The following is a 143,533-nucleotide window of genomic DNA, read 5'->3' as shown; positions in this document are numbered from 1 at the left end:
CTATCCCCAGTAAGTATATAAGTGAAACAACACAAACAATGGGCTACTCTTGGCTTCAGTGATACCAAGATTTCTTGATTTTCCTAATATTTCTTTGTTTTTCTCTGCCCTGTAACTGTCACTGTACTACAGGGTTCTGACCCTCCTCATTTTTTCACTGTTTATGCTTTCCTAACCAATACTGTGGTTTTAACTCATGCCTGTATACTGATACTGCTTAAATCTTCATTCTTAGACTAGCGTTTTCTTTAGATTTACATGTTCTGCTGCCTCCTAAATCTCTCCTAGGCTATGAAAACTCACTGTCATTCCACACTCTCCTCCACACCCAGTCCTTCCTGTTTTGTATATGTAGAATCCTTGTTCTTTTAGTGTTCTTACTGGTTCTTAGTTTATGCCTTCATCATTTTTTGCCTGATTTAATAGCACAGCTTCGCAATCTCCCTGTGCTTCTTTTTGCTACCATTTCTATGTAGCTGAAATAACACTTTTCTTAAAACTCATTTGTGCGCTTTGCTCACTCCCCCATTTGAAATCCATCTCCTTGGGGTGTCTGGGTGGCTCAGTCAGTCAGGCGTATGACTCTTGGTTTTAGCTCAGGTCACGATCTTGGAGTCCTGGGATCAAGCCCTACATCCAGCTCTGTGCTCAGTATGGAGTCTGCTGGAGATAATCTCCCTCTCCTCCTCCCCCTGCTCACACTCTCTTGCTCTAAAATAAATAAATAAAAATTTTTAATAATAAAATAAAAAGTAAAATCTGTCACCTACTAGATAAAAGCCCAACTCTTTAATATATTATGTAAGGTTCTGTACTTCTGCTCTGTCCTCACGTTACTTCTACTCACTACTTTTCATTTTGTGCTTCAGCCATGTCAAGCCACCTCAGTCTTGCATGTGCGTGCTATGTGCACTTGTATACTCACAGTGCCCTCTCCTCTTTCTAGACTGGCATGGTCCCTTCCCTTTAAGATTTAGCTCGGGTTTTCTTTCCTCAGGAATCTTCTTCTAAGATTTATGCCATTCCCAGGCTATGCTACCATAATACCCTACACATATTTCCATCATTAAATTAACCATACCTTAGTCATTTGTGTTACCTCTTAGGCTGCTAGCTCCTCAAGGGCAGAGACTATCTTTTACTGTTTTTCATCTGGTACCTAGCACAATTTCTGACCCATAGCAGATACTCAGTGTATCCTGTGTTCTTTTGGGTAAGTGTCTCTATTTTGTAATTAAAAGTGTTCATGTTTTTCTTTTGTTTCATTAAGCAACATGCTAGGCGGGTTTATGAAATTCTTCGACTACTGGTAACTGACATGAGTAATGCTGAACAATACAGAAGCTATAGACTGGACATTAAAAGAAGACTAATTAGTCCATATAAGGTAGGACTTTCCAGAGTCTTAAACATTTATATTCTTGTAACTGTTTAAAAATGGAGAAGAGGGGCACCTGGGTGGCCCAGTTGGTTAAGCTGCTGCCTTTGGCTCAGGTCATCATCTCAGGGTCCTGGGAATGAGCCCTGCGTTGGGCTCCCTGCTCAGCAGGGAATCTGCTTCTGCCCCTCCCCAACTCATGCTCTTTCTCTCTCTCTCTCAGATACATAAGTAAAATCATTAGAAAATAACAAATAAATAAGTAAATAAATAAAAGGGAGAAGTGGGTCACCTGACTGGCTCAGTCTATAGTGCATGTGATTCAATCTTGAGGTCGAGAGTTCAAGCCCCCCATTAGGGGTAGAGTTTACTTTAAAAAATTTTTTTAAATAAATAATAAAATGGAGAAGAAAGTGTAGCGCTTGCCAGTGTATGGGACAATCCAAATCATTTTTCTAAATTAACTTTTACAAACATGAAAATATTCTTCCAGTTAGTTATAGAAAGTCTTACTGTCATAATTTTTGAGCTATAAATCTGTTTTCGTTCACTTGAAAACTAATCCCAAGGATAGTCTACCCATAGTTACTTTTTATTTCATTTGTTTGCCATCTTTTAAAAATCTGAATGCTCAGACTTTTCCTAAATAAATAATCTTAACAGTCTCAAGTTTGTTCTAAACTTGTTCTAAGTCTCTAGTTTTCTAGTTGTTACATATATTGTGCTTGCCTTTGCTCCCTTCTTCCTAAATATGGCCTTGGTTGCCATTTTTAACCTCTGTACTTTACCATCACTGAAACTGCAGCATAATATTATTTACTTTTTTTTTTTTTTAACAGTCTTTCTTCTTACCCTCTACCCCTACCCATTTTCTCATCTCCCATATATTCCTCTCAGGAACTTCCCCTCTGAGATCAGGTTTGTCCTCATCACCCTCTGGCTATTATTAAGGTAGATATTGCCCATGACAACCTGTGTAAATGAGGATTTGCTATGATAGTTGCAGCTGTGCAGTAAGCTGATGGGGGAGAATATTTGTTAATTTGTTCAATAAATAATTAATGAGCACCAGACCTGTGGTTGCTACATTTATATACACTATACCTGTAGGTTTATGCAGTACAATAGCTGGGAACATAAATGACAAATCTAAAAAGTTTCTGTCTTATGGACTACCTATAACGGGTTGTAATACATTATAATGGTCTTTCTCCCCCCAAATTGTTCAAAGTAACATTTTATTCTTTGATATTTATCACTTGAGAAACATCAGAAAATTGGTAAAAATGGTTCTTTCCAAAAGTTTTGAGTTTTGAAGTAATATTAATTTGCCATCTATAAAGTGTCTTTATGTTGAAATTTGGGGCATATAGAACAGTGTAATTAGATGTTAATCACAGCAGCATTTCAGAGTACAGGCACACCTCAGAAATATGGTGGGTTTAGTTCCAGACCCCTACAATAAAGTGAATATTGCCATAAAGCAAGCTAAATGAGTTTATTTTCCAGTGCATATAACAGTTACATTTACACTATACTGTATTTTGCTCAGTGTACCATAGCATTATGTTTGAAAACTGACATACCTTAATTTAAAAATATTTTATTACTAAAAAATGCTAACTATTATCTGAGCTTGGAGTGAGTCATAATGTTTTTGTGTGGTGGAGTGTCTCACTTTGATGTTAATGGCTGCTGACTGTGATCAGGGTGGTGGTTGCTAAAGGTTGGGGTTAACTATAACAGTTTCTTAAAGTAAGACAGTAGTGAAGTTTGTCCCATCAATTGACTCTTCCTTTCTCTATAGCATGCAATGCTGTTTGATAGCATTTTTTAAACTTTTTTTAAAAAAATATTTATTTATTTTAATAAACATATACTGTATTTTTATCCCCAGGGGTTGTTTGATAGCATTTTATCTACAATAGAACTTTTTTCAAAATTGGGAGTCTGTATTCACAAACCCTGCTTCTGCCTTACCAACTAAGTTATGTAATATTCCATCTCCTTCACAACATCTTCATCAAGAGTAGTTTCCATCTCAAGAAGTCACTTTCTTTGCTCATGCATAAGCAGCAGCTCCTCATCTGTTCAGCATTTATCATGAGATTGCAGCAGTTCAGTCACACTTTCAGGCTCCACTTCTAATTCTAGTTCTCTTGCTATTCCACTACATCTGTGGTTGTGCTTGCTTCGGTAGCACATTTACCACTACATCTGTGGTTACTTCCTTCATTGAAGTCTTGAACTCCTCAGAGTCATCCATGAGGGTTGGGATAAACTTCCATATTCCCTTCGTTAAGGTTGATATTTTGTGTCTTCCCATGAATCTCGAGTGTTCTTATTGGCATCTAGAATGGTGAATCCTTTCCAGAAGTTTTCAGTTTACTCTGAATAAGTCTGTCAGAGGGATCACTATCTACAGCAGCTATAGCGTTATGAAATGTACTTCTTAAATAGTAAGACTTGAAAATCAAAATTATTCCTCAATTCATGGGCTACAGAGTGGATATTGTGTTAGCAGGCATGAAAACAACATTAGTTTCATTGTACATCTCCATCAGAGCTTTTGGTTGACCAGGTACATTGTCAGTGAGCAGTGATCTTTTAAAAGAAATACTTTTTTCTGAGCAGTAGGTCTTTACAGTGAACTTAAATTATTCTGTGAACTGTATTGCAAACAGATGCTGTCATCTAGGCTTTGTTGTTCTCTTAGAGCATAGGCAAAATAAAACCAGCAGAGTTCTTAAGGGCTCTAGGATATTTGGAATGGTCAGCAATGGTTTCAGTTTAGTCACCAGCTGCATTAGGGACTGGTGACTACACCCTAAACAAGGGACTCTGCCAATCCTTTGAAGCTTTGAAGCCAGGCATCTCTTCTCTAGCGATGAAAGTCCTAGATGGCATCTTCTCCAATAGAAGACTATTTTAAGGTTACCTGGCTGGCTCAGTCAGAAGAGCAAGTGACTCGGGGAACCTGGGTGGCTCAGTCGGTTAAGTGTCTACCTCCGGCTCAGGTCATGATCTCTGGGTCCTGGGATCTGGCCCCACATTGGCTTCCTGCGCAGCTGGAAGTTTGCTTCTCTTTCTCGCTCCCCCTGTCTCCCTCTGTCCCTCTCCACCACTCTTTCTCTCTCTCAAATAAAATCTTAAAAAAACAAAACAAAAAAAAACATGTGACTTAATCTCATGGTCATGGGTTTGAGCCCCACATTAGGTATAGAGATTACTTAAATAAACTTAAAAAAAAAAGGCAACAGCTGTTTTGTCTACACTGCAAATTTGTTGTTTAGTGTAGCCACCTTCATTAATTATCTTAGCTAGATCTTCTGGAGAACTTGCAGTTTCTGCATTAACAGTTGCTGCTTCACGTCTTACACTCTTACGTTATAGAGATGACTTCTTTCCTTAAACCTCATGAACCAACCTCTGCTAGCTTCCAACTTTTCTTCTGCAGCCTCTTCATCTCTCTCAGCCTTCAGAGAATTGAAGAGAGTTAGGTCTTGCTCTGGATTAGGCTTTGGCCTAAGGGAATGTTGTGGCTGGTTTGGTCTTCTATCCAGACCACTAAAAGCTTCTCCATATCAGCAATAAGACTGTTGTGCTTTCTTATCATTTGTGCATTCACTGGAGTAGCACTTTCAATTTCCTTCAAGAACTCTGCATTCAGAACTTTGCCTGTTTGGCACAAGAGACCTACTGCTTTTTGGCTTATCTCAGCTTTCAGTATGCCTTCTCACTAAGTTTAATCATTTCTAGCTTTGATTTAAAGTGTGAGATGTGCAGTTCTTCCTTTCACTTGAACATTTAGAGGCCATTGTAGGGTTAATTTCAATATTGTTGTGTCTCAGGGAATAGGGAGGCCAGGAGTGGGAGGTTGATTGGGGGATACCTGGTTGGTAGTACAGTCAGAACACACACAACACTAAGTTTATCATCTTCTGTGGCTCAGTTTGTGGTGCCCCAAAATAATTACAATAGTAACATCAAAGATCACTGATCATAGATCACCACCACAAATATAATAGTAATGAAAAAGTTTGAAATCAGCAATTACCAAAATGAGACACAGAGACATGAAGTGAACAAATACTGCTGGGAAAATTGTGCCAGTAGACTTGGTTGATGCAGGGTTGCCACAAACCTTTCATTTGTTTTAAAAAAAGAAAAAAAACCAACCCAGAATTATCTGCGAAGCACAATAAATTGAGGTATGCCTATATTAAAATTGTTTTAGTAAAATAAAATGATTTATTGAACTATGCATCTCAGATCATTATTTGATGTCAAATAATTTGGGCAGATGTAGCCCATGAGAGATGACGAATTCTAAGTGTAAGCAGTCACAAACTCATGCCAAATAGGAATTTCTGTAGTTCATAAAAGCAAGTATTTTTTACTCTCAAGGAAGGGTAATGATTTGACTTTTTCGCTATTAAGTATCCTCACCCTGCAAACAAGTTGACCTATCTGAAAGACAACTGCAAATTGGTTATTAAACTCTAGGTTCTTACCACAGCTGAATATCACCATCCTTGCACTAAAGCTCATACACAGATCACAACTTCTTCAGATGCTTGATTGAACTATATTATAGTAATGTACATTTTAATAAGTTCAGTTATCCAGTATTCTATCCCACTGAGAAAAACAAGAAAGCTTGAGGGTGCCCCTCCCCTACTTTAGGTTTATAGTCCCAATTCTTGGTGTAGGAAACCTACCACAAACTTTAAGAAAGTCTAGGGATGAGTTATATGTCCAGTGGGCATGGGGGAGTGCTGGAATTTCCTTGTTGAATGGATGCAGATGATTTTCTTCAGTTTGTTTTTCCAGTATGCTTTTAGGTCCTTTCTTGTGTTGTTATACTATTCTCAGATGTAAAATTATATTTAAAAATAAAGTAAAATTGCTTAATAATGAGTGTGATTTAGAACTTTTTAAGGTCTTTAAAATTATGCCTAATGGGGAAAGTTTGGAGTATAAAATTTACATGTTTACTTTCATATTTCATGAAAATAAATTATAATTTAGATTGTCACTGTTATTACTGAGGTATGAAATTATTGATTTATTGATAGCAAATTCTGTACTGCCTTTATCTGAGGAATCAAGGTTACCTGTCAGTCTAAACACACTCTCCCACTAAGAAATTATTTGGGTAGCTATTAGAAGTACTGTACCTTGCTTTAAAAGTTTTTAAACACTGCTGATTCATTTGTATCATTGCCAAAAGAGGGAAATAACCTGTATCGACTAGAATCATTTTTTTAAAGCACAAAAAGAAACTCCATCTCTAGTACAGAAATAATTTTCAGATATTCAAAAAAAGATAAATTTGAACCATTTGGCTAAAAGAAAATTGGTGTAGCTGCTTGGTTTTAGCATTAAAGCTTTTATATTGTTTCATGGGAATATTTAAATTCTTAGTTGGTTTACAAATATAAAATACAGAATCATTGTTAATATCACTGCATTTGGAATCTGGAAACTCAGTTTTCAGGTCTGGTTCTTTTAGAAATTGTCTAACTGTTGACAACTTATTAACACCTGGGTATTAGGCTTCCCTTCCATAAAATGGAAATGCCTCTGTAGCTAGGAACTGAACAGAATGAAATAAAATACAGTGGTGCATGTTTTAAAAGATGTCTTTTGACACATCTTTGGAATTAGTATGCCTCCATTGTTATTTTAAAATTCGTACAAAAGAACCTTATCTCTGTACTTCACAAAAGTGACTAACTAGTTCAACCAAAGGCAGTTAAGGAGCCCTTAGAGGTGGTAGCATTTTTGAGATCATATTTGTAAGTCCTTCGGGAACATGTGAAAGCTAAGCAAGAAGAAAGGATTATTTTCTGGAAAAATTCATATCCAAGCCAAATGTTAACATAAATAAGTTTAAAATAGTGCCATCTTTGTCTTCGTTAATTAAAAATTATGAACTGCTCTAATCTGTGAAGGAATTAAGTTTTTGTTTTTGGTGGGGAAAAAATTATTCTAAAGCTTATAGAGTATCTATTTGAGTCTTAAGGGTTTCTGCCTTTCATTGTTTCATTTGTTCTCCCAAGATATTATCACTTTGTTGGATAGGGGTGGTATCCTCAAATCAGTTTGGGATTTTTGAAGTTTTTTTTTACACACTGTTTTAAAAATTAATTTGTAATATAGCGTACATATAAACAATGGAATATATACAATTTAAGGAATATTAAAGGCCAATAAAGCAAATAACCTCAAATTAGTTATGTTTAAAATTGAATCATACCTTACATGTTCACAAGGAGCTCAAACATACAGTTTTATATTTTTTCCATAAAGCTACTTATAAGTATTTTTATTCCTGTGTGTTTTATTTTATTATCACCTTTTAAAAGATTTTATTTATTTATTTGAGAGAGAGAGAGCATGGACACACGGAGCATGAGTCCGGGGGAGGGGGGGAGAGGCAGAGGGAATAGCAGACTCCCTACTGATCAGAAAGACTGACAACAGGCTCCATCCTGGACTCTGAGATCATGACCTGAGCAGAAGTCAGATGCTTAAGCAGCTGAGCCACCCAGGCACTGCTAATTCATAAATTTTTGGTCATGCCAATAAAAATTACAATGGTGATTAATTCTGATATCCAATGAAGTAATTGAAGGTTGGGGGGTGATAAATTGGGGATGTGAGCTCTCAGATTTAAGAAGAGCATAATAATTTTAAACAGTATGTTACTGGCACAGGATTCATTTTATAGGTTATTTGCAACAAAATTTGATAGTCTAGAAATATTTAAGAATTTAATATGATGGTTCTATTATATATATAAGAATTTAATATGATTGGAGGTATCTTCAAGCAGTGGGGCTAGATTATCTAATAAATGTTATAACTGGTTAGCAATTTAGAAAAATAGCTTCTATTCCTATCACACGCCACAGTAATTTGCTGATGAATTACTCTTTACTTCCTGAACTGCTTTCTTAAGTTAAATGTTCTTATACAGTGCAGTCATGCCTGTTGGCAGAAAAATTAACTTTTACAGCTGAAACAGCATTTGTCATTCATATGATTGAAGAGTAAGGAATATACTGTCCTGGTGGGTCTTAGGAACAGTAAATTTGAACTTTTTTTTTCCCCCCAAGATTTTATTTATTTATTTGAGATAGAGAGCATGAGAAGGGGGAAGGTCAGAGGGAGAAGTTGACTCCCTTCTGAGCAGGGAGCCTGATGCAGGACTGGATCCCTGGACTTCAGGATCATGACCTGAGCCGAAGGCAGTTGCTTAACCAACTGAGTCACCCAGGCGTCCCTAAATTTGAACTTTCATCAGTTCTCTGGAACTGAGGTTCATAGTGTGATCAGTAACATTAACATCACTTAGGAGCTTGTTAGAAATGCAGAATCTTGAGGGCACCTGGGTGGCTCAGTCAGTTGAGGGTGTGCCTTAGGTTATGATCTCAGGTCCTGGGATGGAAGCATGCCCTCCTTCCCTACCCACTCAGGCTTCCTGCTCAGTGGGGAACCTGCTTCTCCCTCTCCTCCCTGTCTCTCCCCCCTGCTTTTTCTCTCTCTCTAGCAAATAAATAAATAAAATCTTTTTTTTTTTTAATGCAGATTCTTGTCCCCCATACTTACTGAGTCAGAATCTGCATTTATCAAGGTCTTTGGTGATCTGTTTACACATTGAAGTTTGAGAAGTACTGCTTTAGAAGGGCATTTTATATTAATGAAGCTAACTTTTTAAAATTTCTGGTTATAGTAGTAGCAACCTTGTTTACTACTGGCTCCACCAATTTAAACTAGGATCAACCTAATTTTTTTGTAGTGTTAGGAAGGCTTATCTCCAAACATTGTTGCCACCTTATTTTACATATGGTTTAGGGGCACCTGGCTGGGTCAGTTGGTGGAGTATACAACTCTTGATCTCAGAATCATGAATTCAAGCCCCATGATGGGTGTAGAGCTTACTTAAAAAGTAATTAATTAATTAATTTAAAAAATGTGTGGTTATTAATTTAGCTTAATTTTGGGCTTTTTAAGTAGTAATCATGACACATTTGCCTAGTATTCCAAAATTATTAGGGTTCTCTTTAAGGGGCCTTTATTCGTTTTTAGGATGTATTTAGGGTTTGGTTTTTTTAATTGTCTTTTAAAAGTGAATTAGATATAGGAACTAAACAATACAGATTTCCAACCAGATTGTTAGGGTTTACATCCTGGCCACTCATCTTCCTACCTTTGTGTCAAGTTACTAAACTCCCATATCCTATTTTTTCTTTATCAATTGTAGAAAATTAGACTACCAATCTTATGGAGTTGTTAGGATTACATGAGTTATTATATGTGATTTCTGATCTTTATGTAAAGTTAACTCTTCATTATATGTTCTAATAAAAGAAGATAGATATATTAATCTAGGACAGTTTAAGCAAAATGTATGAAAGTTGCATATATTGCAGTGTTTCTTAACTGTATTGCAGTGTAGCCACCTCTCCAGGAATCTTGGAGTCGTTTTTCATTCCCCTTATCACCCACTATTTCCTTTCCCTTCCATCTGCGCTCCTACTGACTTGGTCTGTAGCGGCTTTCATCATCTTACTTGAATTTTTGCAGTAACTGGTAACTTGGTCCTCCAGTCCCATCCTCAGCATTGCTAACAGTGTTGTTCTGACACAGTGTCCTACCTGAAAGCTGCTACTGGTTCTCTTCTGACCCAGCATGGTGGGTTCCTTCTCAGTAAAATGTGGTGGGTAGGGCGGGTTAATAAGATAATGTATTTCTGGATAATAGAAATTCAGTAAGTGGTAGTTAATACTATCTTTATAAAGTGTGACAGGTTTTGGTTATCTTTCTGAAACTCTTCAAACGTTTATGTTAAAATTAATATGTGGTCCATAAATATATCACTGGGTAGGGAAACTTAGAGATGAACTTAGTGTCAGGAAAAAGGCAATTTGGAATTAAAATTAATGCAATGAATTAATGATGAATACGGGAATGTAGAATAATAGCACTTAATCTCAGTTGTCTTTCTTCAGTTAATATATTTATTTATTAAAGAAATTTGTGAGTCTGTACACAGTTTTTTATTATGCTTTGTAGAGGGGACATGTATATTTACCATCAGTTGACATGAAATTCCAAGTCTTCTTGTTAACTCCATTTAGAGTTAACATAAACATAAACACAACATAAACATTATGTTTAGGCTTCCTTAAGGAAAAAACTGGGACAAATTTGGGCATATTCCTACTAATCTTATTTCTAACAGTAGAGACTTAAAATTCAAAGAATATAAAGAAATTTATCTTCTTTCTTAGTCTAACCAATAATTATATTTGTTGCTTAGAAAAAGCAGAGAGATCTTGCTAAAATGAGAAAATGTCTCAGACCAGAAGAACTGACAAACCAGATGAACCAAATAGAAATAAGCATGCAACATGAACAGCTGGAAGAAAGCTTTCAGGAACTTGTGGAAGATTACCGACGTGTTCTTGAACGCCTCGCTCAAGAGTAGAGATTATTTGGCTCTGTACAGGAAGTTTGCAAATTTCTGTACATTGTGTTATGGAAAATCGGATGATGACTTTAATTTTAAAATCTTGTAACATTTACTTAACATTAAAAGTTATCTATCTTATCTTTAGTTGAATATTTTCTTTTGGAGAGATTGTATATTTTAAAATACTGTTTAGAGTCTATGAGCATATATTACATTTTAAAAAAATATATAGCTTCTGAAATATCACTGCAATCGCTTCCCTTCTTAACAGTATAATAAATGCTTAGTTGTGATATGCTAATGTGTGATGATATGATTCTTAAATACTTATGATAAACTTTTTGGTCTTGTTAAAAAAACTTCCGGTTTTCACATCGTGTAATATCCTCTAGGTCCATTCACGTCACAAATGGCTTTTAGGCTTTCATTATCATTCCTCCCATTTTTTGCTTTTAAGATTTTACACCTGGCACCTTTAAACACATTTCTTTAAGATTTTCCCTAGTAATCTTGTTTTTCCTGTGTGATTTCTCCAAATAGGAAATATTCTTAGTATAGATTTGTTTTGTTTTAAATAAATTCCTCTATCAATTGTTTGTTGGGGGTAGGATGGGTAGCAAGAGAGAAAGGAAACTAGATGTAGCATAAAGCCAAAATGTTTGACATCACATATTAATTGAGGATAATTTAGAAGTTAGCATGAATGTATAAATAAAATTTTGAAAAAGAAGTTAGCCTAAATGTTTTATAAATAATGTAAAATAATAAATCAGTTTATAAAAATCAATTTATACACCATTATTGAAATATATCTTGTGTAAAACGAGGTGTATATGTGTTGTGATTTGTTACAAGGTTCTGAAGATGTTGAAGTCCAACAGGAAAACAACCCAAAGTAATGATAAATTGTTTACTATAATCTTACTTTATTTTTATTAGAGTATAAATAAATTGCTTGATATGGAACCATTAAAAGTAAAAGCCTCATGTTTATAATGTGTGCCAGTAAGTGAGGTATTGTATAACATCAAAAATGGGATAGAAGTTGAACTTGACTTTTATTATTTTTTATTTTAAAAGATTTTATTTATTTGTCAGTGAGAGCACAAGCAGGGGGAGAGGCAGTCAGAAGAAGCAGGCTCCCTGCTGGTGGCTCAGTTGGTTAAGCTTTCCACTCAGGGCGTGAAAGTTCCTTTAAAAATCTGATTTGTTCAATGCTTATGGCAAAATCCCAACGTGGATAAGCACTATCCTGTCCTGAGATCAGCTTTCCATCAGTAAAACCTGTCAGACAGGAGAAGCAAAGTAACTCGTCCCCTTTGGATGCAAAATAGCCATGGCCAGTGGCACACCAATAGCACTAAGCCAAGCCCCCTTCCAGGGTGTTGGAAAAGTTTTAGTCTCCCGTCAGAAGCTTCAATACATAGATGAAACTTGGATTTCTGAAAGTATATATGTACATTATTTGTTCAGATAGAATGAACTAGTTCAGTTAAAATCCTTTCTGAAAATATATGAAAGCAATTTGCTTTCCATCTAAATTAGCTAAATTAAAAATTTTTTATTAAAAATTCACATTTGAGGGGCGCCTGGGTGGCTCAGTGGATTAAAGCCTCTGCCTTCGGCTCAGGTCATGATCCCAGGGTCCTGGGATCGAGCCCCGCATCGGGCTCTCTGCTCGGCGGTGAGCCTGCTTCCTCCTCTCTCTCTTCCTGCCTCTCTGCCTACTTGTGATCTCTGTCTGTCAAATAAATAAATAAAATCTTTTAAAAAAAAAATTCACATTTGATACCTCAAGATGAGCTCCAAGGGAGGGGGCAGACAGTACAGTCTAAACAAATTATCTTTCAACATATTTTTGATGTAGAAACCAGAAAAAGCCAGTGGAATACGAATTTCTGTACTTTTTAAAGCAATGTTCTATGATCCGTTTATGAATAAAAATCTGGTTTAACATTAATCTTTGGGACTTGAAAGGCTGTACCTTCATTTGGATTTAGAAGGATGAAAATGTGATAGATCCATATCTTGTGTGGTATAATTAAATATCAGAATGGGTGTGTAGGACCATGTATGAATCCAACACAGCTACCTTCTAGGTCCTGGGGTCACTTTCCACCCTCCAGTAGTAGCCTTCACCCATTTTATCATCCACATACCCATCTATTTATTTGTGGCCTTTACTTTTATCACTGACCTCCCCTGCCAATCACCCTTAATTTTTTCCGTGTCCTCCAAATTGCATTTTCTCTGCATGTAAGGACATGATTCCTTTCTGAGCATCAGTTTTTCATCTGTAAAATGAGGTTGTACTAGAATTATCTCTAGGCTTCCTCCCTGTTCTAAGATACATGTTTAAGCTTTTCATCTTTTCTTCTCATTCTAAATGCTTTTATACTAAAATGTGAGTGTAGATGTGGCATATATCTAAAAGCATTTTTGTAAGTCATTCAAATTTCATAGTTTATATGTGAGTTAGCATGAGAGGAAAAAACCAAAACACTATATGTCCCTGATTGTCTCCAAATTGCCAGGGCCCCAGCTTGCTGCATCAGAACCTTATCCCAAAAATTTATCTCATCCACTGCCATCCTTGCCTACTAGAGGAAAGTGGACAGCAAAGCCCCCAACACTGTATCAGAGAATGATTAGAATCATAGACCTTAGAGGTCAAATGATTTAATTCCTTAAACTCAATCTTAAGTTCTTTTTATTTGAATTTAAAAGTCTGTTTAATAGTATTAAATATTGATTAAATAACAAAGTGCCCATAATTCTTCCTTAAAAAAAAAAAAAAAAGATTTGTTAGAGAGAACACAAGCTTGGGAGGGGCAAAGGGAGTGAAAATCCTCAAGCAGACTCCCTGCCTGATGCAGAACTCAATCCCAGAATCCTGAGATATGACGTGAGCTGAAATCAAGAGTCAGGACGCTTAACCAATTGAACCACCCAGTTGCTCCCATAATTCTTCCTTCTGAATGAAATTATTTTACATTTGTATATTATGTATATTTACATTAAACATTACCAGTGGATTTAACGTGTTTAAAATGTTCTTCTAACAGATGAACAATATTTCATATTGATATGCCCATAATAAACTATTTACTTAGATTTTTTTATTATAACATTCAAATGAATTAATGTTTTTGTATATATGTATATATATGTCTTTTCATCTGTTAAATCATTTCCTTAAGATAAATTCCTGGGAAATGCAGTTACTGAGTCAAAGGGCAAGAATATCTCTATGACTCAGTTATTCAAACAAGCCATATTTTCCAGAATAGCTTATAAATTACTAACATATGAATGTGTATACTAGTTTTAATACAATTTCAGTGGCATGGGATATTGATTTTGTTGTTTCAATAGTATAGAATCTCAAATCTATATTTCTTTTGCTTAATGGGAAGACTGAATATTCTTTTTTTTGTTTTTATTTTTGGTTTTTAAAGATTTTATTTATTTCTTTGACAGAGAGAGACACAGTGAGAGAGGGAACAGAAGCAGGGGGAGTGGGAGAGGGAGATGCAGGCTTCCCACTGAGCAGGGAGCCTGATGCAGGGCTCAATCCCAGGACCCTGGATCATGACCTGAGCTGAAGGCAGACGCTTAACGACTGAGACACCCAGGCGCCCCTATTCTTCCGTTTTTTAAATGAAAATTTTCCTAATATGAATTATCCATTTGATTCTTTAAAAATTTATATTTTGGGATCTACACTCTCACTTTTTTATAGATGGACAATAGATCGAGAGTTTCACTTGCATAAGGTCACATATAAATTTATTGCAAAGTCAGGACTATCCCCTGGGCTTCTGAGTTCTCCATCTTATTTTCTATCAAGTAGGCTAACCAAGTCTTAAGCATGCCCACTAAGCTCTTTGTAAGAGGGACTTTTTTTCATTGGCATCTGGAAAACACCTCACTTGCATGACATTCACCCATACCTTAACTGCCCTCTTGTTTTTCTAACCATAGAGGAGCAGGTATTAGGAAAAGGATGTTTGGTTATAATGACTAAAAGTAATGGTGCCTCATTTGAAGTACAGCTTGAAGTTCCTCATTTCCTCTCAACATTTTCAAGCTTTCAACATGTATACTTTTTCTGTTTCCATATTCTTTCATATCTTTATTATAATACATATTTCATTCTCCCTTGTATTATGTATTACAGTGGGGTTATACAGTGCATTTACTCATTGATTTGGGTAGAGCTGTCATATATAACAAGTAGTATGCACATAGTACAAAACTGCAAAAGGGCATACAATAAAAAGTTCCCCACCCTAGTCCTCCAGAAACAATCCCCTGTTCCTAAAAATTTGTATATATTTAGATGCATAAATGAGCACATATGTTTATATCTTTTATTTTACATATGGTAACCTACATATATTATTAGCTCTAAGTTGCTTTTTTTTTTTTTAAGATTTATTTATGGTAGGGGGGAACACGTGAGCAGAGGTAGAGACAGAAGGAGAGGGAGAGAAAAGCAGATTCTCCACTGAGCACGAAGCCAAATATGGGGCTCGATCTCACAACACTGAGATCATGACCCGAGCCAAAATCAAGAGTTAGAGACTTAACCAACTGAGTCACCCAGGCACCCCTGTAACTTGCTTTTTAAGCGATATATCTTGGGACACCTCAGTGGCTCAGTCAGTTAAGCAACCGGCTCTTGATTGCCACTCAGATCATGATCTCGGGGTCCTGGAATACAGCCCCATCTCAGGCTCCAGGCTTAGTGGGGAGTTTGCTTGAGATTCTTTCCCTCTGCCCCCCTCCCAACTTGCATGCTCTCTTTCTAATAAATAAATATTTTGAAAAATAAAAAACTTGATGTATCTTGGAGATCATTAATGCTGTCTTGTTTAATGGCTGCACAGTATTCCATTGTATGGATATATCATAAGTCACTTTACCGGTCCCCTATTATTTAAGTGGTTCCCAGTATTTTCCATTACAAACAGTACTGCAATGCCTATTCCTTATACAGATGCAAGTACACCTACACACTGAAGCCCTAGAAATCATATCTTTATTCTGATCTCATCCTTCTAGTGACTACACTACATTTACAACAGTCAAATGAACATGAACGAAGGTTACAGAAGCTTGAACTGTACCCATGTGGAATAAAGTATGCATACTGGACTAATCCCACCATCCTCATCCACAGCTAGAAATATGAATTATCTTCAAGTCACATGATTTGAATGCTTAGGCATATGCACCTCTTTGTTTTTTCCTCTAGTCTTGCTTAGCTCTTCTCGAACCTTATCATCCAGAAGAACTGCTGTACAGCAGGGTTTCTCAGTGTCAGCACTATTGACATTTTGGGCCAGCTCATTCTTTGTTGTGTGGGGCTGGCCCATGTACTGTGAGGTAATAGATGCCATTAGCACGACCCTCATCTCCAGATGTGACAACCAAATGTGTTTAGACATTGTCACATGTCCTCTGGGGGACAAAATCACCGTTGGTTGAGAACCACTGCTACTTAGGATTGAATATTCATCCATGGTAGGCACTATTTTTTATTATGCCACACAGACACTGTACAAAGGTCAAAATGAGTCAGAGTACTTGATGAGAAGCTGCTTCCACCTGGCTTCCACCCAGTCACCCAGTTCACTTCTCCAGAGGCAGTTACTTTTACCAGTCTCTCTCGTGTCCCTCAGAGTTAATGATCAGTCTGCAAATAACTGTAATTTTTAATCTTATCACAAATGCTGCTATACCATATGCAGTACTCGGAATGTTTTCCAGTTAAATTTAACTCACTTTTTTAGTACATATTAGAAAACTTCAACTTTAAACACCTTGATTCTAAACAGCTGTTTGGTATTTCATAATACGATTTCAGTGTGTTTAATCCAATCCTATATTAACAGACATTTGGGTTGTTTCCCATCTTCCGCTCTTACAAGCAGAACTGCGGTGAATATTCTTGTGTATACTCCCATTTTGTACATGTGGGAGTATGTATGCACGATGGGGATGGAATCACTGAGTGAAAGGGTGTGGACATTTTACATTTTGGTAGATTGAATACACATTTGACACAATAAAAAAATTTGAATATGGATTCTATATTAGGTGATATGGGATTTTGCATTGTTGTGATAATGATATTGTGATTGTGTAGGAAATTGTCTTTATTCCTAGGGGTTATATGCTGAAGTATTTAGGAACAGAGTCATAGTGTCTGCAACTTACACGCAAATGGTCCAGAAAAAAGTATGTACAGGGGTGATACATATCCTTACATACCCACATGCTTCCATAGACAAATGTATATACAGATACAGAAACAGAAAGCAAATGTGCCCCAAATTTTAAAATTATTGAATCTAGGACACCTGGGTAGCTCAGTTGGTTAAGCAACTGCCTTGGGCTCAGGTCATGATCCCGCCGGGGTCCTGGGATCAAGTCCTCCACCAGGTTCCCTGCTCTGCGGGGAGCCTGCTTCTCCCTCTCCCTCTCCCTGCCACTCCCGTTGCTTGTGCTCTCTCTCTCTCTCTCTCTCACACATTCTGTCAAATAAATAAAAAGGAAAGTCACTTTGAAAATAGATTATTGAATCTAAGTGGAAAATATATACAGGTGTTCACTATATATATGATTCTTCAAACTTTCTGTATTAGATTTGCAAAATAAAAATTGGGAAAGAAAAGTTATTGCATGCATGAAACAAAAATGTACTGTGAAAAAGAAACATTGAATAAAAAAGAGCTCTTGGAAATTTAAAATAAATATTCTAATTCAAGAAGCAGAAATGTGGGTCATAAAGTTGAAATTTCCTAGGACATCAAAAAGAGAAAAAATGAGAGAAAAGATAAATCAATGTGGGAATTCTGATAGCCAGCTTATTTTCATTTCAGAGAGGAAAAGAAAACCAGAACATCATCAGAAAGGGAAGGATAATTCCTGAGTTAAGGAAATGAATCTTCAAATTAGAAGCACAGTGAAGACTGAACAAGGTTAAACCACCATCACTAACATTTATTGAGCACTTACTATCTGTGAAACACTTGAATCGGTCCTGTCAGTTCTCACAACCCTCAGAGGCACATGGTATTCTGCTCAGGTGAGGCCTGGGGAGATTATTTCATCCAATATCACAGAGGAAGTGACAGAGCTAGGATTTTAGTACAGGCAATCTAATTCCCTTGGGTTCTTAACCACTACACCACTTACCTAAAAAGACCCACATTTTAACTAAATTATTAAATTCCAAAACTCTGAGCATAAAATAAAGATCCCAAATGCTTTCTGAGGGCAAGACAGGTTACCTGGGGAAGAGGGGGGTATTTAAATAGCATTAGACTTCACATCAAGCATACTCCATGCTGGGGCGCCTGGGTGGCACAGTGGGTTAAAGCCTCTGCCTTCAGCTCAGGTCATGATCCCAGGGTCTTGGGATCAAGCCCCGCGTCAAGCTCTATGCTCGGTGGGGAGCCTGCTTCCTCCTCTCTCTCTCTCTGCCTGCCTCTCTGCCTACTTGTGATCTCTGTCAAATAAATAAATAAAATCTTAAAAAAAAAAAAAAAGCATACTCCACGCTAAAAGACAATGGAACAATGTCTTCAAAGTATAGAATCCCATACCCAAACTATCAATCAAATGTGGGAGTAAAATAAAGATGGTTTTGGGAATCTAAGAAACGAGAGAACTTACATCACATACTTTCTGATGAAGTTACTTGTAGATCTACTTTAGCAGCATGAAGGCTAATCTGATTCCAATAAAAAGAAATCTGAGGATGGCAACTGAATAATATCTCTATAAGTAATTGGTCCAGATTATAATAGGAGACTATGAACTCAAGGGAAAATACATATATATAAGACAGTCAGAGTTCAAACATCATAAACTGTGGTTGGCATGCCTTTGAGCAGTAACTAGAAACAAACCAGTTGAGTCCAGTCAGATTGGGAAAGGGTAGGATGGGAGGCTATCCCTTTTCATTGCAACCATTGTTGTAACTGCATGTTTTTAAAAACTATGTGTGGGGCGCCTGGGTGGCTCAGTGGGTTAAAGCCTCTGCCTTCGGCCTGGGTCATGATCCCAGGGTCCTGGGATCGAGCCCCACATCAGGCTCTCTGCTCTGCAGGGAGCCTGCTTCCCCCTCTCTCTCTGCCTGCCTCTCTGCCTACTTGTGATCTCTGTCAAATAAATAAATAAAATCTTTAAAAAAATAAAAAAATAAAAACTATGTGTTACTTTGATACGAAATTTTATTTAAATACTACTACTATACTGTTCAGCAAGTAACACTGAACATATATTATTGTCAAATAAAAGATAACTGTAAAACATGTAAGTTTTAAAAATAGGTTTACCTGACGTAGGCAAGTGGCACCTTTAAACACTGAGACTGTGCTCAGCCTGACTTCCACAAAGCAGAACTTGCCAAAAGGAAAGTTAATGAAGAGCTTTCTTTAATTAAAAAAAGTGAACCAAAAAAAAAGAAAAAACACAATATTCAATCATTTTCTTTGGAAACCGATTCTCAGTGGGACCATAGTTTACCACGCTCCTTATTTGGCTATCAAAAGAAACTGTCCCTAAACTTGACCCCCTTGTGCTATGAATCAGCAGACACCACATAGAAAACCAAAGCTTTGAAAATTTTCATTTCATAATTTTGGGGGCTTTCCATTAACCCTGTGGAGAAATGTAACACAATAAAAGCATAACACCATCTCTTATGAATATCCGAAGAGCGTAAGATGCTCATAAAGGTCTCGTAAAAAAACTATTTTTTAAGATCTCCAGTGTTGTAACGTACACAGGCTGGAAAAGGGGTGTGTCTTCTCTCCTATGACCTCTCCCTGGGCCTGTCTTGATCTTCAAGCTGGAAGGGGTGGGGTTAGGGCTGGATTAGATGGTCTTTGAAGCCTTTTCCAGGTCTTCAACTGTATTCTCTCTCTTTGAACTTAATAAAAGACCAGTTGGAGAACGTGCTTTGGGTAGACTCTCCGTTCACCTGGACAGTTCTTTAGACTTTTTAATTAATAATTTTGGCAGGTGAATCCGTGCGGCAGTCATGGGCTGCGCAGTTTGTTTGCCTCGCTCTCTGAATCCCCCTTTGTGAAGGCCGCAGCGGCCACCACAGTGAGGCTCGTTTGCTGTCTGTTCCCCGAGCAGCTGCTGCTTTTCTTCCTTTATCCTTTATCAAGCAAGAGAGAATGCAGGGATGTTTGTGTGTGCTTCAGAGGAGGAAAACGCTCTCCAGACAGGTTGTTCTCCGGGTTAAAGTGGATGGGGTGAGCACAGAGGAGCTATAGCTCAATGGGAAGAGAGGTCGAGGCAGCATCTGCCCCCCTGTTTGTTTTGACACTTTCAGTCTTGCATAGAGAACGGTGTTGAGTGAGAGACGAGCAGAAGTTAAGAAACGGCTTAGTTTCTCAGGCAGTCTGGGGGGTGGAGGCGGGGAGTGGGACCGGAGAAGGGGACATCCAGCTAGTTCTCTTTTTCTATTATTAAAGCCCTTGCTGTTTCATCATCTCCGCTTTGGAGAGTCTTACCGCAGTGTGTTTTGCAGAGCCGCTAACGGACCCAGGAGCGCTGTTTCCTGCTTACGGTAAGAAATATCAAAAGTTCCCAATATTTTCAGCCTGTGACATTCATGGTCAAACTGCGGTCTCTATGAACTGGTTTCACACAATCCTGGTTTTGCTCAAACACACGAAGCATGATAGAGCAAACAGAACCATAAAGCCAGTAAAAGAATATACAAAGATTTCCATCTTTCTTTCCAGATAGGAGAAGGTAACCAGGAGTGTACCATCACTTCGGGAGGGAAAGAAACAAACCAGTAAGTAATGTTAGAGAAGGGTGGAAACAAAGAAATGGGAACAAGAGCAGAGTGGGGGCAAAGGGAAGAGAGAATGCGCAGTAGACTGCAACAAGGCCCCAGGTAGCAGTGGGCATTCCTGGGCGTCTGCGGATGGTTTGCCTGGTCTGCTTTCTGGGACCCCGTACAGATGTGTGACTGGTCATGGTAACAATAGGTTCCTTCTCTTAGAAAGTCCAGTCAATGGTACATGCATAGAATAAAAACTCTGGCTGAATATATACATCAACCTGCTGTATTCAATACTGATTACCTGGACAAAGCTTTTCTGGGGACTTCTACTTTCTATAGTATATATTTTGGTATTTCTAAGTGTTTTTATTTTATTTTTTTTAAGATTTTATTTATTTATTTGAGAGAGAGAAAGTGAGAGACAGCATGAGAGGGTAGGTCAGAGGGAGAAGCAGACTCCCCATAGAGCTGGGAGCCGGATGCGGGACTCGATCCTGGGACTCCGGGATCATGACCTGAGCCGAAGGCAGTCGCTTAACCAACTGAGCCACCCAGGTGCCCTATTTTTATTTTTTTAAAGATTTTCTGTGTTTATTTGAGAGAGAGTGAGCATGAGTGGGAGGAAGAGGAGCAGAGAGAAAGGGAGAAGCAGGCTCCCCATTAAGCTGGGAACCCGATGCAGGGCTCGATCCCAGGACGCTGGGATCATGACCTGACCCAAAGACAGATGTTTAACTGACTGAGCCACCCAGGCGCCCCTGTAAGTGTTTTTAAAGAGCACATATTACATACTTCAATAAACAGAAAAAAAAAAAAACAGACTTTTTAAAAAGTTCCAACAAGGAGATCAAGAGCATTTTCCTTGTGGATTACAGATGCTAAAGAAAGAAGTATATCCCTTTCTCTCACTTTCAACTTCGCGGGAAGTGAAATGGATTAAACAGGTTCTAATTTCCTGGAAGCTTATCTAATTAGAGTTCAGCATTTTTCTCAGGTCTTGGCAGCCAAGGATAGCCAGACTCTGTAACCCTTCACCCCTGGAGTTGTTCCTATGGGCTTATCCTCTCAAGGGTATTTGGTCCTTTTTATGGACAATCTTATGAACATGTCATTCTCAGCTTTCCAATTAGTTTTTTTTTTAACATTTTATTTTTAAGTACTTTCTACAACCAATATAGGGCTTGAACTCACAACCCTGAGATCAAGAGTTGCATACTCCATCCACTGAGCCAGCCAGGTGCCTCTCCAACTAGTTTCTTAAGAACAAAAATAATATCTGGGTGCGTGGGTGGCTCAGGTGGTTGAGCTTCTGTCTTTAGCTCAGGTCATGATCCCAGGGTCCTGGGAACAAGCCCAGAGTTGGGCTCCCTGCTCAGCGGGGAGCCTGCTTCTCCCTCTTCCTCTGCCACTCTACCTACTTGTGCTCTCTCTCTCTCTCTCTCTGTCAAATGGATAAATAAAATCCTTAAAAAAAAAAAGAACAAAAATAATATCATGTCTCTTTGGAGCCTAGAGTAGGCATTAAGTATTCCTTTGTTGGCTGATTGATTGTTAAATTGTCTAGTAAACTTTTTGCCTTTCTTCCTTACTCTGAAGGGTAACCATTCTCCAGAAACGTATAAGCAGCTGCTACTTTTCCAGGGATCACTAATGGAATAGATGGCAGTCACTAAGTGTACACATTTTTATTTAGGTATCATGGTGGCAAATACACACTTCTGCTTTAACTCAACTTTCCTCTGAGCCAGTTCCAAGAGATGATGTCAAAGAAGCCTTTTTTCCTCAAACCTGCATAGTTTCAAAGCAAAACTTGACCAAAACAAATACTATCAGAAAACTCGGATGCATCAGTGAGTGAGATCTCGGACTACTCTCATCCTCTTCCCTGTAGCCCTCCCAGATCCTCCTTCTCTTGGCTCTTGCCACCCCTCCGTGCTCCAACAATGAACAGGCTATATGCTGAAGCATTCTTTCTTTCTTTCTTTCTTTTTAATTAACATATATTGTATTATTTGCCCCAGGGGTAGAGGTCTGTGAATTGTCAGGCTTACACACTTCACAGCACTCACCAAAGCACATACCCTCCCCAATGTCCATTGAAGCATTATTTCTGCTTACAATCTCGCACAACATCTTTCAAGTCAAGAGGCTGAACCAACTTGAAATTAATACTGGCCAGACTGGGCCGGAAAGCAACAACTCCCTTGGGACAGTTTTCGTCTTACCCTAAAGCCACCTTAGTCCTGTCTGACCCAATTTTACTTGACAGACTGTTAAGGAAAGTGTGGCAAGCTATTTGCTGAGCCCATTTGGACCAGGTTTATAAATGGCAATAGATTGCTGACATTTTCTGAATTTCAGGGTAGGAGGAGCTCAGGTAGGACAATATTGTTCTTAGAAGGGGTGGAACTTCGTTTCTTTTACATAGAATTTATATGACTGAGAAAATGTCATTAGACAAATAAAAAATGAGAGGGACAGGAGGGTCACATACAACTAAAGTCCCACTCCCCTGCCCCCTGGTTCCTTCTTGGTTGGCATTGCTATAGATCAAGAAAACAGGGCACACACAGCAAGGAGAAATCCTCTTGATTTCTCACAACTGCCTTGGATATGGCATTACTCTTTTCAAAAAACATGGAGAATCTATGCATTTTCTCTAAGAATACCCCTTGATTATTCAGTAATTTATCCATGGTTGTCTCAAATGTTGGCATAGGAAATGCCCTTCTGCCGGCTAGTTGGTTAAGAGTGCCTTAGAAATTTTCCACCTGAACAGATAATCATTTGAAGCTGGACCCTAACTTTACAGGGGTCCAATGAGCTGCCGAGACAGGTCCCTATTTTAAGTTCAGGTATATTTATGCAGGACTCCTAGTTCCTGGAAAGAATGTTCATTTGACTTTAAAAATGTAAATAAATAAAAGTATTTCCTCACACTAAAATCAGATAAATCAGACGGCAGGATTGGAAATATTCTTCTCAAGCCGTAGAGTAAAACGCTAAGAAATGATCCTGAAATCAAATCAAAAGACAAAATTCTCCAATTTGAGAAGCAAGGTCAGGAAGGGCAAATGAAGGCAACTCAGGCTAGATGACAGTCTTGCTGAAGCTGTCCAGGCCCTAGTGTACCAGTTACCCTCAGCAGGTCATAGAATCTGCTTTGTGCCCAGTAAGAAATACTGTATTTTTCAAGTTAGTTTTACAATGTGTTCATATACTCTTCTATAGATATGTAAGCATCTTAGTATAGTTTTTTTTGTTTGTTTGTTTGTTTTTAGGTATCTTGCATTGTAGGTAATCCTAATAAGTATTTAAAAATCTAAACTTGTAAAACAAGTTACAGGATGATGTTTTACAAAACAAAATTTATTTTTAAAGAGATTTACTTCATCTTGCATAATCTCCTAGAGGATTTAAAACATGTGAATTTGAATTACAAATTCAATACATATATTACAGAAACCAATATAATTTAAATTTGATTACAAACTATATATAACTTTTGAAAAAGTTATATAGTATAAATCTATAATAAAATATCATTAAGTAGAAGGAAAAACTGACTTCAAAAATATGAATATCAGAATTTATTTCTGATTCTTTCTTTTATAAAAGATAAAAATATTGTAAAAGGTGCTAATAAGACATGAACTTAGGTAAAAAATAAAACCAAGGTAAAAGACCTATAAGACAATAATGAATCACAATTAATAAAAATATTTTAACATTAAAGAATGAATTTTTGGACACAGAAACTGAAGGCATTAAGAAGTTATCCTTTATTTCTTGAATTCTGGCTTTGAAAAACTACTCAACTTTGTATTCAAGAATCCCAAGAACAAAATCTGAATATTGGTGGGCGTTCAAATCAGTGAAGTACCACAGTGTAATTAACCTTCATTTCACAGGCAGGAAGACACAGAAATGGAGTAGAGAAGTGAGTCAGTAGTGGTTACTCATCTAAATGAAAGCATTCTGATGCCCTGACTCTCCAGGATCACAGAATGCTAGAATTGCAAAGGATCTCAGATGTTGGTGGTCTAGCCTTTTATCTTACTGGTCAGTATGCGTTTATCGCATAAACTGATGATTTGGGAGGACACATACTGGCAACCTTTAATTCTTCTATTGTCAGGGTGATATCATATGAGATAAGCCAAATAAGAGGTCAGTTGGTGAGCTGCATAACCTGTGCAAGTTCCTATCTGTGTCATTTCTAGCTCATCCTAGATACCCACATTCTATGCCAAACTTATTAGGCATTTTCTCCCTGGATTCCACTATAGTGGGGCCACCTGCATCCACACAGTGGTTCCCTTTCCTTTTCCTTGTGGTTGCAGGAGAACAGAACAGATTCACCATATTCAAAAGCCCTCTCCCTGGAACTGATCTAAGTTTGAAAAAGGTAGAGCTTGACATAACCTGTGGGAGTACTTTTCATTCTCAACCTTACACCTCTTATTTACCTCAGTGGAAAACATTATTTCTCTTTATCTTTCAAGGTGACCCAAGAGCATCCAAAACTGGGTCTCCAAGAAGTATAGCACGTGTCCTCCAAGGAACTTCCACAATTCATTCTTTGAAAGTAAAAGTATCAAAACTATGTAGACATTAAAAAGAATGAGTTTGAACTAAGATTTGATGTTTATAATGAGTGCAAAAAGCATGTCCTAATAGTAAGGATGTGAGTTCATTTTAAATACTTACACATATTTGCCTATAAAAGGCACAGAATGATGTACACAGTGGCTGACTGGAGAGTGGGACTGTGGTGTGGAGGCATGGAATGATGTACACAGTGGCTGACTGGAGAATGGGATTGTGGTGTGCAGAGAGGGTTAGGAAGGGGACCTGGGCTTTTTTCATTTATACATTTCTGAATCGTCTGGATGTTTCATCAAGTGTGTACTTAAATTCTTAAAAATTAATTAGGGAATACCACACACAATCACCAAGGATCCTTACCAGTCTTTACTGCATTAAGTCTGGGAAACCGGTAAATCCTTGGTTTGACTGGTTCCGTGGAGAGCTGAATTCCCTCACCAGACATTCCTTAAATACCAAGTTCTTTGCCTGGCACGAGGCTACCAAGATCAATCATACCTGGTCTATGACAGGGTGGAAATCTGCCCCCAAATGCAGCTAAGAGGAAAAGTGGATTTGGTAAGAATGGGCACCGTCATCACTAGGGATACAACAGCACCCTCACTTGTCTCATAATTGGCCTTCTGTAGGCTTCATCTTTCGGCAGCGCCACTGGCAGACGTCATCCTCTCATTCTTAAAAGTCAAATTTAGGACTAAGACTCCAGTTAATATCGTCGAGAGGGAAGTGTCCTTGGGGAAAGAGAAGTCCCCGGAACAGATCCACTGGGGTACCCAGAAATGATTTTGCAGCTGCACAGAGATTCCCGTCTTGTCTGGAGTCTCTGCTGAGTAATGTAATTTCTGGGACAGCAGAGGGGCAGCTGGTGACTTTGAACCAAATTTTACCTTTCAACTCAATCCAGGGAAATTGCAACAGAGTGGCCGACGATGCAAAGTGCTATGTTGAACGCTAGATTGTGCTTTATTTTTTCCTCCCGACTTCACGTTTCCATGCACCAAAATGTTGATGCTACAAATATTGGATGCCACGCTTACCTGACACGCTTCTTCCATCCCACCTGGGCGCAGGGGCTCTGAGCGAGCGCGCGAACCGTGGCTGGAGCCCGCCTCTCGCGGCCGGAGCGGGCTCGGCGGGCCGCGGGTTCCCCTGCTGGCCCCAGTGCCGGAGCCGCTTCGCTGCCGGGACTCCCGCAGTCAGCCCCCCGCGCGCACGCGCGCTCCCCCGGGGCGGCCCCGGCGCCTCCAGTTTTCGGCAGGGCTGCGACTGGACAGTTCCTGCGGGCGGGGCGGGGCCGGACGGGAAGGCTAAGGAGTGCTCCGCGACCACGTGATCGGCGTTAACATGGCGGCGCCCAGTGGCGTCCACCTGCTCGTCCGCAGAGGTAAGCACCTGGAGAACAGTCCCGCGGGGTTTTGCTCGGTAGCTCTCTCGCTAAGCACCCGGGTTCAAAGGGGTTACACCCCCGCGCTCAAACATTTCGGCGCACACGGATGTAACTTTCAGTTGTACTGATACACGCTGACACAGGCTGACACAGGGACACGCCGCAGGAACAGACACATTTATTCACTCGTCATTTGCCTGGACCGCGTCACTGCGTGGCATCTATTCGCAGTCACTCCTTGAGGTTTATGGGACATTGTCTGGAGTCTTCTTCCCCCACGTCAGTTGTATGATTAGTGTAGCAAACTTACTTATTTTGGCTGTGGAGAGATGAACCTACGGTAACTCGGGAATGCGCCTGGATACCCAGTTGCCACAGAGAAAGCAGTTGGTGTTTGCTGTATCTATTGGCATGATACAATACGTCTTTGGGGGAAACTTGCAACATGTGATTATTCTGTTAACAGTGACTTAAAGTGAAGAGGAGAAGAAATCTTGCGGGAGTAGCTCTCAGTAGTTTTTACCCTTGCATGAGTGGTGAGACTTCAGTAAATATGCAGATACTTTTGCAGGTAAATTAGGGAAATCCTTGTTAGATTTGTTCTGAATCTTGGTTAGAAAGAACTAAGAAGTTCTCTCAAGGATTGGGAAAGAGAGAAACTAACATATTTTGAGGGACTGCTTAGGTGTCAGGCATATAGGATCAGAAGCCCTGTGAGGTAAATATTATTTTCATAGTAAGTAGCTACCATTTATTAAGTGCTTTTTTTAAAAAATTAACGTATAATGTATTATTTGCTTCAGGGGTACAAGTCTGTGAATCATCAGTCTTACACAATTCACATCACTCACCCTAGCACGGAAGTACATGATGCGGTGTCAGGACCTTACATATGCTAGCTACCTTTTAAAACCTAATGAGTTAGTGCGTGCTTCAGCAGCACCTATACTAAAATCGGAAGGATGCAATACAGAGATTAGCGTGTAATCCCTGGACAGGGGTGATATGCAGATTCGTAAAGCGTTCCATATTTTTTGAATTAAAAATTTAAGATTATAACTAAACAAAGGAACACTGTACTGTGAAAAGCAAATAAACAAAACCCCATAAATTAGGTGTTACTCCCGATTTGCAGACGAGAAAAGTGAGGCAGAGAGGTTAAGTAATATGACTAAAGCCGCACAGATTGTAAGAGGAGACACAGGAAGATTTGAAGTGAGATACGTGCAAGAAGAAAGTGATGTAAGCAGTATTTTGGACTGGTTGGTTGTTAGAGTGGAAGTCAACATGAGAGTGCAACCCTGTGAAAAGAGCCGCAATTTACATCTCTTAAGATCTGGGCTCCAGGCCAAATTCTGTTTACTAATCAAGTTACTTTTCTGTTTCCTCTTTTGGCTAGAAATAGTGGTGTTTAGACTTTCTTGTATGCCACAGGTAATGGTGAAGAGAATCTGAGGAGATAGTCAAGGTGGAGGAGGAACCAAAACACACACGCACATGTATATTATATGTATATACACATATAAGTGTGTGTATATGTATATAATCCCTGCAGATTACAGAAATAACATATTAATCTTTTTTTTTTTGGTCATGATTTTGACAAATGGTGGTTTGGACAATCCTGAGAAAGACAGCTATAGGGAAGCCAGGTCGGGTTATTGGTTCCTATAACCCATTCCATTATATCCCACAGTGCTGCAACAACTAAAAGAGGGATCTTCTGATTAGAAAAGGGACAGAAAGTGTGTCATCAGGGAGAGATTTAGTGACCAGGAAGTGACCATACCTTTATGGGTACGGGAAAGAGTGGGGAAGGCAAATAAGTGGGACATACTTTCTCCTTTACTCCCTGGTCACTTTCATGAGCCAGTCTCTCCTGGTTTGTCTTCTATATCTCTGATTTTCCCAGACTTTCACTAGGCTCTACTGTTGGATTTCTAAATATTGTTCCCCAGGATTTTGTCCTGAACTTCCATTGCTGCTTTCTCTCTTTGTTGTCACCAAATTTATCTACCTCACTGACTGTCAAATCTAGATGATTTTTAAAAAGTTGAACAGAGTGTCTGCTGGAACTGGGCACCAGCTGCAATGCCACCTCTCTGTTCGGTATCTTTTCCTAGATGTCTCATAGGGACCTTAAACTCAACAGGTCTAACATGGAAATGAGTATTTTTCTCCACATCTTCTTCTGGGCCTATAAACTCTATCTCCATCAATGGTATTGCCATCCAGTCAGTATCTAAGTAAAAGCATTTGAGTTCTCTTGGTCCCCACAATTTTTAAAAAATTTCTCTGGGGGCGCCTGGGTGGCTCAGTGGGTTAAGCCTCTGCCTTCAGCTCAGGTCATGATCTCAGGGTCCTGGGATCGAGCCCCGCATCGGGCTCTCTGCTCAGCAGGGAGCCTGCTTCCTCCCCACCCCTCTCTGCCTACTTGTGATCTCTCTCTCTCTCTCTGTCAAATAAAAAAAAAAAAAATTCTCTGTCCAGTGAGTTAGTAAATCCCATTTCTTTTTTTTTTTAAGATATAACTATTTTAAGATTTTATTTATATATTTGACAGAGAGAGAGAGAGAGCATGCAAGCAAGGGGCAGGGACAGAGGGAGAGGAAGAAGCAGGCTCCCTGTTGAGCAGGGAGCCCAACCCAGGGCTCAATCCCAGGACTCTGGGATCATGACCTGAGCTGAAAGCAGACACCTAACTGTCTGAACCACCCAGGCACCCCAGTAAATCCCATCCCACCCAGCTATTTATTTATTTACTTATTTATTTTTAATTCAAGTATAATTAACCTATAGTGTTATGTTACTTTCAGATGTACAATATAATGATTCAGCAATTCTGTATGTTACTTGGTGCACATCATGATAAGTGTACTCTTAATGCCAGTAAATCCCATTCCTTGGATCCCTCCAGTTTTCTGCATGGTCTAAGTACAAGTCTTTACCATTCCTTGGCTAGACAGGGCCTTTGTAACTGGTCTCCACCCCAAGTCCATCCTCTTCCCCACAACCACAGTTCTGTCTCTAAAATTCTGATCTGATTATGATGCTTCCCTGATGAAAAACTTCTGGGAGGTCTTCTTTGCTGTGATAAGGTCCTTTAGCATGCAAGGCCAGCTCCAGCACACTACTTAATCTTTTCAGCCTCATCTCCTGTCAGTTCCCTATCTTCATATTGCTGCTAAGGTTTACTATTGTGTGCCTCCTTAATTGTGCTCCTGCAGTGTCCTTTTTCACCTGACAAACCGTTCATCCCTCGAGGCCACACCTAAATGCCATCTCTCCTTTAAGCTTGCTTTCTTCTGCCCAGCCAAACTAACCCACTCTGCTTATATAGCACTTGGGGCGTACCTTTACCAGAACACTTGTCACCTGGCATCAAAGTATGTATACTTCTCTAGACAATATTAGTTTACACCTCTGTCACACCGCTAGAATGGGAGCTTTTTTTTTTTTTTTTTAAGGACAAGGAAGATGAATCCCTTCTCTCTCTTTTTTTTTTTTAAAGATTTTATTTATATTTGACAGATAGCACAAGTAGGCAGAGAGGCAGGCAGAGAGAGAGAGAGAGGAGGAAGCAGGCTCCCTACAGAGTGAAGAGCCAGATGTGGGGCTCGATCCCAGGACCCTGGGATCATGACCTGAGCCGAAGGCAGAGGCCTTAACCCACTGAGCCACCCAGGCGCCCCTAGAATGGGAGCTTCTTACAGGTGTGTCTTACCTTCATTATCTGTCTCCGCAAGGCCTGGAACACAGTGTCTGAACATGGTAAGTACCCAGTTTCATAACTGAATGAAAACCCTTTCAGATTGCAACCTCCTATGGAAATACTTCTGCACAGAAGTTGTACGGTAGGCCTAAAGAATAAGTATCTCAAAATGTCAGTTTCTAGGATGCCTGAGTGGCTCAGTCATTAAGCGTCTGCCTTCCGCTCAGGTCATGATCCCAGGGTCCTGGGATGGAGCCCCCCATCGGGCTCCCTGCTTGGTGGCAAGCCTGCTTCTCCCTCTCCTGCTTCCCCTGCTTGTGTTCCCTCTCTCACTCTCTCTCTCTGTCAAATAAATAAATAAAATCTTTTTTAAAAATGTCAGTTTCCGGGGTGCCTGGGTGGCTCAGAGGGTTAAGCTTCTGCCTTCGGCTCAGGTCATGGTCCCAGGGTCCTGGGATCGAGCCCCGCATCAGGCTCTCTGCTAAGTGGGGAGCCTGCTTCGCCCTCTCTCTCTGTCTGCTGCTCTGCCTACTTGTGATCTCTCTCTGTCAAATAAATAAATAAAACCTTAAAAAAAAATTAGAAATGTTAGTTTCCTTCACATAACAGGCCTAGATAGTGGATTTTTTTTCCTTCCTCCCTTCTTCCTTCCATTTTTCCTCCCTTCCTCCCTTCCTTCCTTCCTTCTTTCTTTCCTTCCTTTCTTTTTCACTTTCTTTTTTATATCCCATCTCTCTCCAAGAATAATATAAGACAGTTTTACTTCTGTGTATCTTTTTTGGCAACTGTGAAAATTCATTCCAGGTTATTTGAATTGTGAATCAGACTTATAATTAGAAAAAAAAAAAAACCTGAAATGGGGGAAGGGAAGAAATCTAAAAGAGAAGTGCTTGAAGTTTAAGCAGTGTAGCCATAGGAGAGATGAAGGAAGCTGATGGAAGTAAACCCTTGCACCTCAGCTCCATCCTGCTGTGGAAACAAGCCATGTGGAAGGAGTTGATGCTGTGAGAGGAGAGGGGGCAGACTGTTGGCAAGTCTGGCAGAAACTCTAAGGAGGACACATCTGGTGGGTGTGTGAAATAGTCTGGTCTTTCCAGAGGGCTGTATGGCAATGTCTGTCAAGATATAAGGTATACACGCCTTTTACCTAACAATTCTGCTTTTAGGAATTTATCCTAAGAGAACAATAGAATGAGTATGCAAAGGTGCTTGAACAAGAGTGTATATTGGTGATATTGGACAGAATCTGAAATGTCCATTGGTAAGAGAATGGCTACATAAAGTGTGGTTCATCCATGCACTGGAGTGCTATGCAACCGATAGAAAAGATGATGTCAAGGGGCACCTGGGTGGCTCAGTCAGTTAAGTGTCTGACTCTTGGTTTTGGCTCCGGTCATGATCTCAGGGTCATGAGTTTAAGACCCAAGTGGGGCTCCACACTCTGCGCAGAATCTACTTGAGAGTCCCTCTTCCTCTCCCTCTGCCCCTCCTGATCATGTTGTCTTTCTTTGTCAAATAAATAAATAAATCTTTAAAAAAAAGATTATAGACTTAGTCATTGATACATATTGAGGGAAAAAAGGGTATAGAGCAGTACATCTCCCTTATGTAAAAGTACGTATCTTTGCTTTCTTGTGTGTATATGCACAAAGAGATATATAGAATACGTTCACCCAAATGTTCATAGTTGTCATTTCTAGATGGTGAGATTGGACTGAGTTTTACTTTTTTATGCTTGATGTGTTTGAATTTTATATGGTGAGCATTTTTGTTATCCAAATATTACATAATATATTCAAGTTGAATATATTATTATTCATTACTATACTATAATTTAAGATGCATATAATGCTACTAATATTTCATTATTCATTTTTTTTTAGTTTAACAAATTAAAGAAATATTTACAAGTGCTTCTGTTCATTTGTGACTCTAAAGCCGTCAATTTTTCCACTAGAATTCTCTTACCATAATGGTTTTTCAAAAATTTATCCTCCAGGTCAGGGAGGGGCTGTTGTACATCATGAATTAAGTACTTTAAACTTTTGTCAATTGACCTGAGATCCTTCCTATCTTGTATAGCTTCCGTAGAAAAATGTATCTTCAGTTTTGCCAAACCAAGTTAGAATTCAGTTTTGGGATGTGGTCTATGTGCAGTTTGGAAAATGGTATTGTAATAAGGATCTTCCTGTGACTTAATTTCTATTCATGTTGACAGCCAGAGAGTGAAATGGATTTTTGCTAGTAGGATTTTTTTTTAACAAATACTTTCCCAGCCCTCTTATAATATAGCTTGTTACTCATGGATTAAGACATACTTGATAAACAAATCATGGTCCTAAATTCTCTAAAGTCAGGCATGTCCCTAAAACCATATAGGCTCTTATGTTTTTCCTCTGCTTGAAACAGCTTTCTGTAGCACAGATAGTTCCTGTCTCCCATTGAAATTATAAAATCTCAGTGCACAGTGCAGGACCTGTAGACCCTCAGTGATGAATACTTGCAGTCATTTAAAAAACAACAACAACAACAACCATGACTTTTTTAAAAAATAATTTTTAAATTTTTTTTATAAACATATAATGTATTATTAGCTCCAGGGGTACAGGTCTGTGAATCGCCAGGTTTACACACTTCACAGCACTCACCATAGCACATACCCTCCCCAATGTCCATAACCCCACCACCCTCTCCCTACCCCCCTCCCCCAGGCAACCCTCAGTTTGTTTTGTGAGATTAAGAGTCTCTTATCAACCATGACTTTTTAAAAAAGATTTTATGTATTTGAGAGAGAGAGAGACCACAAGTAGGCAGAGAGGCAGGCAGAGAGAGGGGGGGAAGCAGGCTCCCTGCTGAGCAGAGAGCCCAAGGGGCTTGATCCCAGGACCCTGAGACCATGACCTGAGCTGAAGGCAGAGGCTCAATCCGCTGAGCCACCCAGGTGCCCCAACAACCATGATGATGACCTATATTTGTTGACATGGAATGATGTCTAAAACATATATTGTTTGGAAAAAGCAAGTTTTAGAACAGTTTAATATAATCTCATTTTGTAAAATAAAACAGCAGTATCTTTGTGTGTGTCTAAGTTTAAGCAGTGTAACCATAGGAGAGATGAAGGAAGCTGATGGAAGTAAACCCTTGCACCTTTTGCATATGCCATAGAGAGAGAGAAAGAGAAAATATTCTAAATACTATGAAATTCCCACTTTCCCCAAGCACTGGAAATCTTTGAAAATTCAGAGTGGATGCAGTGTATCTTACGGATTTTGACAAAGATGGAAGGATAAAAATATGTGTACAGAGCTTCACTTGAACATCTTATTTTACAGTTAAAACAGCTTTTTCTTGTGGAGATTGGATTTTCTTTTTTAGCTCTCGAACATGGAGAATTTCATTTTTTTAAGATTTTATTTACTCATTTGCAAGAGAGAGTGTGCACACATGTGCAGGTAGGGGGAGGGGCAGAGGGAGAAGCAGACTCCCCACTGAGCAGGGAGCCCACCTGGAATTGGTGACTCAGTTCCAGGACCCCTGAGGTCATGACCTGAGCTGAAGGTGGACACTTGACTGACTGAGCCACCCAGATACCCTGGAACATGGAGAATTTCAAACATACACACAAGTAGAGAGAGCAGTAAAATAAACTCCCACATACCCATCACTAGTTATAATCACCAACTTATGGCTACTCTTGATTTATCTTTACCCCTAGCCACTCTCTCCCTGGAACTGGATTGTTTTGAAGCACATCCCAGATATTATATAATTTCATCTGTAGATTTTTCATTATGTATCGCTGAAAGACAGAGAGCCCTTTTTATTTTCTTCATATATTCTACATATTAGTTCTAGAATTTTCGATTGGTTCTTTTCTTACAGTTTCCATTTCTCTGTTGAGATTTCCCAGCTGTTCACTCATTATGTCTACCTTTTCCTTTAAGTACGTGAACATACATATTTTTAGTAACCATTTTTAAAGTCCTTATCTGTTAATTCTGTCATCTGGGTGATCTCAGGGTATGTTCCTGTTTTACTGACTCTGACTTTGATTTTCTGTTCTCTCAACCATTTCTTTTAATTTACAGTTTGTGTTCAATGCAGATCAATACTATAACATGAGAAGTTACTCTGAATCAAAGTATAAATACACAAACATAATGTATAACCTGAAATAGATATATGGCATACAGATATGAAACAAAAAGGAAGGTTCATTCACACACAGAGCACTTAAGATCTCTTGGATATGGTTGTTCCACTGTAGGTTCCTGAAGATGGGAGAAAATGACTTTGGTTATCAAGACTACTGTTGCCATATTAGATATTGGAACATCTAAGCTTTAGCATGTGACCATACAAACAAAAGACCTTAGAGAGGGTCTATTTTTTTAAAAAATATTTTTATTTATTTATTTGACAGAGACACAGTGAGAGAGGGAACACAAGCAGGGGAGGTGGGAGAGGGAGAAGCAGGCTTCCCACAGAGCAGGGAGCCCAATGAGGGGCTCGATCCCAGGATGCTGGGATCATAACCTGAGCCGAAGGCAGACTCTCAACGACTGAGCCACCCAGGCGCCCCGAGAGGGTCTATTTTTAAAAAGCTCTCTGTGCACTGAGGCAGTTGTGGAAAGATTTACTCTCCAGAGTCAAGCCCACATTAGGGTTTGGATCAGGTTCTAACTATCTAAAAATATTGACTAAGAACAGAAAGCATTCCAAATATAGGTATTCTAATTGAGTTGGGTTTTTTTTTTTTTTAAGATTTATTTAGTTATTTATTTTAGAAACAGAGAGAGAGGAGTGCCTGGGTGGCTCAGTTAGTTAAGCATCTGCCTTTGGCTTGGGTCACAGTCCCAGTGTCCTGGGATGGAGCCCTGTGTTGGACTCCTTGCTCAGTAGGGAGCCTGCTTCTCCCTCCTCCCTGCTTGTACTCTTTGTTGCTATCTTTGTCTCTCTTTCAAATAAATGGATAAAAACTTAAAAAAAGAAGACGAAGGAGAAGGAGGAGAAGGGGAAGAAGAAGAGAGAGTGCATGCAAGGGCAAGGGTAGAGTGAGAGAAGCACACTCCCTGCTGAGCACAGAGCCCAAAGCAGGGCTGAATCCCCCAAAACCGAGTTCATGACCTGAGCTGCTATCAAGAGTTTGATGCTTAACGGACTGAGCCACCCAGGTGCCTCTACTGTCATTTTCAAAGTCCTTATTTCTTAAGCCACATTAAAGTAATCATCTCTTAACTCATTCTGGATGTTAATATTGACATTCCTCATCTAGTCAAAATCTTCACATGCTCTTCAAACGCATCAAATTTGGGATCCTCAGCATTTTCTGTGTCAATAAGGTGTGAAATTAGCAGATTTGATGAAGACCTTTGTTTTACTTGTCACACTGGATGTCTAGATGCCATTTGACTTGGGTTTAGAAAATGGGTAGTATGGGGACGCCTGGGTGGCTCAGCTGGTTAAGCGGCTGCCTTCGGCTCAGGTCATGATCCCAGCGTCCTGGGATCGAGTCCCACGTCGGGCTCCTTGCTCCGCAGGGAGCCTGCTTCTCCCTCTGCCACTCTGTCTGCCTGTGCTCGCTCGCTCTCTCTCTCTCTCTCTCTCTCTGACAAATAAATAAATAAAATCTTAAAAAAAAAAAAAAAGAAAAGAAAATGGGTAGTATGGATGTTCTTGGCCTGAATCTCTAAACAGAATAGATACAGAAGGGATAAGAAGATTGTACAGAGACTAGCTGTTGACTGTAGAGCACTACCACTTGCCTTGGTGGTGGCATTAGTTGGATTTGGAGCAGCCAGGGTATTCTGGGAGGAGTTACTTGAAAGCGTTACAACAGCTATTTGATTTGAATAAGTCTGTGTGGGTAGGCACAGGGCCAGAAGTACTAGCCCCAGTCTGGCCTGGCTACCATCACTTTGTCCTTGTCCACTGCATTGTCATCAGTGCATGGTGCATCTCACTGAATGCTGGGTGTGTGGAGAACCCCTGGCTTGGGGTGGGCGCAGGTGAGGGCTATGTTTTTTTCCCCCCTTGACTGTGGGTCACATTTTTCTGCTTCTTTAAATGTTATCTAATGTGGAATTGTATATGGGACATAATGAATAATTCCTTGTACAGGTTATGTTGTTTTTCTTTAAATATGTTGAGTTTTGTTCTGACAGGCAGTTAAATTACTGGCAAATCTTTTTGATTCCACAAGCCTTAGTTTTATTCTTTGTTAGAGTGGATCTGTTTGTTTTGCCCTTAGGCCTAGACTGTAGCCCTTACTCTAGTGCAGAGGTCAGCAAACTTTTTCTAGAGAGGGCCAGGTAGTAAATATCTGAGGCTTTCGTGGACCCTGTGGTCTCTCTTGCAACTCTTCAACTTGCCAAAATGGTGCAAAAGTTGCATAGATTGTACTAAACAAATAAGTGTAGCTATTTTCCAATAGAATTTTCTTTGCAAAAACGGTGAGCCAGGTCTTTCTTTGCCTACCTTTGCTCTGCTAATGTGTGGTTCTTACTCCTAAGGCATGGTCTTTCTGAGGTCTCAGTTGAATGCCTTTTCAGCTCCAGGGAGGTCTCTTGACTCTGTTTGAACTGGAACTCCAACTTCTCTCAGCCCCGCAACCTCTAGAATCTCTGTTCACACTCAGCCTACAGCAGCAACTGTCTGGTAGATCTTGGGCCTCTCCTCCAGTACCCTGACACACAGATTCCAGCAGCGTCAGCAACCAGATCTCTGTCTCCCTCACTCAGCAGCGAGGTGCTGTGGCTGCTCAGCTCCCACCTCCCAAAGGCCGCCATTTGGAATGGTTTCCCCAGGCAGAACACTGGAGACAGTCTGGGTTCACTTTGTGCATTTGTTTACCCTCAAGGTTCACCATTTGCATTGGTCAGTATCCAGTGCTAAAAAATAGCTCCTTTATGTTTTGTCTAGTTAATTTAGTTGTTTAGGACAGGAGGGAATTCTGATAACTGTTATGTCAACATGGCCAGGAGAGGAAAGTCACTTTTTTTTTTTTAAACTTATAGGTTTACTTTCCCACTTTTCGGTACTTTTTTCCTTGAAATTTATTTGTTGAAGCAACTGGTTAGTATATCTGCCCTATGGAGCTTTCCACATTCTGGATTTTGCAGATTGTGTATCTAATGGGGTCATTTAAAATGTTCCTCTGTAAACTCACTGTTACATCTAAGGCCTGACCTGATTTGGGTCAGACTTTTTTGGGGGTGGGGTGGGGGGAAGAATACTTCGTAGGGTGTTGCTTTTTTGAGATGTTAGAGGCCACCGGTGATCCTTACTTGGTTCCATTAGGTCATTGGTGTTTGCAAAATGGCAGTATTTTAATTCCATCATTCCTTCTTGATTTATTGTTGAAAAATGTCTACAGAGAGAAACTTTCTCATCAAATATTAACCCTGATAGACCTCATCCTGGAAAGTTAAATGCTTGATTTGCTCTCTTTATTTACCAGTTTTTCTGTTTTTTAAGATTTTATTTATTTATTTGACAGAGATCACAAGTAGGCAGAGAGGCAGGCAGAGAGAGAGGAAGGGAAGCTGGCTCCTTGCTGAGCAGAGGCACCCAAAGCGGGGCTCAATCCCAGGACCCTGGGATCATGACCTGAGCCAAAGGCAGAGGCTTTAACCCACTGAGCTACCCAGGCACCCCATTCATCAGTTTTTAAATAACAAATTTATCTTCTAAAAGTGACCAGTGAGTTGTATAGAATAATGTGGATTTATTTTTAATTGTGTATCTATTTCTTTAATTTTATGAAAATATATGTAAGGATCATGTAGTGTTGAACCAGAATCCTAAGGCAGGATTGCAAGATTCAAGGTAGAAAACCAAAAGCTATTGACAGAAGTAGCATTTTACAAAATGAATTTTTTTTTTAAAGATTATTTATTTATTTATTTATTTGACAGACAGAGATCACAGGTAGGCAGAGAGGCAGGCAGCGAGAGAGGAAGGGAAGCAGGCTCCCTGCTGAGCAGAGAGCCCGATGCGGGGCTCGATCCCAGGACCCTGGGATCATGACCTGAGCCGAAGGCAGAGGCTTTAACCCACCGAGCCACCCAGGCGCCCCTACAAAATGAATTTAGGGAATTCTTACTACAACTTAATGTTAGAGTAGAAGATTTTAAGGTGAGAAAGAATTGAATATCTCCCAGAGCTTGTTGCAAGTTGAGTCTCATACTATTAGTCATTCACACTCCAACAAGAGACTCACTTTTGTATCTAGTGAAATGTCGGTTCCTGTGCTCACGATAAATATGCTTCTTACTATCCAAAGGGTCAGTGTATATAAGATGAAAGGAAACTGGGCAAAGATCTGATTTTGGATGCTGTCTCTATGACTTATCACATGAATGGAAAAAAGTAATTTAATTTTCCACTCAGCTTTGCTGTGAACCTAAAGCTGCTCTAAAACTAAGTCTAGGGCACCTGGGTGGCTCAGTTGGTAAAGCATCTGCCTTGGACTCAGATCATGATTGCAGGGTTCTGGGATCAAGCCCAGCATTTGGGCTTCCTGCTCAGAGGGAATCCTGCTTCTCCCTCTCCCTCTGCCTACAGCTCTGCCCGCTTGTGCACACGCGCTCTCTCTCTCTCTCTCTCTCTCTCTCTTGCTCCCTCCCTGGGTCAAATAAATAAATAAAATATTTTTAAAAATGAAAATAAATGAAAATTAAGTTTATTTAAAAAATAACTTAAACTTTCTGAATTCTACTTGCTTCATCTGTTAAAAAAAAAGGACAGGGTATAAAGTCATCTAAGCCAAACGAAAATTAAGTGAGAGAACCTGTGACGACACCTAGCATAAGAAATGCCCTGGGCTCCTGGGTGGCTCAGTCATTAAGCGTCTGCCTGGACTCAGGTCATGATCCAAGGGTCCTGGGATTGAATCCCGTGTGGGGCTCCCTGCTCGGCAGGAAGCCTGATTCTCTCTCTCCCACTCCCCCTGCTTATGTTCCCTCTCTCGCTGTTTCTCTCTCTGTCAAATAAATAAGATCTTTAAAAAAAAAGAAAAAAGAAATGCCCTTTTCCTTGTGGCAGGTGTTCTCCACTGGTTGAAGCAATCACAAGGCAGCGCAGAATCGGGGGAGTGGACATAGGAGTTCTTCCTCATGGGATAAGTGTCAGTTGTGACAGTCTAAGGCTGTTTCTTGAATACAGTGGGGATACAAGGAATGAACTTCCCAGATATATGCAAAATTTTGTCTATATAAGCAGATTTCTGCTAGAAAATACGCATGGCTTTCATTAATTTCCTAAAGTAAGATGTGATCTGGGGAAAAAAAAAAACAAAAAACATTTCCATTAGATTATTAAAATTCTTTGATACTCCTCCCATGGAAGAGTAAGGTCTATGTCCTCTCCCCTGATCCTGGGCTGCCCTGTGACTGCTTCAACCGAAAGAGAATGGGGGAGGTGATGCTGTGTGACTTCCAAGGCTGTCATAAAAGGGGCTGAAAAAGGATGCAGGCTTGTTCACTGGAACAGTCATGCTTAGAGCCTGAGTTGTCTTGTAAAAAACCCAACTTCCCTGGGGCCACCATGCTGTGAGAAAGCCAAGCCATTTGGGGAGGCTTCTTTTTTTTTTTTTTTTTTTTAAGATTTTATTTATTTATTTGAGAGAGAATGAGTGAGAGAGAGCATGAGAGAGGAGGAGGTCAGAGGGAGAAGCGGACTCCCCAAGGAGCTGGGAGCCCCATGCGGGACTTGATCCTGGAAGTCCGGGATCATGACCTGAGCTGAAGGCAGTCGCTCAACCAACTGAGCCATGCAGGCGTCCCATTTGGGGAGGCTTCTTGAAGGTGGTCTGGTCAGGAGACCTAGTTTTTGAGTCATCCAATCCCAGGCACCAGACATGTGAGTGAATGAGCCTTCAGAGGGTTCCAGCTTCAACCACTGCGTCATCCTCGGCCTTCAAGTCTTCTTGACTAAGGCCCTTAGACCTCAGGCAGTCTTAGACATTCATTTTTGAATTCCTGGCCCAAATAATCCAGGATCATAATAGAATTATTATGCTTTTTTTCTTCTGTACTGTCAAGTTTTGATTAACTTGTCATACAGCACTGGTAACCGGGACAGTTTATAGTATGTAATAGCTAGCAATGACTAATTTTAACCAATTTTTAGTAGAAGGCCCACAAAGAGCCACTTGGGAGTACATGCGGGCATGTACATGTACATTATCTCCTGTAAATCTTAGAGTCACCACACACAACAAAGTATAGGTTCTTGCCAGATTATTTAAAATTTATTCATAGCCTCGATGAAGTTTATCAATCTGGAGTAATTTTTGTCATAAGTGATAGTAATTAATATGGTGGTTGACATTCCACCGTTACCAGGTTTCCAGGAGAACTGAGCTAGCAAATTAACCCAAGGTCAAGTTTGTCAGTAGAGAAATATTCATTGAAAAGAAGCAAAGTAGCAATATTACCATTGGGCAGAAGAGAATTTAGGGCAAAAAGCATCAGACAGAACAAAGAGGTTCATGCTCCTTTTCTCTCTGGACACTCACCATTCCCTTAATGACCTCATCAGTCCTATGATCCATTAATTTATCAAGTCGCATATTTATGCCTTCAGCCAAGACCTTTCTCCTAAATTCTAGGCTCATACATCCAACTGCCTACTGAACATTTCCACTTGGATATCTAACAGACATCTCAAAATCAACATGTTCAGAACTCCAAAACTGCACTTATAATCTCTTCCCTAAAATTTGTTCCATTCCAAGAACTTCCCTACCCTTAGTTGATGGTAATTTTTTCTGTCAGTTTCTCAGACCATAAACCTTTGAATCACCCCACAGTTCCTTTCTTTTTCTCACTCTGTACCTAATCTGCCAAAAAATCCTATTTAATCTACCTTTAAGATATACCCAGAATGCATTTTGTCACCCCCCCCCCCCCGTCACTACCCTGAGTTGAGCCACTTTTGTTTCTTACCAGGATTACTGTAATAACCCACTGCTGGTCCCCCTGTTTCTACCCTTGCCCTCCAACTTGATTCTCAATACTACAGCCAGACTGAACTTTAAAAAATGTCAGTCAGATCATGTCACTCTTTTGTTCAAAACCTGTTTTACTCAGAGTAAAGGCCAAAGTCCTTATAATAGCCTATAAGGCCCTACTCACAGCACTTAATGCTTTCTAACACACTGTATGATTTACTTATTTGTCATTTTTGTTGCTGTTGCTCATCTCCCCCACCAGAATGCAGGTTCCATAAGGAGAGGAGTTTTGTTGTTTTTTTTTTTTTTTCCCCAATGTATCCCAGGTACCTAGAACAGTGCCTGACAAATAATAAGCATTTCATAGAGATTTTTTGAATGAATGAACAAAAAGTGGCTAGTTAATGTTGTTTCGATATAGTTATTAATAATGAATCTTTATGAATCAAATAACATGTTAAAATTCATAAAGCAAGAGCTGTTAAAAGCAAAAGGATAAAACCACGATCATAGTGGGAAACTTAAGCATGCCTTTAATTTGGCAATTTAAGTAGACGTAATAAGGTTACTGAAGTTCAGAATGTTATAATTAGTAAATCTGATTTAATATTAAATTTGATACCTTGGATTAAAGATCGTTTTTACAAATACACATGAAATTGGATAAAATTTGATGTTATACCATTAAAACCTCAAAAAGCTCTAGAAAGAAAAAATGATATGAACTACATTCTCTGATCACAAAGCAGTAGTATACAAATTAACAGGGAGAGAGGTTTGATCCACATGGTTGTGGAAACACAAAAGGAATCTAGAGAATGAAGAATGGTGACACTAACACTGTCATAGACTTGGAATCCATTTTCTTGTCCTCTATGATTTCGCACTCTTTCAGGGGAATCTGACATGTAAGTCAGTTACTGCAACAGAGTAAGATAGATACACAGACAGAGGTGAGTAAAGGGTGCAATGGGATCACCCAGTATAGACTGAGAATTCCTCAGCTTCACAGAGAAGACTGGATTGAGTCTTGCTGTCCGAGGAGGGTCTGGTCAGATGAAGGGGTCTAGAGACAGGGAGGGTGTCCAAAGGCAGAGAGAGATGAGAAGCTCTGCAGCCTCTGGGACCTTCACTGGTTTAATATGGTAAGCAAGCAGGGTAAGAACTAGGGAGTAGCCAGAGAGGGGGTTGGAGCCAGCTACTTTTTCCAGTAAATATACAGGATTTGGGGGCCAGCCGAATGAGACAGCCGAGTCCATGTATAAGAAGAGATGAAGGTACTAGACATCTCCCTTAGGGTTGGAGGAAATGATATGCATGTAGATAGTTCTTCAAGTGGGAGAGGGAACAGAAAATTGAAGGAACTCCTCATCCCCCCAGTGGCTTTTTCTTTCTGTACCTGTTTGCAGAGATCGGAGGTGAAGTGAGGTAGGGAATTGGGAAATAGGTGAGGAAAATGATAAGAGGTAATAGAAGGATTGCCCAGCAATGTTGAGATCCAAGTGAAATTAGAGAGAGTGTATTTGTAATGGCCCCATTCATTGCCATTGCGTGATTTTCTCCGAATGGGTATCATCTTGTGTGTATGAATGAGTGAAGGTAGACAGTGGAATTGACTGGAGTTTTCCAGTTGGATGCCCTGGAAAGACCAGGGAGTAAGAGAAGTGGGTGGTTGGCAAGAGAGGGATTGATTTAATGAATTTTAGAGTCTACCCTAGGCTGTAAGTTTCTTAAGGATATGGAGCTTGTCTATTTCATTTGTTTCTGGGCCCATTACTATTATAATGAATGAAAAATCTAAGATATAGCAGTAAAAAGAGAAGAGTTAGATAGTTTGGGGGGAGAAAGGAGTTGTTCTAAGATGAGAATTATCAGCGAGGTCAAAGAACAGGTATATGGGAATGAAGAGTGAGAGAACTGGAAGGTTTGGGGGTAGTCTGCAGTTTCATGATGGAGGTGACTTCCGAATGGGCTCATAGAAACTACAGTTTCCAATTTAATTGAAGGAAGCAGTGTAATACAGTTAATGGTGCAAAATGTAATGAGGCTCTGAGAATAAGAGGAAGGAAAGCTCATTTGGAGGGGGAGTGCTCACTTCACAGAAGAAGGGATGGTTGAATTGCATCTTGACAGATGCCTCAGGTGGTCAACAGGGAGCCTGGGGGAGGGGCCATTCCTAAGGGCATAAGACAGGGCGGTTTTAGGAAAACCATGTGGATACAGGAAAAATCAAGAGATGGTTAGAAGGCTCTGGAATGGAGTATTGGGCCAGAGCTGCCTGTTTGTGTAGGTGAGTTATAGGAGATGATTAGCAATACAGGTTAGGGCCAGGTCATGGAGAACCCTGAGAGCCAGCTGAGGGCCTGTCTTATGGGCAGCAGAAGTTTTTTTGATAAATACGTGAAGTGGGGTCTCTCTTCACATTGTGCTGTTGGTGGTGTTCTGGATATACTGGAAAGGTAAAAACCATTGCAGGTCAGTTGGGAGGAACTGGCAGAAAGAGAGCAATGGGGGTCCTGAACTAATTCAGTAACTACCAGAAGGAGGGGGAGAGATGAATGCAGGAGGAATGATGCAGGGGAGAAATCCACAGGCTCTGGTGGTTGAAAGGGGACTTATAGGGGAGAGGCATTGCCAAAGCAGAACAGGAATTCGCAGAAACTAAGAACCTAGCCAGGAAAAGAGGCTCAGGAGGAAGTTTGTGGATGGCTCAGTAAAGGTCAGTGAATTTGGCTCCTAGGAAGTCATGGTGACTTAGACCAAAATTTTAGCAATGGAGGGAACTGAAGAAAAGTGATGGTGGTGGCTGTAGAGAAGTATGGAGGCTTTTAGTTCTTTATAGGTCTGTTGTTGTTTTTTTTTTAAATTTTATTTATTTGACAGAAATCAGAGCTAGGCAGAGAGGCAGACAGAGAGAGGGGGAAGCAGGCTCCTGCTGAGCAGAGAGCCCGATGTGGGGCTCGATCCCAGGACCCTGAGATCATGACCTGAGCCAAAGGCAGAGGCTTAAACCACTGAGCCACCCAGGCGCCCCAGCTTTTAGTTCTTTAAAACAAAACAAAACAAAACAACTTTATCAAAATATAATCCACAGACCATACAGTCCACCTATTTAAAGTGCATAATTCGGAGGACCTGGGTGGCTCAGTCACTTAAGCGTCCTTTGGCTGAGGTTGTGATCTCAGGGTCATGAGACAGAGCCCTGCATCGGGCTCGGAGCTCAACTTGGGAGTCAGCTTGAGATTCTCTCTTCCTCTCCCTCTGCCCCCTCCTGTTTGTACTCTCTCTCTCTCAAATAAATAAGTCTTTAGGGGGAAAAAGAAAGAAAGAAAGAAGAGAAAGAGAAAGAAAGGAAGGAAGGAAGGAAGAAATGAAGGAAGGAAGAAAGAAAGGGAAAGGAAAGGAAAGAAAGAGAAAGGGAAAGCCCAAAGTTTTGTCCACTGAGAAGGCCCACTCTCATTGATGTTAGAACACTAACGGCAGTGAGCTCACCTGCTCGCCCTTAGCTTCGAAATGCCACTTTCCTCTTAAAAAGAAAGGGAAGGGAAGGGAAGGAAGGGAGGGAGGAAGGGAGGGAGGGTGAGCGAGAAAGAAAGAAGGAAAGAGAGAGGAAGGAAGGAAGGATGGAAGGGAGGGAGGGAGAAAGAAAGAAAGAAAGAAACCCAACAAGGCTCCTTGGAGAAATGGCTGATTCCAGAGCTGTGGGGGGGGTTAACAGAGGAGCCTGGAATATTCTGTTCCAGAAAGTAATCAAAGAATGAAGTAATCAAGTAAGGAGGAGGACATGTGAAAACACAGAAACCAGCAGGAACTGAGCTGCCACTGGCCAAATCAGGGACAATATAAGGACCAAAATAAATGATAGTAACAGCTTATAATCCACTAAATAAAATGGGAACTAAATAAATGAAAGAATTGGAAGTTTAATGACTATATAATAAAAACTGAGTAGGTGCTCTAAGATCTGCATGTCACTTCTGTGATTTCCCTACCAAAGATAAGAGAGCCTGAAATCACCACGAGCAAATATCTGATAAACCCAAACTGAGGGACATTCTACAAATAACTGGTCTGCCACCTTCAAAGGTGTCAAGATCATGGAAGTCACGAAAAGACTAACAACTATTGCAGTCTGAAGGGGACAAAAGAAACAAGGCAACCAGATGGAAGCCCTGATCCTAATTAAATTGGATCCCTTTGCTAAAAAGGACATTTGGGGACAAGTGGGAAAACTTAAACAGAGTCTGAGAATTAAATGGTGATAATGTATTGATAAAGTTTTCTAATTTTGATGATTATATTCTGGCCATGTATAATAATGTTCTTGTTCAGAGTAAATATGCATTAAAGAATATGTGATGGTGATTCATCAGGTCAGCAATTCCCGAGAATTGCAATTCTCGGGAATTGCTGACCTGAATTCAGGGGGAAAAGGTCTTTGTATTTTTGTTCTTCCAACTTCTCTGTAAGTTTGCAATTGTTTCAAAAATAAAACAAAACATCTAACTTTATCTAACTTTAGCCAGTGTCTTCCTCTAGCTACCCATTTCTCAACTCCACTTCAGAGCAAAACCAAAAACAGTCTATACTCCATTTTTAATTTCTCTTAAATTACTTTTAAAAAGTAGATCCTCCGACTCCATCACTTCTCTCGTTTAAAAAAAAGAAAAAAATCAAATCACTAAATCCCAAGAGCCTGTATGTTATGAGAACTACCAGCAACACCTGACATAGTTCACTACTCCTCCTCCTTCAAGCACTTTCATCATTCGGCTTCCAGACACATCATCCTCCCAAGCTATCCTTCTCAGTGACAGTGGCTTCCTTGATACTCCTTGAACAGTCCAGCACATTCCGCACTTGCCATTCTTCTGCGTGTTAACACTCTTCCTTGAGATATCTACACTGCTCACAGATTCATTTCTTTTATTATCTACTCAAACATCACCTTAGCGGTAGGGCCTGATCACCCTGTATTTTCTCCATAACACAAATCACTATCTTTCATGTATTTGTGTCTGTTTCTCATAATCAGAATGTAATCTCCATGAAGACAGGGTTGGGGAGGGGCAGAGGAAGAGAGAGAATCTCAAGCGGACTCCCCACTGAGTGCAGAGCCCACCCCAGGGCTGGATCCCATGACCCTGAGATCATGACCCCAGCTGAAACCAAGAGGTGGCTGCTCAACCCAAACCCAATGCCTCCAGTTTCTTCATTTTTGAAATCAGGATGAGACAAGTACCGACCTTACTAGGCTGTTCTGAGGATTTAAAAAATAATGCGTGCGCAGTGGTATGAGTCACCTATTGCCATGTTAAAAGTTATTCCAGGGACGCCTGGGTGGCTCAGTGGGTTAAGCCTCTGCCTTCGGCTCAGGTCATGATCTCAGGGATCGACCCCCACATCAGACTCTCTGCTCAGCAGGGAGTCTGCTTCCCTCACCCCCTCTGCCTGTTGCTCTGCCTACTTGTGATCTCTGTCAAATAAATAAATAAAATCTTTGCAAAAAAAAAAGTTATCCCAAACAACAATTACTTATCATGTCACAGTTTCTGAGGGCCAGGAACTTGGGCATGGCTTAGCTGGGTGCCTCTGGGTCGGGACCTCCCAGAAGGTTGCTGTTGAGCTGTTGGCTGGAGATACAGTCATCTCACAACTTGTTCAGGGCTGGAAGACCTGTTTCCAGGCTCATTCATATGACTCACAGCAGGCCTCAGTTACTTGGGGAGACTTCCCATTTTTTCCACCTCTTTCTTTACACAGAGGACTGCTTACAGTATGGCAGGCTGCTTCTTCTAGAACTGGTGCTCTGAGAGACAGAGAATCAGAGTGCACATGACAGAATCCACAGTCCTTGATAACCTAATCTCAGAAGTGACTTCCATCACTTCTGCCGTATGCTGTCAGTCACACAGAACAGCACAGTGTGGGGGCGTCTGGGTGGCTCAGTGGGTTAAAGCCTCTGCCTTCAGCCTTCAGGTTCCTGGGATCAAGCCCCGCATCGGGCTCTCTCCTCAGCATGGAGTCTGCTCCCCCCTTTCTCTCTGCCTGCCTCTCTGCCTGCTTGTGATCTCTGTCTGTCAAATAAATAAATAAAAATCTTAAAAAAAAAAAAAAAAGCACAGTGTGGCAGACCAGGGTGTGAATGCCAGGAGGCCGGGTTATTGGGGACCATCTACCATTGGCTCTTAGCACAGCATGAGACACATAATAAGCCCTTACTATTCGTAGTGGTAGTATTAAGATGTTATGAAGATACGTAAAGAAGAAAGTGAAAGTCAATTACAATCTCATCATTTTGATTGAGTAGGCATTCCTAAAATGATTTTTTCCCCTAAGAAGGGCTACTGGTAATACAACCATGATCTTTAAAAACTTCTACCACATCCACAGAAAAAGCTTATAAATTACTGAAATATTAACTTAGGAAAATTAGCCTTGAGGTCCTTTTGTCCCTTGTACTTGGAGTCTCTATAGCACTCTCTTGTTTATCCTTTCTCGTTTATCCTTCTCTTAGGCAGTGTGATAATGCTGAATTTGGGGCATCATTCTCTGTCTCTGTCATCAGTAAGTTTATGATTTCCCTATAAGATCAAATGAAAATAGGTCAGGGATGAAAAGAACACCCTTACCATACTCGCTGCCAACTGGCTGATACAGCTGAAAACCAGCCCCTCTAGGAATTGATATTTCAAAAGCTCCTCTGTTGTCTTCTGTCATTTCTCCCCTACTTTATTTTCTGTGAATAGCAGCTGTTCAGGGCATTGCTGAGCAATCAGAAAAGTAAGTGAGCGACACAGCAGGAGGAGGCTGGGGCGGAGGGAGGTGCTGTTCTCTGCGGATAGCAGCCGTGGCAGGCAACACGACAAACAGCCTTATGATGGCCCGTTGGGAAGCGTGTGAAAGATTATCAATTACCTGGATTTAAAAAAAGGAAAGCAGAAAGCCCTCGAACGTCTCTTTCAGCAGTCACTTTTCAGCAAAAGCTTCTAGCTTAGGGGACGAGGAGACAGTGCACGTTAAAGAAAAAAACCACAGCTGCCTCGGAGAATCTTTCAAAGTGGCTCAGGTGGCTCAGGTCCTTTGTGCTAGCTCCCTTTCTAAGGGTCAGATTCATTTTCTATTACTGTTTTCTTCTTTAATGTTACGGCTTTCATCATTAGACTACTACCAGTTCCTTCAGGCAATAGGAAGTGATTGAAGACTTAATGAGATTCATACTGCTTATGCTTAAATGTTGATGACTTCCTGCATGCATATTAATCATTCCTGACCTTGATCTTAAATTTCTTCCCAGTACAGATTCTCATCAAGCATACCTACTAGATCCCTCAGTGTTCACCAAATAACCTGGTTTGTTTCCAAAAGCACAGTAACTCTGATGTTGAGTGTGTGTCCGGTTTTTCAGTACCCTTGCTTGATTTGTCTTTCAGTTCTTCCTATGGCTGTAAATCTGGAAGATTTACGGGGAGAAAAATCAGCAACTCTTAACAGGGGATTTAGCCTAGTTTAAAAGACTGTTCTGTTCAGCAGACCTTGAACACAGCTTAATTGGCTGTCTAGGTCAGTATGGCCAACTGGCAACTCTCAGACCCCATCCAGGCCACAGAGCGTTTCTAGTGGCTTCTGTGTATGCACTCCGGCTGTCGAGCAGCAGGACTCGGCCTCTGTTCCCTGCTTTGGCGGCCCCATCCTTTAGTTCAGGCCTACCCCCTCCTGCCGCAGTGGCCTGGGAAACCCTGGCTCGCCACCTGGTCTCCTCGTGCCCAGCATCCATGCATCTACACCCCCACCCTTGCCCCAATTATTCCCTCACCCACTTCGGCAGATTTCCCTGAACTAGGACCCGGAGCAGGAGTAGTCCCAGTCAGTGATTGAGAGGAGAGGTGGGAGGGCCAAGGAGTCCGAGAGAAGCCTAAAGTGAGGGTGAAGGGATGTGGGAGAAAAAGAGGGAAAGGCTCACATCCTGGAAGAGAAAATAAATACCTAAGAACTTGAAGATGAGGAGATTTGTGTACCTAGAGACAGAATACGCAGGAAGGAGGTAAAAAGGTGAAAGGAGCCTGTGTTTGGTGATGCCACTGGTTGAGAGGAGATGCAAGAGGTACATTTGCTTGTGAAGGAGGCTGCAGGGGAGAGAACAGAAGAGAAAATGGGGAGAGCAGAACTACAGCTCTGCTTGGCAGAGCAGAACACACACATCAGGAGAAACATGGTCTGACAAAGCATTTCTTTCAGATTTGTGAGTGTATTTTTAACAACACCAAAAAAATGTATTGTTATAAAAAAGTACAACCACAAATAGATATACCCTTGGAAGATTACGTTACATAGAGATATTTTAGGATGTCCCAAATATGTAGTCATTTGATTCCCAAGCACGGCCTGCTTGCTGTCAGGTTTTTTTTTTTTTTAAATGTGGCTCATCCCAATCAAGAAGTTGGGACAGTATTGATTTTGGGGACTCAAGTGCTTACCATTTTAAAAAAATAAATGGGGGTATCTTTTACATAAAAATCTAAATTTTTCATCTTTTTATTATCTGTGGCTATCATTTAACTGAATAGATGGGGAGATACCCACTTTGTGAAGTATATTTTTCATATTTAATAATCAAAATATTTATTTTCAAAAAACAACTTTAAAAAATGGCCAGAAAATTTCATACTTCTTAACTCAATTATTTAATTCTACCTCTAGGAATCTATATTCAGAAAATAACTGGAGATGTTGGCACAGATATAGGTTCAAGGATGTCTATTCCAGCATTGCTTACGTTAACAAAGAACTGGAAACATTGTAAATGTCCAGTAAAATAGAGGAATGATTAAGCAAATTATGACGTATCTATAAGATGAGAGGGACTGTGATAATAGCCATTCAGCTACTTACACTTTGCAGTCAAGTGGCCTTTTAAAAAGCACCATGGGTGGGGGGGGCATCTGGCTGGCTCAGTCCGTGGAGCGTGAGACGCTTCATCTTGGAGTTGTAAGTTTGAGCCCCATATTAGTTATAGAGATTACTTAAAATGAAAATCTTTTAATAAATAAATAAATAAATAAATAGCATACTGGCTCATTTTACTCCCCCTTAGAACTTCTTGTTGGCTTCCCATGAAACTCCTGACCTCTAATGCCCACTGGCCTTGTCTTATCATCCCAGCTCTCCAGTCCCTCCACTCCTGTCTACCGGCCTACTTTTCAAGTGTTCTAATTCCCTAAACCGTTTCCTCCTTAGGATTTTTGCATATGCTGTTCGCTATGCTGAGCTGTTCTTTCCTCACTTTTATCTGGCTAATGCCTGCTCATTCTTGAGGTCTTAGTTTCATCAGAGGAAGTTCCTGACCCTCTCTCCTACCCCCCCATATTCTACCCTCTAGTATATTCTCTCAATGTGGTGGTCCGTGCTTCTTCTTTATAACACATATCACATTTTTTTTTAAGATTTTATTTATTCTTTTGACAGAGCGACCAAGCACAAGCAGGGGGAAAGCCAGAGGGAGAAGGGAAGCAGTCTCCTTGCTGAGCAGGGAGCCTGGCATGGGGCTTGATCCCAGGACCTGGATATCATGACCTGAGCCAAAGTCAGGCGCTTAACCAACTGAGCCACCCAGGCGCCCCACATACCACATTTAAAAAACATATGTTCATTTGCGTGGTTCTTCTTTTAATGCCCAGCTCCCACCTGGACTTTGTCATTCCAGGAGAGTGCCTCAAGTTTATTCTCTGTCCCTTCAGTTGAGGTCTTACAGTTTTGTTGTAATATTTTTAATCTCTGAGAGTCTGTCTTGTGTGCCTGAAAATTTTCTAAATAGTATTCTGTTCCTGTTTCATTGTTGCCGTATTTTTCTTGAGCATGTTATTAATAGTTTTCTAGAAGTTTTCTTCTCTGTGTGTCCTGTTTCCTCTGAATCTGCCTTTCTTCCTTCCTCCCTCTTCCCTCCCTCCCTTCCTTCCTTCCTTCGTTCCTTTTGTTTGTGTGGTATTTATCTTCATAGTGTTTCTCAGATATCTGGAAATCCACGGTTGTTTTCTTCTCTGTGAGCGGGCGTGGAGGGGTTAAAAAGCTGAGTGGGCCCATGAAAGACAAGGAAAGACAGAAGCTGTCACAGATTGTAGAAGACTAGAGAGGCTTAATAACTAATTACAGTGTGGAAAACTGGATTGGATCATGGAAGAGAAAAAAGGGTACTAGTGGAAAAATTGGTGAAATTCAAATAAGGTCTATATTTTAGTTAATTATGTTTAGTATTATATGTAATAGTTATTAACTATCCATATTTTATGTACTAACATTAATTTCCTGGTCTTGATGATAAAACCATGGTTCTATAAAATGTTAACATTAAATTAAGCTGGTTGGAGGATATATAGGAACCTTCTGTACTTTTGTTTCCCTTTGAAGTATTTTCTGGTCTACGGCCATACCACCCTGAATGCGCCCGATCTCGTCTGAACTATTTTCTGTAAGTCTAAAATTATTTCAGAATAAAAAGTAAAAAGTCACTCTGAGTGGAAGCTCTGAGTGAGTGGTGGAGGGTGGGTCGCTGTGGGTCACCTCTGAGCTGTGGAGTGATCTGGTTGGTCGTTCTCCTGGGGAATCAATATCAAGAGTCAGTATCTTCAGGTCTTTTTTCCCAGGCTGTTCAGAGTATCCAGAGCAGGTTCTCCTAATCTTCTGCCTGAAAGGTGGAGGCCTGGCTGCCAATATTCTATCTGGTCTTAACGTTTCATGCTTTAATCTATAAGAGAAGCAGTAAAAGCATATGATGCATGTTCAGTTCACCATTTTTATTGACTTCTTTTTTTTTTAAAGATTTTATTTGAGAGACAATGAGGGGGTGTAGAGGGACAAAGGGAGAAGCAGGCTGAGCAAGGACCCAGATGCGGGACTCGACCCTAGGACCCTGAGATCATGACCTGAGCTAAAGGCAGACAGACGCTTAACCAACTGAGCCACCCAGGCACCCCTCTTTATTGACTTCTGAAATAAGTCTTGGTGCATGTTGGCCAGAAATACTGCCGTGGTATGTGTCAGATTTTAATTTTACTTCAGTTTCTTAATTTCTTCTGTAGAGGTAACCCTCATCTAATTTTCCATCCTTTTCCTTTACCCAGACTTGTTGAATGGTTCTCAGGGTCTTACCACCTCTAATATGATGAAAGCTAAGAGATCTCAAGTTTTTCTGCAAAGTTTTTTATTTTTCTGTTAAATCCTGCATAAGGTAACAGTGTTAATCTTTGGGGTTTTGATTGTTTTTAAAAGATTTGTTTGTTGGGGTGCCTGGGTGCCTCAGCGGATTAAGCCTTTGCCTTCAGGTCAGGTCATGATCTCAGGGTCCTGAGATCGAGCCCCGCGTCAGGCTCTCTGCTCAGCGGGAAGCCTCTGTTTCCCCCCCCCCGCCCCCGCCTGCCTGTGCTCTCTCTCTCTGTGCCAAATGAATAAATAAATAAATAATCTTTAAAAAAAAAAAAAAGATTTGTTTGTTTTTTAAAGATCTGTTCATTGATTTGAGAGAGAGAGAGTGCACACACAAGTAGGAGGAGGGGCGAAGTGAGAAGATCTCAAGCAGGCTCTGCCCCTCCTCACACTGAGCCTGACGCGGGGCTTGATCTCACAACCCATGAGATCACGACCTGAGCTTGAAACCCAGAATTGGATGCTCAACTGACTGAGCCACTCAGGTGCCCCACAGTGTTAATCTTTGAAAACTGATTTACCCATGAATCACGTTTCATCCATATTCCTTATTCTCTTTTTCTTTACTTTTTTTTGTCCTAATACTTCATACCTGGTAATTTCATTGGTCAGGAGTCTATCAGTTCCTTACTGTGCATGGGGCTTCAATGATAAAGAAGACCTAGTCCCTGTTTTCAGGGAGCTTACAATGTAGTGGAGAGTATAGACAGATAAGAGACAGACACAGTATCAGCATTACATGTGTTAAGTGCTGTGATGGGGTAAGCACGGAGTCTGCGAAGCACAGTGGAAGGGCACCTACCCCAGTCTTAGGGGATCAAAGAAGACTTCCTAAAGAAGGTGATATTCAAGAGGAGACCTGAAGGATAAATGATAGTGAAGTGAAAGAGTATTCAAGGTGGAAGATCAACTTGTACAAAGACCTAGAAGGAAAAGAGCCTGTTATGTTTGAAGTAGATGGGAGTCCTGGTACAAGGGTCAGGTTTTAAGTGGGTGAGGCATAAGAAGTTTGTAAAATACATGTATGTGGTAGATTGCAAAAGGCTACAAATTATTCCTCTTTCTGTATGTATGTTATTTGTAGTGTGACTTCAAAGACCTTCCCATCAAAAGGTCAGCTTTTGTTTCTCTACCCTTTGAATTTGGGCTTGACTATGTAAGTTCTTTGGCTACTGGGATGACCTAAGCAGAGGCTTGAAAAGTACTGGTATATTGGAGCTTACTTTCCTTCTCCTGGGAACTCTGACTACCATATATGAATGATCCCAAGCTCTCCCATTGGATGATGAGAGACACATGGTTGAGTCTTTACTGTCCGTCTCCCAGCTAATGCCGAGCCAACTTTTAGACATGGGTGTGAGGTCATCTCGGTCTCAGCAGAGCCCCTAGCTGATTACCACAGAGATCAGCTGAGCTTGCCCAGACCAGAAGAACTGCCCAGCCAACCCAAAGAGTCATGAGAAATAGTTTGTTGTTTTAAGTCACTAATTTAGGGGTACTTTGACAAAGCAAAAGCTAGCCAACACAAGTATGATGTTTAGGTTTTATCAATAATGGCAGTTAGGAAGTCAAGTAAGAAATCATAAGTGAGGGAGTGACATGTAAAAATTTGCATGGTATGAAGAGCCCAGTGGCCTCAAGGAGTAGAATGATTTGCAGAATGATGACTCTAGAAATTGAAAGAACAATAGAGAAGTAATTGCAGCTGTTTGGGGTAAAGATTATAGTGGCCTGGCCCAGGATTTTGGGGGGTGGAGAGAAGTGAATGGTTTTAGTAGATATTTGTGTGGTAGACTCACAAATTGGTTAGATTGGATTTGGAGATGGTGGTGATGGAAAAGGATAAGTTGTGGGTGACCCACTGATTTACAGCATCTGTTTCTGGCAGTTGAGTGGATTATGGTGCCATTCATTGGGAACACTGGAGTAGGGACCAGCTTTGGAGGCGAATCTGATCAGTCTAATTTGGGACATGGTGAGTCTGAAGTGCCTGGAGACAGCCAAGGAGAGATTCTAGTAAGCAGAGGATAGAAACAGATAAGGAGAGTTTTAGGGAGGAATCTGGGTTAGAGATGCTGATTTGGAAGTCATGGACATGTGTTGACAATATAAGCTCCCTAGGGGAAGGTGGTAGGTTATCAGGAAGAGGAGTGAGAATGGAACCCTAAAGAAAACTGATTTGTAAGGGGTGGTCAGGGAAGGAAAGCCTACAAAAGAGGATGAGGAGTAGCTAGAGTAGTAGGAAGCCTTTATAGTTAGTTTCTTTTTAGTTTATTCTTTAGATAAAGTGTCATAGATAATGAGATAAGTTTCCGGAGTCAATATGGTTGACTTCTCTTGTCAGGACTGACCCTGCCTTTTCAAATGCTCTCTAGACACCCTCACATAAGGTCCTGCTACTACTTCACATTCAATAAACCCAAAGCCAAAGTAAATCTTCCCCAGACCAGAACCAACTCATCCCCCAACCTTGGTGCTCCCTCTTTCTGTTAATGGCACCCCTGTCCTCAGAATTAACTTTGCCTATTCTCCCCTAGTCTGTATATATTTAATCAATTGTCAAGTTCTGTAAATTATACCTCTGCAGTCTCTTGTGTCCATCCCCTTTCTTACATTGCCCAAATTACCACTGAGGTTTAATCTCACACTACTTCTCATCCATCCTCTTTTTTTTTTTTTTTTGAAAGATTTATTTATTTGTCAGAGAGAGAGAGAGAGGAGTGAGAGTGAGCACAAGCAGACAGAGTGGCAGGCAGAGGCAGAGGGAGAAGCAGGCTCCCTGCCGAGCAAGGAGCCGGATTCGGGACTCGATCCCAGGACGCCGAGACCATGACCCGAGCCGAAGGCAGCTGCTTAACCAACTGAGCCACCCAGGCGTCCCCTCATCCATCCTCTTATAATAGCCTCCTAACTGTACCATTTCCTGATTCTCCATTCCAATTTCCCTAAGAAGTCATTTCTAATATTGGCATTCCCCCTACTCAAAAACTTTAATAGTTTGTGGAATTAAATCTAAACTCTTTACCCTAAGCACTTAAAATCTTCCGGAGTATGGTCTTATTCTACTCTTCCAAATAAACATACTTCAACAAAAACCTTAATGTACCCTGGGCTTTCATAGCTCTATACTTTTGTTCACACTTTACTTTCAGTCTAGTGTGCTCTTCCCTTCCCTTTCATTTTTGTCAAAATACCATCTGTATATCAAGGACTATGTCAGAAACCACCTTTTCTGTTGAGCCTCTCTTGATCTTCCCTAATAGTTGTGATCTTGTCTGTCTGCCTCCCCTCCTTCCTCCCTTCCTTTTTTCTACCAATATTGGAACCCACTAGTTGGAGTTAATTTGCAGAAAACTGAGGTCAATCTAGCTATTTCAAGTAGAAATGCTTTTAGCGTAGAGACTGGGTGTTCCTAATTGTTGGGAGGTTAAAGAAACAGCCAGTAGGCTGGGTCTGCAGGAACAACATAGGGAACAGCTCCCCTGAACTGACCCACCAAGGAAGCAGGTGGAACTAGCCCACCACTTCCAGCTGCTTCTCAGTACTTAACAAAGCTAATATGGTACAGCAGAATACTGCTCAGAAAACCCCAACATTTCCAGCAGAAAAAAGAACAGCAGAAGCAACAGGAATGAGGCCTTCACCACACTTCCTACTTCAAATATCCCATGAGTGCATCTCATTGGTAGAGCCTAATTCAGATGTAGAACCTGTATGCAGAGAAATCTGGGAAACGTAGTTTTTAGCGATCCAGTCTCTGCAGTACAGAAGATCACTTAGAGGTTGGAATAGGATGAGCTTTGATGGGATGAGATGGAATGCGTCCATCTTTTCTTCCATAGTCATAGTCACTTACTGTGAATCACGAGCTGTTATATTTGTAATGGTTTTCATACTAACCTTGGCATGGTGCTGGATTTTCGAGACTGCTAGAGCAGGAAATGTGTATAAGTAATTCCTCCCTCCCCAGTAAATACACAAGAGGGTAAGAACTAAACAACTATTTGCTAAATGAGTAGAATTTAGTCATCTTGCCAAGAGTAGATTTAATACTTGGATATAAGGGAGAACCTTTTAATATTAACCCAAGACAAGATAAGGTAGTAATTAGAAGGGAGAATAAAAAACCTCCAGGAGAAAATTCAGGTTTTTTATGTAAAAAAATAGAAATTTAACTGAGCATCCATTACACTGTATGATAACTAACTGGAATCTAGATGAAAACTTAAGGAAAAAAAGAGAAACCTGCTGTAAATAACTCCTTCCCAACATTGAAGAGAGCCTGTAAATGGTCCTGGTGTCATTGAATATGAGGAAGCGTCCTATGGGGGAGATGCAATTGCCATTGAACATGATGTTTGGAATGAGAAGATTCAGGACAGTAAATGGAATTGAGACCTATACATTTGTGTCTGATTATTATGCATATGACCTGCTGTGGTGATTAAGATAGAAAAGCAGAAAAGCAAAAAGGTTGTTATAAAATATGTGCAATGGGAAATAAGAGGACCTTTCATGCCACAGATGGCAAAGGTGATTGACTTGACTTCATGGGTATTGACATATTTATGAGAATGCAGGATTCCAATAATGAGTTGCAGCCAGAGTTTGAAGGATATCTTGTTATATTAAGGCACAACAAATAAGATGGATTATATTAGAAGTCTTTCCTTTATCTAAGGGGCTCCCTTAAGGGATACTTGCATGTTGTACAGAGGTAGCAAACAGGAGACTGTAGGAAGAATGGCAACTTAAATCAACTCTGGTTGTAACTTGTCACGTGACCTTAGATATGTCTCTTAGTTGGCAGCCAATGGCTTTAGGCTTTAGACTCCTGTCTAATCTATCTGTTTGTCTGTCTATCTGTCATCTTTTCATTCCCCAAAGATAACTATCCTCTGGAGTTAGAGATCAGGCTATGCCAGTGGTTCTAAACTTCAGTGTGTATTAGAATCACCTAGAGGGCTTGTTGAAAGATAGCTGAGCTTCACCCAACTCCCGGAATTTATATTTCTTTCTTTTCTTTTTTTTTTTGAGAGAGAGAGAGAGGTGGAGGAAGGGGCAGAGGGAGAGAGAATCTCAAGCAGACTCCCCGAGGAACACAGAACCCAACAAGGAACTTGATCCCACGACCCTGAGATCATGACCTGAGCCATCATCAAGAGTCAGATGCTCAACCAACTAAGCCACCCAGGAGCTCCTGGCTTCCCCCAGTTTGTAAGATAAAATTTAAACTCCTTATTTTAGAACACAAAGGTCTTCATATTTTGACCCTCAGCTACCTTCTCTGATCTTGTGATGGACACTCTTCCCTCAAGCTGTAGCACCTGTAGATTTTACAAAACACTTTTCTGTGTGAAATGCGTATACTACCACTGATGTTCGTCTAACACATTTCTGCTCATACTTTAGAATTCAGCTCAAGTACACTTTGATTTATACGTACCGCCTCCTGGTTCCAGCAGCATTCTGATCACAGCCATGGCCTAATCAGTTTATCTTTTCTTCTTCTTTTTTTTTTTTTTAACCCTTCTAGATGCTAAAGTACTTGAACATGGGAATTCCTTATTAGTAGGTGTAGTGTGGGGCCTGGGAATCTGCAGGCTCACAAGCTCCTTGGGGGATTCTGCAGGCTCAGACCTCAGTTTGAAGTGGTTTCTAAGATCTGCTTCAACTCTGAAATATCAAACCTTTTTCTTCTTGCATTTTAACTGGTGTTGTGGAGGGGGCGGAAAAGCTTTTGGGTTGTTGATGAAAAAAAAGCATATGAATTCTTTAGTATAATAAGTAAGGTAACTTATTATACTGAAATACAGGGTAAGGTAGATAAGTAGAAATAAGATAAATACCCTTATTTAAGAGTGTTTCCTTAATGTGTTCAACTTTTTATCAATTAATTCTAAGACTATTTGGGGGGGCTAGCTATGTGCCAGATACGGTTCTAGTCATTTCGAGTGCATCAATGAACAAAACAGGCAACAGTCCCTACCCTCAAAGGAGCTCACATTGAGAGGCGATAAACAAGTAAATCACAGAGTATTTTAGAAGGTGATAAGGACTGTGGAGAAAATGGAAAGGGGGGGGCTTTCTTTAATTTTGTCAGGACTTAGTAATAAATTACTAGAGATAATAGTTTATTTAATTTGAGCTATTTAAACAAGCTATACTTTAAAAGGCAGAATTTAACCCATACCCAATCAAAAGAGAGCTGAAGATTTGCAAAATTCAAGTCTGATTTCCTTTTTTAAAATGGACAATGACTAGCTTTCCCATTTTGTCCTTGGGAGAGAAATAATTTAGGGAATCGATTCCAAGAAGCCCTCGGTAACTTATGTGATATAAATGTTTTATTACTGTAAAGAGAAAGGGAAAAAGAATTGAGCCACAAACTAGTAAAGAGAAGTTTGTATTTATACTAATCTATAAGACTGATTTAATTCTGTTACTAAAAAAACCTTTATTCCAAAACCTCTTTTCTTATCTCCCTCACTTCCCTATTTTAAATTTTTGTTTGTTTTCTTATCCCCCTGACTCTCCCATTTTAAGTTCTTGTTTGTTTGGATTTTCATATTTAGATAAAAAAACATTGGTCCTTTCAGGATTATAGGAACGCCTCATCCCCTGTATGAGGAAGTACAGGACTTTAGCTTTACATCCCTGTCAGGGGTGCTCAGAAGAAAAAGGAACAGGCTGGTTCTGTGGGGAAAATCTCTTATCCATCTTTACTCTCAAATGACTTAATCAAAGAGCTAACGTTTCATTGTAAACAGTCTTAAAAGTCAAATTAATGTCACCTGCAGAGTTCGCTAAAAGAGTGATGAGCATTGTTTCGCACAGCAGTTGAAACTGTTTGCAAAGTCCTCCCACAATGAAAGACTTTTCCTGCTCTCCTCAAATACTAGAACTGTGTGGTAATTCTGATGACTGTCAGTTCCTGTGGGGTGTTTACACAAAGGTACTTTTAAATGAAGAGTCATTTTTAGAGCAATTAGAACAGAGGCTAGACAGAGATTGGCTAGCTCAGGGGCCTGGCAGGTCGGGGTTAAGGTTTATTGACAGGACAGGGTCAGGCCTCTGCTCCGCCGCCATTGCCCCTCATACCTGCCCTCCGGATACACCCGAGACCTCGGCAGGCCTTGGCTCCCTGCCACAGGCCAAGCCCCCGTGCAGAGTGTGGGGAAGAGAAAGAAGAAAGGAGGAAGAGAAGGGGGAAGTTCTGCAGAAACATGACAGTTTGGTATTAAAATGCAAGTTTGGAAGTGATGTGTATGTTTTTTGGGCCCAGATGTTGTGTCCCATTAGGGAGGAGAAATTTTTAAACATACAAAGCATTGTCTGTTCTTTCAACTTTGTAGTTCGCAGTTATTGCATCCCGAAGAAAGAAACTGCCCGGCCAAAGTAGTCTTTTCATTTCATTTTTCAGTTTTGAGTTACAGGTTCCTGGCAAGCTCCCTGACCACTACTGTTACCTGGTGGCGCCTATAGTTCATCAAATTTAGACACGCAGACTACCTGGATCCAGGCCCAGTGAACTGTTGTGACTGATAAACGTGATCCCACCCTGCCCCCACCCAAGCGCCTGCTGTTTCCTTTAAGGGAATCTAAGACTTTGAGTCCCTGCGTCCCCCAGGGAGCTCGAGAAAAATGTGTTCCGGTATTCCGGGATTCTCCGTGCTGCCTCTCTGCTTGCCCAGAGGCTGGTGAGCATCCCAGCCATGCCCCCCACCCCCTTCTCCGATGTTGGTAATTGATGCAGGGAAAATTTTTTTGTTTTTAATAAAAACAAGCGAAGACATCTATCAGTACCTACAGTCAAGGCAGAATTTGTTTGACATCTTGTGATTGCTGCTTACAAAAAGAGTGACAGCAGTTATTAAACAAATACGAAAAGATGCTGTTTATTGATAGTTTTCAGATATCCTAAGAATATTCTTATAACATCACCGCCTTTGCTTGCATGAGTAGAAAATTGTAGAATGAACAGAATCATTAATTCTTGAAATCTGGGATGTATTAGATTTAGAGTAGTAATGAAAATTCACATATTAAGCAAATGGATTATTTTTAGCTGTGCCATATACTAGGGGCTTTTCCTTTCATTAGACCATATTTCAAACATTTGTTTTTATGATTGCAGGGGGAGTATTAGCATTCAATGTAATTAAACTTAATTGCATTTCCTATGTGAATTATTTTTAGTCTCTTTTTAAAATGCATTTATGATTCTTTTTCTCTATACTAGCTATTCCTGTAGGTATGCCTTGATAAAAGGTTATGGAAAAATTGTCTATTTGCTTGGAAACAGTCAGAAGTCATGAATTTGATTGAAATTTAATTTAGAAGTTTTTAAGCGAAACTTTGGAATATAGTCAAATAGGAAAAGCATGAAATTGTTCAGCATCTGAGGTTTTGGTTCTTATGTTATATTCCTGTGATAGGAGAAAAATAATTAATCTCTTTCTGGCCTAAGTTATCCTATTTGGGAAGTGTTACAATAATTTTAGTCCCTGACCTAACCAGATGATGTGGAAGCATCAGATCATATATTTCTGTAGTCGCTCGGTGAGGGTGGGGTTTGCTGGGAAGGGAGGAGGGAACTTCTTGGGGTGTGATTATAGTATGTATCTTGATAGATATTTGGTTACACAGGTGTATACATTTGTCAGAACTGATCAAATGATATGTTTAAGATTTGTGCCTGTTATAGTATGTAAATTTTACTTCAAAATACCAAAAAAAAAAAAAAAAGGACCTCTAAATACATATCAACATTGGGTTAATAATGTTGAAATTTGGGGGAAGGGGTTACTAAGCTTTAAAACTTACTTTGGAATACACTCCCTGCCACAGAAAGATGAATGATGGAAATGTTTACAAGTGTGATAAGGCATAAATATAGTTAAAATGTTAATGGTAGAATCTAGGTAGTATAATTGTTTACCTTAAAATTCCTTAAATTACCTTAAAAATTCCTTAAATTACCTTAAAATTGTTTACCTTAAAATTACCTTAAAATGTTCTTTGAACATTTTTATGTTTGAAAATTTTCCTAAAATGTTGGTGGGGGAGGAATGAAGGTACTGGTTTTTGCTCAGTAAATGATCTGTGTACCTCTATATTTAATTCTAATCCCCACCCCCATTCAAAATCAGACCACTTGGATTAATACCAAAAGCGGGGAGGGGTGTGAATATACCATTTAGATAAATAGAAAAATGTGCCCACCTCATACTTTCTCCAGTTACCTTTTGAAAGGCCATTACCAAGCATGGAAGCCAAGGGTGTCCTTACAAACAAGAAGAGCTCTGAGAAATCCAAACCACGCAGCCCAACCAGTGACCTCTCTGGGCAGATTAAGAATTGGCCTCCAGAACCCTAACCAGGGGAAGGACATGGCCTCCTGACATATAATCTTCACCGGTGGCAAGCAGGTAACTCTCCTGCTATATACCTTAGAGCAAGACCCTATCAAATGAAAATGGGCTTTCAGTTTCAGCCAAATCCCAGGGATTTGGCCAAGAACACCTTTGTTCCATCAGAATGCCAGACTATTTCTTTTCTTTTTTTTTTTTTTTTAAGATTTTATTTATTTATTTGACAGACAGAGATCACAATTAGGCAGAAAGGCAGGCAGAGAGAGAGGAAGGGAAGCAGGCTCCCTGCTGAGCAGAGAGCCCGATGCGGGGCTTGATCCCAGGACCCTGGGATCATGACCTGAGCCGAAGGCAAAGGCTTTAACCCACTGAGCCGCCCAGGTGCCCCCAGACTATTTCTTAACATCCTGATAGAGCCCACTTTTTAAAGATATCTTATATGGGCCTCTGGTAATACTTATGTTGTGCGTGCATGTGTGTTTTTATCCTGAAGGGTCGAAAGGGTGAATTGATTCCGGTGGAATTTGAACCAAACTTTTAGAAGCTAATGATATATTTTTAAATGTGGCTGTGTTGCTCAGTTGGCGTTTGAGCAGTAAACTAGACAGGCAAGACTTGAGAGGCTCAAAGATCTCACCTATTTCAGGGTCTCAGAGTGAACTCTGGCCAACTAGTTTGTCTCCATTCTTTGATTTTCTCACTTGGAAAGTGAGAAGTGAAACCTGACACAAAATGCCCAGTCAGTGATCCTCAAACCCTAATGTTTATAAGAATCATTTATGTAAGAAACTTCAGTATGTGTAGAAATCATTTAGTTTGTTAAAAATGAGATTCCAGCTTCCATACCTGGGTTTTCTGAATCAATAGTTCAGGGACAGAGCTCAGAAATCTGCATTTTGATAAACACCCAATGTAGATACTGATGCATTTATTAGACCACATGAGAATCGGTATAGACATGTTTCAATGGATCTTAAGTTAACTTATAGAATCTTACGGATTTTTTTTAGCTTCTTCTTGGGAAAAATTTTAAGCATACACTAAATTAGGGAGAATAATATAATGAACTTCCATGGACCCATCACCCGACCACAACAATTTTGATTCATTTCTATATTCATCTACTCCTCCTCCACAGATTATTTATGGAAGTAAATTTAGATATATCATTCCATTAATAAATATTTTAGCAGGCAACTCTAAAATATTAAAATATAAGTACTCTAGAAATATATCATTAAATCTTATAAAATTTGAGACTTCTTTAGTATCAAATATGTGTGTCTACATTTCTGTGATTGTCTCTCTCTCCTTTTTTTTTTTTTCACGATTGATTTGCTGAAATCAGGAACCAAATACAGTCCACACATTGCATTTGATTGATGTGTCTCTTTAATCTTTTAATCTATAGGTTCCCCCTCTCTCTTTTTCCCCACCTTGTGATTTATTTGTTGAAGAAAACAGTACATTTGTTTTGTAGATTTCCTCAGTCTAGATTTTCTGATTGGATCCCCATGCTGTCATTTACCATTTTTCTTTCCCTGTATTTCCTATAAACTCCATCACTTCCATCATGGAGTTTGACCAGATTAAAGTTCAGTTTGGGGGCAAGAATACATCATAGGTGGTATCATATGCTTCCATCATGAGGCACATACTTTGTTGTCTCTCTTTTGTCCTACTAGTGGCCATTGCTGAGATCCATTATTTCCTAGGGAAAACTACATATTTTAACTTAGTAAGTAGCTCATGGAAGAACCTTCTCCCTCTCATCATGGATTTTTCATTTTCTGGGTTAGGCTTTTAAAGTGTTCCCAGTGAACCCATAGCTGCCTACTAAAACACTGATATCAAAAGCAGTAAGGCTTTCTTGCATTCACATCTTAGTCTCATTTTCACAATGTGTAGTAATCTTTAAAATGTGTCCTAGTGCCTACAACATTTATTTCCATTTCTGAGACATGTTTATCTTTTTTTTCTTTTTCTTTTTTTATTAACATATAATGTATTATTAGCCCCAGGGGTACGGGTCTGTGAATCATCAGGCTTACACACTTCACAGCACTCACCACAGCACATACCCTCCCCAATGTCCATAATGTCCATAACCCAATCACCCTATCTCTACCACCCCCTCCCCCCCCCAACCCTCAGTTTGTTTCCTGGGATTAAGAATCTCTTATGGTTTGTCTCCCTCCCGATCCCATCTTGTTTCTGTTTTTCCTTCCCTACCCCCAAACCCCCTGCCCTGCCTCTCAAATTCCTCATATCAGAGAGATCATATGATAATTGTCTTTCTCTGATTGATTTATTTCATCTGAGACATGTTCATCTTAATGACTAGATGAGCACACAATTGAGTGAACGGTTTCTGGCTCTGTAATGAAACCACAGTTGCAGGCAGGGTGACCTGGCCTAAGTTCAAGTGAGTCAGAGCCACCAATTCTGTACCTGCATCCCATCCTGGGGCAGAGGAGATGACTTCTTAATCCTTGTATTTATCTATTTTGTCCTGAAAGCAAGCATGAGATTTCTGGATTGGGGTAGACAATTTTACTCATAGCAATAAGTGGTTACTTACATCCCAGTGTTCTCCTTCCAAGCAATGTGAAGAATGCCGAGATCATTCCAGGGTTCATTCCTTCACTCAACAAACATACTGATTGTCAGCTCTCTGCCTGGCACAGAGCCAGCACTGGGGTAGCTATAAACACTAGAGAACTCCCAACCTGACACACAGAACTGCGTATCTCTGAGTCTAGGGTTAGTCGTCAGATGTCATCTTGTACTTACAGATAATATATATGGGTGGGTATGTATGGATGTGTATGTGTATATATGTATATTTGATTTTATATATGTAATTTTGTACATATATAGGCACATATATATGTGTGTATTTGATTTTTCCTTCCGACTTATATTATGCTTTTCAAAAAGTCAGTTTCTTCCCTTTTAATTTATCTGCATATGTCATTTGTGCTAAGTTTGCATGATGTTTTCTCATTTCCAGCTTTTCAGGTAGTGAATGAAGTAATGTATTTTATGCCCACCGTGGATAGTTTGCGTATGTGGATTGAGCCTGAACCGGCTTAAGATTCTCTCTCTCCCTTCCCCCTTCCCTGTGCTTGCACACCCTCTCCCTCCCTCTAAAACAAACAAACAAACAAACAAACAAAACTGAAGCCATGATGATAAATCAGTTTCTTAGGGGTGAAGAGGGAAGGACTGAGGTTGTTTTTAAATGCCTATTATAGATACAAATTCACTTCAATAATTTAAGAACGTTAAAAACATTTTCTAACTTGATTCTTGATTTTCTCATAAACTTACCATGATTGGTATTTACTTCAGTCATGTATTTATTGTTAAAGGAGCTCTATAAGCCATTCTTCATCTTCTGAAGACAGCACAGCCTGAACAAAGACGGAAAATAGAAGAATAAGAATTCAACAGAAAGTGTGTGGTCAAACCATAATAAACCAGGAGAAGCTCAGTAAACTCTACAGAGAATGTGTCACCCTTAAAAGTATAGTTTACTGGGGTGCCTGGCTGGCTCAGTTGGAAGAGCATGTGACCTTTTTTTGTTGTTGTTGTTAAGAGTGCGTGGGGTGGGGTGTGGGGGGTGGGAAGTGGAGGGTGGGGACAGAAGGGGCAGAGGGAGAAGGAGAAAATCTTAAGCAGGCTCCACACCCAGTATGGGGCCTGATGCGGGGCTCAGTCTCACGACCACAAGATCATAACCTGAACTGAAGAGTCGGGCACTTAACCGACGGGGCAATCCAGGCACTCGGAGCATACAGCTCTTGATATCAGGGTCATGAGTGTGAGCCCCACATTGGGTGGAGAGATTGCTGAAATAAAAACTTAAAAATAAATAAACAGAAGTACAGTTTACTGTTGCCAATAATTGTAAATGTACTCATTTATTCACTTTTAAAATATATTTAAGTTTTGTGGAAAATATACCTAAAAATCCTTGAGCTGTAAAAACTCCACAACTTCTTTTAGATCCTGCCCATTTGTAAAATCTTAAGCACAGACTTGCATAGGAGAAGCTGTCTATATTACAGTAAAGCAGTGATGGGGTTGATGTTTTCTGGTTTCAGAGTCTGCTATAGTATGGGCATTTATGGCAAACATTTTCCAAAATAGCAAGTGAATGAAAAAACGATAGCCCACAGAAATAACCTCTTCAAACTCATAAACCCCAACTTAGTTCATTATTAAGCCTACATTAAAAAAAACAAACAAACATATTGCAGAGATGGAAATGGGCTAAAGCAGGCAAAAAGTAAGGGGATCTAAAGATGTGTGACACGACATTACTGTCACATTATAGGAGACATATCCTAGGCAAAACCCATCTGCATTCTTAACCCATGAACCCTGGCCCCAGCCTTCAGCATTCCCAGTTCAAATCCTTAATATGCTTCTGGTTTTGTAATAAAGTCATAAGCAGTAGTAATCTACTCATCAATTACCCTTCTGTCTTTTATCTTAAATTGGAGACACTGAAGTAACGTTGTTAGCAAGAAATATTGTTGTTTTTTTTTAAGATTTTATTTATTTATTTGACGGACAGAGATCACAAGTAGGCAGAGAGGCAGGCAGAGAGAGAGGAAGGGAAGCAGGCTCCCTGCTGAGCAGAGAGCCCGTTGCGGGGCTCGATCCCAGGACGCTGGGATCATGACCTGAGCCGAAGGCAGAGGCTTTAACCCACTGAGCCACCCAGGCGCCCCAGAAATATTGTTTCTTAATAAAACCTTTCATTTATCTTTCTCTTGTATTTAAAAATGAAAATATCCCTATATTTTCCCTATATCCTGGCAGGCTCAGTCAGCAGAGCATGTGACTCTTGATCTTGGGGTTGTGAGTTTGAGCCCCATGTTGGGTGTAGCAAAATCTTCAAAAAAATTAAAATAAAAAAAAAATAGAAATGAAAATATGTTTAACTTCTCCAAATATTTAATTATATGTGATCCATTTGTTAAGAGATGTCTTAATTCCACAGTCACACACCCACATATATGTGTATGTATATATATGTATATGTCATATCAAAAAAGTCTTCCTCTTGCTTAGTGTCAAGAAGTTGTTTTAAGAAGTAAATACTGGGGCGCCTGGGTGGCTCAGTGGGTTAAAGCCGCTGCCTTCGGCTCAGGTCATGATCCCAGTGTCCTGGGATCGAGCCCTGAGCCCCGCATTCCGGCTCTCTGCTCAGCAGGGAGCCTGCTTCCTCCCTTCTCTCTGCCTGCCTCTCTGCCTACTTGTGATCTGTCTGTCAAATAAATAAATAAAATCTTAAAAAAAAAAAAAAAGAAGTAAATACTGAGTGACAGCTTAGAAATATTTTATCTTAAGGGCTTACCATTTTCAAAAATTTGTAATTTAGAAATATTTCACTGGAAGGAGAGGCAAAGACATTGATAGTCCTCTCTTCCTTCCCTAGAGCTTCATATTTATGAAACAGATTATTAACAAAGGTGAAGGTAAAATAATTGGAAGGTCCACTGGCCCCCAAATATCTCTCTTGCACACTGTTTGGAACCTGAAATTTCCAGCTATTAGAATCATTCCTTTGAATTAAGGGGATTTCGCCCATAAAGCCTTAGTTTAATAGGGGTTATCTTTCCTGTGTTTTGCTAAGGATGGATTATAAGGAATGAGTTGGTATGTTTTTAATAGTTTTGGTGAAGAGGTAGAGGGGAGTGTAAGGGTTCTTGGTGGGAGATAAGGGAGACACTCACCAACCAAGAGGACTTTAGGCTGTGGGAGAGGCAAAGCCCCTACTTCAAATGTCTACTTAGGCAGGAGCCATATTTAAAACTGATAGTACTGTAGTCATCTAAGTTGTAGAATGGATATAAATAGACTATGTCATTCACGAATGCTTCTGTCTCTTTTGAACATAATGCCAGTATGTGTGCAGAATAACTTGGCACCTTCACTTCCTCCACAGTCTAGAAGTAGAGTCCAGAAAACAGCCGAGTTGAATTCTCAGATGGGTTTTTGGCAAGAACACAAGGTGGCTTTATACAGTTTGTCTCCGATCTTTTTCACTGAGTGTCTAAAAGAAAAGGGAGGATTTGTGGACTCGATTAAAACAAGGAAGTAACCCAGTGACTTAAAGAGGCAACTTGTGGAATTTGAGTCCTCAAATAAAAGCCCTCCCTCCTTGACTTTTCAGCCATGGGAATAACCAGTTGCTTCATTGTGTGTTTTGTCAAAGTGCCTCAGCCATTTGGCCGGCCTGATGGTTACCTGCTGCCTCTTTTTCTAGCCTCTGTGTCCTTTGTTGTTGCCCGGCTGGTCAAACATATGTACTGGGGCCCTAGGGCACCAAGCATGCCCTCGGGGAGCTAAGTGCTGCCAGATGTGGGGAGCAAGGGTTGATTCACATGGCCATAATTTCCAATAGCTAATTTTACCTGTTTTCTTTTGGTTTTGGGTTTCTTTCCTAAAGAAAATCCATTTGGAATTGGGTTTTACCCCCCTTTAAATTGCAGTCTTGTTAAACTCTAATCTTCCAGCCCCACCCACCTCCAAAATGAAAGTGTGAGAAGGATGGAGAAGATATATATGTGATATTAAGCCTAGGTGATTACTTTATGATAAGAATAAGTAAAATATTTCTGTTTTACTGGACTCTAACCAGTATTTTGACTTCAAAGGGAAGTGAAGTTTCCTTGACATAATCTTTCATATAGAAACCACTTACATAGAAGTATATAAATTTTCCACCTGAATGTTTTATTTTAATTTTTTAAATGATTTTATTTATTTATTTGACAGAGAGAGAGATTGAGAGAGAACACAAGCAGGGGGAGCATCAGGCAGAGGGAGAGGGAGAACCAGGCTTCCCCACTGAGCAGGGAGCCCGATGCAGGGCTTGATCCCAGGGCCCTGGGATCATGACCTTAGCCAAAGGCAGACGCTTAGCCAACTGAGCCACCCAGGCGCCCCTACATCTGAATGTTTTAGATAGAAATTTTATCTAATTTCTGATTAAGAACTATGAATTTGGTTGTTCAAAACTCTAGGTTTTTACTAGCTAATTCTTGAAAACTGGTTAAGTAAAGGGAAAGAATCAAGTCTTTAGCTTGATTTCATGTATGAACTGAACCTGAGGTTGACCAACTACTTTGATGAAAGAAAGGTTTTCTGTATAGAGGTATTCTTGCCAATGAAAGAAGAAGGACTGATAAAATATCACCACTTGGCAAACCCCTAATGAGTTAATGCATCGAGGCACTGACCATAAATGGCTGTCAACATCACAAAAAGAGAAAGCTGTCAGAGCACACCACCAACCCATTAAATACTCTTACCAAAAAACCTGAACTTGAATTAAAATGCATTCCTAGTTTTAATATCAGTTGATAGGAAATATAAGATACAGGGAAACATGTTAAATGACACCACTGAGGTACAACTAGTGAATTCCAGAATGTGGAGGTGCTAGGAACAAAGAAATTCTTTTCCTTAACAAATAAATTGCGTGGAGGAAAAAAAAAGAGAGAGAGAGAGAGGAATTGATTAAAACACACATAAGAGGGGTGCCTGGGTGGCTCAGTGGGTTAAGCCTCTGTCTTCGGCTCAGGTCACGATCTTGGGGTCCTGGGATCGAGCCCCATGTTGGGCTCCCTGCTTAGCAGGGATTCCCCCTCTCTCTCTGCCTGCCTCTCTGCCCAGTTGTGATCTCTCTCTGTGAAATAAATAAATAAAATATCTTTTTAAAAAAACACACACACATAAGAGACATGTCAATCAAATGGATGGGTAGACCTTATTTGGATCTTATCTATCTATTTATTTATTTATTTATAGATTTATTTATTAGTGAGAGCACAAGCAAGCACAAGCAAGCACGCAGAGGGGCAAAGGGAGAGGGAGAGAGAAACTCCAGCAGACTCTTCCCTGAACTCATCGCTGAGCTCAGAACCCAACACAGGGGTCAATCCCAGGACCCCAAGGTCATGACCTAAATGGAAACTGAAGAGTCAGTCACTTAACCAACTGAGCCACTCCAAGGCCCCTGGATCCTATTTTAACAAAACCATTTGTTTAATCTAAAAAATTATATATATAATTTTATACATATTTGTATGTAATACATATATAATTGTCATATAAATATGCCAAAAGGAGACTACCTGAAGACTATCTAAATATTTGATGATATTAAGGAATTACTTAGGAATTACTTAAGGAATTACTAAGGAATTAGGTCTGATAAGATTATATTCTTAAATCATTAAAGAGACTTTTCATCATTTAGATACACATTCTTAAGTATTTGAGATGAAATGATATAATGTCTGGGATTGGCTTCCAGATAATTCTGTGGGAAGGGAGAATGGTTATAGATAAAATGAGATCAGCATGAGTGGATAATTGTTAAAGCTGGATAATGGGTATATGGGAGTTTGTTATACTAATGTCTACTTTTGTGGGTGTTTGAAATTTCTGTAAATAAGAACTTTAAAAAAAAATTGGCTTAGGTTTGAAACCCACATTTGTCACTTTAAATTTTTGTGATCTTGGGCAAATCCCTGAAGCTCCATGAGTCTCAGGGGGTTTTGCCTGTAAACTAAGTATATCTTCCCAGTTTACCGTTACACATGTTGTTACACCATATTAAATATGTATGAAGTTACTTTGCAAATTGCTACAACATGTCAGCTGTGTTATTATTGTTGTTATTATACAGCTTTTGAAAGGATAGTTTTCCTGCTAGGAGAATTTGTAGCTTTTTCTGCTTCAGCAAGTAGTATAGTTGTCCCATGTGCATTATATCAATTAAAAAGCTCTGGAATAAGAATATAGTTACATGGTCATCAAGGGTATTTATTAACTAGTTTGAAGTAATAGAGTAATTACAAGAATTCATTTGAAAAATTTTCAAATATAAATTTCTCATAGCCTAGTCAATTTAATAGCATAGACAACTATGCTACTAATTTTTTCACTAAATAGTAAAAATTATTGCAGATTTTTAATTTTCCTTGATTAAAAATCTGCTTGAATTTCACGTATTAATAAATATTTCAAATTACTTGCATTATAATATACAGAAACCTGATTGTTACAATGTTTTCCCTCCTTTTGTTTGTTTTCTAGTTCTGACTTTATTTATTCTGTTTCTCCCTTTCTTCCTTCCTTATTTTTCTGCCTTCTTCCCTCCTGTCCTTCTAGCACTTTATTGTGAAGTATAATGCATAGGGGAGAAACATGGGTAAAACAAATGTACAATTTAATAAGTGGTTATAAAGCAGACACCTATGTAACTACTTGCCAGTTAAAAAAAAAAAAAATCAAACATTGGCTACACCCCAGAAGAACTCTGAATGCTTTTTCCAGCTCAAATCTCTTCCATCTCTTAGGTAATCACACTCTTGACCTTAATAATATTCACTTCCTTGCTTTCATTTATAGTTTTACCCCCATGTAAAATTCCTTAACAGTATAACTCAGTTTTGCCTGATTTTGAACTTTCTGTAAATAGACTCATACAGTAGGTGTACTTTTTGGTGTGTCTGACTTCTTTGACTTACTTTACAGTTTAAAAATCCATCCATATTGTTGTCTGTAACTGTAGTTCATTCATTTTGGTTGTTGTATAATCTTTTCATTTTACAAAATTGTCATAATTTATCCATTTATTGTTGATGGACATTTTAGTTATTTGCACTTTTTTCCATTACAGACATTCTTGTGCATGTCTTTTGGTGCACCTCAGTATGCATTTCTATTGTGTATATATCTAGGAGTGAACCAGCAACTTCATAGACAAACAGTTTTCCAAGGTGGTTATACCAATCAGCACTTTCTCCGGTAGAATGTGTTTCTGTTGCTCCACATTCTCATCTCTACTTGCATTTTCTTTTAAAATGCTTTCTTTTAAAATATTATTAGTAAAAACAACATAGGTAAAATAAGTTCACTGTTTATTACACATATGTACTTGTAATTTAAACATCTGAGTTTTGTTTGAGGAGTGTGTACGTGGGGCAGGGGTGTGTAGGAGTATTCAGAGTACCTAAACTCCTTCTTGTTATTAATGTCTACTTGCTAAATTACACCCTCCTTCCTAACTACTACTCTGAAGACCAGAAAAAAAATAATACAGCCTCTGAAAAGGAAAGAGGTGCCCCTGGCTGGCTCAGTTAGTAGAGCATGCAACTCTTGATCTCCGGGTCATGAGTTCAAGCTCCATGATGGGCCTTAGAGCTTACTTTAAAAAAAGAGCATTTTTGTAACTTTTCATTCGTGTGATATTATAAACCTATATTGAGTGATAACTTATTGATTGCTATGGGCCAGGCGCTGTACTAATAAGTACTAATAAGTACTTAAGACATAAGAACTTACTTAATCCTTATAACGGTTTTTCCCATTTTTTTAACAAATGAAGAAACCGAGGCACAGAATGGTAAAGTAACTTGCTGAAAGTTGAGAGGTGGTGAATCTTAGAACTGGAACTGAAGCTAGACAGCTCAGTTCCCCTGGCTCTGATTTAGAAACAATTATTAACTAGACCTCCTGCCCCTATTGGTGAACTTTGGATACAGTGACATAGTCCCCCAGTACCACCATGTTTCACTGTCAGGGTGGCTGTCCTGAGGCTTGAGGTGTTCATTCTGGGACTGAGGAATAGGTAAGGGCATTGATTGAACTTCTTGTTTCCTTTCACTTGCTCTAGAAGTTGGAAGCTGACGCAACATGAGAATCCTGACCTTGTGCAGGTACAGACTTTATGGGAAGGGATGACACTTGGCCTTCTCTTTTCTCTAGTGTTTTCAGGGCCACTCAAGCCTCCGTCCGCTTTCTGGCTGGGGCTTGAATGGGAGGTAGGAGGCAGTAGAGTAGACTGTTTACTTTCCCTAATTGTCCACCAACGGGAAACACATCATTCTTGAGAAAAACTGCTTTGTAAATGGCAGCAACATTCCCAGGCTAGCTCAGAAAACCCATAATGTAGCTAAAATAGTAGGTGCCTTGCAACTGAATTGTTTCTAGCTTTTTGTTTTCATTGCAGATGTGTAGTATTTCAGTTACATTAGAGGCAAAGGGATAGCCTGGGAACTTAGCCCCATGGTTTATGTAGGAAAGTGCTTCCCAAACAGCAAAGACCACATATTTATCTTGATGTAGAACTAACTTTATCCATAGTATAGATCGACTACCTGAATACTGTGCTTCAAGAAAACTGTACAATATGCATTTTTAATAGTAAAGTGAAAATCATCTCTAATAAGACAGGGAATCATTTTCTATGGACACACTGTCACTGGGACAAAATTTTAATTAGCTAAAATGGCTTAAAAATTCTAGACATACAAAAAAACGCATCTGTTTTCCATTTGTCTTACGTGGACTTTTATTTACCAACCTACTTAAGACGTTGAGAAATATTCATGTAGCTTCCTGAGCCACTTGTAGATCTTCAGACTTGTGTGGCAAAAGGAATGATAATTAATAATCTGCTTCAGGCTACAGGCTAGAATAATTCAAAAGGAAATGTGCATTACTAATACAGCAGAGCTCATAAATTCTCAGTGTCAGTTTGCCACTTGTGGCTGAAAATTGCAGTCAGGCTGGTTGGCTAGAGGCAAAATTACTAGAGTTACATAATATTTATGAGGTCTAAAGTTAGCAATCACCAAACCCAAATATTGCTAGTCTTTCAGATTACTCAGTGAATTCAGCATCATCTAGTCATGGCAGTGGAGTTGAGAGCAGGGTGGATTTGGTAATGATGAAACAATAGTTATAAGTCTATATTCTGTCCGTGTCAGTCCCCTGCTACCCCCTTTACAGGATTTTATAGCCTTCTTATCTTATATATTATCTCCACACTACTTACCCCACACCATCGTGCAAAAATCTTGCTGCCTAAGATTTTATAAGGCAAAGGTGGGAAAAGAACTCCCCTCATTCTACAGTGTTTCTCCACCATTTCCAGCATTGAACTGCCATGAAGACCTCCTGCCTGTCTGTACATTATCACCATGGCCAAGCCCAAACATGTTTTAGATCCCCGCCAGCACCCACCATCACATTGTACTCAGAAACAATTAAGTGTCCAGGCTTGTGCTCTAGGGTACTTTAAGGAGTTTGACTTGCACAGTGTGTGAGCAGCTAAAAGTCTGGACCCCAGGATGACTCCCAAGAAGCACATGTGGTTGTGAAATGCAAATGAGACATGTGTGAATGACTGTGTGGCTCCACCATCAAGAAGCAGTAAGTTCCGAGCTTATGGCCCAGGAGCAACTGCAGGTCAATGCTCATTTTAAATGCTTGTTTTTTTCACATATAAACAGCATCTAGATTTTAAAATAATCCATTTGCTCTACCTCTTAGAATTCTCTAGGAAAGATAAAGTTTTGTTTTGTTTTTTTAGTGCTGGTTCAAATACTTTTTAAACTTTTTATTACTGAAAATTTCAGATATAGGGAAAAGCATTTAATAAGCCCCATACTGTTACCTGTGGATCAGATACTTTAAATGGAAAAAAATTAGTCTTTTTTTTTTTTCTGTTATCTATATAGCATCATGATTTTCCAAACTCATAGGTGGAGTTGGAAGTAGTATTCTGAAACTCATGAAAGACAATAATCAGGAGAACATTTGATTTAAGGGAGCGATAGAGGATTCTCCCCCTCTTACTCCTCTTCTGCAACTTTAAGACATAATTACTCTTCTCAGGGGGAAGTCAAACTAAATACGAGAGGATCCTAGGAACTAGAGCTACACAGAATCCTTGTTCGGAAGGCTGGCAGATCCATTTTAAATTTATTTTTGTTTAAAGTCCCTGGTTCTCGGGGCGCCTGGGTGGCTCTGTCTTTAAGCATCTGCCTTCGACAACTCAGGTCATGATCCTAGGGTCCTGGGATCGAGCCCCGCTTCAGGGTCCCTGCTCAGTGGGAAGCCTGCTTCTCCCTCCCCCACTACCCTTGCTTGTGTTCCCTCTCTCAGCTGTGTGTCTCTCTGTCAAATAAAGAAAATCTTTTTAAAATTAAAAAAAAAAAAAAAGTTCCTGGTTCTCTTTCACTGTTAGAAGACCGGGGAAAGTTTAGTAATTGTGCCGTTGCTTGATGGATTCAGGTCCTTGTGTACTTGTGGGCGCAGTTATAGTTACATAAGGGCTAAATCAAGACGGGACCAGAGCACTAAAAAGATTTTTGGTCGCTCCAAACCAACCCAAACATGTAATCCAAAGCAAAAGCAAGACAAAGCTATAAAATTAGATAAATAAGTATGGATAAATAATTCTAAAAAAGCTCTATTTTTCCCCTCTCCTCCCTGCCATGATCAGGTCATTGCTTTTTGGGGGAAATATTTTAAATCAAACCCTTCCAAAAAAATCTGTCCCTTTTTTTTTTTTTTTGGATGTCTGTAGTTTACTGGCACTTCTAGCCCCTGTCAGCCTACCCAGTCTAGCACTTCATATTTGAGAAGAGGGAGGGCAATTTGGGGGAAAGATAAAGTAAGAGAGGTGAATTGGCAACTATGGAAAGAAAAGTCTAGTTAACCGATCAGGCACAACTTGCTTCTTTCTAATGGAATAGGTTTGTGAGTCTGTATGTATGACTTTTTAAAATGTTAAGGAGCATAAACATATGACACTGAAGTATTTCAATTTTTTAAACAAGTTTTTAAAAGAAAAATACATTCAATTATTATATGAAAACAAATTACTGTCCTGTATTTATGCAGAAAATACAATGGGAAAAATTCCATTTATAATAGCAAACAAGAATATAAAATACCTAGGACTAAACAAATAATAACAATATATATAGGACCTGTGTGAAAAAAAAATTAGATGTCCACCGAGGGATGTTTGAAAAGACACAGTACCTATAAAGACATCTCTCTCTCTCTTTTTTTAAGATTTTTAAATTATTATATTATTATTTTTTAAAGAGTTTATTTATTTATTTGACAGAGAGAGACACACAGAGAGAGAGGGAACACAAGCAGGGGGAGTGGGAGAGGCAGATGGAGAAGCAGACTTCCTGCTAAGCAGGGAGCCTGATATGGGGCTCGATCCCAGGACCGCAGGATCATGACCTGAGCTGAAGGCAGAGGCTTACCGACTCAGCCACCCAGGCGCCCCTAAGATTTTTTATTTATTTGAGAGAAGGAGAGAGCGAGTGAGAGCATGAGCAGAGGGGAGGGTGAAGCAGACACCCCGCTGAGCAGGGAGCCTAACATGGGGCTGGATCCCAGGACGCTGGGATCATGACCTGAACTGAGCCACCCCTTGAAGATATCTCTTGAATAAGGCAACTAAGTATTTTAGAGTCATATTCTCCCTAAGTTCTCCATAAATTCTCCACAAATTCAATGTAAACCCCAGTTGTGAGGCCAAAAACACTTTAAACAAGGTTGAAATGCAAATGGCAAACTGAAAAAAAACTGAAACAATAGAGTACACAAATGTTTAATGTTTCTAATTAACAGAACACTCTTAAAAATAAGTCAAGTAAAAAACAACCCGAGATGCCTAAATAGAGATTTCATAAAAAACATCAATACATAAATAAAGAGATCTTCAACCTTAGTAGAATCTGAAAAAAGTACATAAAAGCAAGATAATCATTTTTGGTTTATCAAACTGACAAAAGATTTTAACATTAGTAATATTGGTGAGAGTGTAGGAAAACTGGCACCATTGGGAATATAAATCACTATTATGTGGAGAGCAGTGCTGAAAATGGCAGAATTCTGCATATGTTTTTTTAAGATTTTATTTATTTATTTGACAGAGAGAGAGAGCACAACAGGGGGGTGGCAGAGGGAGAGGGAGAAGCAGACTCCCCACTGAACAGGGAGCCCAATGCGGGGCTCGATCCTAGGACCCTGGGCTCATGACCTGAACCAAAGGCAAATGCTTAACCAACTGAGCCACCCAGGTGCCCCTGAATTCTACATATTTCTTTTTTTTTTAAATTAATTTATTTATTTGACAGACAGAGATCACAAGTAGGTGGAGAGGCAGGCAGAGAGAGAGGGAGAGGGGGAGAAGCAGCCTCCCCGCTGAGCAGAGAGCCCGATGCGGGACTCGATCCCTGGACTCTGGGATCATGACCTGAGCCGAAGGCAGCGGCTTAACCCACTGAGCCACCCAGGCGCCCCTACATATTTCTTAACCTAAGAATTCTACAAGGATCTTAAGCTAAAAAGAATAATTGGTCAAATGTGCAACTGTATTTGTAAAAAGTATATTATGGAAGGAAAAAAAACACTTATCTAAATGCTTATCATTGGTTAAATAAAGTGCTATGTTACCCATCCCTATAAAGGTACGCTAGAAAACAATAAAACAACCCAAGAGGCATAAAAAGAGTCGTGTAGGTATGTATTTTTTGGCAAAGACGGGTATCTTCCATATATCATGGAGAGAAGTTAATTGCTTTCAAAACAGCAGCTTTGGGGCACCTGGGTGGCTCAGTCAGTTAAGTGGCTAACTCTTGACTTCAGCTCATGTCATGATCTTGAGGTCATGAGATTGAGCCCCGCATTGGGCTCTGCCCCTGCTCTAGGTGTGGAACCTGCTTTGGATTCTCTCTTTCCTCTCCTCTTGCCCCTCCCTCTGCTCCTGCACACACTCTCTCTCTCCAAAAAAAAAAAAAAAAAAAAAAAAGGCAAAAAGCAGCTTAACAAAACTCCATACACAAACTGAATACTTATAAAATATGATAAATTAATATAAAATATATTAGTGGATACTTAGAGAAATGTTCTGAAGTGTATTGGCCAAATGTTAACAGCAATCATTTGAGAAAGCTTTTAACTGTTTCTTGCTTTTTTAGTATTATAAAAATACTTAATATCACACATGTGCCATTTTTATAATAAAACTGAACAAAACGTGGGCTCTCCGTGGACCCTGGCTCATTCTGTGTGGTTTCGGGAGAGGGCAGAGCACATCCACTCAACAGAATGACCTTTGAGAAGTGGATTCAGAATGCAAAAGTTAGTGCTAGACGCCGTCTTCTTCACAGCCGCCAAAGACCCACTGAAGAGCTTTGGTTGCGAAGATTGTTACGTCCCTCCCGTACTTGTTATTAGAAAGCACTTGATTCATATGGAACAAAGTGGTAGGATGAGTGTCCAGAACAGTATCTGGCACACTGAATAGCCAGGTAGACTAAGTCATCCCTTGGTCAGACACAAGGCAAAGGTCGGTCATGACAATGAAAGGGAAAGAGGGCTGTGGAGTTGCTGTTGGTGAGGTTACACCGTTGTTTTCTGTGTTGTTGTTTTTTTTTAAAGATTTTATTTATTTATTTGACAGAGAGCACAAGTAGGCAGAGAGGCAGGCAGAGAGAGAGAGGAGGAAGCAGGCTCCCCACTGAGCAGAGAGCCTGATGCGGGGCTCGATCCCAGGACCCTGAGATCATGATCTGAGCCGAAGGCAGAGGCTTAACCCACCGAGCCACCCAGGTGCCCCGTTTTCCGTGTTTCTTACGAGGTTCTTGTGACTCATAGAAGGGCTGGAGCAAGACGATTTGCAGCTATTCCTTAAAGCTGGTTCTGCTTTTCTTTTTTTCTCCTCTTCACTTCCTAGGAGCCATCAGCAGGTGAAGACAGGATTGTTGTCCACAGTGAGCACAGTGAGGCCTGTGCCCTCATTTGTGCTGGTGTATATATTTTTATAGACACCATACTCCCGACCCTACCCTTAGGCCCAGTCTCATTTGCAGCTGGGCTTCCCAAATTTTATTTTCTTCCCAAATGAAAAAGTTTTCACAGATTTCCATCTAATGCCTTAAAAAAAAAAAAATTACAGTTTGGTGTCTCAGAAATCCGTCCCTGTGGGTGTTCACTTGGATTCTGAAAGTAGAGCTACGTCTTGAAGTGGTTTCTGAATAAATAATGAAACATGTGTTCCAAGTCTGTAACTCTTCCTTTTGCTTAACTACATCCTAGATAACCCACCAATGGTAAGTGTCATTTGTGTGAATAGATTCTCTAGTTTTAGTTTTCAAGGCCTTCCCCCCCCCTTTTTTTAAAATTCTGGCTGTCTGAATGATGAATGTGACTAGGAAAATACTGTTGACCCATTTAAATCATGTCAAACAACATCCATTGCTCATCTACATAATGAAATACACACTGAACATTATATCCTGAGTGTGGGAGCCAGTGGACTACAAAATAATGGTTTACTCGTGTAGCTTATAAAATAAAATATAAGACATTATGACTAACTATAGCATTAAATGTTAAACTCTCCCAATGGTAACCATCAGTGAAAATCACCTGTAAACCGAAACAGCTAATAACATTTCTGCTTTAGTGGTTAATTAGAGGAAGTGGGGGTGGTTGCATGCAACAGTGTGAGTTTAAGAAAAGTCTTTATGTCAAAGCATGTTTTAATGTTATTTGACTGTTATGAGATTTGTTGTATATAATTGAATTTTTTCAATTGTTAATCAGTGGTTGTGAAAATAACAGTTTGGTGAAAAATTAAAAAAAATTGTTTGACATTTTTATCAGAGTTTCGTTAAATTGGTCCCTGAATAATTTTAAAGGCCGCTAATTTATAGTTGAAACTATTTTGATCAATGATCAGATAACAAAGATAAGCTTTGACTGCTTTTGAAATATTTAAACTTTGTAAGGACATCGTTTGCACACTTTAAATAAATGCAGATTTTAAAGGCATTGAATTTAGGCTATCATGTTTCCATGGTTACACCTTTCCAAGTTATTTTGTGTACCATGTAAATAGGTCTGTGAGTCACTGATAATTATTTGTTTTTTTGTTTGTTTGGTTAGTAATTCTGTGTTTAGCTGAATTTAATACAGTTCACATGGCTTGCTTTGGTTTATGTATATTTTGGGGTTTGTGATTGACAGTGATTGAGCATTTCTTATGGAGTGCTTGCCTTTTTTGTCATAAATGATGTATGTTGGTGGTGCTTGACATGTAAATAAGTTCTGTATCACTGTTTAATAAACAGGAATTTTTATGCAAAGAAGACTTCTTGGTACATTTAAACAATGAGGTTTTGTGAGCTCTAAAATATCTCTGTTAAATAGTTGCACACTGAAACAAATATGATTCTTACAGCCTTTAGGTTCCTGAATTTACCAAGGACAACGTAGCCATGGATAAGCACAAGATGGACTGAACACAATTTAGTAACAGAATAAAGATAGCATTCTGCTCTCTTTTTTAAAAGATTATTTATTTATTTTAAATATTTTTTGTTTTATTTGCGAGAGGTGAGTGAGTGAGAGAGCAAGAGAGAGAACATGAGCAGGAGGTGAGGCAGAGGGAGAAGGAGAAGCAGGCTCCCCGCTGAGCAGGGAGCCCCATGCAGGGCTGGATTACAGGACCCCAGTATTGTGTTTTTTTTTTTAATAATTTTATTTATTTATTTGACAGAGGAAAGATCATAAGTAGGCAGAGAGGCAGGCAGAGAGAGAGAGAGGAGGAAGCAGGCTCCCTGCTGCGCAGAGAACCCGATGTGGGGCTCGATCCCAGGACCCTGAGATCATGACCTGAGCCGAAGGCAGAGGCTTTAACCCACTGAGCCACCCAGGCGCCCCAGGACCCCAGTATTGTAACTTGAGCTGAAGGTAGATGTTTAACTGACTGAGCCACCCAGTTGCCTCTTATTTATTTATTTTAGAGAGAGAGCACGCATGTGTGCATGTGCACGAATGGTGGTGAGGGGCAGAGGGAGAGAATCTCAAGCAGTCTCGCCACTGAGCTAGGAGACTGATGCAAGGGTGATTTCACAACCCTGAGATCATGACCTGAGCCACAAGAGTTGGCTGCTTAACCTGACTGAACCAGTCAAGCTCCCCCATTCTACTTTAATTCTTAAAATTGCTTGTGATAATGAGCTTTACAGGGAATGTCTTCACTGCTAAGTGGAATCTTTCTAGAACATGACTCCTCCTATCTCACCTTTTGCACAGATATGAAAACTGTTTCATGTACTAATGTGTTTGGAAGGATATGATTCTTGAGAAAAGGTGGGGTCTTTTATGCCTCTGAATGGAAGAAGAGATTTTCCTTAGATTTCACCTTTAGCCATCAGCATTCTGGCAAGGCCTTACCAAGAACTCTGAGAAAAATGTCAAAACTAGGCTGTGCATAATTCATCCTACTGCGTTTGAGTCTTCTTTTAATACGCTACAATCATGAGGGGCGCCTGGGTGGCTCAGTCGTTAAGCGTCTGCCTTCAGCTCAGGTAATGATCCCAGGTTCCTGGGGTCAAGCTCCATGTTAGGCTCTCTGCTCAGCGGGGAGTCTGCTTCTCCCTCTCCTCCTCCTCCCCTCTCTCGCTGTGACTCTCTCTGTCAAATAAACAAAATCTTTTAAAAAAATACACTACAATGATAAGATGCTATCCACTTTGTAAAGTGTTAATACATCTGCAGTCTCATTTGATGGTCAGCGTGGTCCTGGGATGAAGGCAGGAGAGGCCCAGTGTTTTAGGTAGCATGTCTGGGACTCAACCTAGAATCTCATAAATTCTTTGTGAATTAGCCAAAGCACATTTTGAAATTCAGGCTGGTTTCGACCTACTGATTAGTCCATTTTAAAAGTTTTGTTTTTTTTTTTAAGATTTTATTTATTTATTTGATAGAGAGTGAGAGAGAGAATGACAGGGGAGAGGGTCAGAGGGAGAAGCAGACTCCTCATGGAGCTGGGAGCCCGATGTGGGACTCGATCCCGGGGTTCTGGGATCGTGACCTGAGCCGAAGGCAGTTGCCCAACCAACTGAGCCACCCAGGTGCCCCTGATTAGTCCATTTTAGAGTGACCTCCCTTCATCATACAACCAAGATCGTAATTACAATTTATCAAGTGCTTACCCTGTGTCACTTTCCATACCTCATGTCATACAAATATCCTGGCACCCCTATGAGGAAGGTATTATTATTCCTGTTAACAGATGAGGAAACTAAGGCTTGTCTAAGTGAACCAACTATTGTGTAGAGAAGGAAAACCAATTTAAGCAAAAACTCAAGTAAATATGATCCAATGGTGCATTCACAAGCCAAATGTAAAGTGTTTTAAATGCCACACCATTTCCTTCTTTCTACCTTCAAATTTGCTATATTTTATTTAGACATTTTAGGGTTGCTTTTCTTTTGTAACACTCTACTAAGAGTATAGTTCAAGAAGTGTTCAATACACCTCACATTAGACAGTAAACATGTTTCAAATATTGTACACATCAAATTTTAAAATTTATTTTAATATTGTGGTTATATTGAAGACTTTGGTCTAAAAATGAGATGACAAAAAAATGAATAAAAATGAAATGATGGATATATCATTCCACCAAGTATGACTAATCTTGGTCTGCTGAAGTTTTCAAGTAATATTGCATTGTGAGACATGAGAAGCAGCCTGCTTCATACAGAGAGAGTACACGTTTTGTTAGGGGTGATGTGATAGTTTTGATTTTTTTTTTAAAGATTTTATTTACTTAGAGAGAGAGAGAGAAGAAGCGAGTGAGCTGGGGGAGGAGCAGAGGGAGAAGGAGAAGCAGGTTCTCCACTGATCAGTGAACCAGATGTGGGGCTCGATCCCAGGACCCCAGGATCATGACCTGAGCCTAAGGCAGATGCTTAACCAACTTAGCCACCCAGGGCCCCATTTTTAATCTTTAGTACACAAAATAATGGTTTTATAGTTGAGCATCCATTAAAAAAAAAAAAAAAAAAAAAGATGGGTCAGTTTGTAAGTAGACTTCTGTGGTAGTCCCTTTTTTTTTTTTTTTAAAGATTTTATTTATGTATTTGACAGACAGAGATTACAAGTAGGCAGAGAGGCAGGCAGAGAGAGAGAGGTGGAAGCAGGCTCCCTGCTGAGCAGAGAGCCCAATGCGGGGCTCGATCCCAGGACCCTGGGATCACGACCTGAGCCAAAGGCAGAGGCTTAACCCACTGAGCCACCCAGGCGCCCCTTAAGTTCATACTATTTTAATACATTGCACTTTTTGCATTAATGCCTGAAGCTATGGAGTGATGATTCGCGTGGTTAACTAAGTCCATATAGTTTAATTGAATATAAAATTATTTATGGCAACATAAATACATCAGTCCAAAAAACTACTTTTAGATAATTTGGAACTTTTTCTTTTACTTCAGAGGCTACTGTTTATTTTCTCTTTATTTTTCTTGTGAAAATAACCCCTTGATGAGTGATCTTGGCTCCTATTGTCTTAAATCAACGTAATCTCAGCTGCAGAAGGTTAGAAATATATTGTTTTCCTGGAGCTTTAGCTTCCTCATTTTGGGGTGTGATTACTGACCTCCCTACCTACCTTACACTCCTATTGCCGTGTTGCAGAGCAGAAACAAAACTCCCACATGTGTCAAAATACCAATGGAAGAATTTATATTTAAATGTTTTCTTTTTATTTCATGTCTTTCACTTGGAATTGTACAGTGAAAACATTCTCAGAAAAATATTATGATCTAAGAGCTTTTTTTGTGTGTATTGATACTGCAGTTTTGGTCAAAGCACTGAGCTATTTTATACCAATTGTTTGCATAAATGACTTTAAGTGGTTCATTAAAGGAGAGAAAGAAATACATCCAACAATGTAACTAGAGCATGTTGCATATAGAATTCAGGTGACATTGTTGTGGGATGAAGCCTAAAATTACACTCTTTTCAAATGCTTTAATACAATTGAAAAATATTCATGTTAAAGCCATGCCTTTGATCACAAACCATAAGTCCCACTGTCTTCTTTTATCCAAATAACCAATATTTTATCCAAATAACTAACAACCGTTTTACATGACAGTGGTATTTATGGAGGATTTTTTTAAATTAAAGAATGACTTTCTTACTATATCATTTTTTAAAAACTCATATTTATTTTTATATGAACTTTCTCCAAAGTTGAATTCCATGTATGATTTCTGTGAAATTGTTCTTTCTGATTCTTATTTATGTGCTTTAATATAAAATTTTTATGGTTCCTCTTCTTTAGCCAGTGTGTGGTAATAGGAATACTTCTTTTGAGAAATTCTGGAAGGTTGAAGTTTGCCAGATGTTCTGTGCTAACCTAAAAGTGTGCTTTCTCTGGGCATCAGGACTGTGTGAATTTCTTTCCTGCTCCTTTGATGGAATGAACATTTGCTTTTGGTTCATTTTGGTGGTGGTGTACTGCTACTCTAATCAGAGTTTGCCTTTTATTCTGTATTTAAACGTTATCACGGCATCCAGAAAATCTGGCAAAGAAAATGATATTTTGATGACATTTTCCACAGGGCTCAACTAGAATGAATTATTACATTTTAACCACAGCCCTAATAAACAGCTCCTTTATTTCCCCTGGAAAGACACAATATTTCTTTGTCCAAGAAGTTGCCTGAGTATATGTATTGTTGAAGTGCTAAAAAGCTGCTTTCTCTAAACTTTAACTGAGAGACAATGGGATTTTCTAAGCATACACTATTGCAGTGTGACTCAATATTTTATGATTATAGAAATGGATTTAGGTTTTAAATTCTGAAGAAAACATTTTTAACCCTAAATGGAGAAATTTCACACAACAGCCCCATTTCCTATTACACATCAGTCATTTCTTTGTAACTTCTATTTATCCATCAAATGATCTGCTTTCAGTTTTAGATTTTGAGTTCTTAAACAGTAATCTTTGACTCCCCTCCCCCACCTATGGTTGGGCCAGCCTAAAGGATTTTTGTCCCAGTCCCACAAACATAAGTCTTTTTATTAACTAGGTTTTGTTTATTGACATGTGTTTCTAGAGTAGGTTAGGGTGTTTTTGTCTCCCAAGAAGAGGAGAATGCTTTTTGTTTAAATCACAGATACCTGGGTGCTGGTAGTATACATTGATGGATAATCACAAATTATCTGATTGGCTTTTGTAAAAAAAGAAGAGGCAGTATTTTCCTAACCCCATTTCTGAGCTTGTCATTGTCATTATACTCTATCATTTGCTGTTGCTAAATTTTTAAAAAGGAGGAGGGATGTAGCGTGGAACCAACTTCCTGATGTAGCCTTGGGGAAGGTCATGTTTTGCCGTGACCTGGGCATCATTCTTGAATGTTGTTATTATTGGAAGAGGGTGCCCTCAGGCCACTGCCCTTCCTTTCCCCAGAAGTGGTCTGACCAAGGCGGACTTTCCAGCTCATCTTCTCTAGAATCAGGACTCCCAAGCTTTGGTTTATGGCCCGATGAAGAGTTCTGACATCCATAGGCTAGTATCGGTGAAGACGACCATCTCACCTTCATATAACTTCATATAACTACTTTGTTTTATTGGCAGTGGTGGCCTGATTCTGTTTTACTCTGAGTACCATAAAGTCTCAGAGCAATAGCAAATTTAGAGCCTTAAGCAACTAGGACAGATGTTTATGTTGCAGCATAAAGTGACTTGTGATTTTTTTTTCACCTAAACTATTTTACACATTTCTTTTTTATTTCTGTAGAATCTTTGTTACTGTTTTAGCAGTCGGAACTGTGAATAACTTCAAGGCTAACACTACTGGATGTCAAGTAGAATCTTTCTTTCAGACAAGTGTTTATGCCAATCTATTTTAGACTTGACTTTATGCTTTGTTTTGAGCATTAAGGAAAAGAACCTGTTTTCCCAAACCTGCATAACCGTGCCTGTATCCTCTTTAGAAATGTTGTTTAATAAGCGCTGTTGCTTTATCATCCAGAGGCTACTGCCAAATGCTCTTAATTAGGTAAGAAGAAAAAGGGAAAAAAAAGTGTTTTTTACGGATTTGTAAAACATCCACTCTTCTTGTCGTGGTATCTTAGCGTGAAATCCAGGAAGCAATGGTGTATGGTGTCCATATCCATGATTTCCTGAATTGGAGAAAAAGTGTGGAAAGCATCTGGGGAAAAGGAGGCTCTCTACCAGCTTGTTTCCTGTAAGCTCAATTGGAAGACCTTGTCTGTGCAAATAGATTTCAAAATAGAGCCTGCCCTTTGACTGTCTCCATAATTACATGGCTCACTCTGTATTTTATTTGGCAGCCAGAGCAGTTAACCCCTGGAAGGAAGGGGCTGATGGCATGGCCAGCTTGGATTCCCCGACATGTCCGTGGGAATGAATAAACCACTGTTTGGAGAAGCCCATAGCTAAAAACACACCAAAAGTCTTCAGCAGAACTGAAACTTTTCAAAAACAAGTTTAATAATGTTCATTATGATTGGTTTAGAAACTTACTTTGTCCTTATTGTGTAAATTGTAGAGAAGTATTAATTGTTAAAAAAAAAATTGGGGAGCTGGGGGAGTTCCTATTGCTTTGATGTAATCAACATCTGTCAACAGAATGAATTTGCTTTTGTTTAATTTCAAGGGCCCTTGTCCTCTAGCTTTGCCCAATCAGTATCTGCTGCAGCCTGGGGCATTCCCTGAGCTGATTTTCTTTTTTTCTTCAACCAATGCACAGGTTATTTCTTGTGAAATGTGAGCTTCTCGTCTGCTTGATAGTCTCCTTGAAATGTGAAGGAACCCTCAATCTTTCTCATTTACTTTTGAAACAGGTACATCTTAGTCCTAGATTATAAAAATCAATGGGAGATATATCAAGTAATGCAGAGTGTTTAATTTTCCTTTCACAACATTTGTGCAAGTTATCAAACCTATCAAGTAGACAGTGTTTTGGGTCAAGAAATATAAGGCATGGATGCATTTGCAGTGTTCCCTTTTGGACTTGAAGCACACAGTGCTATAAGAGCCTGTGCTCCTACTCTAGGTAATTGGTTGGAGTTCATGAAGTGTGATCTTTCTGTGGCTCTAAATCAGCACCTCGAAAATGTATTTCTATGGCACAGTCCCTTTTGAGCCTACTGTAGGAAGCAATGTTTCTAAACAGTTTAAAATACCTCAGTTTGCTGTCACAAAGTTAAGTTACCTCTTTTTTTAAGTTAATGCACTATTTAAGCAAATCATTTGGTTTATAATTAAAATTATCAATGACTGTAAGAGCCATATTTGAAAATGAATTAGCAAAACATTGTTTTCTCTCTTAGTAATCATAAATCATTTAAATCTGGCACACATTCCCTCCTTCATCCAAAATAATTGCCTCCATTTGTAAAATCAATTAGATGCTGATATGCTATAAATAATAGTTTTGTTACTAGACTTTGGCATTTGATCATTATGAAAAAAATATTCAGTAAGACATTTTACAGAGTATCTTTTAAATTACCTATTATCTCTGGTTGACATTAACTAATGTAAAGTAGTACAGGCTACTTTATTGTGTTGTTTTCTACCCAGATATCTAATACCTCTGAAATGTAAACATAACCGAGGATTTGATGCCTGACGCAGGGTAGAAGTGCTTCCCTGGAAACATACAATAGAAAAATATAGGTGTTGGTAGACCACACTTGAGTACAAATATGCTTTTTAAGCTTTATAATCGCTTAAAATAATAAGCATTTTAAATGTCTCTTTGAAAGTTCATTCAGGCCTCTTCCTTAAAAATACTTGTTGGCCAAAAGAAAACTTACGTTTCAAGGATAAATCAGCTTAATTAAGGGTCATTAGTAGAGGTGCACAGAAAAACCCAGGGCTCAGTGGGTGAAATGGAAGCATTTCATTATGTGGTATAGAATGCATGAGCAGATAACAATTAAAATGGACCCTGAGTAAGAGGCCAGTAAATATAGGGCATGTTTTGTGCAGCAACATTAGTTATTTAAAAATGCATTCCTCCCTCCATCATACTTGAATTCCGTAATCCCACCTTTCAGACTTAATCTGTAAAGGGGAATAAAATGCAGTTTTTAGAAATTGATGTTATTCCCAAATATTTTCATATTTAAAACCATGACTTAGATTTCCACAGCAAATACAAATTTAAAATATGAAAAATGTGCTGCAGGATCCAGAGGACATATACCAATTTCAAAAGACATTCAGGCTGCACAGTGTGCTTCTCCATGGAGTGAAAGAAGCAGTTGCCTATAATTTTCGACATTCAGCTGAAACTAGACGCTGATAGAATTTTTGTGACACTGAAAATAATGCTTACTATTACCTCTGATAACAGTAGATATTCTAGTATTTATAACAAATAACGTATAGACGTACTGCTCAAGGAAACCCTATAGAGAGTTTCTGTTACATAATCAACAGTAACAACACTCATTATGATCACTCTTTGAAGATCAAATTAGTCCAAAGCAGCTCCTTGCTGATCTGGGGCGCTCCTCTCCTGAGGTTTCTGATGATTTTTTATTTTATTTTATTTATTTATTTGACAGAGAGTGAGAGAGAGCACAAGCAGGCAGAGCAGAGGCAGAGGGAGAAGCAGGCTCCTTGCCAAGCAAGGAGCCCGACACGGGGTTTGATCCTAGGACCCTGGGATCATGACCTGAGCCGAAGGCAGTTGCCTAACCAACTGAGCCACCCAGGCACCCCGGTTTCTGATTATTTTCAACTTGTGCCTCCTTAACTTCAGACTGGTCAGCTTGTCCCTTACAGTAATTAGTACACACCTGAAACTTGTTTCCTGAAAATAGGTTTAACAAAAGGAGATCTGGGACGCCTGGCTGGCTCAGTTGGTGCAGCATGTGACTCTTGATCTTGGGGTTGTGAGTTCAAGCCCTATGTTGGGTATAGAGGTTATTTAAAATAAAACCTGTGGCGCTTGGGTGGCTCAGTGAGTTAAGTGTCTGCCTTCGGCATAGGTCATGATCCTAGAGTCCTAGGATCGAGTCTTGCATGGGGCTCCCTGTTCAGTGGGGAGTCTGCTTCTCCTTCTGCCCCTCACCCTGCTCATGCATACACTCTCTCTCTCAGATAAATAAATAAAATCTTAAAAAATATTAAACTTAAAAAACGTGGTATGTGCTGTGTATCCTGGGCAAATCGTGGTGCCCACAAGACTGACAGAGAGGCCAGTCTTGTGACTAATGGAAACCTTGCCGGTGTCCCTGCCTCTGATGATGGGTGTCATACATCAAATTAGCTGTAACATTGACCATAGCAAGTGGGAAGTTAGATACAGTTGTGATACGGTATCAGCAGTGCTTTTATCTATTTAATCGAGATAAAGTTGACATATAATATTTGGATTGTATCAGCTTTCAGTGTACAAAGCAGTGCTTTTATAAGGAAAGGAGATATAAAGGAAACCCAACAAACCTTTTCTAGAATGGTCTGTAGCAGTAACTGTAGTTTGTTTATCCTGTGACCCTGAATATAATGGGTACTGGAGAATTTAATTTTATCCACTCGGCATTTAGAAAATTTGTTAACTACTATTTATTAATTCCAGTGTGATAAACAAAATGGAGGATTTTGCCCCACCTCTTTTTGCCACATTAATTGGAGGACCATTATCTTCTAAAGGCATGTATTTTTAAAGCCCATTTCTTCATTTCACCTGTGAAAACACTAGTTTTTTTTTCCCCTGGTTTGTAATGAATAGTTAGTGGAATAAACACGGTATGGTACCTTATTATCCTGTTACCTTGTGACAGCGTTTATAGGGTGTCTTTTATCAGATTGAAAGAAAAGATTTTGCTCCGAATAAAAAAGTATCATATGAAGGTGGAATTTCTGAGTACACTGCAGAACCGTAATTGTCAACAGATTGGATACATTCAGGCTGCGTTCCCAATGTTTAAGTCGTGTGTGGGTGTGCCTGCATCTTTTTGGCAGTGAGCCTATCATTTGGCAGGACAGGTACATTGGCAACACTGTTCATCCTCGAAGTGAATGTCTCAAAGCCTCAACAAGATATCCAGGTAGAGGCCTGGTGACTTCATGCCTCAAGTTTAAGTACTTGGAAAAGATTCCCCCTGTAATGACTGTCTGCTTGAACTTGATAATGCTGATAAAGATGATCTCTCTTTCATGTAATCAGCTGCATTGAAAAAAATCTTCGTGAGTCCTGAAATTGAACAGGTCCACATCCTCCCTTTGCCTGGAATTTAGCATGACAATCAGGTGCCGCTGAGTGAAGGCACAAATGCCAGAGCTAAAAGAGACCTCCCTCAAAGATGAGAAAACCCAACTCCCTCATTTTCCTAAGCCTTCTGTCTCAGTGGGCAGGGTCTGACTGCTCAGCAGGCCCCAGAAAGTGCTCTGCCAGTGTTTACTGTTACTTCTTCAGGTCACATAGTTAGCTCTTGGCAGGACCAGAAGCAGCCCCATGGTTCCAAGGTGCCATCTGCTGCTGTGTCACTCTGGCCTGTTTTTCATCATGCATATGACCATCTGATACAATCTAATGTATTTGTTGGTTTGCTTCTTGTCTTTGTCCCACCATAGAATAGAAGCTCCATGAGAGCAGGGACTTTGTTGTCTGGTTCATCCAGTATCCAGAACATGGCATACAGAAGGATCTCAGTAAGTAGTTGCTGAATAGAAGAATAAATAAATTTAGAGGCCTGCAGGTAAACCCGTTGAAGAGAAGGGAAAGGAAAAAATTAATGTTTATGGGGCACCTGCTTTTAAGATGGTTTACTTATGAATGTTATCTCAGCTAATGCTCACAACAGCGGAGTGGTGAGGAAAACACTGCTGTTTCCATGTGGTGGTGAAGAACGTGGGGCTCAGAAGTTGTGGTAACTCAGATCCATCCGCCTTCCAAGCTCATGCTATCTTCACTACTGCAGTACCTCCCAATTAGATCAGATCTACGAATTTTCATGAAAAGTACCTTCATTCTAAATGTTGGATGGTCCCATGATGTTTATTTATTTTCTTTTTTTTTTTTTTAACTTTCCTTTAGGGGCGCCTGGGTGGCTCAGTCGGTTGAGCAGCCGACTCTCGTTTTTGGCTCAGGTCATAATCTCGGGGTCCTGGATTGAGCCCCATACTGGGCTCTGTGCTTGGGGGTGGGGGGAGTCTGCTTGAGGATTCTCTTTCTCTCTCTCCCTCTGCCCCTCTCCCCACTCATGTGCTTGCTCATGTGCGCTCACTCTCTCTCGCTCTCTTTCTCTGAATCTTAAACACACACACACACACACACACACACACACACACACACAAACCAACTTTCCTTTAAAACTAATCCCTGGGGCACCCAGGTGGCTCAGTCCATTGAGCATCCAACTCTTAGCTTTGGCTCAGGTCATGATCTCATGGGTCGTGGGATCAAGCCCCACCCCCCACACCTCCCCAGGCAGGCTGCCCACTCAGCAGGGTGTCTGTTTGAAAATCGGCTCCTTCTGTCCCTCCCCCAAGTCTCTCTCTCTCAAATAAATAAATAAATCTTAAAACAAAACAAAACAACAACATACACACAAAACTAATCCCTAAAAAAACCCACATCCTATAGGAAAGCATGCTATCTACTCAAGCCCCTGCACACTGTAGGAAGGTAGCTTGGAGTGGCGAGCTCAGTCCTTGATTTGGTTTTGCGGGATGTGGAGCCCAGGCCTCCCTCTAACCCCCAGCAGTGTGAGTCTTAGTTCCTCATCTGTGAAACAGTGGAGTTAATAGCTGCCTGCCTGCCCACCAGACAGAGTTGGTAAGGGATAATGTATGTAAAGCACCTAGCACTGTGCTTCATCAAAGAAAGTGGCCATTAAATGCTAACCACTATTATCGTTACTAATTCTATTAGTGTTATCCTTATTAATAGTAATCATAATACATTCTTTCCTCAGAAGGGAAATACTTGTGAGTTTGTGTCTTGTCTGTGGTCCTGCCTCGGGATGGAGTTAGGGAGCCTGGAGTCATAGACTGATTCCACCTAAGTCTTTGCTTTAGCTGGGACCCATAAGCTCAGACTGCCAACCAGCTTCTTTCAGTCACTGCACCAAAGTGAAGGGAGCTTGGCTTGAGAGTAGAAGGATTAGGTCAAACCTATCACCACTTTTGGAAAAGTAACCTAGTGATAGTAACTCCTAATAGTTTTGTGATGCCTTGTATGTTTTCTGGCGTTTCCGTATGTGTTTGGTCATTTTTTCTCATGTGTACGGGAAAAATAAATACTTTGTGGAGGCAGCTTGAGCGCTTTCCCACAGTTTTTGCACGTAACTGCATGCTCCTGGGGAACTTACCTTCCTTTAGGTGCTTCAGTATCCTCAACTGGAGTGCAGTGGAAGGTTCTCATTAAGACTAAGGAGCTAACAAATGTAAAGTGCCTAGGACAATAATTAACGCATAGTAAGTGCTCGGTATTAGAAGCTGTAATGGAGTGCACGATTTCTTTCTCATTAAAATCTTTTTATGTGTTCTTGAAGGAACTGTTCTTTATTAGGCATCTACTGAATGCAAAATGTCTTCACATACTTTTTCATGTATTCCATTTCTCACCCGAGAAACTTGATCAGGGCCACACGGCTAACAAGTGGTGGGGCTGAAATGAATGTTCAGGCTTCTGCTTTCCAACCATCTGCTTTTCCTAGGATTCTGCCCTGCCCCATATATCAGTTGACAATCTGGAGCTGGTGGTGTTGTCTATGGGAATATGTACCTGCCTCTATCAAGCAACTTTTGATTAAAAAAAAAAAAGATATTGCTGCATTTTGTCTAGTATTTGGAATTGTTTAAAATAACACCAAAATACCTCTGTAAGTTTGATTCAACAATTTTACATTCAACTTTATGGGAGAACATAATAGAGTGAAACTTACAACCTTGAATCGCTGACCATAGGGGTTTGTTTGTGTGCCTCTCTCCAGGTCACTTAGAGATCCTGGCCTTGGAGGCCAGTACTCACCTGCAATTCGTGTTTCTATTATGTTTCACAGCTGAAATGTTATTCTAGGCCAGTAATTCTCAACGCTTCGAGGGTATCAGAATCACCCTGAGGCCTTGTTACAGGATAGATTGCTGGTCTCATCCCAGAGTTTGAGTCAGTAAATGGAGGGGCCCCATAATTTGCATTTTCCCCCATGTGATGCTGATATGGTGGTCTGGGTACCACTTTTTGAGAACCAGTGCCCTAGACCAGGAGTCAACAAACTTCTATAAATGGCCAGATAGTAAATATTCTAGGCTTTGTGGGTCGTACAGTCTCTGTTACAGATACTCAACTCTGTGGCTCAGAGCAGCCATAGATCATTGTAAGTGAATGAATGTGACTGTACTTACGGGCATTGAAATTTGAATTTCATATAATTTCACATGTTACAAAATACTATTTTTCTTATTTCTTTTTTGCCCATTTATAAATGTAAAATTCATTTTTAGGTTGTGGACTGTACAAAAACACAGACAGCAAGCCAGATTTGGACTTCGGGCTGTAGTTTGCCAACCCCTGACATGCAATTGTGACATGTTGGGGAGTTTTCAAACTATTGTTTTAATTATAAAAGTAATGCATGCAAGTGGGTAGTTTAAAGAAGTCTAACGGTATAGAAGAAAATAAAATGAATCAGGGAGACTTCCTCCCCACCCCAGGCCCAATCACATGCCCCAGAAATAACCACTATTGATGAATATCAATTTTCAGAAATTTTATAGGGATATACAAGCTAATACGAATGTATAAATTCTTTTTTTACATCAGTGGGCTTTCTATACCTACTGTTCAGCTTTGTCTTTTCCCTAGCAATGTATTGTGGCCTGGTTACATATCAGTACATAGAAATAAATGATTTAGCTTATTCTCTAATACCTTCATAGTTTTCTGTTGCGTAGACATCCGGACTCTATTTCACCAGTCCCCCATGGATGGACACTTGCGTTATTCCCCATTTTTTTCTACCACAAAGTGAGGGTACATCTTCTTACATCCATTACTGCATAATATCTACAAGGGAAATCCCTAGGAGATGAGTTGCTGAGTCAAAGGATATATGCATTTAAAATTTTGATAGCTATTTCTTAATTCCTGTTGTGGGCACTTTAGGACCCTGCGTTCGTTTTGTTTCAGGGTCACACCCTACATTTCTGTTTTTTAGTCTTTATCTGACTTGAGCATTCGTCATAGTGCATTTTGGTAGAATGCCTCTCACTGCACGTGAACTTAACACAGAGTAGTAATCCTATCAAGGGCAAAAAGTGCAGCTGGCAATTTGTCCATGATTCTTGAAAGGAAAACAGCCTTACAGAATATAAAGCCACCCAAACAGTGCCCTGAATCTAGGGTCATCCTGGACATTGCTGGGGAAGGTTCCACAGCAGAAATTGTTCTTTTTGCAAACCTCGTACTTAGCAGATGCCTCTATATGTTTGTTTCCCGTTAGAGTGGAGTTTTCCATTGTCAAACATGTATGTAAACATAGTATTAGCTAATAAATACGCTGTGCTATTATTGTACTAGAACTCAGAATATCACCGCTTTCCTTTCTATTTGGGGCTTTTCCTTTTTGAGCCAGTAAAGGATTAGGATAATGATTTAACAGACAACAATGGAACATCTTAAAATGTAGCCCTATGGTAGGTTTTTTAACTTAAAATATGCCTATTTCTGCTCATAGGTTGTCATAGAATTTTCTCTTCACCACTCAATCCTATCTCCTTACACAAGGAGTCAAGCAGTCAACAAAGAAGAAATTTCTTTTTCCGGAGACAAAGAGAGATTTCCCACAGTATAGTTTTGCCGGCTGCCGTTTCTTCAGCTCACCCAGTCCCTGAGGTACCGTGTTGCCTATTATCTGCTGCTTTTTCCAGCCAGGATGAAGCTTAACTGCCTAAACGAACCAATGTCTTTGCACCTTTGGTTTCTGAGCCATTTGAATCATGATTTTTAAACTTGGTTTACGATCTGAAATTGTGATTTGAGAAGCGGTAACATCTGCAGTTCTATAACGTTATTTTTTAAAATAAAGCTCTGAGCTTACAGCTGCTTAGCTTACTTAGAATTAGTTTCTACCGTGAAATTTTCTATATTAAATTTCTAACACGAAGGTAAAAGTACATGTCTCTAGTTTCTTAATCTTTTTAGAGAAAAAAAAATGGACTGTAAAACTGGGATCATTCAAGAGAGATTACTTGAAACTAGTACACTAGATGTTTTTCCTAAAGCCTGCTCTTGTACTTTCCTTAGTATTAATGCTGCTGTTTTTGAATCCTCCTTTAGAGTAATTAAATAAAAACCTCTTGCCTCAGAGCATTCTTGATTTTTTTCTCAGAGAGTACAATTCTGTGAAAAGACAATCTACCCGTGTTTCGAAATGCAAAATGAAGGAGGGTGGGGGGGTCATGTAGGAAGAATGAGAACACCTGAAGTCTAGATTTGTCACAAAAGTCACCTGCTTTCCCCCTCTGATGCATTTTTTAAACAGTAAACCCACATTAAGTATATTATACTCCCTGAAGGTGAGTGGCCCCTTTTGTGTGTGTGTGGAAAGGGGCCAATGAGACAGGCTACCAGAGCCCAGAGGATGTTCCTGGTGTTTCTGTGCTGGGAAAGAAAGGGAAGCCTCCAGAGAGATGAATGTATTGTTTAGAATGCCAGTGACAAGCCTGGAGCCCCTCTGCCTGTAATTGTAACCTGGCCACGTCGTCGCAGGGCCGAGTGGAGACAGGAGCGCAGTCTGTGGGGGAGACTGCGTGAGCTTCCATGGGCACTGGTGGCAAAGCTGGAGGAGTGGATGCTTGCCCCGAGCTCAGCCAAGCACTGGCATGCCCTGTGTCACAAAGGCCCACCTGAACATGAGGATAAGGGAAGGTCTTAGAAGTGAAGGAGTGATGCGCTTCACAGAGAGCAGACCCCTAAACTCAGCCCTTCCACAGTCACTGTGAGGCCAGCTGAAGTGTCTCATGTCCCTCTGCCTCCTGTCCCCCTCAGCCTCCTGTCCCCAAGTGCTGTGCACGCTTACTCGGTAGGGTTCCACAGTGCTTATGTGGCAGTGTCCGTAAACAGATTGTGAAGAGCTGAGCACAACCTTGGGACTGAAAGAAGCTCTGTGTGTAGTTATTTTCTGAATACTGCCCATAGGTTTAAGGAAGCAGTGGAGAATGTTCTACAAGGGTGATCAGAGTTGAAATTTTGAAATTGGGGGGTTTCTTTGTTTTTGGCAAATCATGGGAATGTTCTAGTTTTTGTTTTGTTTTGTTTTGTTTTTTAATGTACTTAAAAAAAAAAGAAAGAAAAAGAAAAGAAAGCTTTTGGGTTTTGTTCTCTAGTCCCTTCTTAGTTTGGGTACAGTTGCCGAGTACAAGAAAAGTGTATACGTAATAGGCTTCAGGGGCCTTGAGAGTCAGCCTTTTACATATATTCATTCGGAGAGGGTGTTGTGAGCTATCCTTTGCATAAATTTTATCTTTGTGTTAAGAAGATGAAAGTACTCTTAATTAGCCATTTGGCAATTTGGAAGCTTGGTGCTCTTTTTCCATCAACGACAAGAATGCTTCTTACAGGGTTGGGAGGAGGAAGAAAAGAAAACTACTGTTTGTTTTGACCAGAAGTCTACTTCAGACCAGTTTGACTCAAAGCACAGTAAGGTTAACAGACCATCCAGAGGCAGCACTAACAGGCAATGTTAAGTTCAAAAGGGCAGGGGAAGGAACTGGGGGCAGCCTGGAGGGTCTGTCGTGCTGGCTTCGGAGGTCGGTGCTCCGGCAGGAAGGGCAGAGCTCCATGAAGCAGGAGGCTGTGTCCGAAAAAATGATCCCATTGTCGTGTGCTGGGTTCTGATCTTCATTTTCAATCCTTTTTCCTCAAGCACATAAAGAAGCCAGACTATGTGACGACAGGCATTGTACCCGACTGGGGAGACAGCATAGAAGTTAAGAATGAAGATCAGATTCAAGGGCTTCGTCAGGCTTGTCAGCTGGCGCGACATGTCCTCCTCCTGGCTGGGAAGAGTTTAAAGGTGGCGTCTCACCAAACCTCAGAAGGACTTATAGAAGACGCAACAAAACCCTCCTCTTTCCCTTCTCTCCCTTTTGCTCTTCTTGCATACACATCTCATTTGTTAAAAAAAAATCAAGTCAAGCCTTGGGATGGGGGAAGGGGATTTTATTATTTTGTGTGTTTATTCTAGAGGTGATTTAAAATCCAAATTCAATTTTAAGTAGCAGGATTCTGGAGATACTTTGGGCCCAATCAGCCTATCCCACTTGATCAATGGCAGACAGCTTTGACTTCTGCCCCTTTTTCCTGCCTGTAGTTTCTGCTTTGACTCCCCCACATTATTTTTGTGTGCCTGAAGAGTTGTTCTGCCTCATCCTTTGTCTCCTTTTCTCTTGCATTAGTTCTGCAAAGCAAGATTAGAGCATATATACAAAGCTATGGGTAATAGAGAAATGTAATTACAGACAACTGTCTTACTATAAGATTTAGTTCTCCAGAATAATCTGAAACACTCTGCTTTTTAGGGGTCATTAAAAAGAAAAAGAAAAATGTGGGTCTGTAGTTTCCAGAAGGTGGGCAGAATTTAGGAAGTGTGTCTCAATGGTGAAACCACTTAGGGTGTCACCTGTGTAATAAACTGGTTATAGGAACATAATTAAGCATAATGTGAATATCAAATGATGCATAGAAAGATATTGAAGAAATAGGTAATTTTTAACAAAAGATTTTGTTTTAGAATTTTATGACTTACGAGTTTATGGAGGTATCTTCATATACTCAAAAAACTCAATTTTAGGTTTTTTTTTTTTAGTTTGAGAGCAATTGGATGTCTATTAATAAGAGAAATATTTTTTTAAAAATACAATGGATTTACTTAAGCATGAAAGAAAGCAAGATTTGTGAAAACCAAATTTCTATAATATGTATCAGGTCGAGTTTTTTTAAAAATAATGATCCGTAATCTTCTCATCATTGCTGCAAAGCCCATGTAAACTTTCACTGAGATAAAGAGGTGTGGGTCGACTTACTTTTTCAAGCTTTGTCATCTAAACTGAAGCTACTTTTGAGAATTTATATGCTTCAGCTAGCCTGAGGCCCTAGCCCTTGAGGAAGAGGAAGGAAGTGCCTAAGAACCTCTCTGTGAAGTGTTCAGGCTCAAAAGTAGTCATGTCATTTAATGACTCAACAGATAATTTAAAAGATCTTAGAGCTTACAATGTCCATTTCCTAACAGCCCATAACACCATCGTATACCCAAACGATTATCAAAAAGGCACAATTTAAATATTTCATGTTAACCCCCATTAATTAAAATGTTGTATCACGAGTTTATCACAGTAAGTCTGTACAGTCTCATCTGGAAGTGCTGTGCTAGAGACATGGTCAGCGAGTGCAGGAAATGTCTTCAACTGTGGCTGCACAACTTCTTTATTTAATATTTTAGGTCGACATGACAACTGAGGAGATAGATGCTCTTGTCCATCAGGAAATCATCAGTCACGATGCTTATCCCTCACCTCTAGGCTATGGAGGTTTTCCAAAATCTGTTTGTACCTCTGTAAACAACGTGCTCTGTCATGGTATTCCTGACAGGTATTTATTGCTTAATAACATATTGTTCCTTGGAAACTAAACCATGAGACCAAAGATCTGTAACACATGGTGAAAGACACTGGCTTAATTGAAACCCACCTGCAAACTTGTGAAGCTGATTATGGTAAAACAAAAATTTCGAAGTATTTTGCTTCTAAGTGGACATAACTTAATGTTTGTTAAAGCAGTGTGTAGTTCAAAAAGGTCATTGCTCCTTAAATATTGGTTATACGTTCTTAGATTTTAACCATGTAAATGGTAAAAATCCAAATGTAGGCAAATAGAGGTGGTCAACTATTGTTTCAGCTCTTTGCAGAATTAAGGTAACCAATAAGTACGTTTTTTAAAGAATTTTTAAAAGATTTTTAAACAATGGCAAGATGTTCATATTCTGTATTTCTTGTAAAATGGGACATGACTAATGTAACTTAAAGATTAGATATAGTTTTTCCAGTTTATTCCTCTTCCACTCCAAGTTATCATTGCAATTCACTGGGCTCGTGATAGTCTTAGTATTTATTTGTACATTCCTCTTATTGAGATCTGTCTATCACCATTTTTATTCTGTTTACGTTTCAGTCGACCTCTTCAGGATGGAGATATTATCAACATTGATGTCACGGTGAGTAAATAATATAAAAAATAGTCTTTGATCAACTTCAGAATTGCTGGTAGCACCAGGAAGAATTGTGGATTGAAAATGCGAGCCGCACCAAGGGAAGTGCTGTTTACTTCTAGACCCAGACGCAAGCAGCTGGTTTCCTTTTTTGTCTTTAACTCCGTGTTTATTCCAAGTAAACCCAGGCCTGACTTGAATTTAGGGCTGGAATCAGATGCACTGAGATCAATGTTGGCCTAAGTGAAATGTCAACCCAATCCTGCTATGTGTCATGTTTTTGAGAAGGTGTAATTGTTATTGATCCACTGTGTAGTTAAAGCAGAGCACCACGGCACTGGGCAGCTGCTGAAGCTAGATATGTATGAGATGAGCTAACGCGAAGAAAGCCAGCATTTTTCCTTCACTCTGCCAAGATTGATCTTCCTCTTCCTGCTGATTTTGAGTGGGGCCTGTCATTATCTTACTCTGTCATTAGGGGCTACATTGGCCTGTGTGTGTCAGTCTATTTGGACAGCAACTCTTTTGCTAGCAGCGTTCCCTAGATTTATTAAAATCCCTGAAGGTAACGTCGTGCTCCATTTGTGGCATTGAGGGTGCAGAGAGCCTTGAACTCGGAGCATACGAGCAGAGTGGTTTTCTCTCTGAACCCAACTTTTTACCAAATGGTTAACAGCCTTTCTTTTAAGTAACAACCCAAAGTGATTTAACGTGGGAACTTCAAACTGTACAAGTGCCAACCTTTTCGAATTTCCTCAGCCGTTCACTAGTCTCAGACTTGGATTATTTGCGCTTTGGCAATTCATTTTACTAAAAAAGTTCGCAGGGGTCCCTTTGGATTATGCAGATTGGAAATAAATTCTGTGCATTTGGTGATTAATAAACAAGTTTTAAGTAAATAAATAAAATTTAATCATCTGATGAGAACCTGTTGAGAGAGACAACATTCAAGGAGTATAGCTTCTATGAATGAGGAAATATTTTCCATGATAGTTATTTTGTATCCAGACCATGAACTTAGGTAGGTGTGGGAATGAGGTGGAAATTGGCATCCGGTTGAGTTCGGCCAAATTTTTCGTTGTTTGAATTAACTCACCCTTTTTTTTTCATAGCAGATTGGATGGTGACATAGCCAATGATGCCTTTATCGCTGCTACTCTTTCATATATCATTTTGTCCTCAGAATACTTGAACATTTACTCCACAGATATTCTGTTGGTTTATCTTTCCTACTCAGAATCATGTAGGAGGAGATATTTTATGAACTATGCCTGAAATAAATATTTTTCCTGATATACTTTTCTTTTGAATTGTAACTGATTTGGGGGTTTTACATTTATTGTCTCACCTAATCACCCCCTAATAAAATATTGCTGATTTGAATGAAAACAGCACACTCTTTCCTACTGCTCCCAATGCATCCAGAGAGAATATTCCATGCCTTTTCTGTTTCCTGAAGACTTTTAATGAATTTTTAACATTCAGATATATCACAGTTGCAAAACTCATAAAGCAAGGTGAAACACTTCAAGTGTCTCAAAATATAAAGGAGTCAAGAAGACCTATTGGTCACTATCTTCATAAATTATATTTCTTTTTTTAACCCCTTCCCACAAATTATATTTCTTGTGAGATGTTATTAAGTGAAAGACTCCATTATGAGATCCTGTACTTTCATCAGAAAGTACTCATTGTGCATTTTATAGTTGTTTATATCTAGTATATATCACAAGGAAACAGACTTCTTTCCCCCTTGAAAGCTAAATGTTAAAAAAAAAAAAAGAAGACTATGAGATGCCTAGAGTAGTTGCTCAATAAATATTTCTTTAATAAATGAAGTACAAAACAAGAATACTTTGTGAGCATAAACCCTAATTATAGATAACTGCCATAGGCTTTCAGAAGTGTTATTATTCTCATACATATTGAATCTGTCACGTAGTCATTTGGAAAACTAGGAAAAAGTAATAAAAGAAGTCAAAGATTTTTAAAAATATCTTTTACTTAAATAACAGTTACACAAACACTGAATTATACATTTTTTTTTAAAGATTTTATTTATCAGACAGAGATCACAAGGAGGCAGACAGGCAGGCAGAGAGGGAGAGAGGAAGGGAAGCAGGCTCGCTGCCGAGCAGAGAGCCCGATGCGGGGCTCGATCCCAGGACCCTGAGATCATGACCTGAGCTGAAGGCAGGGGCTTTAACCCACTGAGCCACCCAGGCGCCCCTGAATTATACATTTTAAAAATAATTACTCTTATATTAGCAACCGTAACATAATTGTTTATAAAATCAAACTTGTACTTTCTTGGACTGCAAATGGAAAAAAATGTATAAAACACTACTGTATTGCAAGGTAATTAAGGTCATTTCACACAGTAGAGAAAACATTTGATTAGAAGCCAATACTACATCTGGATCTACCTCTGTATTTTTGCCAGTAACCTTAGATGAGTTACCTGTTTAAGCCTCAGGTTTCTGACTTATAAAGTGAAGATGAATAAAGACTTTTCCTGCTTCCCTTACAGAGTACAGTAGCGTATTTTTGTGTGTGTGCAGAATAGTATACAGATTTAAGACATTAACTTGGTATTAAAATAGCTCAGATAAATATCTTTTTTTTAATGTCTACATTCTACTTCATGAGAAAGAGAAATGTGAAAAATAATTACCTAGGTCAAATTAATGCAAAATAGCAAATTCTGTGCTGTATCTGAGGATCAGTATTCAACCAGTCCCTTCTACCTTGTGTATTTATTATAGTGTTTGTTAATTATTGATTTTTATAATGACTAATGTCTTCCAAGATCCTATAGGGCCTGCTGACAACTGATAAAATTGTATTTTCTGTAATTTTATTCTTAAGCCTATTTTGTTATATTTTAATCCTTTATGACCCCATGTATAGTGTTTTCTGTTAACATTCTGCTATCTGGAACAATTGACTAAAGTTTCACTTCCAGACAGTATCTTTCCCTAACATATTTCATTCCCATATTGAGCCACTTCACTTCTTGGAACAAAATTCTCCTACTGTCTAAGACTGACATGTCTATTTTATTTCTTCTTCTTGTCTATCACTTCCAAATGTAGAATTGGTAAATAAAAGGTCGAGTGTCTTCAGGACACTGAGGAAACTTTTCACTATGTTAAATACTTCTAGGTTCCCTAGAGCTATTGTAGTAATTGTGGGTCAATGTCTTTGGTCAGTAATCTATGTATGTATAGTTTTGTCTTCTCAGAAATAAAACATTATACTAGCATTGCTAATCATAATGCTGAGATAGCCATTCTAGTTACATATTTATTTCTAAATTTTATAATATCATCATATGGCTTCATCTTTTTTATAATTTCTGTAAGGCTTTAGCATATCTTTTTTTTTTTTTGTAGGGAAATAGTAATTCTGGAAGGGTGAAACATGAATCTACTGAATACATAAATGAACACAATATATACTTTTGGAAAGTACATTTTTAAACAAGTTTGTATTTTTAAATGTTTGCCTGTGTTTAGGTCTATTACAATGGCTACCACGGAGACACCTCTGAAACATTTTTGGTGGGCAATGTGGATGAATGTGGTAAAAAGTTAGTGGAGGTTGCCAGGAGGTGTAGAGATGAAGCAATTGCAGCTTGCAGAGCGGGGGCTCCCTTCTCTGTAATTGGAAACACAATCAGGTGAGCCTACACTGACAAGTAAAGGGAGGGTTGGCAAATGGTACAAAGGTTATTGGTGGCTTGGTATAAAGTTGATGACATGTTTTATGATTCAGAACCATCATTTCAGTCTGATATCAGTATGTGAACTGCCAAGCTGCAATGTTGTTCCCTGGGCTTAAAAAAAGAGAGAGAGAGAGATTTTAAAACAGTGAATTATACTGGGGTCAGCAGGAAACTTACAGGAGCAGCAAGCAATATTTATATGACTGCTTTAGTTTAAGCTCGACATTTTGGTCTGTAGTGTTCGTTTACTCAAAATCACACCAAACATGGAAGAAAGTAACTAAGAAGGGGATAAGCATCCCAACTCTTGGATAATGAAACAGGAGAAAAGCTAAATTTTATAAAGGAATGAAGTGAAACATATTCCTGTAATACAAACATTTAAAAAAAAAATTAGCTCAAGCAAGACTTACCTTTCAAATTAGTGGATTAGCAAACAGGCTGAAAGGGCGAGCTTATGTCCTTTTCCTGTCTGGTTCATTTTTTTCCTGTAAACCATTGTTTATCTTCCAAACAGCATTCTATGCTTGCTTTTTGAGTGTATGTGTATTTTCTGAATTCAAGACTTTTCTCCGTAATCTGTTACCTACTTTTAGATCTTTTTTTTAAACCCCCATAACTGTTTTGAAGTAGACATTCAGAATATGTGTTTTCATTCAAAAGTAATACATTTTGTTAAAGATGATCACATCAGTACCTTTTTAAAGTACTGTTCTCATTAATATGAACCATTGAATACTTCCCGTTTGTCTAAAGGATGGAAGGCTTAGTCACCTTGAAAAGATGCTGCTTTTTTTCTTTGTAAGCCCCCAAACACTTTAAGAAAAAAGGCAGTAAAATATCAGTTAAATGTATTTATGGCTTTAAAAATATTGTAACAATGTCTGAATCAAACTTTAGTAAAATCTCTTTGGGTTATATCTGAGAAGCTTTTATTGAAGACTTTGAACAAAATTGTGTTTTTGACAGTTTTAAATTATAGGCTAACTAGCCTGGGAAAAAAGGATAGTGTCTCTCTGTTCTTTCATAGGAAATGTTGAATCAGACCCCTACTGGGAAAAGAAATTTAATGCATATCTCACTATCTTACTGTCCATGAATATAATAGAAATGAATTCAAAATGCAGTTTTATTTTTGCAAATGGGATGAGTCGATAGATGTATCTCATATTTTTGAACACCTAGGGTTCAACAAATTTGCTGGTGGTGCTCTTGCATTTTAACAAAATTTATTCTTCAGTAGAAGGGGGCAGAGAACACTAGATTCTTATTCAAGCATTCTATCGAGCTCTGCATTCATGGCTGTGTCTAAAGGGCATGTCAGCCTTTGATTCTCTCTGAGAGGTAATTATCCTTTTCCTGTCACGGAACAACAAATGATAGCTAACTACAGAGGCACATTTGCAGTAGTCACATTCATCAACTGCAGAAAAAAAAATTCAATTTAATTGTGCAACACAGCTGCACACGGGCTTTTGAGCATTTCTGTTGTTCTCCCTGTCTCGCTATTCCTCCCTCCAGATCTATTTTTTAAACTTTTTTTTTTCTGGTTATTTTTTCCCCTTTTTGTCTCTTCTTCCATTTTTACTCTCTGTACTTTCTTGTTAAAGTAATTTTCCTTTGTGGCTCTCATTCTTTTTTCCCCATTGAAGGCTATGAATGTAGAAAATTATCACAATTACTCATATAATTGAGCCTCTTTGTAGCAAGTGCAACTCCAGTAGCCTTTCTCCATCATGAAAATGGTTTCATTATAGGGTTTTTCATATTCTCTGACACCATCTACACAGAGGAACAGGCGTGCAGATGAGATGTGCTAGGAACAGGCTAGATCAGTAAGGTCACAGTAGGAATAATTAGCTCTGCTATGGAAAGAGCATCTAGGCCTTTTACTGCTACATAAATGTACTGTCCGTGGCTTTTAGTCACAAAAAAACTTACTAACAAATGGAGCTCCCGCCTACTACTTTGAAAAAAAGATTTGTATCAACACTACAATTTTCCATCATTAAGACTAATAACACAGAGCCTAGTATACATCAAGGGGAATAAAAAGAAAAATCTCACATTCAAGTGGCGGCTGGGTGCTGACCTTTGTTCCCTTTTTTTGTGTACGACTTAACTCTTTACAAAAAAGAGCCACACGCCACACCAACATGCAGGTGAACTCCAGCTAGTACTAGCAAAGCACAGCATTCAGTCGGAAAATCTGATAAATCTCCATGCAGGATAATGCATTTCATTACATATTCACTACATTAATTCTAGCTACATAAAAAAAAGAAGAAGAAGAAGAAGAGTAGAATTGAAAGTGACATTGGATTTTAGCTATCTGGATGCAAAGGTCAGTTTTCGCAGAGTATGAATTTGCATGGACAAGCTCCTTTGAAAACCAGATCAGTCCCAACAGCTACACTTACAAAACTATGTGAAAAATAACAGACAATGAACTTTTTACTTTCACCCTGATACATTTCATTATTTGGATGGTTCCTGTCTGCCACTAGGGACTAGCCCATGTTAAGGCGGTGTTTCTGGACATCTATTATTTTGCCTTTTCTTATTCAGGCAAAAATCTCAAGGGAGTAAATAAACAGTCTCCACCTTTAAGCCAAAAGTACTTGGAATCATTACAGACCGAAGGTTTACAAACATCTTTCAAATCAGTCTCATTTATTTTAAGATATTCACCATCTTTTGCATAGCCTCCCTCTACTGATGCACCATGAAAAGAACATTCAAGCTTCTTTTATTAGTAGTATGCTACCAAAAACCTAGTGATCTTTATAGGAAATTTTGAAATTCTCAGAAGCCTGTGAGGGTAGGAGGCTACCTCTGAAGAAGTATTGGCTATAGTAGTTTAATGAAAAGAGTTCTCTGTGTGCCCTTTTGCTTCATGAGGGATGGCTAGTGATCTTTAGATTACAGTGTTGTTATGCTCACTGTACCTCCATTTGCTTTAAATTATTTCTAAAGCTGTATATTCAAATTATCTCTAGATGATATGATCTGTACATATGAGAATATTGTGAATGTGTAGATTCATGCATCCCAAATATGTGACAGTTCCATCAAAAATAATTTAAACTTATAGTTGTAAATGTCATGATGAAAGTATCAATAAATGGTTTTTAATGTTTAATTCATAAGTATATGTTTTGATATTAATTTAGAAGACTATAAAGCAGATTTTTAAAAATAATCTCTTTCTATTAGATTATGCACATTTAAACAATAAGTGGCTCAGGCAAAATAAGTCATTTTAATGTCATCTGTGATGGATTTTTCTTGACAGCTACTGTAAATTACAATTACACTGCTTCTCTCTGCACATGAAAGTAAGCACTGCAATAAATTATCTTTTATTTCAATCCATCATGTCTGCTTTTCGGAAACAGAAAACCTCAAATAAAAGTTCAGCACTATTGTAAGAAAAATACAGTAATTTGTGATCCGGCTTGAAACAAAAAAAATGTACCCTTCTTTCCAAAAACGGTTGTTGGCTTTCAAAAATATTACTAATTGTACTTAAACATTCCTTGTCATTAGAGGGAATCCTTGGGCTCGTGCATTCCTTCATTCAAAGACTACTGTTTAAAATAAAAGCCTGGAAAGACTGAACTTGGAAAACCAGGGGCCATTTAATTAGAGCTGTGACCATTTGGAAATTAGTACTGTTTATGGGACTCGTGTAAAAATGGTGAGAAAATGATTTCCGTGTGCATTTTTCTTTCTTGAGAAGAGTATGCACTTAAACACAGTACTCCTCTGCCCTCTTGGGGAATGAGTTCTTCGTCACAAAATGTACTTGAAATGTATTAAGAATTTTAATTTGTCTACACAATACTTCAATTGAGGAAAACTGTCTCATGAAAGGGAATTAAATGGAAGAAAACGGCCCCAAACAATTCCTTAAGAGAGGAACCGTAACTGAAACACGACCTGTAATAATAGGATGATCTCAAAGTAAGTTCAGGAAGAACATCTGTACACCTTCTTCCTTCTCTACCCTCTTCTCCCTCCCCAAATGGTCTCTCTGAAGGACTTCAAATCGTAAATGCGCTCAGGCTCATGGGTAAGCGTTGTACTGTCTGAGAGATTTTTAGTTAAAGAAAAATCAGTACAGAACAGCTAATACCAGGAGAATTCTTTTCGGTAGGTTTCAGCAGAAAGAAGGCAGATCTCCCGAGTGGGAATGTCCAGGGCAAGAAGACCTTGGTCTCAGGAGGGGTCACAGCCGGGGAGGCCTGGTGCAGGGGAGCAGCCGTGGCATTTCTTGGGCAGCCCTGCCTGCCCAGCTGTTTCCACTTCCCTCAACTCACCAGTTAAGGGAAGCGCACGCGCTCTACTTTCCAGTGCCACAGTCAGGGTGACCACCACTGGCTTTCAGTTAGAGTGGAATTTGCTACTACAGGTCCCTCAGATGGTCTTTTATGAATCTAGATTTAAGCGCTAGAATCAGGGCAAATCATCTCATGCTCCCTGTATATTCCGAAGTAGGAGAAGGAGCATGATTTTAAATAGCAAACAGGAAATATTATATATGATCCCATTTAGTCCCCATAAGTATGTGTAATAAAACCTCGCTACAGGGTGCCCGGGTGGCTCAGTTGGTTGGGTGACTGCCTTCAGCTTGGGTCATGATACCGGAGTCCGGGGATCAAGTCCCCCATCGGGCTCCCAGCTCCGAGGGAAGTGTGCTTCTCCCTCTCACCTTCTCCCCTCTCATGCTCTCACACATACTCTCTCTCTCTTTTTCAAATAAATAAAATCTTTTTAATAAATAAATAATAAAAAGCTCACTACAAATCCATAAGGGAAATACCCTGAAAGGCAGACCGAAATCTGTACTTAGCTTCTGGGAATCAAGCATTGAGATGATGCTCAGCCAAGGAACTGAGCAGAATTTGTCCTGCGCTTTTCCTCTTTTCCACCCGGCTGTGAAATCCTGACCTTTGCATTCATGACACATACACTCTGTGATACTCTTATAACCATAAGTTCCAGCAGGATCCAGGCAGTAAATTGTTGTAGGAGAATGCACTCAAATATCTTTAGCACCTTGTAATTGCACAGCTTCTTTTATGAAGAGGAATGAGAGGTGTGATGGCGGAGGGACCCCAAGTGTTTTTTCAGAGTGGGGCTTTCTTCCTCTCTTCTCATCAGAAATTAAAATGAAGATTGCCATTGTAACACACATTAAAGATGTAGCCGTGATGCCTGCCAATCTGTTAGATCCTAGGGTTTTTTTTTTTTTTTAAAGGAAAGAAAGTAGGAGAACAGTTTATAGAATGTTCTTAGAATCATTGAGGTTTTTTGGAACTAAAGTCACATAATTTACAGTTTCGATAGGACCCATTGTAAAAAAAAAAAAATCTAGACCATTATTGTCTTATGTAATAATCTTTCTTCCACCCTCTATCCACTCTCCATTCTCAGTTTTTATTTGGAAATTGTGTGGTACAAATAGAAACACCTTGGAAAAGTTTTTATACCTCCTGCCCCAAGTGCACAGACACACAGAAATAACTATAACCACAAAGTACAAATTTAAGAGATAAAGATGTTGACTTGTTCCTGTCATTGACACATGCATAGCTTACCTGTTTCTGCACTCTCAGTTACATGGAAATTAAGTCTGAATAAGAGGCTGTCCATCTGCTAGTTATAGTCACATCCTGGTATAAGGGAAGGCATCTTGCAGGTCCGGAGATGAAAGTTAAACACGTTCAGAGATAAGAGTATTGACATGAGTGTCAGAGATGCTGCTTCTGAGTTCATGTTCAGACTAAACCTAGGGTCTACTGGAAACCTAGTTTGGGATCTAAGAACTTTGACTTTGATAAGAATTTAAATAGTTGGGGCCCCTGGGTGGCTCAGTGGGTTAAAGCCTCTGCCTTCAGCTCAGGTCGTGATCCCAGGACCCTGGGATGGAGCCGCATGGAGCTCTCTGCTCAGCAGGGAGCCTGCTTCCCTTCCTCTCTCTGCCTGCCTCTCTGACTGCTTGTGATTTCTCTCTGTCAAATAAACAAAATCTTTAAAAAAAAATTTTTAAATAGTAGTCCTGTAAATCCCGATCCATTGTTATGGTTAGGGTTAAGGCACTAACCCCGCATGAAAATATAAATTGTTCATGCTTTATATGTTTTAACTTTCTCGTGCTCTTAGAAATGAGTGTGTTCACCTGATTTCAAAAACAACTTCTTTGTATGTGAGGATTTTAGGGTTGAATTCTATATTCCAGACTTCATTTCTATGGATGGAATAGAAGGAAACCTGTACATTTTGCATGTAGAAAGAACAAATATAGCATTAAGAATTAGGAATCAGAATACTAGCTTCTCTTAAGCATCACGGTGATTAAAAAGCATTCTGTGTGAATTTTGTTAATGACATAAGTCTTGAGGGGAAATCCCAAATGATGGCAAAGTTTTGGAGTATTTCAAGAATATTGACAATGTGGTTTGACCTATCGTATGAGTGTGTCTGTTTCTAAAATGCATAATGTTTTGCAGTAGGCCAGAATAAGGAAACTATAAAAGTAGGAGGTCACATTTCTAGGTTACATTTTTGTTTCTCTGCTCAGTTCCCAAATCAGTAGTAATTTGCAAAGTCTTTGGTGAAATCTTATACAAACCAGGCAAGTTTTTATGACCTGCATTCTATGCACATGGGTATGCATACAGATCTGTATATGTGTGCATGCACACTCATTTGTTGTCTAAAAGTGGCCTTATTTGAATGCCTTACTAAGGTAAATGAAGCAAACTACCATGTTAGATAGATACCTGTTTTCTTCATTTATCCAAAGGGAGTCGTTGCATGCAATGGCAAAAATTTTAATTATTTCAGAACAATGAAAACATTGTTACCATCTGACTCTAAATATAACTGATTTTTTTTTCTCTTTCAGAGACTATTTTAAAGTGACTTTATCTAAATATGTGTTAAAAACTTACCTAATTTAATTAAATATTTTTTGGTTGCTTTTAAAGCCGCATAACTCATCAGAATGGTTTCCAAGTCTGTCCACATTTTGTGGGGCATGGGATAGGATCTTACTTTCATGGACATCCAGAAATTTGGCATCATGGTAAGGAAGTTAATTTGGGAGCTATTTATTGGATGGAATCAGAATAAGGCAATTTTGCTCCTCATGTTCCTCTAATTTTGAATTCATATGATCATCCTTTTGTGTGTATGCATGTGTGTGTGTGGGGGGGTGTACTCAATTGTAACCAGCACATTACTATGTTACTGGATTAGAGCCCAGCAGTTTCAGTCTCAGAATAGGGTTTATTTTGCTTTTTGTCTTCCCCTGAAGGGTGATGGCTGGAAGGCACAAGGGATATTTGTCTAGAAAAAGTTACTGAAAACAAAATGCCACTGCATCAATGTCCCAGCAGCATGCACATATGACTGTTTTCTGTTTTTCTTTTTCTACCCTCTTCTCTAACTGCTGACTGTTGTGGTTAAACTTCATTACATCCTACACAGCGTTGACAGCTGATGTATTTAGCAGCATGTACTCTTTAGTGATTTCTAGATTATACCCACCCTTGTATTCCTTCCCCAGAACCCCCTGCTTTTCACTGCCTGAGTGTGCACCTGACAATGAGAAGGCAAGGGTAGGTCAGAGACAGTGGTTAGGGTAGGAGGCAGTTCTGTAGAGTGCCTCCAAGGGAGGCTGCACACCTGGACAGGGACCGAAGGAAAGTTGGGCCTTGACCTGTGTGCTTGGGGTTGGAGCAGTCCCTAGAAGAAATGCTGGTAGAACCCTATTCCCTGAAGATCCCCGTGGACCCAGCAGGTCAGAATTCCTTTTGCACTAAAGAGCCCCACCTGCGGCAGCTCAGGAGCACAGAAAGAGTGTCTCAGGCGTGTGCCCCACCCTGCACCAACACTTGGAGTTATTTCAAGTCACCCCTGTCCTAGCCTCCTGCTTTAACCTGCACCCTAAGGGGCTGCCTTCCCTTTGTATCAGTTCCTCAAGATGTCTTTCTTTTTGGGGTGGTGGGCAGTGCCTAGGACCCAGTGAAGGCAGGAGACCTGGAAGCAAGTGGCCAGGGAACTGTGGAAGTTGTCTAAAGCATACACCAGGTGTCTAAAACACCCTAGCTGCCTCTGCTAGCCCTTGGTACACCCTTCCCAGGGGCCTTGACCCCAAGCAAAGAAAATGCGAAGCCTAAGGGTCAAAACCCCTTCTACCCTAAAAGAAAAAATAAATTAAAAAATAAATAAATAAAGTGACCAAGGTCTTTTTGAACAATCCTGCCCCTCTAATTCTGTTTCTCCCTTTCTCTCCATTTCTCACTCCCCCTACCCTATATTTTTTGTTTTGCAGCAAATGACAGCGATCTACTCATGGAGGAGGGAATGGCATTCACCATAGGTCAGTGCCCAAGCTTCCCTTTAGAGAGCCCTGGCTCCCTGGATCAAGGCAGCAGTGCTGGCCTGGGCCAGGCAGTCCCGTGAAGAAATAATAAAGCCAATCAGCGTAATGAAATAATTCAGATGCATAGCAAATCTGATTAAATAATATCCTCGAGCCCCATCTTCCTAAATCAGATACTTACCGACACATTTAGGAGACGGCAGCCATCCAACCTCTAATTCTGTTACGAGCATAATGCAGTGTTTGGTGTTTTTTTGTTGTTTTGGTTTGGTTTGGTTTTGGGGGTGTTTTTGGTTTGGTTTGGGGTTTTTGTTTTTGTTTTTGTTTTTTTCCAGTAACACCCAGTAACTAGAAGTGATCATGTCCCTTGCTCCCTGTCTGGCCGCCCGTTCCTGGCTAATCATGTGACTGGTGTCACCACCAAATTCCAATCATCTAAGACCCTAAAGGCATCATATTTCTGACTGCGGTACTTAATGGAGAAGCAATTAGAGTGAAATAAGAAAATTGTTATTTGCTGATTAATGAACATTTTAAGCATGTTTTAAAAATTCAAATATTTTAAAAAACTGACTGGTATTTATAAGAGGGACTGGTGTTTGGGTGGTTATTATCCACAGGGTCCTAATTAAGGCTTGATTAAAATGCCCTTTTTTTCTTAAAAAAATTACGAACGAGGCAACTTCATACATTTTTGAATGAGGTAGTGTTTCCTCTTCCTACTGTTTAGTTTGGAATATACTATGTAAGCAACATCAATTATCAGCCCTTGTGAGATGACAACAGGAACCCGTGGGGGAAGCACTTGGGGGGAGGGGAGGAGAAACTTCTTCTCTTTTTTCCGTAATCAGCCGGAACAATATTTGACAAGAATGTGATTAGATCACTGCAGTAAATATTTTCCCTCTTACAGAGCCAATCATAACCGAGGGATCTCCTGAATTTAAAGTCCTGGAAGACGCCTGGACTGTGGTCTCCCTGGACAATCAAAGGTGTTTGCTTTCTGTGCCACTGCTTTGAGATGCCGTGGGAAGGGAGATTGGTCCGACGGCTCCCGCGAGCTGCTGTTCCCCACCCCGCCGGCGCTCTCGCGCCTTCTGACCGCTGTGGTGTGTGTTTCAGGTCCGCCCAGTTCGAGCACACAGTTCTCGTCACGTCGGGGGGCGTGCAGATCCTGACCAAACTGCCCCACGAGGCCTGAGGAGCCGCCCGCAGGTCGCAGAGGCCGGGCGCTTTTTATCCTAAATTGCCGAAATCCAGCTGGAGAACTTTTAGAAGACACAGGCAAAACGGGAGGTCACGCAGTAACCAACCTAGCTTCTCGTCTTGGAAAAACCTCGGGGCTTCGGAGAGAGGGTGGGCTTGGCTTCCCATCGAGGGAAACGATTCTGGGGGCAAACGGGGACGCCCTGGTTTGGAAGGCGAAGGATTTCTAGAAATGCGTGGTTTTCTCTTCCCCTTGCCTTGACTGCCCAAGTAAAAGCTTTCCCCTTCTAAGCCCATTGTGTCTGTTGTCCTTGCGCCTCTGACAGATACTAGAGGGAGAGGGTGGCTGGTTAATTTTTGAGTCTCTGAACTTCTCACATCTGTGGTTGGGGGAAAGAATGAGCCTAGATGTTAGCTGGGAATTTTTTAGAAGTCTCTTCTTTTCCCCTTATGGATCCCACGTTGGCACTAAACCCCTTCCAATTCTTTTCCCTTCATAGCTGCTTTGGGATGAAAAGATTAGCTAGCAAACCGTGGGGTTGGTTACACATATTTCCTTGCCTGTGAACCCTGCGTCTGGCCTCCACACTGCTTTATTAGTCCACACACAGGGCTTTTCTGGTTCCTGTGGCTCTTCTGGCTCTTCCTCACATCCCTCATCCTGCCCCGAGCAGCCATCCCTGAGGTTACTTTTGAGGAACCCTCTCGCCCCTCCATCTCTTTCTCTCTCTCTCTCTCTCTCTCTCACACACACACACACACACACACAAACACAGTCTGTTGCACTAGAAATTCGAACATTGCCCCCTCCCTATCCAGATGTGAACACTGTCCGGCTGTCTAGCGCCTAAGCTGACCTCTCCCTGTATCCGCCCCCTTTGGACTGTGCTCTCCTGCTGGAGACCCAGAAGATTCTAGGAGAAGAAGATATGGAAACTTTTGAGGGCAAGAGCCAAGTTAGCTGGGATTGGAACTGGCAAGCCTGAAGCTCCACCAGCTTCAGAAGCAGAAAATCCAAGCACTCACATTCTGCATTTCCCAAAGGCCCATTCTGATCAGAATACCCTGTCTTCCTCAGCAGGAACTACACCCCCCAGCACCTGCTCACCCCTGGGCTCAGGTGAAGAGGTGCCTGGCGTCCAGTAGGCACATAGAGAATAGCCCCCCTCTGATTATGGTTTTAGGAACAACTTCTGTGAAGGTGTCCAGGCAGTCAGGAGTTGTGCTAACTTTTGTTTCTACTGAAGCGGGTTTTACAAAGTTGCCACGCACTAAATACAGCTTGGGCTGGAGAGCACCGAGGAAATGCAAGCACCTGTAGTTGCCATGACAGGTGGTCTCTGTGATCAGGACCCAAGAGGCAGCTGTCTTTGTGACACAAAGTGTAGGGAGAAGAGATAGGAAACAGGCCAGTAAGTGCCCTTGGAGAAGTGGCTAGTTCAAGCTCTCCCCGAGCGTGGATTCTCTTGTGCATCCTCCAACCCTTCCAGCCCCCTTTCTCTGCACTCAGGGATGGAGAATTTGGACAGAGGTGATTCCAATTCAAGTGGATCTGAGAACTGGAAAAGGTGAGGGAGGGATTGAAGATTTACAAAGCCCACAGAAAAATTTTTCAGAGTTCTTGAGACATTGTCCAAGCAAAGGCCTAGAGACTGAGACTGCTGCTCTCCAACAATCATTCTCCAGGAAAGAACTGGGCCCAGATGGCCTTGGGAGAGGTTTGCCAGATAATGATTTCACTTCTCTCCTAGAGGAATGAGATTGCAAGGTTCGCCGCTTAGCTTATCTTATCTACGGATCAGTTTACTCCAAGTTCCCCAAGAGTAATTTTATTAGGACCACAGGGTTTTACCAACCACTGGGATAACATGCTGTTTGTGCAGCAATTATTCTGCGGTGGAAGTATTCATGGGACAGGTTTATAATCCTATTTATTAAAGTAACTAGTTTAAGCCTAGTTTAAACATGATACCCACATATATGTACATACACCAGCACCACCCAATGTCAGCAGCTCCGTTGGAAACAAACTTGATTTAGAGCGAACTCCGTTTAACATGCTTTGAAGTTGAAGTTAGAAAGATTTAAAAATACCTTGTGCACCACCACCGCCACCACCATCACCTTCCGGTTGAACGGGCCCCAGACCTCACCCCGGGGCCGCTGGGATTTCAGCCAACGCGTGGCTACGGCTGACACCACCAGACTCGGGTCCTGCGGTGTCTCCCACTACTCGGAATCCGGGACTCAGGATAAACGTGAGAGTTTTGTTTCCTGTCGTAGTTGGGACCGGCAAAGATCTAAGCAAACCAGCGTTTCAGAACAGGTGTCGTCTTAGCAGTGTGGGTGGGGTGCGGTGGGAGGGATCCACTCCGGGCTCACCAAGTGGAGATAAGGTCGCACACTGCGAAACTGCTCCAGGCCGGGTGTCTCAGTGCCCGAGGGGCCCTGGCTCGGCCGCACCTCCCTGGACCTGCTTCTCTGGGGCTAAGAAATAATCCCCGAGTATAGACACTTCCTCGCCCACATATAATTCATTTCTAAAATAAACAAGGCTCTGAAGCCATTTCCCGAGGGACGGCGTCCTTTGTTCCACGGAGCCAGCCCGGTCCTCTGCAGGGGGAAGGCTTGGATTTCTCCTTCCAGATTTGGACAGAGAGCCCTGTAGACGACAGTCGCGACCCGTGGCTGCCTCTCTCCCCTCCCCCCATCTTACAGTTCTCTGGCATAAACTGGCCACGGGCCGCCCAGCCCTCGGGTTTCCTCGCGTATAGCCCTGAGCGCCAGAAGTCAACAGCCACTTCCCTCGGTCCCCACCCCGACCCGGCGCCAGCCGCGGCGATCACTTACGTGGGCAGGGCCCGCTAGAGGTGCGCGCAAGAGACCAGGGGCCCGGGCGGCATCCGTGCTGCTGTGCAGAACGCACCGCACCGCACCGCACCCCGAAACAGGCGCTAGGAAGGAGCAATTAAAACCACAAGTGCAACACGGAAATCAAGAGGAGTCGAGCGGCTCCAGGAGTAGTCTGTTGGCGGAGTCATTAGCTGGTTGTTGCTACAAAGCATCGCCCTGTGGTTCTGTGATTAAGGGGGAAAAATCTTTCTAAACGTTGGCAAACCAGTTATTGGTTTGAAGGATTTTTTTTTTTTTGCTTTTGTTTTCCTTTTTGCTCCAACCACGCTGCCTGAAATATTGCTACCCCCAATATCATGCCCTTAAACCAAAGGAGAGGAATTCCGCGGGCAGCAGCTGCGGCTACAGAAGTTAAAAAAGAGAGAAGCCCCTTCCACTAATATCTGTAACGACAGCACCGATGTAATTTGTTTTGAATGTTCATTTTTATTGGTGTTCCCTCTGCCAAAATGTGCTTGATTACAGAACAGAGGTTTGTCCTGTGATCATTGCGCACTCCAGACAGGGGAAGGTGCAACACCGAAGGTTCAGCTCAGGCCAGATCAAATCCCGGGCTGTTTAACGCTGAAAGGCTGCATGTTGCTATTAGTGTTAAATATATGGCTAATTATGCGTATGAAAATTAAACATCAGTGTTATGCTAATGGGGCGCCTTCAGCTGCGGATCCGAGCACTTGAGACTACCATTTAATCAAATGAATCAGTAACTAATACATCTGCACGTGTGAACTTTCACAAGATCATTTCCCTGTTCCCGTCACACCGTTAAATTATGAAAGAAATAATTATCAACACTTTCTAATTACCTAACAAAGTAATTTGGGATTCACCGTGGGGCTGGCGGGATGGGGAACCAACAGCCCCTCGCAGACAGCGTGGTGCGCGCCACGCCTCGTGGGGGTGGCTGTGTGGTGGCGGCGGCGGGGGGCTTTTGTGCGCTTTTCTGTACCTAGCGCCCCAGAAGATAGAAGGCGCCCTGGCAGCTTTTGCCAGCCCTGCCCCCAGGCCCAGGGGCGCCCGCTTTGACCACTGGAGATGAGGAGGATCCCGGGCGACAATGAGAGACATGTCTGTAACCAGATCTGCGAGCCTACCACTGGCCTGGTTTTGCTGCGGGTTTCCGGGGTCCACAGGACTCGTAAACCCCGGGTACTCTTGCCAGACCCTAGGAGGCCGGAAAATGACCACCCGGTATCCGAGGCTCAAGCCGAACTGAGCACGCCGGCTCCTCGGCTCCACTCAGCGCCGCGCCCTTGGGGCGAGTGAGTCCAGGGCATTCGGCGCAGAGTGAGTGGAGGGGAGAGGGAGGCGGAGGAAGGTTGGGAGGGAAAGAGGGGGTGTGTGTTGGGGGGAGGGGGCGGTGCGGTCGCCTTTCCTGGGTGGAGAAGCGCGGGTTCCTGGCTCTCCGCGCGCTCTGCTTTAATCAGACCGGTGCAGCCTCGAACTGGAGTGGCCAGCTGGGCCTGGAGCAATGCGAGCGGGCCCCAGGGAGCGGCGGCGGCGGCGCGGCGGCCGAGTGAGTGAGTTCGCCCGGAGGGCCCCAGACCCGACCCCAGGGATGTGGCAGAGAGGATCCTGGCCGGGGAGGCGCGGCCAAGGAGAGCGCTGGGCTAGGCACACGACTCTCGAGAGGACAGCACTCTGCTGGCCGCCTCTGGTGCCACCGCCCCCCCCCCGCCCCCGCAGTGCGCGACTTCGCGCTCCCAGGCCGCGGCCGGGCTCCAGAGCCGCCCAAGCTGAGCGCTGGACCGGGTGACGGCGGCTAGGAGAAGCAGTTCCCCTGTCCCGGTGTGGGGGGCGGGCGGAGGGTGGGGGCAGTAGTGGGGGGAGGGCGGCCGCACCGAGCGGTTGGTGGGTTTCTGGGAAGTTAGGCGCGCCGGGGAGGCGGGAGGCCGAAGAGCCACGGGCCGCTGAGGTCCCGGCGCGGGCGCTGCAGCCCATTGTGCGCTCCGCACGGCGCGCTCTGTTGCAGAGGAGCCCCGGCCGGGAAGTGTGGACGCGTTTCTCCCGAGGCCCGGCCGCCTCGCCCGCTCTAGTCCAGCGGAGCCGGAGCGCCTCGGACCAATCCCCGGTGATTATGCAAGACAGCGGACCAATCAGCTCCGCCAGCTCATGAATATTTATGACCTTGGCTGAGTCAAAGCTTTGAAGCGAGTTTGGGGAGCTCGGCAGCATCATGCTTAGACTTTTCAAAGAGACAAACTCCATTTTCTTATGAATGGAAAGTGAAAACCCCTGTTCCGCTTAAATTGGGTTCCTTCCTGTCCTGAGAAACACAGAGACCCCCAAAAGGGAAGCAGAGGAGAGAGAGAGACCCACACCCAGACCCCGCGAGAAGAGATGACCATGACCACCATGCCAGAAAGTCTCAACAGCCCCGTGTCGGGCAAGGCGGTGTTTATGGAGTTTGGGCCACCCAACCAGCAAATGTCTCCTTCTCCCATGTCCCACGGGCACTACTCCATGCACTGTTTACACTCGGCGGGCCATTCGCAGCCCGACGGCGCCTACAGCTCGGCCTCGTCTTTCTCCCGACCGCTGGGCTACCCCTACGTCAACTCGGTCAGCAGCCACGCGTCCAGCCCCTACATCAGTTCGGTGCAGTCCTACCCGGGCAGCGCCAGCCTCGCCCAGAGCCGCCTGGAGGACCCAGGTACGTGCGCCTGCCAGGGAGAGGGAGAGGAAAGGGTACGAAGGGAGAGAGGGAGAAGGAGGGTGGAAGGGTGGGAGGAAGCGGGGGGGAGGAAGAGAGAGAGAGAGAGAGAGAGAGGAGAGAGAGAGGGAGAGAGAGGTGGGGGTGGGGAGGGCGCCGGAGCAATGGAGGTTTCGGGTATCAATCTATGTATGGATCCTTGTCATAGCAAAGAAAAGATTTTTTAAAAAAATTCCACCCAACTCCCAACTATACAGCAAAGGATAAATCCGAGAGCGTCCCCTGGCACTGTCTGAGTCTCTGGGCGGCTCTGTGCGCGGAGCACACAATGCCCCTTTGGAAAACAGAAACCCACATGTGCACGTATTAGTCGCAGTAATTATTTATTGCGTAGCGCTATAAACAATGTATGCAATTAAGGGTAATTAAACCTCAACTACCGCCTGCAAAAATAGCAAACTTTCTCTGCAAAGGCAGGAACTGCACGCCTGGGAACTGCCCCAGTCCGCCTGCAGCGGCCCGGGTCCGGCCCTCGGACTTTAGGGGACACTTCCCTGGCTTTCGGACTTTCTTGAGCGTTCTCTGTCGGCCCAGCCTCTGCCATCCCTCGGTTGCCACTCGCCCTCGGCTCCCCGCACTAAAGGCTGTCCCTGCATTAACAGCAGCCCCCGCTTCTGCTGTCCCTCCAGGGGCTGACTCGGAGAAGAGCACGGTGGTGGAAGGCGGTGAAGTGCGCTTCAATGGCAAGGGGAAAAAGATCCGCAAACCCAGGACGATTTATTCCAGTTTGCAGTTGCAGGCTTTGAACCGGAGGTTCCAGCAAACTCAGTACCTAGCTCTGCCCGAGAGGGCGGAGCTCGCGGCCTCCTTGGGACTCACGCAGACGCAGGTACCTTGCCGCTGCCCCTCTGCCAAGCGGGCTCCCCGCGGCCGGCCTGCGCCCGGAGCTTCATTTCTGGCTCTCTGGGCCTCAGGGTCGGAGATTGTGTGTGTGTGTGTGTGTGTGTGTGTCCGTGTCCCATCCCTGGTTCTCCCTGCGTCTCTCCTTCCTGCCTAGTTCCCTCTGCCCGGGCTCTGTCGCTGCACTCTATACTCCGCACTGCCTGCCGCTGGGCCCTCACTCCCTGGACAATCTGATTAGGGCGTGGAAGGATTTCCCTAGACGTTTTGTTTGGGGACTCTGAGGTCACACGTGCCCGAACAACTGGAACAATAGACGCTGGGCTTAATCCCTTCTTTGCCTTCAAAGTGTGTGGCTAATCACTCAGGGCCTGGGCCGGAGCCTCTGTCTCCCTCCTCCTCCTCCTCACCGGGTTGGGGTAAGGGGAAATCCTTTCCTCTGTCTTCTCACCTCCCAAGTCCCAGACCCTGGAGGAGGAACGGGACCTTCCTTCCTGGATTGCTCTAAGACTCTGGGGAGCCCATAGGCTTTCTGATCAGGATTGGCGCAGGTTTCCAACGTCTGGGCCGGGATTTGGAGTAGAGCTGGGGAGAACAAACAGACACTAAGGAAAGGTTGATGTAAATCCAAATGAAAAGTTTAACAAAACCTTTTGGCCTCCTCAATCAGCCCCGACTCACTCAAGGGCGGAAAGGATGGAGCAAAGAGAAAGCAGGTGGCATTACAAATAAATTTCCTCCACTCCTTTCCTCCACTCGATTCTTTTATTAATGTTCATATTGGACGTGAAGACCGATGTTGTGCAGGCGCTGCTTCTTCCCCCAGACGATTGCGAGGGTCGAGCTGAGTCCCTGACAAGCGAAGGCCTGGATCCCCCCTAACTCCTCACCACCACGCCCCCTTGGCTCTCTGAGAGCTTGCCCCTGCGGGCCACCGGTGGCTGGCAGCCTGGCCTCCGAGACTTTGGTTTTTATAGGTGGTGGTAGGGCTCTGCTCCTCCAGCAGGGAGCTGCCCAGTCGTGCAGGGCGTCGAGGGGGATCCTTTCTCCACTGTCCCACGGCTCCCTTATCTCCCCAACGACCACAGTAGGCACAGTGGACCTAGCCGAGTCACATTATTGTCCGCTTTTGCAGGTCAAGATCTGGTTCCAGAACAAGCGTTCCAAGTTCAAGAAACTGATGAAGCAGGGCGGGGCGGCTCTGGAGGGTAGCGCGCTGGCCAACGGCCGGGCACTGTCTGCCGGCTCCCCGCCAGTGCCGCCTGGCTGGAACCCCAACTCCTCATCTGGGAAGGGCTCCGGCGGCAGCGCGGGTTCCTACATCCCCAGCTACACGTCATGGTACCCCTCGGCGCACCAAGAAGCTATGCAGCAACCCCAACTCATGTGAGGTTGCCCGCCGGCACCCTCCCGCCTCCTTCCCGTCTCCCCCCGGCCCGGGCCCCTCCCGCCTCCCGGTCCATCCACCCCGTCCGCAAGCCCTGGGCCTGCAGAAAGGCCCAGGGGCAAAGAAGAAGGAACAGCGAAGGCAGGACGCCCGCCACCTCCTTGGAGCCCCGCGCGGTCTGGACCGGCGACTTCCTGGCGCCCAAGCCCTCGCCCCCGCCCCGGCCTACGCCGCGCGGTGACAGCAGACAGCGGCCTCCTAACGCAGGCACAAGCTCCCGAGACAGCCAGAGCAGCAAGATGAGCCAGCTGGAACCCGATTCATCGACCTTCAGCTGTGTGGGACTATCAGGAAAACAAAAACAAAAACAAAAACAAAAACAAACCCACAAAAAAACAAAAAACAATGTAGAAAAAGCAAAAGCTTTTTTTTTTTTTTTCTGTTCTGTCTCTTGTCTTCTTTCGCTCTGTATCTGTGCGCTGGCGAAGTCGAGGTCCTCGTCTGTCCGCTGTCCTCATTCTGCGGCCTCTGAAAAAAGTCGCCAGGTCGGAAGAGGCTCAGGCCAGCAGGCTGCCCAGTTCCGTGTGCTGGGACGTTTGGTCCTTTCGGACCTTCTCCTGGGCCTGCCTAACCATCTGTGTAGCTCGCTCCGGAATTGGGGGAAATTGGAGGGAGGGGGTTTTATTTATTGAGAAATGGACTTCGCCTGAGGGTGAACGTTGGCCAATTCGCATTTCTGTGGAGCGCAAGGAGCTCCTGGTCCAAGAGTACCGATGACTTCAAATGCACCCGGAAAAACGAATAGGGAGAACCTGGTGATTTTTAACTTATACAGTAACTTTTGTACTTCACTGGTATGGAGAAGTTGGAACTTAATGCTTTGCATTTTTACATGTTCCGTATTATTTTTAAAAGAAAAAAAAAGAGAAACGAAGCCAACACAATTTTCTCATCTCGGGAAAAACACTTGGTCGCTTTGCCTGGACAAGAAGGAAGATCCTAATTCCCTCCTCGGGGAGAGCGAGAGAGGACCGATGGGCAGTGAAGAAAAAAACAGGCTGGCATATACGAGTGCCCTAAAGCCAGTGAGCTTTAAAAAAAGACAAAAGCAGCACTAATCCCCAGAGGCTTGACCACAGAAAAACGCCAGGCAGCGCCCTGGACGCCCAGGCTCCAATGCAGGATCTAATCGCTGTACATATTATTATTGTTGTTAATTATTATTGTTATTATTATTGTTCCGTAAACATGTTGCACAAGCTTAGCTTTTTTTCCGTTCTGTTGTGTGTGGCTGTAAAATCTGATGCTTTGTGAAATGAGAATCTTGACATTTTACTTGTGAAATTTGGAAAATGTGATCAATTGAAATCAACCGTGTTTTGTGTTCTCTATGTCAAAGTTTAGTTTTATATTGAGAATGTTAACTTATTGCTTTGTATCTTGGGAAAAAAAGAACTTTGTAAATAAGTTATAAAGTTTCTTTGAGACAGTAAAATTATGGTTTCGAGAAAGAACTGCTGTCTGGTGTACTGTGTGAGGGGTGCTGTGGGCTGGGCTGGGCCTCCACCTCTAGGGACAGATAACGCAGACAAGAGGTAGCGACTCCTGGCTCCGGACATATCAGAATAAGGGGCAAGGCCCTCCCAGCGGCTGGCACCGTTCATTTTGCTCTGCTTCCGACCCCTAAGGGGTCTGATCCCTACCTGGGTTAGAAGGGTGGGCAGCGACTGTCTGGCAAGGGTCCTTGGAAGGGGGGATCAGGAACAGGTGCTGTGTGACGGAGCCGAGTCTCAGGAACCAAAGGGACTGTGAAGGCTGGCTGAGAGGAGATGAAAGCAGAGCTCAAAGGCAGCTGGCATGGGAGACTTGAGTGCCACCCCTCACCCAGTTACCTCGCCGGAAGCCTAGAAGACTGAAAGCAGGGACGCTGGACTTTGCCCCCTCGCCATCGCCGCGATCTGGCCTATCGGCTTTTGCTTGCCGGCTGGGCGCGCGATCCCGACGCGGAAAAGACGCGGCCAGACACCAGAAAGGGGCCGGAAGGACTCGTCTGTCCGACTACACCCAGTCGATCAGTGAGCTCCGGGGGACAGTCCCAAGGCGCCACCTGGGCCCCTCCACAGTCACTCCCACTCACTGGGCTCCTCCACCACGAGAAGCCCCTTTCCTCCTAATGATCCCCAGCTTCTCTCCGCGCCCAGATGGAAATGCCAAGGGAGGGGCAGGAGGACTCCATTGACTCCTTGGAACCCAGGCGCCGGCTGAGTCAAGACCTCCCTCCCACCCCACCCCCCAACCCTAGCCCGACAGTCCTGAGGCCAAGTCTGTAAGGGGGCACTTCCAGTGAAACGTTCCGATGAATTCTCTCCGGGAGAAAGTGGACTCCGATCAACTAGAACCAGATCGGCTCCCTCCACCCGGTGGCCCGGTGTCTCACCCCAACCTCAACCCCAGACCCCACAGCCAAGCGGAGGAAGCTCAGGGAAGCTGCGGGCCTCGACGGACTGCTTTGAGCGATTCCCTCTTCCCTCGCATTCGCCTTGCGACACTGCTTCTTACGGGCTGGCCCTCCGCCTTTGGGGGACCCTTTGCAGCGCGCGGTGGGGAGCAAAGCGGGGAAGGCAATGATCTGTGTTGTGACAAGCACCCATTTTTCAATTGGTGCTGGTGAAAGAGCAGATGCTCCAGGCTCTTCTGACGCCCTTTGGGAAGGGGAGGGGAAGTGGTGGAGGGGCGGTGATGGAGGGAGCTGGGGAAATAGTGGGGGATGGAGCCGGGGACCTCGAGGCCCCTTCAGGGTTTGGGATTGGGGCATTTCCTCTCCCGCTGGTCTCCAGAACCCGGAACGCAAACCCGGGAGACCGAATCTCCGAGGCGGGAGCGGACGGGCCTTAAAGCTGAGAGGGAGAACGGGATTTCCCAGGCTGGGTTCCGCCGAGGGGTAGGGAACTTTCCGGATTTGGTTTTCCCTGGAGATGTGACTTTGCCAAAGGCGAGGTTTTGGTGGGTTGCTCTCCCACCAGCCAGGACCCAGCGCCTGAAGCCACAGGCAAAATCTGTTTGGTCAAGCGGATTTTAATATTTTGAGATATTAGCTTATACTAATTTAATAATCTCTTGCTAACAGTTCAAATAGAGAAATTATTAGTTTTAGCTCAACGAAGGCGGTCTTTAGTTAGGCTCTATTATAATTATAAGCGGTTGCACTTTTAAAAAATGTTAATCTCAATATAGGCCTAATTAATGCTGCCTTGTTACTGACAAGTAGTTCATCAAATATCTGATTCAAAGATTTTCATAATGAGTATATTAATTAAACTATGAATAATCTAAAGGTGGTTATATTTAAACAATACCTCATTATAATGATTAAATACTGATTTCGAATATTATGTCTTAACAATTGTCACTTAGAAAACACAACCTTTCCTTATGTATGAGTCTGTAATGGCAAAATGCAATTTTGGGATTTTTTTCTCCTTGTTCAAAAAATGTGAACCTCATTTTAAAACACTTCTGAAATAGGTTACACACAGCTTAATGATTATCAAAATGACTCTTTTCTGCAAAAAAAGACCCCAAAGTGCGCGTACAGCTGCAAACCCAAGAGGGTCAGCATCATTTCACTGTATTCTCTTCTTGATTACAAGCCGGGCCCATCAAACACAACATAATTACAGTAATTTCAGGTTTATTTATTCTAATGCAGTTTCCCCATCTCTCTGGTAATTATGAGCAATTTTTTCGCCCAGGGAATCTTTTTGCATTAACAAAAGAGATAACGCACTGAAAGCCAAATTTGCTGTGCATTGAGAAAAGGGAAAAAAAAAATCAAATAGGTGCGAGCTGCCATCTCTGCAATTCTCTGGTACCGGAGCCGGCAAATTGCTTGCAGGTGTATGGAGCAAGCTTGTCAATGGCCAGGCCTCCAAATTAGCAAATGCACAGCGTCGAAGTAGTGAAGACAGACTTAGCAAAATTGCCAAACAACAGATACCTCTTTAATATCTTCTCTCACACACACTAGCTCTAAAAGGGGCAGGGGTGGGGGGGGTAGGGGCACAAGCAACAATCCCCAGCCCCTTTCCCACTGGTCTTGGCTTTCATAAGCCTGGGACTGAGTGGTCCTGCAAGTGGTAGTCTAGTTGTCCAAGAATCCAGGTTCTAAATCTAGGCAATATTTTAAAAATCTGAAATTGGAAACGTGTTTATAGTTCACAGTTTTCCTTCATCGATTATTATGTTTTATTTTTCTTTCTTTCTTTTCGGGATCTGAACCTGGGCTGGGTCAGATGGCTCTTCAGCCTTCGCCTAGTCTGTGCTAGTTTGAAGAGCTACAAAAAGTTTAAAAAATTCCTCTACCGATATGCACAGAAATATGAATTTATTCTTAGAATTATTTGATGGAGAAATAACTAAATCGCTCCTCTTGAAGAAATTGTCCATTTCTGTCACCTATGGAAAGGTAGGTCTGGGTGCTGGTTATGGAACCTGAGATGCTTGATCCCAAGAAAAATTAAGAGGAAAGAAGCAACCCAGGTCCCCGGCTATATTTTTTTTATCCTGTTATCTATCTTTTTCATTCTGTATCTTTTGAAAACCGATTTCAGAATTATCTGGGTTTTGTCAAGCCACTGCCTGGGTTAAACATCTGAAATCACAGGCTAAAGCGAACTTTTCTGCTCCTCATCCCACACAAGCCATAGGCACCTCCATCAAATGCAGTATGGTGGGTAAGGGTCTGTCCCTCCCATGACTCAAAGAAACCCTCCTTCGGTCCCCAGCTTCACAGCAGCCCCCAACTCCAGTGTAGACAGGCAAACGGCTCTAAAGGGTGCCTTCCCCAGGCTCAAGAAACCTGTCACCCACACCCACTCCTTTGCTACCCCCGCCCTCATCCCCCAACCTTCAGGGATTAACACTTCCTGAAACATCAAGTGTTTTTATAAAAAGGAAAAAAAATAATCCTGACATTGCTGACAAGAAGTTTTGATGGAAGAATTAGCTGGTGCATACATAATCACTCCCCCACCCTCCTACTCCCGGAGCGGGAGCCACCGCGGCGGGCGCAGCGCAGCCTTCCAACCCTCTGAAAAATGAAACCAGTTTCCACCCTTACCTTCTTCAGTGTCAATTTCAGATAATCTGGACACAATCTTTGCTAGATCAAATCAAAAGGGTCGAAGGCGGCATTTGGCTGGGAGAATGACAGGAAAGAAAAGGCAAAAAAGGGAAAAAAAAGAAAAAAAAAGAAAAATAGGAAATATAAAACCGACCAAACCAGATCAAAACAAAACCAGAAAACCAAAAAGAATCCCCCAGCCCCATCCTCCTATCCTGAGAGTAAAGAGTGGAAAGAGGTCTCCAGGACCAGGCTCCTCCGAGCGCCGCAGGCTTTTTGCAGCGCAGCGCTTGCAGAATAGGACTGAAATTTTCGGCTATATAGCCTCTGTCTTTATAGCTGATGAAAAAAATTGCAGATTATTAGCATAAATGTTTACTCTTCATTACGCTGATGACATTGTGCACTCGAGATCTTGGTAATCTTTGGGAAAATTATGAGTAATTTTTAAAAATTTTAAAGCAGCAGCAGTTACCATGCAATTCAGGCTAATTCTGCGTAGGCTCCGAACGGATATAATTATCGAGGAGTCAAGATGTTATGCTAAAAACTATGCATTGATATTCCCATTTATTATGTACATACAACTTTGACAATGTTGATGCTTGAAATAGCAGGAAATTGTCTTGCGCAAAAATTACAGTCCATATTAGGACATCTGAAATTGCGAAGAATTATATAGTAATTGCAGGCTTTCAGATGGGAGAGCCAGAATGCTCAAACTAGTGCAAATGTGGATAAAATTACAGATCAGAGCAAAAATTAGGGAAAAAGGGGGTCTGGGATTTTTCAGGTTGGCTATAGGATTCCGGAAGTGTCTAATGCCACATGATTGCTGCAGCTTTAGGGGAGACATTCATGCCTCAAATAGCGCCTTGGCCAGGGTGGCTTTAATTGAATTTCTTGGGCTTTTTCTTTTAATAGGGGCAAATGAGAAAATTGGCCACCTAAGGCAAATTTTCACTGTTCTCCCCTTGAACATGTCGAGAAGAGAATCCTTTCTCCGCGTGCCTGCTTTTCCGGGTTTGGATGCCACGGAAGCCCCGGGCCCCCACCCTAAATGCGGCAACTATTAAGAAAGTGACTTAGCCGGACCTCCCGCACCCTCATCCCGACACTCGTTCCTTTCTCATTTCCATTTCTACCCTCCTTCCTTCGGCCCCTTTCCCGGATTCTCGCAAGCCTCCTCACAGAGCGCCGGGTTGGGCCCAGGAATTTGCAGGCCAGGGGGCGGGAGGCGGGAGTGGGGTGCGGGAGCAGCCTTTGCATTGAGGAGTTGGTGTGAATAGGAGCCTGCAATTTGGAGGCTTTGGGATGAGGAGGAAAGAAGCTGAAGGTTGTTGGGGCCGCCCCGCGGTCCCCTAGGCCCTTCTTTGGTCAATACCGTCCCGAGATAGCGCCCCCCAGAAACACTCATTCCCCACTTGGGCGGCGCTTCTCTAGAGCGCTGAGACACCCTGCGACTTTAAGAAGCTGAGGCCAGGGCCGAGGAGGGATGGGGCGGGGCGGGGGCTGCCCCGGAGGAGGGGGCAATGCGGCGGCTGCGGGCGGGTGAATCCACCTGGTGTGCGGCCACCTCTCGGCGCATCCTAGACTTGGTCGAGTTCCAGGGCCAGAAATCCCCATTGTTCCGTGAGCGACGATTTAATTTCTAGGGTGTCTGAGACTCCTGCACCCCCAAAAGAAGGGCAGGAACGGGAGTGTGGGAAGCCCGCCATGTTTGCTCCGTTGGGGCCCAAGTCTGCCCTCTGGGATTACCCCCGGTCTCTCCAAGTCCAGTCCTTCCCTCCCTCTCGCCTCTTCTCCGTCCCCTAAATTCTAATCCTCTGTCCTGCAGCCCCCGCTTGCCCCACGCAGCTCTTCACCACCTTCCCGGGCTTCGCACCTGATCCTCGCGCTCCCCCGCCCCCCAACTCCTCTCTCTGGCGGGACCCGACCCGGGACGCAGCTGGTGGCACCAGGGCTGCCGAGAATTCTGCAAACGGCCTCCGGACAATCGCGGGAGCGCAGCCCCACTGCCCGCAAATCGCTGAGACTCAGTGGTGTTTGCGGTCTGGCCCGACCCTGAGGACCAGCGAGCAGTCGGAGTCGGAGCAGGAGGTGGCCCCTGCAAGAAAGGTCTCTAGAGACTGTGCCTGTTCTCACGTGGAGGCTCCGAGTGGCTGCTCTTCCAAGACCTGCCTGCTCTTTCTTTTTAGAAACATATTGTCTCCCCCGCCCCGCCGGGCCCCAGGCCCCAGGGCGGAATGTAACATCTTGTAATGTGGCAATCACTGCCAAAGCCGTCCCTGCGAGGGGAACTCCTGCCAGGGGGGCCTCGGAGTGCTGTGGGGCCTCCGCATCCGCCCCCGCTGGTGTGTCTAAGGGGGGAGGGGGCGGGGCAGCAGGAAAAGCGCGCGGGGCAGATCCCAATGGGGAAGGAGGTCCCGGCAAAGTGAGGCTTCTCTGGGGCTGTTTTGGGTGTCATGACCCCGCCAGAGCGCTCCAGTCTCCGGAAAGCCTGGTCCAACAGGGCCAGGGACTCGCGTAACTGGAACCTTAGGATCGCGCCCCACCCCCTCGCTTCTGGGGACCCCAAAAGAGAATGCAGGGAAGGTATTTTAGGAGGAAAAGAGATCTGTAGCTTCATTTTCAAGGAGGTGTCTGATCCTCAACAGGTTTAAGGCACTGGTGGTCGCTGTTCCTTGGCGGGAAAGGAGCCGGCTTTTGACTTTTGAGCTAGTGTTTGGGACGGGGAACTCGGGGGTGGGCGGAGTGGGGGAGTTGCTCCTGGGTTTTACCATCAGGGACCACGAATTTTTTTTTTTTTTGAAAGGCAAGGGGGCTTTCTGGTCCCCAGTATCGTGTTCCCCTTCGAGGGGGCTTCTAACACTGGAGGGGACCATTCCACCACATCTGCCCTCCTCCCTTTACCCCTCTTTCCCTCCTCTCCCCTTTGACCGCTGAACTGTTTGTAAACAAAGACCCAGTTTTGCAGCGCACTCTCCGCCCCCATCAAACCTGATACTTCCCCCAAACTCGCCCCACCAGTCTCGGAAATTCTTACACAGGACGGATATTCACAATTTTCACAAGTAATCCTGAAAGAAAGCCGAGGGGAAGCCTCTTAAACGGTCCCACATTGCAGCCGCGCTGATTAGGCCCGGGATCCGTTCCCTTTCTTCTCTGCTCTCCCTAGCCCGGGAGCTGCGGGGCGGGCGGCAGGAATTCGGGGCCGCGGGAGGGGGGTGTGTCTACACCCAGCGGAGCACCCGGGGCTGGGTGGCCAGCGCGCCCTGGGGCGGGGAGGGGGCAGAGGGGCGGGAACGGGACGAGAAGTGGAAGAGGGAGCACCCAGGCTGCCAGCCCCGGGAATTGGAACTCAATACCAGCGCTCTGCCAGAGTTCCGAGCCACCCTGCCAGGGGGTGGAGCAGAGAGGGCCGGGCATCCCTCACTCTTCGGCTTCCCTCCCCCTGCTTCCCAGCGCTTGTCATATCCTGTCTCTGGCCTGATATTTCACGCGAGCAAATGGAAGGGGATTACAATGAAGATTTATGTGTGTTCCGAGCATGACTGGTTTCCCAGTGTAGGGAGCCGAGATCGCGGCTTCCCATTTCCATTTTTCATTCGCGCTTTGGGGAGCGCAGTCCCGCGCGGGGGGAGCGTGTCTGCTCGGCGGCGGGCTGATCACAGGGCTCCGCGTCTCTCCGCGAGCCGTGAGACTGTGAGAAAGACTTGCCAGCTCGTTGCCCCCGGCGGGGCTGGAGCCGTCCCCTGCCTCCCCCAGCCGGGCTTTGTTTGTCCCCTCGCTCACCCCTCCCCCTCCCCGCCCCCTCACTTCTGAGACCTGGGCGCATCCTCGCTTCCCGGTCTCTTTGCCCTTCTCCGGGTCTGCGGAAACGCCCCCTTCCTCTGGCCCCTGCACCCTCCTGCTCTCTGCTTCGCGGGCTCCCCGGGAAAAGACGCGCCGTGGCCCGGCGCGACCCCGCAGCCGCCGGGTGCCAGGTTCGGTGACTCCAGCGAGTCTGTGGGGCCTCGGCCCACCCCGGAGCTGGGGCCGCCCGCCCTCCCGGCTCCCAGGCTCGCTCATGCCAAGGCCTGTTGCGTGATTCCAACTTGGGCTGACATTCCCTGCCCCGGGCGCTCCGGCGTAGGCCTCTTAATCATCTTGTCTGCTGCAGATCCTCGACACCAGCCAATTTACTGCCCTGTCTCTCCTCGTTCGTTTCTGGAGGGGGAGGGGAATGCGCGCAAAGGAGGGGAGGGCACATTCAACCGCAGGAGGAAGGCTGGCACCAGCTACTGGCACTCAAAGAAAACCACGGAATTTGGAGCTGGGGGGAGGGAGAGCAGGAATGGGGTCTGCTAGGCAGCGGCTGCTTAGAGAAGTTGGAATCATAGGGTCAATGAGCTTTAGCTCTGGCCTTCCTAGCCTGGGAAAACAATGCAGGAATGGGAATGGCCACTGGATTTGTAGCTTCCCTGTTTTCCCCACAGCCCCTCTCCCTGGCCACACTCTGTTGTAAGCTAGACTCCATGCAGGCCCCAAAACTGGCCAGAAAAGTTAGGATTTGTCTCAGGATGATGGCACTGAATGTAGAAAGTCACCCCCATCTCATGTCTGCTTTCTGGCAGAGGTGATCTGAAGACACACAGGGATGGCCTGAATAGCCATCCTAGAGGAGGCCTGGATCTGGCTAGCAGGGCTCTCTGGCCTGCGCCTAATTTCCTGTCCTGTAGAGACTGGCCCCTTCAGAGGGAATGGCTGAGGTTCGGGTTCTCATGTAAGAAGGGGCCAGAGCTGAGCTCTCTCAGCTCTAGAGTGCTGCTTTTCCACATGAGGCAAAGCTGGAAAGGCTTCTGGGTCAGTCTGGACCTCATAATCACAGGCACAAGTAAAGCCTCCCTGTTTGGGGGGTATTGGGATCAAACAATACACTACTAATAGCAAAAATGAGTGCTTACTATGTGCTGGGCACCGTGTTACCTCATTACTTCATTATATGCTCACAAAAACTCTGAGATAGCTGTTTTTATTTCTTCAGTCATATAGATATGCAAACTACAGCACAGAGAGGTTAAGACGGGTAGCCCCGAATCACAGAGTTGATGATTAAACCTAAAATGCTTCCATTGTAGCCCTCAGTGCTTTGAAGGAAAGGGACTTTTAGTTCAGGCCTATATTACCCACCTACCCTTGGCCTTTGCAGAGAATGACAGAAAAAAGGGTCACTTCCCACAATGGAAGCTGGGTGGGTGGGACTCAAGGTGGAAGGCAGAGCTGAACAGTGTGTGCACATTTCCCCTCAGAGAATTTGAGATGGAAGGGTGCCACTCTCACAGCAATGTGCCTCAGTCTCTATGTGAATGTGCCTGTGTGCGTGAGTGTGCTTGTGTGGGTTTGTGTATCCGTGTACGTGGAGATGCACGTGCATCAATTTTTGTCAGTGGTGTGTGTGTGTGTGACTCAGTAGGAGTGTGTGACTGTGTGCATACTAGAGTGTGTGATAGTGTAGATGTGACTGTAAGAGTCACAGTGTGTGATTGTCTGTGTGTTAGTGCAGCCCTGTGTGCCGGGGTCGCCCTACATTCCAGAGCAGCCAACCGAGTTTCCCGAGGGCCAGGGTGACTCACTGAGATCTCAGCTCTGGCAGCCCCAGCAGGGCCACAGGGCAAGCCGAGGGGAGGGTCCAAGGTAGGGGTCTGACCCCGGCTTCTGCACGCTCGGGCTGCGACTGCAGGTCCCCCATGGCGGCTCGGAAGCTCTGCCCCGCCTGCACCATCGGTGCGGGGGCGGCAGAGACCGCCCAGGCGCGGGGCAGTGGCGCCGGCGCTGGAGGGGCCCGGCGGGCGGAGGCTGCAGCCGCCAGAGCGCAGGGTGACTCACCGCGCCTCGAGAGGGCAAACCCCGAGCCAAGACTCGAGTGCCCGCAGAGAGTGAACATTTCGGGGAGGCCCATGCCAAGCACGCCTGTTCTCGCCTCACCTCACTGCTCTGAAGCCTCTGAAAGATGGAAATGTCACTTTCTCGGCCGGCCAGGTTCCCCGCCCGGGCAGGGGGCTCGAGGCTCCAGGTCATGACACCAAGGAAAAAGGGCAGACATCCAATGAAAACAATAATTTATTTAAATAATCTCTTCATATTGTAAAATCAACATTAAGAGCATGTTGTTTTCATAATAAATAACCCCAAAATATCTTTCATTTCAAGAACAAAGACTTTAGGATAAGATAAAATAAAACCCAATCAGTAGCTTAGTTTAACTGAGAAAATTTTCAAAGGGAAAAATAAAATGGAGGTTGCTGAGGTCACTGCTAAACCGCAGTTTTCACAAGTGTGGGGGGTTACAAAAAAGTCTGAAAAGACGAGTATTTTTATACAAATAAATCAGTGGGAAAATCTGCACAGACACCTTTATTTACAAACTCTATGTCGAAGTCCAGCCTAACAATCCTGAATAGGTTTTAAAAAAGATAATTTAAACACATTTTTTTGCAGTGTCCACATATTAAAAAATCATTTTTTCCCCAACATCAAAATGAGGTCATCCGCAAAGGCACCTAAACTTTTAAAAAAATAAAAATAAAAAAACTCCACTGGTAATGGATGAGGAAAGAGCTAAGGGAGCGTTCCTGGGGGAGGGGGCGGGATCTAAGGCAGGGCAGAGGGGGGCTCCAAGGACTTGGGACAGCAGGGCAGAAAAAAAGCGGCGGGCCGCCCAGGTCACGGGGGCGAGTGGGGAGGGCGCGCAGGCCGGGGAGGTCAATCAGCCCAGCGCTGGAGCTAGGCCTGGGGGCGGGCACGGAGAAAGGAGCCTCAGAGCACCCTGGAAGCTTCGCGGGCGGGGGAGGCATCCCTCCTCCCCGACTCAGCTCGTGGCCCGCGGCAAGGAAGGCGCCCGACTGCCTCTTGGGTCGCGGAGGGGTGGGGAGGCATGTCTGAGGCGGGGCTCAGGTCGGAAAGGCGGCCAAGGCGGGCGGCCCTGGCGGGGGCCTCGAAAAACCTTCCAGTTCCCCGCCGCCCCGTGGCCGCGCGAGGGAGCAGGGCCCGTGGCGGGCCCTCCCGGGCCTCTCCTCACAGAGGGTGGGAGGCGTCCGCGGGCCAGCTGGAGGGACCCTCCGGCTCTCCGGGCGAGCACTGAGGATCACCGATCTCTGCTCTCTCAGTCTCCGGCGTAGTGTCCCTCGGGTTAGAAAATCGTCCCCGCGCTCACCGGGGCGCCCCCGCCGCCGTGGTGGTGGTGGTGGTGGTGGTGGTGGTGGTGGTGGTGATGCGGCTGCGGGGTCTGCGTTGGGTGCAGCAGGGGCGCGGCGGCTTGCAGGTGTGAGGCAGGGCCCGAGGCCTGGTGGTACCACGGGTAGTTGCCCAGGAAAGCCGAGGCCGCGCTGCTCGGGCTGGAGCCTGAGCTGCCGGCGCCGCTGCCGCCGCTGCCGGGGCCGCCACCGCTCCCCATCCGCTGCGGCGCGCTGAAGTCCCAGGAGGCCGGCGCCGACACGGGCGGCGAAGCACAAGGTGGCGAGGTGCTGGCCCCAGGGTGCTGTTCCGAAGGGATCTCACCGCTTTTCCACATCTTCTTGAACTTGGACCGGCGGTTCTGGAACCAGATTTTGACCTTTGTGGAAAAGGGACCCGAGCGTTAGTGGAAGAACCTGGATCTGGGGCAGGGGAGGGGAGGAGCGTGGAAAGCACGCGGGGCAGGTGAGCGGATCACGTGCGGAGGCCTCGGAGGCTGGGATGGCTCCCACTCTATGGGGAGGCAAAATCAGAAAATCGGAGACAGCTGGTGTGGGTGCACCGTGGTGGTGGTGACAGCGGGGGAGGGTCAGGAGGGCCAATGATTTTACCCGCTTAATCAGTACGCGCGGAAAGACTGCGAAAGCGGCTTTCTGCCCACCCGGTCCTTTCGTTTTCTCACACGCGGCGCCCCCCTGGGGGATTTCAGCTTCAGGAGTAGAAGTTTAGGCCGCCCAAGGCGCGGGCCTCGTAATCCTTAAAATTACTTTAGAAACACTTTTTTAAAACGTTGTGCCGACCCCGCCTGCTTCCCAGCCATCCCAGGCCCGCGCGCTCCTCGTTCCGCTCCAGGCCAGGAGCCCTCACCTGAGTCTGGGTGAGGCCCAGAGACGCCGCCAGCTCCGCTCGCTCGGGGAGTGCCAGGTACTGAGTCTTTTGGAAACGCCTCTGAAGAGCCGCCAGCTGGAAACTGGAGTAGATGGTGCGGGGTTTCCGGACTTTCTTTGGCTTCCCATTCACTATCCGGATTTCAGGCTCGAGGTCCTCTTTCTCTGCAACGCAACGCAACCGTGAGAACGGCACAACCGGGGAGCCCCAAAGACTTCCCGCTGGGCGTAAGCGCCTGGCCTGGGACTTGGCCTGAGCCGGGGAGCGGCTTCTCGGAGACTAGCAGGGCGCTCAGACTCCACTTCGTTAAGTGCGGACTCCCGCCGCCATGGAACCTGGGAGCTGGATTCTCCAGGAAGGGGAAGAAGGAGCCAACCGGAGAGAAAGAAGGAGCAGGTGGTAAGGAAATGAGTTGCCATGAAGCATGCACCGCGCGCCCACTCGGCCCCCTAAGGCCACGCGGTCCCACCAGCCGAGCCCCGAGGGACCTACCCAGTGACCCTCGGCAGACTGGCGGTCGAGAAGGGTAAAAGGCGCATGGCGGGCAGGGAGGGAGCAGGCAGAGTACACGGCAAGGGTTCCGGATGGATCCCCGCCCCAAACAATTTTCTCCCACCCATCCCAGGAACTAGACTGACTTGTCACCCTTGACGCCAGCGTTGTGCATACCAGGTTCGTTGTTGGCCGGGGAAGAACTGGTCCCGTAGGGTGCGTAGGAGGTGTAGGCGGCGGTGTAGCCCAGGTCGTAGCCGCTCTTGGCGGAATAAGGGACGTTGTTGAGGCCGCCGGCGTGGTACTGGTAGGAGCCCATGTGCGCGTAGGGCGAGCCCCCACTGCCGCCGCCGCCCGCCGGGTGCTGCTGGTTGGTGTAGTAGCTGCTGTCGGTAGCTGTGGATACCGGCAGTGTGGGCGACTCCTGGGGCTTGTGGAGGCTGCTGCCGTTGCTGCCGCCGGGGCCAGCGCCGCCGCCGCTTGGGGGCTGCTGGTGCTGGTGGTACGTGCTGGAGGCCGTGATCTGGGTCGAGTGCATATCAGCCACCAGACTGTCAAAGACTCCAGTCATCCTGGCCCGGGACGGGAAAGAGCAGGGGTGGCGGGCGCGAGGGGGGAAGCGAGGCGCCTCCTCCGTCTCTCCCTGTCCCCTCCAGCAGCCAATGTAATTACGGGGGGTGAGGGAGGGTGGGGAGGAAAACAAGAAATGTGGCAACGGTCTGGGCAACTCCTCCTCCGGGGGAGGCGATCACCGTGCGCTGCTCGGGACAGCTGCCGCCGGCCGCATCCTCTCTCCGCCTCTCTAACCCGCTCGGCTTCTTGCCCAGCGCCGGCTCGGGCGGGGGGCGGGCGGCGGAGGGGGCAGGGGTGGCGGGGCCAGGCCGGGGCTCCGGGAGGCGGGAGCAGGTGAGCAGCCCAGAGCGGCCTTACGATTGTCTGCGGGGCGGGTTCGGGCAGGGTGGGCATTTAACAGTCGTCACGTGAGCGCCGGGACGTCACCTAGCAACAGCCAATCCCAAGCGCCGGGCCGCGAGGCTCCGGGCGCCGGGGTACGCCCGGCCGGGGGGCTGGTCTCACCGGGCGGGCGCTGCGGCTGCTGCGGTTGCGGGCGCAGACAGGCCGCGGCTGAATGGGAGCAGCGAGGCGAGGGAGTGCGGAGTGGGGAAGGGGCGCGGTGGGGAGTCAGGGGGGCCGGCAGCAGCAGGACGGGAGGCGTGAAGACGGGGGCCGGCTCAGGGGAGGAAGACAGGGGGTCTCCCACCCCGTTCTGTGCACAAGCGCCCACCAGTTCCCTCGATTCGTGTCCTCCTGTCCGAGGTCCGCGCTCAAACACGGATCAAAGCGGCACCGAGTCGAGCCAGGTTTGGCTCCGCTTTTCCTCGAAGTGTCTGGCGGTTACCCTTGTCAGTCACTCGGCGCTTGAAGTCAATTGATTTAAATTATCCATAAACCACGTATAATAATACCTACTTCCACATACTTGCTAACCGACCCGCAGGAATATTAGATAATTAATGAGATAATGTTTGAACGATTGTTTTCTTGTTGCTTCCGTGAAAAGCTATATAAATTCAAAAATATTATCACTAACGATGTATTTGAAACCATTTTCCCTCGTACTTTCCTGATAGGACGAGACTTCGAGCAATTATGTAGATTTGATGATGAACTGACAGGCACAAAGCGATCCCGGGAATTTCCTCTCCTGGTTGGAACGCTAGACCAGATTGACCAGACGGCCTTCAAAGTTCGTTCTAATTCTAAATTCTATATATTTACGACAAAGGATAATCCTTTGGGGAGAGAGGCGTCTCGATACTACAAGTCTCGGTGAATTTACAGAAACAAATAGAAAAAGTTTTTTTCTCAAGCACTTAACCCTATTTTACAGTTCATTCAGTTAGGACCCTGTTTCGTCCTATCATTGCAATTTACTCTTCTTTTAAATCTGAAGTGACGACTTTCCCCATAGCAGTATTTCCGGCTGGCTGGGGACCGTGGCCGGGAGTTGAGGGACGCTCACCTTTACTGGACTCCCGAAGTCCGCAGTTCCCGCGGCAGTGCTGGCCTTGTGGCGCCACCTGCTGGGGGTGTGCCTGGTTGCAGCGGGCCCAGTAGACGGTCTAATCACGCTGAGGCGCCAGTCTCTGAAACCCCCCAAAAGAACAAAATAGTAATTAAAAGCCACAAAATTGTGCTAGTGCGCGCCATCTGAAGCACCCCTTCCTAAAGACATAACATGTCGCTGAAAGAACTTGTTTCAACAACTGCCTAATGGAAAACAAGTTGATACTTTGAAAAATATGATCTTGGTCTTCTTCCCCTGAAAAAGCAAGTGTGTAATTAAAACTCCAGCATCCACACAGCTCACTCTCTGCGGAATAATGAGGAAGGTAATCCACCTTCAAATCTGCCAGGATTTAGTTCCCAGCCTGTCTTTTGGTTGAGGAAGGCCCCTTGATGGAGCCTGGTGAACTAGTTAGAAACGCTTTGGGAAGTGGGGCTCACCACGGAGGGACTGCCTTGTAGAACGACTGGCTCAGCCTGCTGTTTTGTGGACCCTAGGTACTAAATTCTAGATATTTAATCAGTATTGCCTTTTGGTGTCTTAACTCCAAATTCCAAGTCTTTTTTGTCAGCACAGTGGTAGCTGCTTTGGCCTGATATAAAAATTTTCCCCTCTGAAAATGAAACATAAAAGAGACAATTGCCCTAGTTTTGCCTTCTCTCTGCTCCTTTGTTCCCACTCCAAGCATGTCCTCTGGGGTTTTTCATGGGGGCAAGTTTGTTGTATTATGTTATCTATGAGAACCTCCATTAATAACCTAAAGTCTAGGTCAGCTGAGATCTGGAAAATGGCATCTTCCTGGAAGGAAATATGACTCCAGTTTCTCTTTAACTGGAAAACAAGGGGCTGTATGTGTATGTGGGAGAAAAGACCAGAGGCAATGAGCAAGGAGAGAGAGCAAGAGTGAGGGAACCAGACAGGCAGAACTTACAACTGCATTTTACAGAATAAAATAAAGACTTGAAATATTAAATCTGATAATCCAGACACAAAACTGGGTTTGGCCATATGATCTGGTCACCACATCATAATATCCTAGTGATTTCCTCATCTTGGTCTAAAGTCAGGGAGACAGTACCTAGAGAATGGGACACATTAGTCCACAGTTCAGAACAAGGGACATCCCCCTCCACAGTGATCTGAGAAGGGTAGAGGGGGCACTTACACTGAGTTTAGGGGAACACCACTGTGTGGCCACACTCCCTCCTCAGCCTCAGAGCACTCTCCTTCCCCTTTTCTACTTTTGGTTTTCTCCATTGGCCTGGGGAGTCGTTTACTCTCCAGGGAACTAGAGAAGAATGCCAGTAGTAGGAGAGCTCAGTGTTTCTGCTCTGGCCTCCTACACTCCAGTCCCATCGCCAAGACATTCCGGTTTTGAATACTCTGCCCATCAGCTGTGGTTGCGGCACTTTATCTGGTCACAGAGTCCCACCGTGTCCTCCCAGAGGAGCCTTGAGGTAACTCTTGCCAGACATGGATGGAATCATTTTTCCCATGCCACAGAGGAACACTGAAGGTCCAGGGTAGAAATGACATTCTTTGAGTCAGGTACCCCTCCTTTCTCTGTTGTTGTAGGGCATATAGCAGGATACTTACTCTGAGCTTTGGTGAACAGCTGGAGAACAGGTCTTCCATGCCTTGTTTTCAGCTCCTGACCTACTGCTGGCCTCGGCTTCGCTGGCATCCTCCATTACACTGAGGGGTCCTGTGGGGGAGAAGATGCCCCCTGTTGGGAGCACGTGGTGCCCTCTTTGCACAAAGGGATAGGCTCATTCGAACTTGCCTACTTTCCTGGTGGGGGGAGTGTCACATGCACTGTTGTGGGACTGCTCCTTGTCCCCCACTTTGCACTTTCCTATAGAGGGTCCCTGGGACATGGGTTTCCAGGCCATTGGTCCTAGAGGCATTCTTTTTTTTTTTTTTTTTTAAGATTTTATTTGTTTATTTGACAGAGAGATCACAAGTAGGCAGAGAGGCAAGCAGAGGGAGGAGGAAGTAGGCTCCCTGCTGAGCAGAGATCCCAGGACCCTGGGATCATACCCTGAGCTGAAGGCAGAGGCTTAACCTACTGAGCCACCCAGGCGCACCCCCCTCCCCCCCGCCCCACACACCGAGGCATTCTTTTGTGGTTTTATCCCTCTAGAAGTTCTAGGAAATATTTTGGGTTCGTTCTAGAATTCAAAGACCTTGGGAGAGGTTGGGAGTTTATGGGAGCCTGCCATCTCCATCTTTCCAGGACCATACTGGCCTGCTCTCGTCCTTTCTTCATTGGCCATTGTATCTTCTAGGGGACAACACTTGCCCAATCCTTTTGCGTTGCTAGTGTCCACAACTGCCCCCCACCTCATTCCTAATGGAGCCTCCAGGGTTTTGGGGTATGGTCAGCTCCTCCCAGTCCCTTTGACCGCTAGGCAGATGAGATCTCTGGCTCGGGGTCTGCGTACTAGGAGTCCACTTTTTTTCTTGGGTAAACTCGCTGAAAGTGCATAATGGAAACACACCCACTGCTCTTGTGGGGACTTCGAGAAAACCTTTGGGGGACACCAAGCAGACTCGTCATTCAGACTGAGGTCTGGGCCACAGAGGCAAGGTTGCTGCAGCTTCTCGCTGGGTTTTTGGCCTGGGCCTCATGGGGGAAGGCGACACTACCCCCACCTTTTCCAGGCCAGGCTCTTCCAGCAGAGTGCAACGTGGCAGCTGAAAAGGGGGCACTGACAGTCCAGAACGCACCCCTCGAACCCCAGGAGCAGACTGGAAGGAGAGTGGTCTCTCAGACACCAGCAGGAGCGCAGGCACTGAGTGGGGGGATGGCAGGGCAACCCTGGGAAAATCCCGCGACAGATTCGAGGTCAACAGAGAGGCCCTGAGGCGTGCACTGCCGGCGGCCGGCTCCCCAGCGAACCTGCTGTTTCCGCCACGGATTACCTTTCTATCTGCTAGTGTGAGTAAACCAAAAGGACTTGAACACGAATAAGTCGATACTTCACGTTCGCATCCATGACCTTTCTGAGGGACGTTGTAGCGCTGAATGTGTAGTTCAGCATGCTTCTAGAATCTTCGGATCTAATTTAGCCTTCCGCCTTCTAGGTCTTGCTGACGCCCTCCCCGCCCCCAGGTCCCATTTCACTTTAGAGACAACTCAGTGGTTAAGGAGAACAAAAGCTAGGGCTCCTGGCCCTAGAGGGTACCCAGCATGGGTCGAGGCTCTGAGGCGCTAAGCCGGTGGCTTCACCATGGAGTCTGGGCTCACAACCTGGTTACCAAGAGCTCAGGGGGCAAGCAGCAGTGCGCCAGGGAAACGCAGTAATTCTTCCATGGCTACAAGCTGCCAGATTTCGGTGTCCAGGTGGTGAAGGCCACGAACGACGATGGAATAAGTTACATTCCGCACCCCACCCCGAAAGACACCAGAGACCGCTGGGAGGAGTACTTTGTGCTTGGAGCAGCGCTCAAATTGCATAAGGAGCAGGGAGGTGTGCGTGCACATGGCTCACAAGCTTCGTTCTCATCCTTGTCCCTGAAAGAAAACTGCCCCCCCCAATCTTCCCCGCCCCAAATCCCCGCTTCAGCTCCCCGCACTGGTTGCACCGCCCAGTTGCCTCGGGGAACTTTTGGGCGCCAGCCTGGGGAGGTGCGGGGCGCTCTCGGATGCGCGCAGGGGTCGGGAGGGCAGCGCTGCTGTCGTGCTGGAACCTCCTGTCCTCTGCCTGGGGCTCCAGGCTGTCAGGTTGAAACCGCAGCTCCTCCCAGAAGAGCGGAGGAGGGTTAAACCTCACCACCTGAGGCGCATAGCGCTGGGTTGTCAGTTACCGCTGGCTTCTGGAACTTTCAGAACCCCCTTTGCCTTCTGTCTTCCAGGTCTTAGATTCTAGTCAAGTCCCTTTTACTTTGTCTATTCAGTGGTTAAAACTTGCGCGTGGGCACCCTCGTATCCACACACATTCCACCAAACGGGGAGAGCTTGTAAAGAACCCTTTGAAACTCCGAGTAACCTTTTGGGTACAGGGATTCCTTTCTCTCCTCCCTCTTCCCCTCCCGCAACCCCGCCCCACGCTTCTTCTTCACCCGCTAGAGTTGTGCCAGTTCATGGGGTAGCAGAGAGGATGCGTTCACGCGTGGAATAGGAGCCAGATTCCACTGAGCTGAACCACTGGTTTCTGTCTGGAGAAGGACTTAATTTGGAGAAAGACTTAATTTTTTCTGTGCTTCATTGTTTGCATCTGTAGAATGCTGGTAATAACAATAACAGTACCTCCCTCATGGGATTACTGCCTGGGAACACACCATTACACGTTGCTGCCTCATTTATCTGGAGAATTCCACATTCTCTGACCTGGGCTCCACAAGTGTTAAGAGGCCAAGGCAAGGGTGTTTGCCCACTTTCTTCTCCAGTGAGAGAAAGTCATCAGGAGCTGAGAGCCGATGCGACCTCCAGGCTCCAGGGAACTAGAGCAGGGCGGGGGACCTGGATGTGGGCCTCCAGGGGTGGCAATGCTTGGTCCAGGCGCTTTGGAAAGAGGTCAGGCGCTGGGGAGGCTGCCTGCAGCGCTGAATGTAGGAAAGGTTCTAAAGCAGCTTCTAACCCATGCAGCATTGCCCCACCCTCTTGCAGTCTGCTGGGCAGGGTACCAGTCTGTGAAGTCTTAGGTAGTTTCCATGTGTGGCATACCCAGGCTGCTTCTGTTCACCTCTCTGAAAATGCAGAGGGGTTGGGGGTGGGAAGGAGGCCTACAAATTAGTCATAGGAAATTGTCCCTCCGGAAGCTATCCCTGGCTTCTTGCATCCTTTTTTAATTAAAAAAATTATTATTGTTAAAAAATTACAAAGTAATACAGAGTGGTTGTTAGGGAATCAAACAGTATTAGAAATATAGTAGAGTGGTGAAAAGTAGAGACTTCTAGGCTTAAATCCTAACTTGGCCACTTTATTTTTTTTTTTAATTTTATTTATTTATTTTTTACAGACAGAGATCACAAGGAGGCAGAGAGGCAGGAAGAGAGAGAGGAAGGGAAGCAGGCTCCCTGCCAAGCAGAGAGCCTGATGCGGGGCTCAATCCCAGGACCCTGAGATCATGACCTGAGCCGAAGGCAGAGGCTTTAACCCACTGAGCCACCCAGGTGCCCCCTAACTTGGCCACTTTTTAAAAAAAAGATTTTATTTATTTATTCGACAGAGAGAGGTCACAAGTAGGCAGAGAGATAGGCAGAGAGAGAGGGGGAAGCAGACTCCCCACTGTGCAGAGAGCCTGAAGAGATGCGGGGCTTCATCTCAGGAGATCAGGAGGAGGAGCGAAAGGCAGAGGCTAAACTCACTGAGCCACTCAGGCACCCCTGACTTGGCCATTTGTTAGCTGTATGACCTTGGGAAAATTTGCTGCTCTGTGCCTCAATTTAATGTTTAATCAGAGTAAAACTTCATGATTTGGACTAGTAATGGGTACTTGTGGACCAAGTGCTGCCTCCAAAAATCTGGTTTTTGGGAGAACACAGCTAGACCATCATTTCCCAGCTTCTATTGCAGTTAGGAATAATGATGTGATTCAGCTCTAGGCAATGAATGGAACTTGAGTGGAAGTCATGTCTGCCCCTCCTAGGATTGAACGTTTGCACAGCATTGAGACTCCTCCCTTCTCTTTTCACCCATTAGCTGGCTAGCACTAGCCCCAACTATGCAAATGACATGGCCCTAGGGGAGTCACTTAGGGGACCCTCCAACACTTGTCTTGGAAGGTTACCTGACCAAGAGATAAACTTCTGATATTTTAAGTGACTGAATTTTGGGGATCTACTTTTTAAAAAACATTTTCTTTGGAGTCGCCTAATAGAGTGCTTAACTTGGGGCTCCAGCGAATTCTATCATGGCCTTGCATCATCACATTGGAGATATATAAGCTTAACTACTATAACTAATACGACCTTGGAGTCAGAGGGTGATGACTTTGTTAGCAAAGTATAGAAAAAAAAAATCCAGAATACCTTTTGTCTGTGAAAACTAGACCTTGTATTGGGAGGTGAGCATAGAACTCAAACGATTTGATTCCTAGGTGCATTCAGTCCATGGGTAGAAATAGATTAGCACAGCTGGTGGTTATCATTAGGAACACAAGTCTTAAAATGATCGTTAGTGAGGTTCTGGCAGGTCTAAGCCCAAATCATATGTATTTCCTTTAAAAGGTGACAGGTTGCAAGGTTTGCAGCCTGCCACGTGGGGCCCTCCCTTCCATGTCAGTGTCACTCTTGCCTTGGGGCACATGCTTATTACGCTTAGAGTTGTCATGAGGTGATAAGCCCACTTCCTACTGTAGTCTGCACCAGTACCTAAACTAATGGATGAGCCACAGTGAAGACAATACAAAGGTAGAAGTACTAATAATGAAATAATTTAAAATTGAAACAAAACAAAACAGTAGGTTTCCCACTAATAGGGCCCAAATAGCTGTCCTAATACTTTGAAGAAAGTATGCAAATACAAGTGAAAGGACTTGGAGATGTTATTTTGGATGATTTCAAGATGTTATTTTTCGCTTATTTTCCAGTACTCAGCTGTGTTCTCCTGGCCCATGTTACCACATAGTTAAGTTCTAGATTGATAATGTGCTTTGGTTCCATTTAGAACCAAGCAGAATTTATCTCCTGCTTCCAGAAAAGGTAGACCACTAAGGAACCATGCCAACCAAGCCTGTTGCCTTGTATAAGACTTTGATGACACCCAGTGGTCATTTGTGGTCTTCCTCTACATCATCCCAATTCAGAGTAGAGCCAACACATTGTACATATTAGTATAAGGAAAGTGCTGTTTGTTTATGAAATAATACAAAACAGAACTTCATTAAAGCATGAATACCAAAACCCTGACACATTCCACAGAGGGAGACATCTTATGAAGGAAGTGTCAGCTAGACTTCATGGCCTCAACTGCTGTATCTTTTTCTTTTAAAGATTTTATTTACTTATTAGACAGAGATCACAAGTAGGCAGAGAGGCAGGCAGAGAGAGAGGGAAGCAGTCTCCCTGCTGAGCAGAGAGCCCGATGCGGGGCTCGATCCCAGGACCCTGGGATCATGACCTGAGCCAAAGGCAGAGGCTTACCCAACTGAGCCACCCAGGTGCCCCTTCATTTTTTAAAATTTTAAAATATTTTTATTAACATATAATGTATTATTTGCACCAGAGGTACAGGTCTGAAAAAATATGGACCATTTCACGAATTTGTGTGTCATCCTTGTGTAGAGGCCATGCTAATCTTCTCTGTATCATTCCAATTTTTAGTATATGTGCTGCCAAAGCAAGCACCACTTTTTTTTTTTTAAAGTAAGTTCTATACCCAATGTGGAACTTGAATTCATGACCCTGAAATCAAGAGTTGCATACTCTACTGACTATGCCAGCCAGGCACCCCTCACTGTTTTTTGGTAAGTCAACTGGGTATTTCTTAGAAGTCAATTTTATTTTTTATATTGGCTTTTAGTTATTTTTCTTTGTAGTTTTGTTTCAAATAGTTGCTGTGGGACTACAGTACATATCCTTAAGTTTTCAGAGTCTACTTAGAGTTACGGTACAGCTCACATAAAATGTGAACATTTTGCAACCACGCATTTTCATTGACTCCAATCTTTTATGCCAGAAATTGGCAAAGTGTGGCTTTTAGGCCAAATCTTGCCCTGTACCTGCTTTTGTTTAATTGCAGTACAACTACATCCATTCATTTATGTGTTGTCTGTGTCCGCTTTCATGTTATGATGGCA

At 42.7% G+C, this 143,533-nt stretch overlaps 4 protein-coding genes across 12 annotated transcripts in view; 3 read left to right on the top strand and 1 right to left on the bottom strand.

Annotated features, from left to right (window-relative positions):
• HAT1 (histone acetyltransferase 1) overlaps window positions 1–11,833 on the top strand; it is a gene marked incomplete at its 5' end in the record, with an annotated part of 61,824 nt that extends 49,991 nt beyond the window's left edge. Inside the window, 2 exon segments of the mRNA XM_080799812.1 lie at window positions 1,271–1,387; window positions 10,710–11,833. Coding sequence (XP_080655938.1) covers window positions 1,271–1,387; window positions 10,710–10,877 — 285 coding nt within the window. The 3' untranslated portion in view covers window positions 10,878–11,833.
• Window positions 11,834–26,625: 14,792 nt separating this feature from the next.
• On the top strand, window positions 26,626–112,445 carry METAP1D (methionyl aminopeptidase type 1D, mitochondrial). Of its 8 annotated transcripts, XR_013966622.1 has the most exons (11): window positions 26,626–26,674; window positions 94,293–94,450; window positions 96,483–96,632; window positions 98,058–98,206; window positions 98,786–98,828; window positions 102,341–102,504; window positions 109,545–109,642; window positions 110,894–110,941; window positions 111,385–111,413; window positions 111,858–111,936; window positions 112,067–112,445. XR_013966622.1 is itself a non-coding variant. In XM_080799806.1 (10 exons), the coding sequence occupies exons 1-10, from the start codon at window positions 26,635–26,637 to the stop codon at window positions 112,143–112,145; spliced, it is 1,008 nt and encodes a 335-aa protein (XP_080655932.1). In that variant the 5' UTR covers window positions 26,626–26,634; the 3' UTR covers window positions 112,146–112,445. The 8 variants fall into 8 exon arrangements, 5 of the variants coding, with proteins under 5 accessions (XP_080655932.1, XP_080655936.1, XP_080655933.1 ...); XR_013966624.1 differs by lacking the exon at window positions 102,341–102,504 and having other exon boundaries at window positions 112,067–112,439; XM_080799806.1 differs by lacking the exon at window positions 111,385–111,413.
• Window positions 112,446–116,999: 4,554 nt separating this feature from the next.
• On the top strand, window positions 117,000–120,913 carry DLX1 (distal-less homeobox 1). Of its 2 annotated transcripts, XM_080799496.1 has the most exons (3): window positions 117,036–117,716; window positions 118,406–118,605; window positions 119,752–120,913. In XM_080799496.1, the coding sequence occupies exons 1-3, from the start codon at window positions 117,404–117,406 to the stop codon at window positions 120,004–120,006; spliced, it is 768 nt and encodes a 255-aa protein (XP_080655622.1). In that variant the 5' UTR covers window positions 117,036–117,403; the 3' UTR covers window positions 120,007–120,913. The 2 variants fall into 2 exon arrangements, with proteins under 2 accessions (XP_080655623.1, XP_080655622.1); XM_080799497.1 differs by lacking the exon at window positions 118,406–118,605 and having other exon boundaries at window positions 117,000–117,716; window positions 119,752–120,907.
• Window positions 120,914–131,210: 10,297 nt separating this feature from the next.
• Window positions 131,211–134,660, bottom strand: DLX2 (distal-less homeobox 2). Its single transcript, XM_080798979.1, has 3 exons — window positions 133,898–134,660; window positions 133,208–133,392; window positions 131,211–132,719 (listed from the first exon to the last, which is right to left on the bottom strand). Exons 1-3 carry the CDS (start codon window positions 134,289–134,291, stop codon window positions 132,297–132,299), a joined length of 1,002 nt encoding a protein of 333 aa, XP_080655105.1. The 5' UTR covers window positions 134,292–134,660; the 3' UTR covers window positions 131,211–132,296.
• Window positions 134,661–143,533: the final 8,873 nt, after the last annotated feature.

This window comes from Martes martes (assembly GCF_963455335.1).
Source record: "Martes martes genome assembly, chromosome: 3".
NCBI lineage: Eukaryota > Metazoa > Chordata > Mammalia > Carnivora > Mustelidae > Martes > Martes martes.
Note: the sequence above shows the minus strand (reverse complement) of the source record. Positions and strands in the feature narration are given on the sequence as shown.

Excerpts from the sequence above, each read along its gene's own strand:
- METAP1D (XM_080799806.1), top strand. The coding sequence starts at position 26,635 with ATGGCGGCGCCCAGTGGCGTCCACCTGCTCGTCCGCAGAG. Across the intron at positions 96,633-98,057 it reads TGGCTGGGAAGAGTTTAAAG|GTCGACATGACAACTGAGGA; the intron begins GTGGCGTCTCAC and ends TTAATATTTTAG. Across the intron at positions 109,643-110,893 it reads TCCAGAAATTTGGCATCATG|CAAATGACAGCGATCTACTC; the intron begins GTAAGGAAGTTA and ends TTTGTTTTGCAG.
- DLX1 (XM_080799496.1), top strand. The coding sequence starts at position 117,404 with ATGACCATGACCACCATGCCAGAAAGTCTCAACAGCCCCGTGTCGGGC. Across the intron at positions 117,717-118,405 it reads GAGCCGCCTGGAGGACCCAG|GGGCTGACTCGGAGAAGAGC; the intron begins GTACGTGCGCCT and ends CTGTCCCTCCAG. Across the intron at positions 118,606-119,751 it reads TGGGACTCACGCAGACGCAG|GTCAAGATCTGGTTCCAGAA; the intron begins GTACCTTGCCGC and ends CCGCTTTTGCAG.
- DLX2 (XM_080798979.1), bottom strand. The coding sequence starts at position 134,291 with ATGACTGGAGTCTTTGACAGTCTGGTGGCTGATATGCACTCGACCCAG. Across the intron at positions 133,393-133,897 it reads CCCGGCCAACAACGAACCTG|AGAAAGAGGACCTCGAGCCT; the intron begins GTATGCACAACG and ends GTTGCGTTGCAG. Across the intron at positions 132,720-133,207 it reads TGGGCCTCACCCAGACTCAG|GTCAAAATCTGGTTCCAGAA; the intron begins GTGAGGGCTCCT and ends TTTTCCACAAAG.